Source organism: Salmo salar, chromosome ssa12 (assembly GCF_905237065.1).
Source record: "Salmo salar chromosome ssa12, Ssal_v3.1, whole genome shotgun sequence".
Classification (NCBI taxonomy): Eukaryota; Metazoa; Chordata; class Actinopteri; order Salmoniformes; family Salmonidae; genus Salmo; species Salmo salar.
Window position 1 is genome coordinate 52,861,954 of NC_059453.1, and position 121,896 is coordinate 52,983,849.

Consider the following 121,896-nt stretch of genomic DNA (forward strand, 5'->3'; position numbering starts at 1 on the left):
TCTCCTAGGGGTAGTGGGCACAGACATTCCTCTTCAGGAACTCATGAAGATCATCCCTAAACACCTGGTACTGGGTTTACTAACCCATGTTTATGACCCATTTGACGCCTTGTCATTTACTGTTGTACTGTACTCTACTTTATGTAATCAAGTGTCTCTATATTGGAGGTCGACCGATTATGATTTTTCAACTCCGATACCGATTATTGGAGGACCAAAAAAGCCGATACCGATTAATCAGCCGATTTTATATATATACTGTATATATTTGTAATAATGACAATTACAACAATACTGAATGAACACTTTTATTTTAACTTAATATAATACATAAATAAAAATACATTTAGTATCAAATAAATAATGAAACATGTTTAATTTGGTTTAAATAATGCAAAAACACAGTGTAGGAGAAGAAAGTGCAACATGTGCCATGTAAAAAAGCTAACGTTTAAGTTCCTTGCTCAGAACATGAGAACATATGAAAGCTGGTGGTTCCTTTTAACATGAGTCTTCGATATTCCCAGTTAAGAAGTTTTAGGTTGTAGTTATTATAGGAATTATAGGACAGTTTCGCTCAATACCATTTGTATTTCATATACCTTTGACTATTGGATGTTCTTATAAGCACTTTAGTATTGCCCGCCTAATCTCTGGAGTTGATAGGCTTCAAGTCATAAACAGCGCTGTGAAGCAAGGATTGCTAAGAGCTGCTGACAAACGCAGTAAAGTTTGAATGAATGCTTACGAGCCTGCTGCTGCCTACCACCGCTCAGTCAGACTGCTCTATCAAATATCAAATCATATACTTAATTATAATATAATAAACACACAGAAATATGAGCCTTAGGTCATTAATATGGTCAAATCCAGAAACTATTATTTCAAAAACAAAACGTTTATTCTTTCAGTGAAATACGGAACCGTTCCGTATTTTACCTAACGGGTGGCATCCATAAGTTTAAATATTTCTGTTACATTGCACAACCTTCAATGTAATGTCATAATTATGTAAAATTCTGGCAAATGAATTACGGTCTTAGGCAGAAATGGTCTTCACACAGTTCACAACGAGCCAGGCGGCCCAAACTGTTGCATATACCCTGACTCTGCTTGCACAGAACGCAAGAGAAGTGACACAATTTACATAGTTAATATTGCCTGCAAACATTAATTTATTTTAACAAAATATGCAGGTTGAAAAAAATATACTTGTGTATTGATTTTAAGAAAGGCATTGATGTTTATGGTTAGGTACATTGGTGCAACGACAGCGCTTTTTCGCGAACGCGCTTGTTAAATCATCACCCGTTTGGCGAAGTAGGCTGTGATTCGATGATAAATGAACAGGCATTATTTGCAAACAGGACAAGCTAGTTAAACTAGTAATATCATAAACCATGTGTAGTTAACTAGTGATTATGTTAAGATTGATTGTTTTTTTTAAAGATACGTTTAATGCTAGCTAGCAACTTACTTCGGCTCCTTGCTGCACTCGCGTAACAAGTGGTCAGCCTGCCACGCAGTCACCTCGCGGAGTGCAATGTAATCGGCCATAATCGGCTTCCAAAAATGACGATCTCCGATCATAAAATCTTGAAATCGGCCCTAATTAATCGGCCATGCCGATTAATCGGTCCACCTCTACTATATATATTGTTTTTATGCCTTCAGCTGGGTATCCACGGTTACGCCTTTGCCATCACAAACAACGGCTACATCCTGACCCATCCGGACCTGAGGCCACTGGTAACACACTGTCTTTTAAATCCACTCATACACTTTGTCCCCTGCCTAGGGTTGTAAAATCAAAGGTTTCCTCAGAAATAATGGTTAGAAGATTCAGGATTTCCTGCTTATTCCCTCCTTATACCGGGAATCGTCGAAGCAGGATTTCTGGAAAACCTGGGAATTCTGGGAAAGTTGCCTGAATTTTGCGACCCTACCCCTACCCCTGTCCCTAACCCCTGTCCCTAACCCAAGCCTTGCCACAATGCACTAACCCTAACCCGCACAGCCTTTACACATACCAACCTCTGGAGTGGTTAAACAGCTACAGTACATTGCAGTTTTCCCCTCCCCACTCAAACTCCTCCCAGAGAGTCCTAGCAAAATATTTTTTAACATTTTTTAAAAACATTTTAATTGAAAACAATCACAGTAAGGTGCTTAATTGTTACCCAGAAATAATTTGATATTGAGATACAAATGGCTGCATTGGACCTTTAAAGACATGCTCCGGAACTTTGGCGACAGCTAAACGACTACTTCCCACTTTGGGCCAGATGTGTCAGTGTGTAGTTCATACATGCATAGTCTATGAGCAGAATTACTGTCTTACCTCAATTAACCACGAAATCCCTAGTTTGTTTTTCTGGAAGCTGTGCTGCACTATTTTCCCTACATTTTCCCCCACGTGGGTCAGCCTCCTAACAATTCGAGTTCTAGCCAATGAGCTTCTGCCCCTCACCATTTGAGGGAACACTAGCAAGATGCACACACAGCAGAGCAAGAGAGAGAGAGAGAGAGCGCAGTGACATGTTGCATGTACAGTATGTGTACATACGGTGTATTAGGAAAGTATTCAGACCCCTTGACTTTTTCCACATTTTGTTACGTTAGACTTATTCTAAAATCGATAAAACAACGTTTTCTCATCAATCTATCCACAATAGCCCATAACGACAAAGCAAAAAACATGTTTGTAGAAATTTTTGCACATTTAAAAAAAAACTAAACAGAAATATTACATTTACATAAGTATTCAAACTCTTTTCTCAATACTTTGTTGAAGCACCTTTGGCAGCGATTACAGCCTTTAGTCTTCTTGGGTATGACGCTACAAGCTTGGCACACCTGTATTTGTGGAGTTTCTACCATTCTTCTCTGCAGATCCTCCCAAGCTCTGTCAGCTTGGATGGGGAGCGTCACTGCACAGCTATTTTTCAGGTCTCTCCAGAGATGAGGTTCAAGTCCGGGATCTGGCTGAGCCACTCAAGGACATTCAGAGACTTGTCCCGAATCCACTCCTGCGTTGTCTTGGCTGTGTGCTTAGGGTCGTTGTCCTGTTGGAAGGTGGACCTTCGCCCCAGTCGGTGGTCCTGAGTCGGAGGTCTCTCTGTACTTTGCTCCATTCATCTTTCCCTCGATCCTGGCAAGTCTCCCAGTCCCTGCTGCTGAAAGACATCCCCACTGCATGATGCTGCCACCACCATGCTTCACCATAAGGATGGTGCCAGGTTTCCTCCAGACGTAATACTTGGCATTCAGGCCAAAGAGTTCAATCTTGTTTTCATCCGACCAGAGAATCTTGTTTCTCATGGTCTGAGAGTCCTTTAGGGGCCTTTTTGGCAAACTCCAAGCAGATTGTCGTGCCTTTTACTGAGGTGTGGCTTCCGTCTGGCCACTCTACCATAAAAGCATGATTGGTGGAGTGCTGCAGAGATGGTTGTCCTTCTGGAAGGTTCTCCCATCTTCACAGAGGAACTCTTGAGCTCTGTGACCATCGGGTTCTTGGTCACCTCCCTGACCAAGGTCCTTCTCCCCTGATTGCTCAGTTTGTCCGGCGGCCAGATCTAGCAAGAGTCTTGGTGGTTCCAAACTTCTTCCATTTAAGAACGATGGAGGCCGCTGTGTTCTTGGGGACCTTCAATGCTGCAGACATTTTTTGGTACTCTTCCCCAGATCTGTGCCTCGACACAATCCTGTCTCGTAGCTCTATGGACAATTCTTTCGACCTCATGGCTTGATTTTTGCTCTGTCATGCACTGTCAACTGTGGGACCTTATATAGACAGGTGTGTGCCTTTCCAAATCATGTCCAATTAACTGAGTTTACCACAGGTGGACTCCAATCAAGTTGTAGAAACATCTCAAGGATGATCAATGGAAACGGGATGCACCTGAGCTCAATTTCAAGTCTCATGGCAAAGGGTCTGAATACTTATGCAAATAAGATATTTTTGTTTATTACATTTTTATAAATTAGCAAAGAATTACACCAAAACTGTTTTCATTTTGTCATTATGGGGTATTGTGTGTAAATTGATGAGAATTTGTATTTATTTATTTTAGAATAAGGCTGTAACTGTAAATTTGGAAAAAGTCAAAGACTCTGAATACTTTCCAAATGCACTGTATATGACGTAGTACACCATTTTCGCAGACAACGTTTTTTCTTTCAGAACTACTGGATAAAAAGTAAAGTATAGAAAAAGTACCGGAGAATCTCTTTAAATAAATAGTTTAAATACAGACACTGAATGCCTGTGTTTTGAAAAACAGAATGTGTCCTTTTCTGTTACATGACAGACTATGTTGACCACATACACATAAACAGTGTGAGTGTGTATTACCGAGGAAGTTTGGGAGGCTCAATCTGTAATGCCCACCTTTTCCTTTGATGTATGCATGCAGGGAGGGATACAGGCCATTGCTACTACTGTAGGGCTGGCTGGCCCTGGCTAACTGAGCTAACACTAACCCAGAGGTAACCCTCCTGTCCTGTAACTGTACCATACAGAGACTAGACCACAGACACTCACTCTCTCTCTGGGACCCTGCATGGGTTCCACTGGAAACTGGTGCTAGTGGATCTGTGTGTAACAGTGTCTATGTGATGTTAGTACCTCTCTGTGACACTGTGTGTGTTTGTGTGTGTATATGTGTTTTACAATGTGTTGGTTTTCTATGTACTGTAAGTGTGTGTTTCTCTGTGCTGTGACTGTGGTTGTCTATTTTGAGGTTGTACTAGACCCTACTGGACTTTGTGTGTGGGACTGGACATGTTTATGTTATTGGTTGTTGATTGAACTGATCAATTTGGGATTGAATTTGGGGAGTTCTAGCCTGGTGGAACCAGCCTGATCTCACGATAGCTCACATTCCGTTTGAGCACAGCGGTCAGTCTGCTTAACCTGGCTAGGATTGTTCTGGTTTTGAGCAAGACCGTGTGAACGAAGCCTTGTATAGGTTCACTCTTAACTTAGCTGTGCACCCAAACCATCCACACCGAAATCTAGACTTCCTCAACTGTTCCCATCAAATGTGTGTTCCTCTGTGCCTCAGTACCAGGAGGGCCAGAAGAGGAGGAAACCCAACTACAGCAGTGTGGACCTGTCAGAAGTGGAGTGGGAGGACAAGGATGACTTTGTACGTCTAAATCATGACGTAACAAAACATTTGACACACACTCCTGATAAACTACTACTGCCTTTACTATACTTAAAGGGATACTTCGGGGATTACTTTCCAAGAGTCAGATGAGCTCATGGATACCATTTTTATGTTTCTGCATCCAGTATGAAGGAAGTTAGAGGTAGTTTCGTGAGCCAATGCTAACTACTGTAGCGTTAGTGCAAGGACTGGAGGTCTATCATATCTACTAGCATGCTAGCAGTCACCTTAGACTTCCAGTCATTGTGCTAACACTAGTTATCAATTGTGCTAATGCTAGTTAGCAACTTCCTTCAAACTGCACGCAGAGACATAAAAATGGTATCCACGAGTTCATCTGACTCTTAGGAAAGTAGATAAAGGGCTTCATTGACAAAATCCTGAAGCATCCCTATTAACTTAACCTGGAACGTCCACTCAGTAAGAATTGCCACTGCTTTCCAGGGAGCTCTGGGAAGCTGTATACTCTAAGACAGCATGGACTCTTTTCATCTTGATAAATATCCTGTTCTTATGTTTCAGCTGCGTAATGCCATGGTCAACAGGAAGACTGGGACATTCTCCATGGAGGTGAAGAAGACAGTGGACAAAGGGGTGAGACTGAAAATTTAATTATGACTCTGACAATTAAAGAAAAGATGACACTCTCCTTTTTGAACCCTTAAGGTCTAAGGGCCCGGGGAATGGGTTAACATATAGAATTGTTTTAAATCAAATCAAATCAAATGTATTTATATAGCCCTTCTTACATCAGCTGATATATCAAAGTGCTGTACAGAAACCCAGCCTAAAACCCCAAACAGCAAGCAATGCAGGTGTAGAAGCACGGTGGCTAGGAAAAACTCCCTAGAAAGGCCAAAACCTAGGAAGAAACCTAGAGAGGAATCAGGCTATGAGGGGTGGCCAGTCCTCTTCTGGCTGTGCCGGGTGGAGATTATAACAGAACATGGCCAAGATGTTCAAATATTTATAGATGACCAGCATGGTCAAATAATAGTAATCACAGTGAACAGGTCAGGGTTCCATAGCCGCAGGCAGAACAGTTGAAACTGGAGCAGCAGCACGGCCAGGTGGATTGGGGACAACAAGGAGTCATCATGCCAGGTAGTCCTGAGGCATGGTCCTAGGGCTCAGGTCCTCCGAGAGAGAGAAAGAAAGAAAGAGAGAAAGAGAGAATTAGAGAGAGCATACTTACATTCACACAGGACACTGGATAAGACAGGAGAAATACTCCAGATATAACAGACTGACCCTAGCCCCCTGACACATAAACTACTGCAGCATAAATACTGGAGGCTGAGACGACTGTACAACCATCAAGCTTAATTGTCAGATTCAACAGAAGATCTCTTTGTTTCTTGGGACCTAGAACAAGCATCTCTGTTTTTCCGAGTTTAAAAGTAGAACATTTGCAGCCATCCACTTCCTTATGTCTGAAACACAGGCTTCCAGCAAGGGCAATTTTGGGGCTTCACCATGTTTCATTGAAATGTACAGCTGTGTGTCATCCGCATAGCAGTGAAAGTTAACATTATGTTTTTGAATGACATCCCCAAGAGGTAAAATATATAGTGAAAACAATAGTGGTCCTAAAACGGAACCTTGAGGAACCCCGAAATTTACAGTTGATTTGTCAGATGTAAGTTCATTTACCACCTTCACAAGTTCAGTTTCAGTGCTATGATGGGGTCTAAAACCAGACTGAAGCATTTTGTATACATTGTTTGTCCTCAGGGAGGCAGTGAGCTGCTGTGCAACAGCTTTTTCTAAAATGTTTGAGAGAAATGGGAGATTCGATATAGGCCGATAGTTTTTTATATTTTCTGGGTCAAGGTTTGGCTTTTACAAGAGAGGCTTTATTACTGCCACTTTTAGTGAGTTTGGTACACATCTGGTGGATAGAGAGCCGTTTATTATGTTCAACATAGGAGGGCCAAGCTCCTCTTTCAGTAGTTTAGTGGGAATAGGGTCCAGTATGCAGCTTGAAGGTTTAGAGGCCATGATTATTTTCATCTTTGTGTCAAGAGATATAGTACTAAAACACTTGAGTGTTTCCCTTGATCCTAGGTCCTGGCAGAGTTGTGCAGACTCAGGACAACTGAGCTTTAGAGGATTACGCAGATATAAAGAGGAGTCCGTAATTTGCTTTCTAATGATCATGATCTTTTCCTCAAAGAAGTTCATAAATGTATTGCTGCTGAAGTGAAAGCCATCCTCTCTTGGGGAATGCTGCTTTTTAGTTAGCTTTTCAACAGTATCAAAAAGAAATTCCGGGTTGTTCTTATTTTCCTCAATTAAGTTGGAAAAATAGGATGATCGAGCAGCAGTGAGGGCTCTTTGATACTGCACGGTACTGTCTTTCCAAGCTAGTCGGAAGACTTCCAGTTTGGTGTAACGCCATTTCCGTTCCAATTTTCTGGAAGCTTGCTTCAGAGCTCGGGTATTTTCTGTATACCAGGAAGCTAGTTTCTTATGACAAATGTTTTTAGTTTTTAGGGGTGCAACTGCATCTAGGGTATTTCGCAAGGTTAAATTGAGTTCCTCAGTTAGGTGGTTAACTGATTTTTCTTCTCTGACGTCCTTGGGTAGGCAGAGGGAGTCTCGAAGGGCATCAAGGAATCTTTGGGTTGTCTGAGAATTTAAAGCACGACTTTTGATGATCCTTGTTTGGGGTCTGAGCAGATTATTTTTGCGATTGCAAACATAATAAAATGATGGTCCGATAGTCCAGGATTATGAGGAAAAACATTAAGATCCACAACATTTATTCCATGGGACAAAACTAGGTCCAGAGTATGACTGTGGCAGTGAGTAGGTCCGGAGACATGTTGGACAAAAACCACTGAGTCAATGATGGCTCCGAAAGCCTTTTGGAGTGGGTCTGTGGACTTTCCTACACTGAAATTACCCTTGCCTAACGATTGCGTCTGAAGCTGGGCTTGCAGCACAGCTATCCTCGCCGTAAGGCGATCGTTCTCCTGTATATTATGAGTACAGCGAATGCAATTAGAAGGCATCGTGTTAATGTTACTACTTAGCCTCAGCTGTTGGACGTCCTGACGAACCATGTCCAGATAAAGCGTCGGGAGTGAAAAAGTTGAATGAAAAAAAGTTGAGTGAGGGAAAAACAAAACAATATAAACGGGAATTAAAAAGTAAAAACCGTAAAGTTGTCAGGTAGCAAAGTAAGGTTAGCAACAAAACACACAGCAGCACGTAAACAAGTCTACAAGTTGTGACCGGAAATGACACGTCACTCATTTTTGGGTGGTATGAGTTTTTAAGAAAGTCATACCAAGGATCATTTAGCTATTTGATTTAGAAATTTAGGACCCCTAAAAAAATGTTGCAAAAAAAGTTATTTCATAAAATGTGGCCTTACTGCTATCAGCCCATAGGAACACATTGAATACATGGCAAAACAGATAGTCCAAAAAATAAATCAAAAGGAACTACATTTTGTAGTGTCTGTCCTATATCTGAGAGATCTAAGAAAGATCAGGATATCTTTAAAAAAAGAATGTTTTAACCAAATTTAACCACTTTTTGTTCTAAACTACTTCCATATATACTTCCATTTATTTTTTAAACTGGTACCGGGCTACCTTCAGACGAGGCTTATGGGGTGGGCTTCCTAGAGCAAAACATCCAGCATGAATGTGTTCGTGACAGTCTCACCTGTTAATGGTGGGGTCATATTAGTGAAAAGTTTCCCAAACTTTGTCCTCATTTTTCCCCCCTAACACTACACAGCTGATTCAAATTATGATGATTAGATAATTATTTGAATCAGCTATGTAGTTCTAGGCAAAAAGACTAAAAGTGCACCCCTTGGGGTCCTGAGGACCGAGTTTGGAAAACCCTGTATTAGTGTGTAGGCTAAACTTTTCGGATGCTACAGACAAGAAGTTGGCAGATCAGTGGTGCCGACTGACGCTTGTGGGGGTCGTAGAGCAAAACGGAGAACGCCATCATGTTTGTGAGAATCTCATCTTCGGACGCTACAGACGTTTTCGTGAGAAGACCGATTTGCGTGATGTTTCCTGGTCTGACAAACAGTGCAGATTCGGAAAGGCCGACATCGGCGGATGCAGTGGATTGAGATGCAGCCCATTCAAAACAGAAGTCTCTAGCGTAAACAGACATATTTTTTATGGGGATTCTTTGATTATGCGAATTCGATTTCCGCAGGGGCACGGACATCGACATTTAATGAGATCCACTGGACGAGTCCTCATTCTCCATGATTTCTATGTGTTTTCAGAAAAGACTCCTGAAGATGCACAATGACTATTTCTACACTGAAGTCAAGGGAACTCCCTTCAGGTGAGGCGAGATGCTTTGAAAGTAGGGTACAGACACTTCTTCAGTTTTTCAGCACATCCATTTATCTTGATCAATTCTCTGATGTCCTTCTGAGAGTTGACACGATGGCTGGTTCAGTGAGTGTGTAAGTGCCATGTGTCTCTGTGGGCCCATTTCCCAGACAACACCTAGTCCAGTGGAGGCTGCTGAGGGGAGGAAGGCTCATAATAACGCCTGGAACGGCGTTAATGGAATGGCATCAAACACATGGAAACCTTGTGTTTGATGTATTTGATACCATTCCACCTATTCTGCTCTAGCCATTACCACAACCTCCTGTGGCCTAGTCCTAGACTGAAAAGCAGTTTAACTTTTATTTAACTAGGAAAGTCAGTTAAGAACGAATTCTTATTTCCAATGACAGCCTACCCCGGCCAAACCCTAACCCGGACGACGCTGGGCCAATTGTGCGCCACCCTATGGGACTCCCAATCACGGCCGGTTGTTATACAGCCTGGAATCAAACCAGGGTCTGTAGTGACGCCTCTAGCACAGAGATGCAGTGCCTTAGATCGCTGCGCCACAGTGGGGAATCCCCACTGAACATTATTTTTAGTCCAGGACTAGGCTTTATTCTGTGTTTGGGAAACCAGCCCTAAGAGTGTAACTGTTGACTTCTCTCGGCTGCTCACCCTGCCGTGTGTTTCTGTGTTCAGCGTCGGAGTGGCTTTGTCTAGAGGCCATGGCAAATTCTTCTTCAGAGGAAACGTCTCAGTGGAAGCAGGTAAGACTCACTCACTCACCCAACGAACTATGAGAGCTTCATCAGTTTCATAGACGTTTACGGATATTCTGTACCTGTGGTCTGCCTGTTCTTAAGGCCATATATCAGTGCACTCAGCCTGGCCCTGTTGAAGCGTCACTTATCTGACGTTCATGTGTTTTGCAGGGCTCCTTGACCTGGAACAGCCAGATGTTGCGCTGGCAGATGAATGGTAATACAGGGGGTTATGGGTAATGTAGGGGGTTATGAGCTTGGGATTGGTCAGTCAAGCATTATATAGGTTATTGCTTTCTGTGGGTGTGTTTGTAAATTCACTCTGGAATGCCAGAGTGCGCTCAGAGTGCAGACACAAACGAGAGTACACTGAGACCTGTCATATTCAACGAGTGTTTGCGTGTTCGTAAATTTATCAGTTATTCTGCGCTCTGGCTCACTCAGTCAAGAGTGCTCTGAAATCTGAGTAGATAGAGGGAATTTATATGAACGCACCCTGTATGTCTTAGTAGGTATGTTATGTTGAGCCGTGTGATATAACAGCATGTCTGTCTGTTATGTTCTGTTCTGTTCAGCTGAAACGCAGCAACATGGGTTATTTGCCTGAAATAGTGTGCCACTTTCTATATTTGTCTTTCTGTAATTTAGTTTAGTTTCTGTTGGTCAGCTCCTCATCAAGTGTTTTGGGTGTGTGTCTACCTATTCATTTGACAGGACATATTGCAACACTGATGAGCACCATGAGCACCGCTCCCTCTCCCAGATCCAGGCCATTAAACTCTACCTGACCGGACGCAAGCCACACATCAAATGTAAGTTACACCATACTGGGATCTATAGGCTACTGGGGTTTCATTATATATCCTGGGAAATCATATAACCTAGCCATAACCGTAACCCTCACTTCAACCCCAAACCTTAACCCTAACCCTATATCCTGTTTGTAGAGGACGTGGTAGTGTGTTTCCAGGACTGAACCACTCCCTCTCTGCCGTAGGTGACAGAGAGCTGATCCAGGAGGTGTTGTTTGATGCTGTGGTCACAGCCCCACTGGAGGCCTACTGGACCGGCCTGGCCCTCAACAAGTCCGAGTGAGTCTAGCCTACTAACTCCTGAACATGAACTAACTCCTCAACTCCTTTATGCAACACGCCTCCCTCTGTTGCTCTCTCACAGCTCTTACTTTGCGGGGTTGATCGTCGTTACAAACAGTACTAAACATCAACGGCATCAGCATGTCACTAGGTCTCTCTGCTTTGATCACCTGTGTGGTCCCCGCTGTAATGCTCGTCATTGAAGGGGGGCCAAAACGCAGCGGGTAAAGTGCTCATCCTCTTATTTATTAAAGAAAATACTTAATCAATACAAAACAAACGACGAAAACAGTCCAGTAAGGTGCATAGACTATACTAGAAACAACCACCCACAAAACCCAGTGAAAACAAACAACTAAATATGGCCTCCAATTAGAGACAACAACAACCAGCTGCCTCTAATTGGAGGTCATTGACAAAACTCACATAGAACTAGAAAAGCTAGATAAACATAGAAATAAGAAAACTAGAACCTAAACCCACAATACCCGACCACACAAAACAAACACCCCCTGCCACGCCCTGACCAACTACAATGACAAATAACCCCTTTTACTGGCCAGGACGTGACAGTACCCCCCCCTCCCCCCCCTGCACCTCAAAACAAAACCCACAAAAACAACCCCAAACCTAAAGGGAGGGAAGGGAGGGTGGCCACCATCAACAACGGTTCCTGTGCTTCACCCCGCCCCTTCGCAATCCTCCCACCACGGAGGTGGCTCTGGCTCTGGCCGTAGCTCCCGTTCAGCAGACTCTGGGCTGCACGGCATCGCTGGAGGCCCCGGGCTGAGAGGCGTTGCTGGAAACCCCGGCTGAGAGGCGTCGCTGGAGGCCCCGGGCTGAGAGGCGTCGCTGGAGACCCCTGGCTGAGGAGCGTCGCTGGAGGCTCCGGGCTGGGGATCGTCTCTGGAGGCTCCTGACTGGGGAGCGTCGCTGGAGGCCCCGGGCTGAGAGGCGTCGCTGAAGGCCCCGGGCTGAGGAGCGTTGCTGAAGGCCCCGGGCTGAGGAGCGTCGCTGGAGGCTCCTGGCTGAGGAGGGTCGCTGGAGGCTCCTGACTGGGGAGCATCGCTGGAGGCCCCTGGCTGAGGGAAGTCGCTGGAGGCCCCTGGCTGAGGAGTGTCGCTGGAGGCTCAGGGCTGAGGAGCATCTCTGCAGGCTCCGGACTCTAGGCAGTCTCTGCAGGTTCCAGACTGTAGGCCGTCTCTGCAGGTTCCGGACTGTAGGCCGTCTCTGCAGGTTCCGGACTCTAGGCCGTCTCTGTCGGTTCCGGACTGTAGGCCGTCTCTGTCGGTTCCGGACTGTAGGCCGTCTCTGTCGGTTCCGGACTGTAGGCCGTCTCTGTCGATTCCGGACTGTAGGCCGTCTCTGTCGGTTCCGGACTGTAGGACGTCGCCGGAAGCAGTGGACGGGGAACTGTCGCCGGAAGCTCTGGACGGGGAACTGTCGCCGGAAGCTCTGGACGGGGAACTGTCGCCGGAAGCTCTGGACGGGGGACTGTCGCCGGAAGCTCTGGATGCGTGGGGCTGGCTTAGGAGGCGCCAGACTAGTAACACGCACCCCAGGGCTAGTGCGAGGAGCAGGAACAGGACGTACTCGACTGGGCAGGCGCACTGGAGACCTGATCCGTGGGACTGGCTTTGGAGGCGCCAGACTAGTAACACGCACCTCAAGGCTAGTGCGGAGAGCAGGAACAGGATGCACTGGACTGGGCTGACGCACTGGAGGAAGAGTACGAGGAGCAGGAACAGGATACACTGGGCCATGAACCCTCACAGGCGGTCTGATGCTTGCAACTTGCATCACCGGTCCTGGCTCAATGCTGGCTCTAGCATGACACCTATGAGGAGCTTTCACCAAGCGCACCGGGCTGTAGCTGCGCACTGGCGATACCGTGCGTATCTCCGCATAACACGGTGCTTGCTTGCTCCGTCGCTCCCCATAGTAAGCACAGGTGCTCCTTCGTGCCCTTTCCGCCAGTACCTCTCTCCGGAATCTCGCGTCAAGCTCCTCGCTTGATTCCTTGACTGGCTCCTCTTTGCTCCACGGCTCTGTCCTGTACGCCAGGGAAGTTAGGTCAGGGCTCCCCACTGACTCAGCCCAACTCCCCGGCTGCCTCCTCACCTCCTGAAATGGAGGATATAATGCCTCATACCTCCGTCGTTCCCTCTTAGCTTCCTCCATCTCCTCCTTCGGGCACTGGTACTCCCCAGCCTGGTGCCATGGTCCTTTACCGTCCAGGATCTCCTCCCATGTTCAGGACTCCAAATAGCTCTCTTGCTGCTCCTTCCTCCGCTGCTTGGTCCTTCTTTGGTGGGTGGTTCTGTAACGCTCGTCGTTGAAGGGGACCAAAACGCAGCGGGTAAAGTGCTCATCCTCTTATTTATTAAAGAAAACACTTAATCAATACAAAACAAATGACAAAAACAGTCCAGTAAGGTGCATAGACTATACTAGAAACAACCACCCACAAAACCCAGTGAAAAGAAACAGAACTAAATATGGCCTCCAATTAGAGACAACAACAACCAGCTGCCTCTAATTGGAGGTCATTGACAAAACTCAATAGAACTAGAAAAGCTAGATAAACATAGAAATAAGAAAACTAGAACCTAAACCCACAATACCCAACCACACAAAACAAACACCGCCTGCCACGCCCTGACCAACTACAATGACAAATAACCCCTTTTACTGGCCAGGACGTGACACCCGCCTCTTCCCACAATCCTCTCTACTCTGTGGTCTCGTGACTAATGTGATGAACGTTTTACTTTTTATTTTCATTGTTTGTTTGTTTCCATCACCCCAACAGGAACTCAGACAAAGGAGTGGAGATTGCTTACCTAGCCACACGCACTGGCCTCTCTAGAACCAGCCTGTTTGTTGTCCCAGAGCACCTATCCAATCAGTGAGTACGATACTGAGCATCTGGCCAATCAGTGCAACAACTGAGACAAAGCAATGTACAAGTGACTTGTACTTTCACCAGTGACTTGTGGTTTCTCCTCTGACTCCTTCATGTCTTCCTGTGTCTCATCAGAGACTTCCTGACGGCGGAGGATAAGGAGGGGGTGTTCAATGCTGACCACTTCCCTCTGTGGTACAAGAGAGCAGCAGAGCAGGTTCCCGGCACCTTCGTCTACTCGATCCCCTTTGGAGGTATGGAGATACTTACACAAAATGTACCTTTACTCTATGTCCAGAATCCCCTCACCCGAAACACACCCGCTCATAACACAAGGTGTTACACCATTTACTTGCACTGTATTTTAATTATGTTGTCTTTGAAATACAACTTCATTTTACTTTAATCAATATACAGTTTCTCTAATATGCAGTAGCTCACTCTCCCTTATTTGTAATTGAGTGTCATCTGTAGCATATTTTCCCCACATCCCTCTCAATAGAACTCTTTGGTTAACCCTGTGTAATGTATCTCTGTGGGTTACCATGGAGATTCAGTGTATCTGTGTCTCTGATATAGGGTGTAGTTAGCCTCTTCGCTCTGGGAGACCTGCACACATTAATCTGGTCTCCTGTCGCTGAAGGCAACATCGTGAACCCCGAAAACATATTTACCAGCCTTCTGGTTTATCTATTTCTGATCAACTTTTCCTGTCACCGAAGGCAAATCTATAATCCAGAATGCCTTACCAGTTTTTACAGACTATACACTCTGTGAAAAAAAACATTTAAATCCAACTTTTCCAGAGTTTACCAAATTCACACCAAATCGCCTGTGAAAAGGCCGTACCTATTCACTGACAAAATCATAGACGGGACAGCACGAAATGAGACACAGAGACGTGACTTCAACAAAAAGAAGGACACTGTAATCGGTGTTCTTCTTTCAACTCTCCCCGGGACCGTACAAACAAAGGCCAGGGTAATGGCTCTCAAAAAAATAATATAAATAATAAAATAACAGTTGGTGCTAAACCTATAACAGGGAATCCTACTGTCCTGGAATTCATCATAGTCTCTGGCTCATAATCACTCCCCCCCCTCTGCCCCTTCAGGGAGCACAAACAATAACCAGTCAATTGGCCTCAGGTGAGCTCATCAGTAGTGGCTGTACTGCGGCCCACCTCCAGCAGAGGGAGCAGTCGGACCACTTGACCCGGCTGATCCCTCACACACCCTAAAGCCAAAGATTTGTTGCCAGCTGAGATCACGCGGTAATCTTGCATGGCGACTACTACGGAGTATGGGGACAAGGGAGTGACTTCTGGAAAATGTGGATTTAAACGTTTATTTTTACCATAGTTCACATATTTTATAGCCCGTACCGATCGGTAAGGCATTCCGTATTATAGATTTGCCTTGTGACGGGAAAAGTTTCACGGAAATAGGTAAATCAGAGGGGCTGATAAATATGTTTTCGGGGTACGGGATGTCGGCTGCACTGACAGGAGACTAGATTAATGTGTACAAGTCTCACTGAGCAAAGAGGCTAACTACACACTATATCAGAGACACAGATACACCGAATCGTCATGGTAAAACCTATCAGAGACACACTGAATCGCCATGGTAACCCACAGAGATACAGTACACAGCGTTAACTAAAGAGTTCTATTGAGTGGGGTGTGGGGGTGGAAAATAGGCTACAGATGAAATTCAACCACAAGTTAGGGAGAGTGAGCTACTGTATATTAGAGAAGCTGGGTTGTTGTACAGCTCATCTCTCTCACTGCTGTCTGTAATTAATGTGCCCCACTTTCTTCCCACTGAGGGAAAGAGAGGATCAGGATCTCACTGTTGTTCCCTGTTGTCTACCAGCCTCTACCTTCCTCTAACTGCTCTCATCCCTTAGTCTGTTGTAAAATATCCCTCCTTTACTGTCACCTCCCCTGTTTAATACTATAACCTCCTCCAACAATCCCTGTCCCCAGAGGTTCTGTAGTGCTAGTACCAGAACAGGTTTTTATTTCATAAGAACACATCCCTCCCTCTGTGTCAGAATCACTTCTAACATCCTGGTTGTAGACTACTGATGGGATTCCATCACTGAGTGTAGTGCTGTGGGTTGCTATTGCCTGCTGAAGGCTGTGGGTATGGCGCCATCTTTTGGCTAGAAAATGATTATTCCCTTTTGTTTCTGTGACTTGGTTTTCCAGCTGTGATTATGCTGAGGTGCTGAGGGTGGAATGGAATATATAGTGTATTTTATAAGATCTATTGAAATAGTAGGAATTGTTATTTTCCATTTACAAAACATTTGTTGATTGAGGCTAATATCTATGCTTCTCTGTGTTATTGTTTTACTCCAGGAAATGAGAATAAGAGTGTGGTTTTGGCCAGCACTGCCATACAACTGCTGGATGACAGGAAGTCGCCTATTGTTGCTTGTAAGCTCCCTGAAAAGCCCCTAACTTCTCCCTTAACTTCTCCCTAACATAGAGAGCTACTGTACCTGTTATAGGCTTGTAACTATAAATCCCCCTTTGAATACAAGTGAAGAAACTCTTTAATACATTTTTAATTCCTCTTCTAGATGTACAGTGTGCTGACTGTGTTCTGTTTGTGTTTTTGTTAAAACCCACTATAGCCGTTGGGATTCAGATGAAGCTGGATTTCTTTCAGAGGAAGTTCTGGACCGCTAGTAGACAGGTAGACACACACACACACACACACACACACACACACACACACACACACACACACACACACACACACACACACACACACACACACACACACACACACACACACACACACACACACACACACACACACACACACACACACACACACACACACACACACACACACTATCCAGTGCTGTGAGACATGCTTTATGGATTATTCTAATCATTTATTAATCTTATTGATTCGATCCAGTGTGCTGCTTTGGATGGGAAGTGCACCATTAGCTGTGATAATGAGGTAAGACCAGACAGTAGGTGTCTGTCACTGACTCATGCTACTTCCTGTTTCTTAGCCTGTTGTCCGTGTCTCAGCTTTTCTACTTCCTGTCTGTACTGTCTGTGACCTTTCTCTGTTTCCTCTCAGTATTGAATTATTAAATGATGTCATGCTTTGAAGATCTGAATTAATGTTCCTTTCTTTATATCTAACAGGACATTAAGTGTTACCTTATAGACAACAACGGATTTATTCTGGTCACAGAGGACTACTCTCAGGTACCATTAATAATATACTAAATATGTGTGCGTATTGTCCTGTAGCTCCCCTGGTTCTTAGTATTTGCCTTTAAATAAACATCTTCTTCCTCAGACGGGGCTGTTTTTTGGAGAGGTGGAGAGTGCTGTTATGAACAAGCTGCTTCTTATGGGCTCCTTCAAAAGGTTAGAGGAGAAATCATGTTACAGTCATTACCCTGAACACACACACACACACACACACACACACACACACACACACACACACACACACACACACACACACACACACACACACACACACACACACACACACACACACACACACACAAAATGAATGGTCTATTTTCTCTCCTCTCTCTAGGATCACTCTGTATGACTACCAGGCTCTCTGTAGAGAGTATGCTGGCAGCAGTGACAGCGCACGCTCTTTATCACATGTAAGTACTTCCCCTAAATATTATCACATGTAAGTACTGTCCCTAAATATTATCACATGTAAGTACTGCCGCTAAATATTGTCACATGTAAGTACTCCCCCTAAATATTGTCAAATGTAAGTACTGTCCCTAAATATTGTCACATGTAAGTACTGTCCCTAAATATTATCACATGTAAGTACTGTCCCTAAATATTATAACATGTAAGTACTGTCCCTAAATATTTTCACATGTAAGTACTGTCCCTAAATATTGTCACATGTAAGTACTGTCCCTAAATATTTTCACATGTAAGTACTGTCCCTAAATATTTTCACATGTAAGTACTGTCCCTAAATATTATCACGTGTACGTACTGTCCCGAAACTACTCATCAGACTTACATACATCCAGTCAATGCTAATTATTTAATGTCTTCTCTCCCAGCCCTTCTCCATGGTGAAATGGCTCCTGACCAAACTTGTCATGTGAGAATAATAAAATAATCACCTTGATACGATAAAATGAGATGCACTGATTATCAACCACAGTACATATTATTGTATTATTATATCAATGTATGTTTGTGTTTTCCTCATCAGTTTCCTGCTGGAGTTCAACCTTTACAGCTGGTGGCATGTTGATCTCTCAGTCAAAGGTCAGTGTGTGCAAGAATATAACTTGAGGTGTGTGTGTGTGTGTGAGTGCTTGCACACATGCATGTGTGTGTGTGTGAGTCTTTCGTGTCTTTATTATGTTAAGATTTACATGTCCCATTTCCAGCCCAAAAGTCGAGGGGTAAGACCATGATGGTGCCATGTGACACGGAGTACCCTGCCTTCGTCTCTGAGCGTACCATCAAAGAGACCACGGGAAACATCGACTGTGAGGGCTGTGCCAGGTACTTGTAACACAGTTCCCTTACCTGTGTATTAGGCACCGATAAACTCACTTAACTTGTGTGTTGATGGTGTATACACAATACAGGGTAATTTCATGCGTTAGTTCTGGGATAGACGCCCCGCTAGCGGGACAACTTACGGTGAAACTGGAGGACGCGCAATTCAAATAAATAATCATAAACATTATGGATATTAAACATTTAGGTACATACAAGCGTCTTATATCAGTTGAAAGCTTAACTTCTTGTTAATCTAACTGCACTGTCCGATTTACAGTAGGCTTTACAGCGAAAGCATGCCATGTGATTGTTTGAGGACGACGTCCCACATCAAAATATTTTGCCACCGGCACAGGTTTCATAAATTCACAAATAGCGATTAAATATTCACGTACTTTTTGAAAATCTTCCTCTGATTTGTCATCCAAAAGGTCCCAGCTATAACATGTAGTGTCGTCTTGTTAGATAAAATCCTTCTTTATATCCCAAAAAGTATTTTTAGTTGGCGCCATCGATTTGAGTAATCCACTCGTTCAACATGCCAAGATAGGAATCCAAAAATCTACCCCTAAACTTTGTTTCAACAAGTCAAAATAAGTTTCTATTTAATCCTCAGATACCCTAAAATCGAATTAAATTATAAAATAATTTCCAAGTCTGTGTCCCTGTAGTAAAACTCATTATTCTTACTCGTTTTGGAAGAAACAAGCCTGAAACCTTGAACAAAGACTACTGACACCCAGTAGAAGCCATAGGAATTGCATACTGGGAGCTAGATTTCATTATTTCCCTATACGTTCCATTTTAATAGCATGGGCTCTCTCAAAAAAAAACATTGTTTTTTCTATGGATTTTCTCCTACCATATCTATTGTGTTAGTCTCCTACATTATTTAATCATTTCTACAAACTTCAAAGTGTCTTCTTTCCAATGGTACCAATTATATGCATATCCTGGCTTCAGGGCCTGAACAAAAGGCAGTTTACTTTGGGCACGTCAGTCAGATAGGAAGTGGAGAAAATAGGGGCCTAGCCTTATGTTAAAAGCATCAACTGAATCAACTCAACTCTCTCTCTCTCTTTCTTTCTCCTTCAACTCAACTCTCCCTCAGATCTTTTGTAATTCAGCAGATTCCCAGCAGTAATCTCTTCATGGTTGTCGTGGACAACAAGTGTGACTGCAGCTCTGCCCCCCTGGTTTCCATGGATCCCATCGAGATTATGTATATCCTTTACTAACCCTCAATAAGTTTGAGTGTATTTTTAGTACAAAGCTTTTGTGAGTGTTTTTTAGTATAAATGTTTTGTAAGTAGATGGGTTTTGTAAGTTAACTGTAAGTGAACTCTGAACTTAGACTTTAGTGTTCTGAGCGCGTGAATAGCTTCTTCATTGTCAGAGGTATTAATACATTTCTCATACATGTAGGTATTTAGGAAGCGTGCATTACTGTTTGGTTGTCTCATCATGCTAGAATGATGTTGCAGAAACGGTCACCACAGTATCAGTTAAATGTATCTGAGGTGTCTGAGGTGTGGTTCATCATCAGTATTTCTATCCTTAACCCCTCTGCACACAATGAGTCTCTGAAATGTGATAGGTTGAAATTTCAGAAAGACAGAAAGCGGCCAGAATCGTGTCATCCTTTTCACCCCGAGGTACGCAGTGTGTAGATATGTGTGCGTCTGCGTCACAATTCTGTGATTACACGGAAAGTACATGAACGCCTGTTTATGAGTGTTTAATAACATGATATTAAGCATATATGTGACCATCTGTATATTGTCTGAAGCATATAGATATATAGTGTATGTATTAATTCATTTCTATGGTCTGAAACTCCTGTGATACCCCATGTGTCTGATGCAGGAGAATGCCATGGAGTGTGGAGGAGCAGCAGGCCTCTCTGCCCCCCTTACAGCAGCACTGCTCCCCCTACTGGCCACTCTCATTAGCAGGTGACCACACCGCCCTTGAGGCCCACCGTCCTGGACCCAACAATGGACCTAACACTGGAGAGATTGATAGACAGGCGCACCATCAAATGCTGACAACGCACAGGGAGCCTCGCCAACAAGAAGAACTTGCTCACAACTAACTGAGTTGCTTATTACCAACAGAGTGACATACCAATTGTAAAGCATCTCCCTGACCAGCAGAGAAATAAGAAATTAGACATTGTTCAAGAGAAACAGAACAATATTCCAAGGGGAAAACAATATGGACATTAGACCGAACAAATATACCTGCGAGCAGCAATGAACGGGTTTCACAGGATGACAGAAAGGACACAAGATCAGTTGGATAACAAAGCCAGCCCTCTGTGATGTAGGAACTATCTTCCTTTATGTGCAGTCAATGAAAGCATTACCATGTTGATTTAAATTTCAGTTGGTTCACTCCACATTAGCGTTCCTAAATACTTCAATACACTCTCACAGCTGTAGTACGCTGACTGCAAGCGGCAGGACAGGATTTTACAGAATAAAATATCCACTTTTCCCTAACATGGGCAACAATATGTGATTATACAGATATACTAATCACAATATTTGACATAATTTATTTGCATGAGACAAAGTCCACTTGATCAATAGTTATTGCTCTAGTATCATATGGTGGCACTGGTGACGATGAGATCTATAGTGCCACCATTTGGTCTGGTGCAGCCATCTAAGGTTGCAGTGAATTCATATTCACATAGCTTCTATGGCCATACATAAGGTTTACATACCACATTTCATTGCCCCTTGTCCATCGGCTCAGTTCTTGTAGCCAGTTGCCCATGGTGGAATTATCTGCAGGGCTTGACATTAACTCTTTCTGCCACTTGTCCTTCATACAAGTAAGACAGATTTTTTACTTGTCCGAACGGTTAAGGAGAACTGGCCAAAACCTCCCTCTGTTAAGGTGAGAGCAATGCAGATAATTGCAAAGCCTACAAGTCCAGCGTTCATCAAAGCACAGCTTCCCTGCCACGACCTGCCTACACTCTCGGCTCTGTCTTATATCAGTTTCTCAGAGTTTTGGTCAGAGTCTTGTAAGCAGGCACAGGTGTGAGCAATTAGTTAATGATTTTGTGATATCTTCCCTTACAAGCTGTCCTACAGCTTCACCACACTATCCCCATCCTGGGTGGAAAAGACCATCCCTGAGTTTTTCCAAAGCCATGTGGTACCTTTGGACTACGCTGGTGGCTGCCAGTCTTGCACTGGTCATGCTCCCCGAGACAGTTGGGCTCCCGTTGACCTTCCTCCCACTGAAAGAGATGCTGCTGGTGCTTCCCGTTGCTGAAGAATGCCGGAAGTACTGTCTCATAGATGCTGGAGGTCAGATGACGCCTATCGTGTGCTAGATGCAGCTGGCAACAGCAGCCCTGGATGCAGAACAGCGTCTCTCCGGGATAATCCACAGCCGACTGGAACCCCGGCCTGTGATAACCCAACTGGGTCATGGGTTGACCTCCAGTTGGTGTGAAGGCCTGCGAGGTTGGGCAGGAAATCTCTCTCTCTCCCACCTAGCTGGGTTGTACCGGAGTCTCTGCAAATTATCAAGGAACAAAGGGTTTGAGTTGTTTGAAATGCACCACAGTTTAACGACCTCTCTCCATCCAGTTCTATACGGCAGAGGACATCTAAAACCTGCTCTATCACTTGGAAAGGGTGTTTGTAGCACCTCTGTTACTTAGGACATACCCCTCGCTTCTTAGCCTTATTTCGAACCCAAACCAATTCAACCACAGATTAATATAGATAATTGGCACGAAAATCAAAGTTAACTTTCTGCTGACCGGAGGCATTAGCTTGGTGTCTTTTCACTGACCGCACTAATGTAGACAAAGTGTCATCCAGCCACAATACATATTCACTGACAGATGTACAATTTTTCCTGTGATCTATGTCAAGCATCACATCGACTAGAAGAACAATTTCTTAACCAAACAGCACTTTGAATGGGTTGAACCCGGTACTTGCATGAAAACTACTATGATAGACCATCATGACATACGGTAGAAGAACATCCCAGTTCAACACACTATCCCCCATCCTGGATGGAAAAGACCGTCCATGAGTCACTCCGAAGCCATGTGGTAACTTTGGACCACGCGAGTGGCTTCCGGCGTCGCACTGCTCGTGCTCCCTGAGAAAGTTGGGCTCCCATTGACCTCCCTCCCATTGAAGGAGACGCTGTTGGCGCCTCCCATTGCTGAAGAAGACCGGAAGACCCCTCTCGTGGATGCTGGAGGCCAGATGACCTCTCTCGTGTGCTAGATGCGAGCGAGCAACCCATCTGACTGGCGATGATAAGCAGAGGTTTAAGATTTATGGATGTTCTACACATCCACAAACTCCTCTGTCCATTTTGAGATATAATCTCAGTCTACCAGGATGTACTTTTCCCGTTGGCGGTGTTAGTGAGGGGACCCAAGATATCCACTGCTATACGTTCACACGGCCAAGAGGTGACAGACAGGTTTAGGGGTGCACAGAACGGCCGCCCTTGGGGTTTACGGGACGTGCAGTCCACACACTCCTTACACCATTTTTCTACATTGTCAAACCACCCCGTCCAGTCGAAACGATCTTTGGCTTTCCCCTATAGCTTTTGCACTCCTAAATGACCCCCTGTTGTTGTGCTATGTACCATGTCCAAAACTGTAGGCGCCACAGCTTTGCGGAGGACCACTTGTATCTTACAAATGGCATCAGAATTAGGCAAGGGGACACGCACTAAACTCAGCCCTTGCACCTGAAGCTGATCCCATACTGGCGCATATTAAGGCTTGATTACTCTACCTCCCTGCGCTTGTCCCCTATACTGTACTTCTTGTAAGCTAGAGGAGAAGGCGTATTTCCGCGTCTTCTTGTTGGGCTTCTGCCAAGTCATCCCCCACCCCTGCTTCCTGTTCTAGCCATGCCAGCTGGTTGACATGCATCAATGCGCAAACCACAGGGCACTGATCAGAGGGAGGGCTTGACGCAACACAGGGTACGACAGAGAATGCTGGTAGCCTCGACAGAGTGTCTGCACTCGCATGCTGCTTTCCGGGACGGTGCACAATCTTATACTGAAAATTGGCCAACTGTTCCACCCACCGAGCTAGCTGCCCTTCTAAACCTTGAAAGTTGTGCAACCATCGTAGGGAGATGTGGTCTGTACGCAGAATGAACTCTTTGCCTAAGAGGTAATGTTTTAAGTATCTTCTTGAAAGTAACCATGCCCAACAGCTCCTTCTTCGTTGTAGCATACTTGCATTCTTGCTTTGTCAGAGCTCGACTAGCATATGCTACCACACACTCCAATCCTTTCTTCTTTGATATGGTACAGCTCCTATTCCTTCATTGTTATCATCGGTATCTAGGCTAAAGGTCTTGTTAGGATCTGGGTAGGACACGACTGATGCAGTAGTGAGGCTAGCTTTCAACTGCGTGAATGCCCGCTGGCAGTTTTCCCGCCATCTTCCTTTCTCAGTAAGCTGATGCAGAGAGGGGCAAGATTTGGAGGAGATGTTCTTGAACGGTACGACCGGACACAATAATTTCATCCAAATCAACTAAACGGGTGGTCTACTGTGAATCTGCTAGGACTACATCCATCAACCTCTGGAAGGTACTAGGTGCATTGCATAAACCAAAACATCACAATGGTTGAGCAAAGAGGAAGAGGGTTCCAGCATACCTTTGGTGTACTTCTTGGGAAGACCTTCAACTGCCCACGGGATAATTACTTCGCAGTGGGGTGAGATTACTGTATCATAGTGAACAGTAACATGTTTGGGTTGGTTAGCATCATACAACAACAAGAGAGGTAGCTTCTTTCCCATTAGTCGGTATCATCTTCCTCCATATCAATCACATCACCAAATTTATCTAGAAAGTCAGTGCCAAGCAAAATGTCTTAGGGCAAGATATCCACCATAAGAATTCAGTAACTACAGCTAAAGACTCAAATTGACAAATGGTCTGCCAACGGCTCAGGATCTCAATTTCCCGCCCATTAGCTACAGCAACTTAGCCCTGGTAACCCATCAACTCAGTGTCTCCATTAGTTATTTTTAGCTATGGAAACAATTGAAGCTTGAGCCCCGGTATCAATTGGTAGACGATAGTCCCACCCACTTAGTTTAGCATTGAGGTACACTCTGGAAGTGTTCTTGTCACATGGAGAGGCCAGTCTAGAAGAAGGAGGAAGGGGGGCGAGCATTTTGCCTGCCGTGCACACCCGCACTAGTTTCCCGGCAGGTAGGGGGAGTTTCTTCTCATATGACGGTTACATCCACATTCCTAGCAGAATTTGCTTCGGCCTCTGTTCACTCGGTCATAAGCAAACCCGCTTTGTTCCCTAGTAGCGGGCCTAGCAGACCAAAGACTGACACGCCAGTCCCCACTACATACATAATCAATAACATGATCACGTGTAAACATGTTGTTTCGTTATGCAGGCTGTTTCGTTATGCAGCCTCCTCCTAGCCAGGAAGTTAGCACAGTTCCCATTGTGACTGTCACAAGGGTCTAAACATTTCCCAATAGCATTTTTCAACTGTGTGTAGTCACTTCTATCCTCAACGGAGAGACCGCTATAAATGTCTCCAGCCCGCCCCGGTAGTAACAAAGACATATATTTTAACTTGAGCCCATAATTCCAATTGTTTACCTTGGCAGCCATTTCCAACTGTCCAGCCCAAACAGACCATTCCAGCCCCAGACCGGTAAATGTTTCTGGCATAAAGACAGGGTGCACCGACTGCATGTTGGGGGGAAGGGGCTGACCATTATATGGGACGGGGGCTGCGACCTGTGCCTAAGTTTGTGTCCTCATGGTCTGACATACTGTATATCCCACCACTGTAATGAAGCTCGCTAGACCACCTGATAGGTGGGGCAAGTACTGGATTGAGCAGAGTACTGTGAGCCACCATCTTTGTTTGACCGGTATGGTATGGTCCAGCGAGGTTAGGACACCAACACTCAACACAGATATAGAAAACAATGATCTTTATTAACGACACCATTTCATAAGACATGGTGCGTAAAATGCTAGGTGACCTACTAAATTCATAGAACCCCTTACTTTGAGCTATGCAGTCTGGAATCCCCTTTCTGTTCCTCCTACATACCCAACGTTATATTTTAAAAACATTTAACAAGACTAGGCCAATGAAAGAGGACATCTGTCATGAAACTGAACGTTTAAATGTAATATTTATACTCACCAAAAGCTTAGACTCCCCTCTCTTTAAAAATAGTAACAGCAGTTGTTTTAAAAAGTGTTTTAGCTGCAATTACATTTTCAAATCTTGCTCAACTGTCATGTGCTTTCACATTCAAAATGAGTCTCTCCCTTCACTCCGTGCACAAAGTAGGGAGAGTGAGTGAGAGCACACAGGAAAATAGGGACAGAACATAGGACATGACAATAATACATGCTGCTAATGGCTAAATATACTGAACAAAAATATAAACGCAACATGCAACAATTTCAAATATTTTACTGAGTTAAAGTTCATATAAGGAAATCAGTCAACTGAAATAAATTCATTAAGCCATAATCTATGGATTTCACATGGCTGGGAATACAGCTATGCATATGTTGGTCACAGATACCTTAAAAAATGTAGGGGTATGGATCAGAAAACCAGTCACTATCTGGTGCAACCCACCTTTTCCCTCATGCAGCGCAACACATCTCCTTCGCATAGAGTTGATCAGGCTGTTGATTGTGGCCTGTGGAATATTGTCCCCCTCCTCTTCAATGGCTGTGTGAAGTTTCTGGATATTGGCCGGAACTGGAACATGCTGTCGTACAAGTTGATCCAGAGCATCCCAAACGTTCTCAGTCGGTGACATGTCTGGTGAGCATGCAGGCCATGGAACAATTGGGACATTTTCAGCTTCCAGGAATTGTGTAGAGATCCTTGCAACAAGGGGCCGTGCATTATGATGCTGAAACATGAAGGCGGTGGATGAATGGCACGACAATGGGCCTCAGGATCTCGTCATGGCATCTCTGTGCATTCAAATTGCCATCGATAAAAATGCAATTGTGTTCATTGTCCGTAGCTTATGCCTACCCATACCATAACCCCAGCGCCACCATGGGGCACTCTTTTCACAATGCTGACATTAGCAGACTGCACACCCACACAATGCAATACATGTGGTCTGCGTTGTTAAAGGTCGGTTGGACGTACCGCTAAATTCTCTAAAACAGAGATATTAATGTTAAATTCTCTGTAAACAGCTTGTGTGGAAAGACCATCTTGCAGTGCATGACGATGGCACACTCCCTCAAAACTTTAGACATCTGTGGCATTGTGTTGTGTGACAAAACTGCACATTTTAGAGTGGACTTTTATTGTCCCAGCACAAGGTGCAGCTGTGTAATGATCATGCTGTTTAATCAACTTCTTGATACGCCACACCTGTCAGGTGGATGGATTATATTGGCAAATGACAAATAGTCATTAACAGAGATGTAAACTAATTTGTGCACAAAATTTGAGAGAAATAAGCTTTTTGTGTGTATGGAAAGTTTCTGGGATTTGTTTTATTTCAGCTCATGAAACATGGGACCAACACTTTACATGTTGCCTTTATGTTTTTGTTCAGTGTAGTTAAACACTGACGTAAGTAGCCAGACTAGGCTACATTATATGGTTTGAATTGGCTATCTACTTATTATTATTTCTTCTATAGGCTAGCCTACCTGATGCTGCAATGCCTCTCTCTCCTTGAGCAACAGCCCCCTCGACTTTCAAGACCAAACAAACCCTGTTTGCTGACCAACAATCTGCTATAACTGTGCAAATAACTCACTAACTAGCAAGGAATATCAGCGAATGTGCACAGGTGTCTAAACACGGATCTAGTTTTAAATTCAAACCCGCTGGCACCTGAAGCCCCCATGAGATCCCAAATCTAGAAGCAGTTTAGCTAACGCATTAGCTAGCTAGCGAAATGCTAATTCTGTTTAACAAGAAAACAGCTGAGATTCCACAAACACTGTAGCTAGCTAGCTAGGCCTCCTCAGCAGCAATGTTATTAACCGTCATTGAAGTTGGTGGTCACTACTGGTTTCAGATGACGAATAAAACTCTCCGCCATGTTTGGTGTTTTGGTAAGGGCTCAGAGTGACGTCACGCACCAAATAATCCACAAAACCAATCACGACAGATAAGGAACAGGGAATTGTTAATTGTTTCTTTGTTTTTTTTAATCAAATGAATACATATTTTGATGCTCCTGGACACATAATCAGTGATGTAACCTGGAGTCATAGGGTGTTTTGGGTCAACATCACACACCCTCGCGCAGGCGACCCAACCAAGGTTGATCAGATCCTGACTTGTCTCCAGGTAGCATTACGCTGCTCCCAATGGATCTCCTCTCTTGATCCAGGGACATTGTGCTGCTGATGGCTTTTCTCCTCTTCACTCCCTTGATGCCAAGTGTGCTGCAGGCTCTGTAGAGGGATTGCCCAGCAAAACCCTTGGAGCCTACCTCGATAGGCATGCACCTAGCCTTCCAACCCTGCTTCTGAAAGTCGATGACCAGTCCCTCATACTTTGCCCTCTTCCTCTCGTATGCCTCCTGAAGACGATCTTCCCAAGGGACTGACAGCTCAAAAATAATGATGGTCTTTGTGGACTCTGAGACCAGGGTTATGTCTGATCTCATGGTTATCTTGACAATGTGCTACAGGAACTTAACATGGATCATCACAATAATGTCTTTGATGACCCGACAACGTTTGACGTTGATAGGCCATTGTGAAGTGGATTTACAAAGGATTTAAATGGACATGTCACGTCTGATTTCAAGATTTATCAATAACCCTAAATTTAACAATGTTCCATGGGCCTACACACTGAATTTGGTTTTATTTGGACCTATGGTTCATGAGAATACCTTTTTCAAAGATTTTCCTAAATGTCCAAGATGGAGGAAAATCTATCCAAACAGACCTTATGAGATCTTGAGGAAAATGTGTGCAGCATGAGGAAATACACCTACATACAAAGTTTCCTGTCTCTAGGTGAAACGGGGCAGCAGATATGAAGGTTTAAGTTAGACTGCTTATAACAGCGCCTCCTATAGGCCAATCAGTGCCATTCTTTTTTACCAAGTTACTCTAGTTTCTGTGTGCAAAATTAGAAAACAGTTATCAATCTATGCTTGAGTTATTTGACCATGTCAAGGGGTAAAAAATTGAAGAATAACAAAATGTTTCACTGCTTGGCTCTGGATCACTAATAAAGGATGAGAAAGCACTGTGACAGCAATGATGAGATCCTGAGCACATTACAGACCCCTCTGTGGATGCCAGAGCAAAGAAACCAATATCCCTGTGTACTGTACATGCAGTGTAGAAAATAACAAGAGTTAGGTCAAGGTAGTTATATGAATTAAAATAACAAAAAAATTCCACCTTTAAAAAAAAGAGTACTATACAATTGAAAAGAAACTGTAAAAAAGATGGTATAGAGACGCGATTGTACGATTTTAGAGGTAAATATTTGTAGCTTTATTTTGACAAATATAATTCTGTCTTTTGGGATATGGAAGGGATCATGTAAAATAACAGAGATGAGAGGATGGTTGAAGTCAATTTATTCTGCCTGCTTTAAATTTTACAGCAGAGAACATCTTAAACAGATTAAAAAGATGCATGTTAAGGATAAAAAAAAATACATTTAAGTTACGGGAAAGGAATAAAGTTCAGAGCTCTGGCTGTAAACTGAAAATATGAACATTTGCATGTTTTACATTTTTATTGTAACCTATAACCCTTAATGTTTACCTCGAACCCAAACCCCTACGTTTGAGGACGCTGCTACTATCTAAATAAACACAAATACCTATTTTCTATCATCTGTCTTTCAGCTCTAATTCTTTACTTAACTTCAACAGTTGCATTGATGTGGGTGTTGATTTACAGTTACCCTAATGGAATTAGCTAAACAAATGAATAAAAAAGCTACTGTATTTAACCCTTATGGTTTATCATAATGATCGTACACAAAAACATGAGAACGAGTAAAACATGAAATAAGTATAAATACAATCTTGGAGCCAGGTGATAATAGAGAGCAGTGATAATACTGTAGCCATTCTCTACATACAACATCCTGTAAGAGGCTCAAAGGGTGTGGTGCAGACAAAGGACATTTTACGATCAGTAGCTACAGTGCCGTGCAAAAGTATTTTCCCCTTTCAAATTTTCTCTACTTTTGCATATTTTTGATACTGAATGTTATCAGATCTTCAACAAAAACCTCATAGTAGATAAAGGAAACCTGAGTGAACAAATAGCACAACAATTATATATTTATTTAATTTATTTCAGAAACATAGTTATGTAGCACCCAATACCCCTGTGGGAAAAAATAATTGCCCCCTTTCACTCAATAACTGGTTGTGCCACCTTAAGCTGCAATGACTCCAACCAAACACTTCCTGTAATTGTTGATCAGTCTCTCACGTTGCTGTGGAGGATTGTTGTCCCACTCTTCCATGCTGAACTGCTTTAACACAGTGACATTTGTGGGTTTTCAAGCATGAACTGCTCGTTTCAAGTCCTGCCACAACATCTCAATTGGAATTAGGTCTGGACTTTGACTAGGCCATTCCAAAACTTCACATTTGTTGCTTTTTAGCCATTTTCACTTGATTGTGTGTTTTGGATCATTGTCTTGCTGCATGACCCAGCTGTGCTTTAGCTTCAGCTTACAGACAGATGGCCTGACATTTTCCTGTAGAGTTCTTTGATACAGAGCAGAATTCATGGTTCCTTCTATTAAGGCAAGTCGTCCAGGTACTGAGGCAGAATAGCATTCCAAAGCCATCACACTACCACCACCATGCTTGACCGTTGTTATAAGGTCCAAACACTGTGGAATGCAGTGTTTGGTTTTCGCCAGGCATAATGGGACCCATGTCGTCCAAAAAGTTATACTTAAACTCATCTGTCCATAGAACATTCTTCCAAGAGTCTTGATGATCATCCAGGTACTTCCAGGTGCTATTTGGCAAACTTGAGTCAACATTTTGGACGATATGGGTCCCATTATGTCTGATGAAAACCAAGGAAGCGTTTGGTTGCAGGCATTGCAGTTTAAGGTGGTACAACCAGTTATTGAGTGTAACGGGGCAATTTTTTTTCACACAGGGAATTGGGTGTTGCATACCTTTGTTCATTAAATATTTTTTTTTTTGTAAACTCAGGTTTCCTTTATCTAATATTAGGTTTTGGTTGAAGATCTGATAACATTCAGAATCAACAATATGCAAAAATAGAGAAAATCAGAAGGGGGAAAATACTTTTTCACGGCACTGTAGAGAAAGTCATAGTTGTGGTTTCAAAACTACATCAGTAGGCTGTCCTGCTGGGCTGAGGTTGCTGGTGTGTCGGGGATTGAGCTGTATACGTGGTACATATCAGACTAGATAAAAGAAACAGGCAGTTTCACTTTAGACCTTTGAAAATACACATTGTACATACTGTATTATTGATTTAAGATGATTTAGACATGAAGCGCGAAAAATGCTAAAGTTTGTATCATTTATTTGCATTGGATTTGTACTACAAATTGTAAAAAGTTAGCATTTGGAAACAGTAGCCAGGTAAATAAAGCAAAGCATGGATTGTTGTCATACCTTGTCAAAAGGATGCTTACAGGGTAAGGAAACCAATGTGTAAATGTGTAATTATGATGAACTATCCCTCTAACTGAAGTTCCTACAATGCATTTGATGTGATATAAATACACTTTTTATTTTAAAGAAAACTATGATTTTGTCATCTCTTAAGAAAGCAGCTTGGGCAGCAACATCTGGGGCCTGCTTGGAGACTGAGAATAAAACCAGTTTGGTCCCAGGTGGACAGCCATTTGAAATCAACATTTACAGCCTACTTATTGCCCTAGCGGGAAAATTGGGGACTTGGGTCCCAGGTGTTTACCATAATGGGTTACATCTGGGTAACCCATTTGGGTAAACACCTGGGACCCATGCAAGTAAATCCTCAATTCACCCGCTAGGACAACTTATGAAGCCCAACATGGCAACCACATGTGGGGCCAACGTGGATACTGAGGACAAAACTTAGTGGGCCCACTGTTGGGTTTCTCTAATGGGGCCCGTGGAACAGCCCTTCATTAACCGATATGGGTCCCACATGGAAATGTTGACTGAGAAGGTGGAGTGAAATGGATTTTTGTCCGTTATTCTGCTAATTTTTATCACCGATAAAACATTTGATCTCAAACAGTTTTCTGTTCCCAAAACGAAAATCTGTTACGAACAGAGTGGACTAAGTTTTGCAGACTATCCTTTGGCAAAGGCGTTGTTTAGAAGGAGTGCAAGGGCAAATTGAGTTATTGCACACGTGCACTTTACAGAGTAGGTGTTCCCTAACAGAAATATGCAAATACATGCAAAAACGCACCAATAAAACGCGCCGATCTCGCTAGTTCATGCTTGTCTCTGCCCACCTCATTGCTTGTTCTGCCCAACTATGATCCACTTGGATGATTTTGCTCCCATTGGAAATGACAGGCTGTGGTCTATCTTGGTTTTGTATACAAATCTTGGCCTACATCTCCCAGAAAAGGATGTCAAGGGGACATTTTAGATCTAAGAAATATAAAATAAATAGTTAACTTAAAAAATAAGGAAAATATTATCTTGGTAATGTCTTTGATTACCCTAAACATTGTCAAGTTGATAGGTCATTGTGGAGTGAATTTGCAAAGTATTTAAAAGGAAAAATTGGATTCCCTGATTTATCAATAACTCAGCCATCTCTGAACCAATCACTTAGCTTAGCTAAATTAAGAGATGTACCATGGGCCTACATACCGAATTAGGTGTTATTTAGACCCTTCCTGAGAATACGTTTTTCAAAGGTTTGAAAAGATTTCCAAGATGGAGGAAAATCTACCCTGTCCTTGAGGCGAATATGTTCGGCACGCGGACAGACACCTACATACAAAGTTTCAAGTATCTAGGTCAGGGGCATTAAACAAATGTTTCCCCGGGGGCTGCATTCGGTCATAAACGAGGTCCGGAGGACAGCGATGACAATTATTTATATTTCCTCGCCATGAAAAATGTCCCTAAATAGTCCTCTATCCATCGTTTAAAAAAATGTTTAAGCTCCCTGACTGTCTAGCTTTCATTTCGGTGATTATAAGCAATCTAGACAGTCAAGGAACTGTATGAATGTAGGTCTATTACTGTTTCTAAAGTTTAGATTTGATTTTAGTCATTTTAAAGTACAATGAAATCAAAAAGTATTCAGACCCCTTTACTTTTTCCATTTTTTTTTTACGTTACAGCCTTATTCTAAAATTGAATTTAAAAAAAATTCCCTCACCAATCTACACACAATACCCCATAATGACAAAGGGAAAACAGGTTTTTAGAATACTTTCCGAATGCACTGTATATTGAGTTTGTTTTTCCCCACTCAAACCAGCCGTATGTTTGACACTCCTGCTCTAGGTCAAATGAGGCGGTGGAAATGAGGGTTTAAGTGAGTGTTCTTATAACAGCTCCACCTATAGACCAATCGGTGCCATTCTTTTTAACCAATTACTCATGGCCTCTCGTTTCTGTGTGACAAATTAGAAAAAGAGTTACCAATCTGTGTCACGTCCTGACCCTAGTAGGATGTCATTTTCTATAGTAGAGTAGGGCAGGGCGTGACAGGGGGTGTTTTGGGTTGTTCTATGTTTTCTATTTCTATATTTAAGTTCTAGTTTGTCTATTTCTATGTTGGGATTGTTTGGGGTTGATCTCTAATTGGAGGCAGCTGATCCTCATTGCCTCTGATTAGAGATCGTATTTAAGTAGGGGTTTTTCCTCTTCCTGTTTGTGGGTGATTATATTTTGTGAGTGTGTTTGTTCATCCTGTGTCACGGTTTGTTGAGTTGGCATTAAGTTTACTTTGTTACTTGCATTTAGTTTCACGATCAAATAAATATGTGGAACGAAACAGACGCTGCATTTTGGTCCGCTTCTTATAACAGCCGTGACACTATGCTTGAGTTATTTGACCACGATGATACTGACCTTGCGCTTTGATTTGGAAGGTATCTAGAAATAAAAAAGGGTCACTATGCAAATGAGCCATTCTAAGAAAATCTTGAGACACATTTTTTCAAAACCAGTATCGATTAGCATGAGTCACAGTTCTATAGTAACATAATGTTAGTAACTATTTACACACGTTCATGACATTATTACTTCAGATCAGACATCTTATTGAGCTCACGTTATTTAGTAGCAATGGCAATAACCCTCTGGGCAAAAAATTACATATTCATATCAAATTAGAATGGACTGATAAAATGAGACATCAACTTACCACAGCTATAGCTGTAGACTATTACAAGAACTTGGAATGGAGGAATAACTCTCAGACAAGGAGGATGACCAAAAACAGATGACCAGCCATATCAGGGGTGAACAACACCATTTTCACAGATCCTCCGACTCTCACAAACTACTAGGAGTATGGTGTCTGTGACTGAGAGAACGGTTTGAATAGAGAGGTAGATGAGACACTTCCTCGCAGGAAAACCACAAACAAAGTCCATTAACTATCAAGTAGTGTCTCACATCATGAGGTTGGGGGAAGGTCAATCAGTCAATGTTCTGTAGTTATATTTTGCTCCTAAAATATAAAATGAACCCAAAAGCATTAGCTTCACTGTCAAAGTAAATTCATATGTTTTATTTGAGGCCTTTTTGACTGTGACAACTCTGATAAAAAGAAGGTTCATGTACAGCATTGGCAACACCCAAAAGTTAATATTCTGGCTGTGACTCCATGTCTGGCTCTGAAACTCAACAACACTACATTTCTGTTGACATCTTGAGGTGCTTACAGTAATTGTCAGAAGCATTCATATGTTTCTCATGTTGGTATTTTTAGAGGGTGTATTTAGTTTGGGTTTTCATATCTGAAATAGTCTGGTAAAGATGTTAAATGTTAATTAAATGTAACCATAGCGTCAGTTGAAGGTATCTGAGGTTTCTGAGGTTTGGTTCAACTTCAACAGTTGGTTTTATGTGTAAGGTGGATGTTGGTGTTGTTTTACAGTTTGTTTAACTGACACCTAATGGAATTAGCTAAACAGATGAATAAAAAGCCAATATACTTATTAAGCCACCTCAGTTTATCAGAATAAAAACATGAGAAATAGAAAAACCAAAAATACAATCACAGAGACTGACGTAAGAGATAGGTAGGTGTTTAACAGAAAGTCTTATTGTCTGACCATTAAACTCAAGACATGCTCTATATACAGCATCCTGTGAGAGACGAGCATTTAACTTGTTGAGCGGAACAGACATATAACATTATATGAGAGGGGTATTCTGGGATCTGTAGCTAGAGAAAGTGACAGTTGTGGTTTCACTATGAGTTTGCTGGTCTGTCGGGGATTGAGCTGTAAATGTGGTGCATATCAGACTACAAGACAGAAACAGACAGTTTGACAGTTTGGCATATAAATGATATGGTAAGAATCATTTAAAGAAGTGCAGAACACAATCACATGGGTGATGGTGAATAAGACAAACTATGGCTATCATTTTTATTTGTGCTGTACTTTTTGAGATGCCTGCGTATCCACTCCAACAGTGGGCATTAATGTGGATGGTACAGAAATGATCAGACTGTAGCTTCCTGTTTCCCCTGAATCCACCTGGAAGAGAGAGAGAAAAATAGATCTTAGTTATCCTGTCTGTCTGTCTAGAACAGCAGTCAACCAACTGTTGGTTTGACACTTTGAATGTTCAAGGGTCGTTCTTGAATTGTGGTGGCATTTGGGCATTAATACATTTTTGTAGATTTTTTATTAATTTAAATGTATTTAGGTACATCTTCCCATTATAAATCAACTGATATGGCAGATTAATGACTTTAAATCATGGTAACATTGTGCCACCAGTAGAGTAACACAAATGACAATGTTTTGGTCGTTTTAGGTAATTACCCTTTCAAAATAATTGACTAAATCTTTATGATTAATCGTTTTGCTCACAATTAAATTGAGTTACACCAATGGCACTTCGTATTTAGACACACCAAATGATCAATGGAATCCTCAAGTGTACGGCATACTAAAACGGATGGATTCTTTTAGAATGTTCTTTAATGGCCTCCTGAGTGGAGCAGCGGTCTAAGGCACCACATCACTGTGTTGCGGCGTCACTACAGCCTGGGGTTCGACCAGCTGTGACCGGGCAGTCCCATAGGGCGGCGCACAATTGGCTCAGCGTTGTCCGGGATTGGCTGGGGGAGTTTGGCTGGGGGGGCTTTACTTGGCTCATCACTCTCTAGCGACTCCTTGTGGTGGGCCGGGCACCTGCAGGCTGACCCTGTTCGTCAGTTGAGTGGTGTTTCCTCTGACACATTGGTGCAACTGGATTCCAGTTTAAGCAAGCGGGTGTTAAGAATAAAGAAAATCAATTATGGGTCAACATCTATATATATTGCTCCCAGCAGTGATCAAAGCTCAGAACGCTTATATTTTTGTGAAAATCTTTTTTACTTAAAGTATTTGTGTGTTTACAATATTTTTTACTTGAGTCTGATAAATATCTGAAGAAAAAGATAATCTGATAATACCTGTGGAATATAAAAATACTTGCTTAATTTACACTACCTTTTAAAAGTTTGTGGTCAAGTAGAAATGTCCTTGTTTTTGAAAGAAATGCACATTTTTAATCTATTAAAGTAACATGAAATTGATCAGAAATACTGTGTTGACGTTGTTAATGTTGTAAATGATATTTGTAGCTGGAAACGGCTGATTCTTTATGGAATATCTACTGAGGCCATTATCAGCAACCATCACTCCTTTGTTCCAGTAGCACATTGTGTTAGCTAATCCAAGATAATCATTTAAAAGGGTAATTGAACATTAGATAAACCTTTTGCAATTATGTTACCACAGCTAAAAACTGTGGAGCTGATTAAAGAAGCAATAAAACTGTCCTTCTTTAGACTAGTTGAGAATCTGGAGTATCAGTATTTGTGGGTTCGATTACAGGCTCATAATGGTCAGTCCACTCTTGTTCTGAGAAATGAAGGCTATTCCATGCGAGAAATTGCCAAGAAACTGAAGATCTCATACAACGCTGTGTTCAACTCCCTTCACAGAACAGCGCAAACTGGCTCTAATCAGAACAGAAAGAGGAGTGGGAGGCCCCGGGGCACAACTGAGCAGGAGGACAAGTACATTAGAGTGTTTAGTTTGAGAAACAGACACCTCACAAGTCCTCAACTCGCAGCTTCATTAAATAGTACCCGCAAATCACCAGTCTCAACGTCAACAGTGAAGAGGCAACTCTGGGATGCTGACCTTCTAGGCAGAGTTCCTCTGTCCAGTGTCTGTGTTCTTTTGCCCATCTTAATCTTTTCTTTTTATTGGCCAGTCTGAGATATGGCTTTTTCTTTGCAACTCTGCCTAGAAGGCCAGCATCCCAGAGTTGCCTCTTCACTGTTGACGTTGAGACTGGTGATTTGCTGGTACTATTTAATGAAGCTGACAGTTGAGGAATTGCTGCCAGAGAGACTAGGCGATCACAAAATGTTTCCCCAACTCCCAGTGACCTCTGCTACCAGGCCACCAATTGGTTGCTAGGGAGCAGGACACCTGACAGTCCTTCTGCCTGCTCAGGTCAGAGCCTCCTCAGTCTCTCTCCAAGTAGACAAGAGTGATGGAGTGCGTGGACAGAAGTGAGTGATGTTGTTATTGAACGTTGTGCATTTACTGTTGGTTGTTACTATTGCTAGTGGTTAATAGTAGTTGATGCTGTGTATTATACAGTCCTTTGCTTTTGTCACTATCTCCTTATACAGTTAATATTATTATTGCTCATGTGCTGTTTCTCATTTATTCTCAAACTATGTTTATTAGTATATTTATTCATATTATTCTCTGTCCAGAACCACATCCATCTCATATGTCCTCTGGAAATAAAGTTATTTAGTGTGAGTAACGCTGTGCGGTTGCCGTAATCCTCTGACTGGGAAAGGTGGGTTTTTCATGCTCAGTAGTTTACCACGTGTATCAAGAATGATCCACCACCCAAAGGACATCCAGCCTAGGCATTAAATAGTACCCGCAAATCACCAGTCTCAACGTCAACAGTAAAGAGGCGACTCTGGGATGACACTACTGTGGGAAGCATTGGAGTCAACATGGGCCAGCATCCCTGTGGAAAGCTTTCGACACCTTGTGGAGTCCATGCCCCAACGAATTGAGGCTGCTCTGAGGGAAAAAGGGGATGCAACTCAATATTAGGAATGTTTTGTACACTGTGTGATGATACTCTTATTCATAACAAAAAAAAACAGGTAGCTAAATATAATGTGCCTTTAATGAGAAGAGTTCAAATCTAGGCCTATTTATTTCATCTTTGGATTCTAAAATAGTTTGAAATCGGCATCTATTTCCTATTGTTAATTTCATTTCCATGATCATTGCAGAATAAATTCCTCACATTTACTGACTGTGATGGTTTCATACTTGCGAAATAGCTTATAGGCCCTCTAGAGCAGGGCTGCTCAACCCTCTTCCTGGAGATCTACCATCCTGTGGGTTTTCAGTCCAACCCTAATTTAACACACCTGATTCTACTTATTATCTGCTCAACAAGACCTTAACTAGCTGAATCAGATACGTTAAATTAGGGTTGGACTGAAAACCTACAGGACAGTAGATCTCCAGGAAGAGGGTTGGGCAGCCCTGCTCTACAGGATCAATGTTTACAGGTCCAAAACAGCAAATGTCACTACAAAAGAAAACATTTTGCCACCTCCAAAGACTCAGCTGGTTTAAGAAAGAAATTCACTCATCATTGTCCAAGACCAAGTCAAGACTGAGTGAAAATAGATCCCAGACCGAGACACTCAACATGGGGTATCGAGACCGAACTTGAGACTAAGAAAAGGAAACTAAAAACATGGTGGGGTATTATTCATGAGAACAAACGTTCAAACATTTTTATCGATTGGCATCAGTCAAAGTGCACAAGTAACATCATGTTAGTAACTACCCACTGGGCAAAAACTGGTTGAATCAACTTTGTTTCCACATCATTTCAACCAAAAAAATGCAATGTGATTACGTTGAATCAATTATAGAAAACCTAAATCCAATACAATTGGTGAAAGACCATGTGTTCTTAATGTTTTGTATACTGAGTGTACAATATTCACATGAAATATGATCAAATTGATCAAATTAGACCCTCAATACCAACGATATAGCTGTATACAGTGTATATATTGTAGTGCAAGAGTTGGATCAGAGGAATATCTCACAGCAAAGGAGGATGATCAAAAACAGATGACGAGCCAGATCAGGGGTGAATAACGCAATGTTTCAGAGAAACAGACGATCACAAACTACATAATAAGTACCGTGTCTGTGACTGAGAGAATGCTTTTAATAGAGAGGAAGACGAGGAGCCTGCTCACAGGAAAACCACAAAGAAAGTCCATCAACTGGTGTGATTAGAGGTAAATGTCTCCTGCTCCTAACATGAGCCCAAACCATTTGCTTATCTGTCAGAGGAAATAACAATATTTTATTCAGGCTTTATTTTTAACTATACTGCACAATAAAAAGCAGGTTTCATGTACAACTGCAGTATATATTGCCAACATCCAAAAGCAAGAAATAAGAAACAGTCTTGCTGTGGCTCCATATGACTCTCCACATTGTGCATTAGAGGCAATATTTTTCCTATCTACTGTAGTTATTAGCTTAATAAGATAATAGAGGTGCAGATACATAAGCAGTAAACAACGACACTGAACATTTCCATGGAAATATAGCATGACAAGTGGGGTTTCATTACTCGTGAGATGCTTGTTGTAATGGTCAGAAGCATGAATACATTTCTCATATTGGTGTTTTTGGAGGGTGAATTTAGTTGAGTTTTTTTATATCTTGCTAAAAATATCTGGTAAAGTAGATTAATAGTTTCAGTTAAATGTATCTGAGGTTTGGTTCAACAGTACTTCCGTCAATCTACTCAGCACAACTAGTCTCTGAAATATGATACGTTGAAGTTTCAGAAGGACAGGATGCGGCAAGAGTCTCGTCTAACTTTCCACCCTACTGTGGTGTGTGTCTGTGTGTGTGTGCATGTGTGCACTCGTGTACCTGTTTGCAGGTGTGGATACGTGACAGCATACATGTACTGGTTGGTATGTGATCTGTAGACTGTCTGTGACTGTTGCAGGAGAATGTAGGCATCTTTGCCTCCCTCACGGTAGAACTAACCACAATACAGATCATCTGTAAATTGTCCTTTGAATAATATTTTTAGTCCAGGACTAAGCATTTTCTGTCTCTGGGAAAATCAGGGGAGGAGGGCCTTTGTCCGGGAGGTGACCATGAATCCGATGGTCACTCTGAAAGAGCACCAGTGTTCCTCTGTGGAGATGGGAGAACCATCCAGAAGGACAACCATCTCTGCAGCACTCCACCAATCAGGCTTTTACGGTAGATTGGCCAGACGGAAGCCACTGCTCAGTAAAAGGCACATGACAGCCCACTTAGAGTTTGCCAAAAGGCACCTTAAGGACTCTGAGACCATGAGAAACAAGATTCTCTGGTCTGTTGAAACCAAGATTGAAGTCTTTGGCCTGAATGCCAAGCAACAAGTCTGGAGGAAACCTTGCACAATCCCTATGGTGAAGTATGGTGGTGGCAACATTATGCTGTGGGGATGTTTTTCAGTGGCAGGGACAGTGAGACTACTCAGGATCGAGTGAAAGATGAACGGAGCAAAGTACAGCGAGATCCTTGACGAAAACCTGCTCAGGAGCACTCAGGACCTCAGACTGGGGCGAAGATTCACCTTCCAATAGGATAACGACCCTAAGCACACAGCCAAGACAATGCAGGAGTGACTTTGGGACAAGTCTCTGAGTGTCTTTGAGTGGCCCAGCCAGAACCCGGATTTGAACCCAATCAAACATCTCTGGAGAGATCTGAAAATAGCTGTGTAGCGACGCTCCCCATCCAGCCTAACAGAACTTGAGAGGGTCTGCAGAGAAGAATGGGAGACACTCCCCAAATACAGTTGTGCCAAGCTTGTAGCATCATACCCAAGAAGACTTGAGACTGTAATCGCTGCCAAAGGTGCTTCAGCGAAGTACTGAGTAATGGGTCTGAATACTTATTTAAATGTAAATTTTCAGGTTTTATTTCTAAAAACCTATGCCTAAAAATCTGTTTTTGCTTTGCCATTATGGGGCATTGTGTGTAGATTAATGGGGGGGACTGTTTAATCCATTTTAGAATAAGGCTGTAACGTAACAAAATGTGGAAAAAGTCAAGGGTTCTGAATACTTTCCAAATTCACTGTATATGGACTGAAAGAAACATTTCAGGAAAATAGCATCTTGATTTTCCCCAATGGCCAGAAAAAGGTGACAAAGACAACAGTACATATTTTTTTTGCATTATCTAGAATAATCAAGATCAATATCAAATCATGTAAAATACTAACAAAGACGAGAGAATGGTTGAAGTCAATTTATTCTGCGTACTTTTTTGTTTTACAGAAGAGAGCGTTTCAAATGGAGCAAAACTTTGGATTTGTATTTACTGTACCTTAACGGTCTTATACAAGAGGGATACATTATTTTATTTTATTTCACCTTTATTTAACCAGTTAGGCCAGTTGAGAATAAGTTCTCATTTAAAACAACGACCTGGCCAAGATAAAGATAAGCAGTGCGACAAAACAACAACACAGAGTTACACATGAACAAACGTACAGTCAGAAAACACAATAGAAAGATCTATGTACAGTGTTTACAGTGTATATGGAAGGTGAGGGGGAGCCACCCCTTTTTCAACAAACAAAGCCATCCCCCATAGAATAATCGACCATCCTGACCACTCAACTGCGCATCGAAACAGAATGTAAGCTCATGTTAACTGGAAAAAAATGTAATGAAGTTGTGTTCTCACACCATTTACATCATAACCACTCCGCATTCACTGGTCTAAAAGGCTAGAATGTGTCTACAACACTGCACATTGAAGGAGCGACTGAGGTGCTGAGTAAGTTGAAATTAAACTGGGAACCTGGAAAATAACAAGTAAACATGGAGAAATTGGGAGATTTGAATAGCATTTAGGAAATCTACATTTTTCAGTTTTGATGATCTGATGTTGCCAACAATGTAAACATTTTTAAAACCAAATGTTATATTTTGCAGCTTGTAGCAAAGTATGTGGGCAATATCAATATCAATACTTTTGTTATAAGATCGGGCTTTTGGGGTTTGCCAACTTTTGCCGCAAAAATTGTTAAATTAACATTAGTCTTTTCCCCCATTTCTTTGTGGTGCATCTGGCTTAGATTATAAGCATTTTCAACGCAAGATGAATTTCACCCAGAAAAATGACATTCCACTCTGGATCTTAATGACTTAATTTCAATAATTTAACTTTATTTCCTATTTACCTGTTTTTTGCATTATGTGTGAATATGTTATCTATTTATTGATTTAAAATTGTCTGAATCTATCGATTTTGATCAAATATATTTTATTTAGTAAATTGTATCAAACCATAATGGAAGGAATTATCACACAGATGACAGAATAGATATAAATACAGAATATATACACTTAAGAATGTTAAGGGGAGTATGCCCCGGACCACTCCAAAATCCCCAAATTAAAATACCAACACATTAACAGATATTATGGATAGGCATGCAACACAAGCCAGGTGTCCGTGTGTGAAACAGTAAATTACGGCAGTTCCAAGCATTTTGGGGGCCCTAAGCGAGATTTGCCCACCTCGCAGACAAAACATTTTAGTGGCCACGCTCATGGTGGCGGAGAGAAACATTTGGAGCTTTAAAGTTAATGTCCTGCAATTCTACGCATTTTGCCATTGGGCGGAGAGAACTTTGCAGTTTTAAAGCTAATTTCCTGCAGTTCTACACATTTTTCCAAGGGATTGAGAGACATTTTATAAATGATTTCCTGCAATTCTACACATTTGGCCATGACTTAAGCCATGTTCATTTGATATCTGAGTGAGAGTGACTAACAAAATCAATGGGTGCCCCCTGGAGGTCAGGGCCCCTGGGCAGTAATTTGGACATTACTACATGGCTTAGATAGCTGGCGAGACTTACTTCCCAAGCAATCTATAAAATCTTAGCTGACATGGGATAATTGAGTGACTGTCAGTGACTGACATAACAAGAGAAAACTGCTGATGCAGAACCACATTTCTAAACTGCACATGTGTATTCTACTATCCTACGTTTTTCTCTGGAGGGGCCTCTAGCGGCTGCTTACTGGATGTCGCTTACAGATAGAAACGGCACTGCAGTAGATGTATTAGATACTTATTTACAGTAACACAATGTGTGATAAATAAAGGACATCCTTTATTTAAAAAAGAAAGAAACAGTATTTCTGTGAGACATACAGAGAGCCAGTGGTGTAGTTTCAGTGTGTCTGCAGAAGACTGTACAACCCATCTGGCTGGGCTGAGGTTGCTGGTCTGTCGGGGATTGAGCTGTATACGTGGTACGTATCAGACTAGAGAAAAGAAACAGACAGTTTAACTTCAGTCCTTTAATTCTACAGTACTGTAAATGTAATGTCATTTAAAAGGATGTAACATCAATCTGAAACTGAGAGTCGTTAACAATCACCAAACACAGTGGGTGATTCTAACTTACATTGTCGTTTTCAGATGACAGATTTTCATTTTCTTTTAAAGGACCTGTACAACACAGAGGGAGCCTGTGTGTGTGTGTGTGTGTGTGTGTGTGTGTGTGTGTGTGTGTGTGTGTGTGTGTGTGTGTGTGTGTGTGTGTGTGTGTGTGTGTGTGTGTGTGTGTGTGCGCGTCACTGTGGGTGTGGTTCTGCGTGTCACTTTACACTTCTACTCCTGACTCAAACCATCCTGTAGACGTACAGCTCTATTCTCATGCTCTAACACATTATCTTATGTATAACTTATATACATACATGGTTACTGATATGACTACCTCAGACCAAAATCCAAGCCTAAACAACTTTGAGTCCTATAAAAAGCTCTACATGATATGAATCTATGGGATAGAGTTAAATAGACAAACCTGGTGGTACAGATGTGAATGGTACAGAAGTGATCAGGCTGTAGACCCCTGCATTCTCTGAATCAGCCTGGAGGAAAGAGAGAGAGAAAGGTCCTTATTATCCCTCAGACTGTCTGTCTGTAAAAAAACAAGTATGTAAGTATATCCAGGGTTATTATTTTTGCTGTACTTACATCATTTGCATATTGCTGCACAGGACCTGCAACTCACAGAGAGAGACAAAGCCACAAGTGAGAGGTTTGGTGTCTGTGTGTGTTTGTGTGTGTGTGTGTGTGGGGGGGGGGGGTTCAAGAAGCTCTCACTAGTACATTTTAAGTTAGTATGGCTGGCATTGAGTGACCAAGTGTTATTGTGCTGAGGGTCACAAATGCATGTCTCAGGTCAGGAAGACGGGGACAGAAGACATTCTGTTACAAACTCACCTGAGGGCAAAAACGTGGACGGTACATAAGTGATGAGAGAATAGATCCCAGCATCCCTTGAATCCAACATGCCTGCACTGCTCATAGCTCCCATCACCAAATCACCTACAACAGAAAATAAATAAAATTAAATTAGATATGTGTTTGTACGTGTGTGTCTAGTTGTGTTAGTAGTGTGTGCAGTGTTGGATGTATTTTGTTTTGGAACATACATTGGCTGTGATCATGCTATCTGGATGTAGGTCTGTACAACATAAAAGTATAAGAAGGTGGTGGTAAGAACATCTCATCATGGACAATACAGAACTAAAGGTTGATCCAATCTGCATCATATTCACAAGGGAATTCTTACCTCTGAGAATTGGTTTTCTCTGAAAAACAAATTAGACTAAATGAATGATGTTGAATATCTACACTACACAATATCACCAAAAGGAGTTGAAAGATTAACCCATGTCAAAGGCACTTACATTAATATGAGAAGGAAAATGTTTGCAAATTATCTGTTATGCAGAATCAGAAGTACTCACTGTTAATCCCATCAGGAACACGCCCACTCCAGAAGCCATACCCACTGCTGTCTGCCATAATTGCACCGCTGTTTGGTGACATGATGTCATCAGGAGAGGTCATTAGCTCTTAATCCAAATGTAAATACTTCAATGGTAGACAGGTGTTAGAATACCCCTTTATTGTATATATGTGAGAAAAGACAGGTAGTCAGCTAAACATTTTACATTTGAGTCTGTGGAGGAAAATGTTATGTTTGTGCTTTTCTAATAACCAATTGGACTGGGTTCAGGCAAGTGACTGATGGATAGTGAGGATTCCTCCCAGTAATGATCAGTAGAAGCAATTTGGTAGTACGCCAAGAACATTGTTTTGAAAACCGAAAAGGGTGTCTCAGTTTAAAGGTCTCAGCTTGAAGAGAAGAAGCCTCGTGAGGTATTGGTTGGTCACATGCATGAACCAAACGTTAATGATGAATGAATTATGAATAATGAATTAACTAAATCTTGCAAATATAACATGTCTGTTTAAGCAGTATATAAGACAACTAATGGGACTTCTCCGGCGGAGCTCCCGACCGATGTTTACTATGGTACATTAAGTTTGTTGGAACCTCTCCAGCTTGTTGATAATAAAGAATGATTCATTTAATATTCACTTCAGGTGTCCCTGATGGTAATTTCGACAACAAGTCATTTAGCAGAGGTTCTTATCCAGAGTGACTTACATTAGTGCATTCATCTTAAGATAGCTAGGTGAGGCAACAACATATCACAATCGTAGCAAGTACATTTTCCCTCAACAAAGTAGTTATCAGTAAAGTCAGAGCTAGCAGGAAAAGACAAGTGTATTTTTGTTGTGGGATTACTAAATAAGGACACTTACCCAAAACTATTTTTTGACTGTTTGAATTCACAACACTGTCTGTGGAGCTTTGACCTCCTGTTCACATACAAGATAGAGATGGTTTGTTAACAGTTAATACACATCACAACTTAGTCAACACCAATAAACAAAAGTTGTGTGGCCATACTCACTCTCAGTTGGACTCTTTGGGGTGTCAGTTGTCAAGGTAGGACTAACAGTCAAATCTGGTGCAAAGCAAAGTCATTGGATCTGGTTATACAATAAGGGATCTAAATGGGATGATTTAATCAATCCAATATCAACCTCTTTTCTAGTAATTAGGCACATATGTGATTAAAAAAGAATACAAAGACCTGGGTAAGGAGTCTTTTAGACCTAGACTTGGCCCTCCGGTACCGCTTGCCATGCGGTAGCAGAGAGAACAATTTATAACTAGGTGGCTGGAGACTTTGACAATTTTTAGGCCCTTCCTCTGACCCCACCTGATATAGTTGTCCTGGATGGCAGGAAGCTTGTCTCCTGTGACGTACTGGGCCGTACACACTAACATCTGCGGTCGAATGCCGAGCAGTTGCCATACCAAGCGATGACGATATCAGTCAGGCTGTTCTCGATGGTGCAGCTGAAGAACTTTTTGAGGATCTGAGGACCCATATCAAAATCTTTTCAGTCTCCTGAGGGAGAATATGCTTTGTTGTGCTCTCTTCACGACTGTCTTGGTGTGTTTGGACGATGATAGTTTGTCAGTGATGTGGACACCAAGGAAGTTGAAGCTCTCGAACCCGCTCCACTACAGCCCCGTCGATGTGAATTGGGGCATGCTGAGGGAGCGCTTGTTGTCTTGGCATCACACTGCCAGGTCTCTGACCTCCTCCGTACAGGCTTTCTCATCATTGTCGGTGATCAGGTCCACCACCATAGTTTCGTCGGCAAACTTAATGATGGTGTTAGAGACATGCATGACCACGCAGTCGTGGGTGAAGAGGGAGTACATGTTGACTCATCACGCACCTCTGACGGGCCCCTGTGTTGAGGATCAGCGAGACAGATGTGTTGTTGTCAGGAAGTCCAGGATCCAGTTGCAGAGGGAGGATTTTAGGCCCTGGGTACTTAGCTTAGTGATGAGCTTTAAGGGGAACTATGGTGTTGAACGCTGAGCTTCAGTGAACAAACAGCATTCTCACATAGGTGTTCCTTTTGTCCAGGTGGGAAAAGGCAGTGTGGAGACCAATAGCGATTGCGTCATTTGTGGATATGTTGGGGCGGTATGTGAGTTATATTGGGTTCTAGGGTTTCTGGGATGATGGTGTTGATGTGAGCCATGACCAACCTTTGAAAGCACTTCATGGCTACCAATGTGAGTGCTACGGGCCAGTAGTCATTTAGGCAGGTTACCTTGGTGTTCTTGGGCACAGGGACTATGGTGTCAGTTTGAAACATGTCGGTATTACAGACTCATTCAGGGAGAGATTGAAAATGTCAGTGAAGACACTTGCCAGTTGGTCAGTGCATGCTCTCAGTATGTGTCCTGGTAATCCATCTGGCCCTGCAGCCCGTAATCTAAACCCTTGACTGTACAATTGGTATTTGCTGAGATGGTAATTTAGAGACATATTAATGAAATTAGCATTTTATTAATGATCATCATGGTGTTGTTGGCCTTTTGAAATACCTTCATGACTTGTCTATTCAAAGTGGGCAAAGTAGGACTATAAAATCTACTACGGACAGATTGCTTCTAGCCCTGGTAGATTATATTTCTCCTCATTATAGAGATGATAAAACCAATTCATAAGGTGATAAAGTCTTTCAGGACAGATAAGGTGTTGATTGTTGTTGACAGCTTCCTAGAATGAAGTCACCATGTTATCTAACAGCAGAAGCTTAACGGTGCACAGACATGATCTATACACTTAACCAGTTCAACAAAGAAATTGTAATACTTGTGGTAATGGTCCCAGGCGTTGGTGTTGATACTGGTTTCATATATATGAACAAAATTACTTAAGGTTTCTAATGTAAAGTGTTCTAAACAACATCCTCCATCATCAACACAATGAATTACAGAGTAAGCCACTCCAACAGTTATACTTACACATTACCAAAGCTAAACCCCTTTGTCTCCCTGCATTAGAGGGTGTCTGTATAGTTGTTGGATCACTGATGTGAACTCCCACTAGATTTACAACCATTTAGGATTGGAATGTGGTCTTTAGTTTGTGGGTCAGAATGTTATTTGCTGGCAGTAGCTCCCTGCCTGCCCTCATCCTCAAGGAGCCATCCCCCAACAGGCCACGCCCAAGAGGAAGACAGAGAGCCAGGTGGTCCGACCAGTTGGGGGACGACCTACACAACCTGGGACTCAACACCAGATCAGCCTGGGACCTGGCCCAGAAGAACACAGTGTGGAAAACCATATGTGGAGATGCTATGCTCAAAAGGAGCGAGTGAGTGAGTGAGTGAGTGAGTGAGTGAGTGAGTGAGTGAGTGAGTGAGTGAGTGAGTGAGTGAGTGAGGGTCAGAATGCTTATAGTCATACTCAATTTTTTTAAGGGAAGTCAGATCATGAAGACCTGCAGCACTGATAGATTCTTAATGATTAGATAATGACTCACCTGTAAAGTTGTACGCATCACTGCGTTGAGAGAGAGAGTTTGGTCCTGAGCTCACTCCGTAGTCACAGCTCACCTCCTTACTCCTCACTGACTGAAGACGTCTGATTAGATGACTCTCAGCCACAGCGAATTGACAGAACCAGCATTTGGAATCTGTGTGTTTCGTCTTCCTGATGTGTGCTTTTATAAGATGCTTACTCTGCTCTCCAACATACAGGTTACAGGTGTGTCAGACGGAGGAATTAACAGTTTAAATGATGTTGATGTGGGAGAGGACAACGATAATAACAAGGCACACTATTCAGCATATAAAAATATACTGTAGAGCCTACAGTCTTTCACAATGCAAGTTCAAATCATGATGGTCATTAACATAACATGGACTTGTGATTTGTTTAACTATTTTGAATGAACTTGGACTATGATTTAAAAACATTTGTTAAAGATAATGGATCTGTTCAAAACAAATTAACAATAAATTAAGCATTTGTCCAATGGGCACAGACGTCAGTTCCACACCTAGTGTTGATTTACATTTGATTGAGTTGTCAGCTAATGTGAATTCAAAGTGAAATCAACAACATTTCAGCCATGTCATTGGATTGAGGTTCAAGTAGGGTGAAAAAAAGACAAACATTCCCCAAATTATTTCAGCAAATCCAATACATTTTCCACATTGATTTAATGTCATCAGAAGGAAAACGTTGTAATTTTTTGTTGAAATGGCAAGAAAACAACATTGATTCAACCAGTTTTTGCCCGTACCATTCTACACTTAAAAAATGTACATATAATAAATATTTCTGTATTTTTTTTATGTAAGTATCTTACCTGTAATAATGTATTTATCACTGCGGGGAGAGAGAGAGTGTCACGTCCTGACCCTTGTAAAATGTCATTTTCTATAGTAGAGTAGGTCAGGGCGTGACAGGGGGTGTTTTTGGGTGGTTTTCTATGTTATCTATTTCTATGTGGTTATTCTAGGTTTCTATTTCTATGTTGTTGTTTTTGGGATGATCTCCAATTAGAGGCAGCCGGTCCTCGTTGTCTCTAATAGGAGATCATATTTAAGTAGGGTTTTTTTCCACTTGTGTTTGTGGGTTGTTATTTTTTGAGTAGTGTTTATTTCTCTCTGCGTCACGGTTTGTTGTTTTGTTTATTCAGTTATTTATGTATTGCAACGTTTCCGATCCTATAGACAACCGTGACAGAGAGTGTGATCCTGTGTTCACTCTTTAGTCACAGCTCACATCTCTCTCCAACTGCAGATGCCTGAACAGATCATTCTTAGTAACACTGAAGGTACAGAATAGTTTGGATAATGCTGTGTTAAATCTCCTGACCCAAGCCTCTTTGTAGGCCTGAGGCTGGTCTCCAGTATACAAGTTACAGCTACGACCATCACTGACAGAATCAGGAAGTACACAAATAATAGTGATGTCATGAGAAGATTCATCATTGACACTAATGTCTGGTTTCTGCAGTTCACCTGTGAGGAGAACACATCAATAACTGTCCATACTGTAGGTTAATGAGAATACACACCTCATTCTGTATTTGAAAACTCAAAGAGTAAGAAATAAATCGTTTGTATATGTTAGCATGACATTACATATTCCAATCTGATTACAGTTAGCCAATCAGATCAGTGTATTCATAATAATAATACTATTTTACCAAGAATAGTGATAGGCGCAGGGTGACTCTGCGTCGATGGATTTCTAAAAACATTTATCTTCATGTTTATTGAGACTAAAGGATTTTGATAATAAGGTCCATTCCTTCATATAATGATAGTATGTGTAATATATATTTTAAGTAATGGCTTATTACAACATAAATAAAAAATATTCCAGACTGGGCTGAGGAAGATCTGAGAGGACAGAGGAACTGAGTATTTTATTACTGGTTTGGGAAATGTACTGTCAGCCGTTAAACATAAAACAATCACACATTGTGTTTTCAGATCCAAGATCTTTGAGAATAATTCCCAGCGATAGTATGGGAAATAATGGAGATATAATATATTGCTTCATGCAACAGCTCTTTCCAAAAGACAATAATAACGTATTTCTAGAGGACCAACTGAGCAGTACGGTGTTTGCAGTGTTTACAGCTATAGACATTTGTTTAACCCTGAATTTGGACAGAAGATTTTTCACTGTATACGGATTTAAACTGCCAACCTTCGACACTGTATTGTATTAACCATTTATCCATAATTCCTTTTGAATTCATAGTGTCATATGGATTTGTTATCAGCTAATGTTATGTTTGAATGATAAGAATAAATTATATTATATTTTTCCAGGGTAACTAAAAACTCATAATTATGATACTGACCTTGTGTTGATGGATTCAAGCTATTAGAAATTATAAAATAGGTTATCGCCTGACATTCTAAAAAATAAATTCTACATGAGATACCTGAACACTTCACACAAGTTGGTAAAGTAGCATAACCTACTGTAATGTATTAATGGGGATCAAGCAATGGTCATTCTTATCTGAACAGAATGTAAAATAATGATAGAGAGAAATAAATAAGATGATTAAAGGAATAAGATACAAGACACTCATCATAGCCATGAGATTCAGATCTATCAAGAGTTCCTAAAGTAAAATAGTAAAAAGTAAAAGACTAAAAGAGGGGATAGAAGAAGAGGAATATCCTGTAGCACAAACAGATGATGAAACTGTAGAAATGTAGAAATAACTCACCAAAAAGGAGGACGACCAAGAACAGATGACCAGCCATATCAGGGATGAACAATGCCATTTGTCAGACAGCTACATACTGTTAGTCTGACTTCACAGTAAGGTGTGTGACTGAGTCAGAGGATTGTTTGAATAGAGACGTAGATGTGGAGCTTGTTCACAGCAAAACCACAGAGAGCAGAAACGTAAACAACAGTCTCATACAGCAAGTGTGAGCTAATGTTGCAGAAGTAAGGGTATCTGAATAACAGAGTAATTTATTGGTCATACTCTCTCCTTCATATGAATTTGGACAGTGAAGCCCAAAAAATATATTTGGCTGCATAAATCAGTATTTTAGATTTAATTCAGCCTGAATTCAAAATGTATTAAATAAATAAACAATCTCACCAATCTACACACAATATGCCATTATGACAAAGTGAAAACATGTTTTTTGTAATTTTTTGCTAATTTATAAAAAATGAAATACAGAAATATTTCATTTAGATAAGTATTTACACCACTGAGTCAATACTTTGTAGAAGGACCTTTGGCAGCGATTACAGCTGTGAGTCTTTCTGCGTCTCTACGTCTCTAAGAGCTTTCCACGCGTGGATTGTGCAACATTTGCCAATCATTCTTTTCAAATTTCTTCAAGCTCTGTCCAATTGGTTGTTGGTCATGGCTAGACAACCATTTTCAGGTCTTGCCATAGATTTTCAAGTAGATTCAAGTCAAAACTGTAACTCTGCCACTCAGGAACATTCACTGTCTTCTTGGTAAGCAACTCCAGTGTAGATTTGGCCTTGTGTTTTAGGTTATTATCCTGCTGAAAGGTGAATTCATTTCCCAGTGTCTGGTGGAAAGCAGACTCGACCAGGTTTTCCTCTAGGACTTTGCCTGTGTTTAGCTCCATTACATTTCTTTTCCATCCTGAAAAACTCCCCAGTCCCCTAATGATTTGGCCTCATGGTGAAATCTCTGAGTGGGTTTTTTTTCCTCTCCGGCAACTAATTTAGGGATGATGCCAGTGTCTTTGTTGTGACTGTGTATATTAATACACCATCCAATGTGTAATTAATAACTTCATCTTGCTCAAAGGGATATTCAATGTCTGCTTTCTTTTTACCAATAAGTTTCCTTCTTTGTGAGGCATTAGACAACCTCCGTTTTTTTGTTGTTGAATCTGTGTTTAAAATTCACTTCACGACTGACCGACTTTACAGATAATTGTATGTGTGGGGTACAGAGATGAGGTAGTCATTAAAAATCATGTTAAACACTATTATTGCAAACAGAGTGAGTCCATGCAACGTATTATTCGACTTATTTTGGATTTCCATAACAAAGGAATTGAATACTTATTGACACTTTTTTTTTTCTTTTTACATAATTCCACTTTGACGTTATGCGCTATTGTGTGTAGGCCAGTGACAAAAAAAATATCTAAATTTCATATATTTTAAATTCAGGCTCTAACATAACAAAAATTGGAAAAGGTCAAGGGGTGGGAATACTTTCTGAAGGTATTGTATGTTTTACCATTTAGATATAAAAGTACTTTATGTATATAGTCCCCCCAATTCAAGAAGTTATTTGGACAAATTCATTTATAGTGTATTAAAGTAGTCAAACATTATGTATTTTGGTCCTATATTCTTTGCACCCGATAAATGCATCAAGTTTGTGACTTAACAAAGTTGAGTTTGTATGCATTTGCAGTTTGTTTTGGTTGTGTTTTGGATTATGTTTTGCCCAATAGGAAATTAATTGTATCCAACAATTAATTTGAATATGGAAGGAGGTATCAAACAGTCAACATAAAATACATAAATACAGTAGATTCAGCATTTACTAGGGAAAAGAAATAAGAAAAATGCTCAAAGGAGAGTATGCCCCGGACCCCTCCAAAAACCCCAAAATAAAAATATGAACACAGTAACAGATATTATGGATAGACATGTAGCAGAAACCAGTTGTCTATGTGTAATACAGTAGATATATTACCTGTTAAGCAACTTATTTACAGTAACTGGATGTGTGATAAACAAAGGATATCATGTGAGAAAGAATGTATTTGTGTGAGACATAGCTACAGAGAGCCAGTGGTGTAGTTTCAGTGTGTCTACAGAAGACTGTACAACCCATCCGGCTGGGCTGAGGTTGCTGGTCTGTCGGGGATTGAGCTGTATACATGGTAAGTGTCAGACTAGAGGAAAGAAACAAATTCACTTTAGGGCTTTGAATCTACAGTACAGTTAATGTAATTCATAAGGGGTATTTTATGAGGATGTAAGACCAATCTTAAACTGAAAGTCATGAAACACAGTGAGAGAAAGAGAGATACTTTTATCCTCTAGTCAGTCTGACTGTGAAAACAATGCTATGTATAATAATAATAATATAACAATATAATATAATACAATGAATAGGACATTTGTGCATTACTTACATGTTCATTTGCAAATGCCTGTGTATCCACATCAACGTTACCTGCACATCACAGAGAGAGACAATTCCATGAGTAAGAGGTTGTGTATGTATGTATGTATGAGTGTGTGTGTGTTTGAGGGGGGATCATGTGTATTTTACATGTCTACATTGCATGTGTGTTACTTAGTTGAGTTTGCCCTATTGCGTTGGTAACATCCAAATAGAAAAAGTGCAAGTAACAGGGCTTGATGTCATTTCACACTTCTCCTCATGACTCAAACCACCCTGCAGATCTACAGCTCTATTCTCAAGCTCCACAGATGCTCTGACAAATTAATTTCTGTTTTAAGTGTCATATATGTGTTTTGATATGGTTGATAAGGTTAGGCCCAACGTTTAAGCATGTACAGTAGCTGTGCACTTCCAGATGGTCCCGAGATCTGAGGGACAAACCTGAGGGCATGAACGTGGACAGTACAGAAGTGACCTGAGAATCGATTCTGGCATCTCCTGAATCCACCTGTAGTAGAGAGTGAGGGAGAAGAAGAGAGAGAAGAGAGAGACTTTTTATCCTCCAGTCTAACAAACTGTCTGTCTATTCTAATCTCTAACTCGTGACATGAACTGCACCCTCCTTTGTATCACAGGAAGTGTTTGTGGGTTTTGTGTCATTCTGAGGTCTACACATATCCAATGCAAGATGTAGGTTATTTGATCAAAAATAGTCATACGACTAAACTCTGTACCTACTTAGGAACACATTTACAAGGTTTAACATGAATTCATGTATTAAGAAATCATTTATTATTTGGTAATAAATATAAATGACCATATAAATCTGTAAATAAATATAGCTGTTGGTTTGATACTTTGAACATTCGTATGTTGAAGCACTACTAATGAAACATTAAGGTCTTGATCCTCAGATCAGACAGTCAGAGGGCAGAGGATGCTGGTGAGAGGAGTTGTAGGAGGACAGGCTCATTGTAATCGTTGAAATGGAATGAATGGAATGGAGTCAAACACCTAGTTTTAATGTGTTTGATTTGTTTGCCTCCGTCCTATTAATTCCATTCCAATCATTACACTGAGCCCATCCTCCTATAACTCATCCCACCAGCCTCCTCTGTCAGAGGGGTATATGTGTACAGATACCACTGTAATGTAGAATACTCACCATGACTCCGCTGCTCACCGCTCCCATAGACACCAAATCATCTACAACAGAAACACAGTAAAAATTAGATTTACAGTGTTTGTACATGTCTGTATATAGTTCTGTAAGTCGTATCCCTGTGTATGTTTGATGTATTTTGTTTGGAACATACATTGTCTGTGATCATCCTGTCTGGATGTAGGTCTGTACAACATAAAAGTATAAGAAGGTTGTGGTAAGAACATCTCATCATGGACAATACAGAACTAAAGGTTGATACAATCTGCATCATATTCACAAGGGAATTCTTACCTCTGAGAATTGGTTTTCTCTGAAAAACAAATGAGGCTAAATGAATTATATTGAATATAGTCTAATCTATACAATATGATCAAAATGAGTTGATAAATTAACCCATGCCAAAGGAACTTACATTAATGTCAGCACGGTACATTTGCAAATGATTTGTTATGCAGAATCTAATGTACTCACTGGTCCTCCTGCAGAGACAGACAGCTGTCAATCCTACCAGGAACACGCCCACTCCAGAAGCCACTGCTGCCTGCCATAATTGCCCCACTATTTGGTGACATGATGACAACGGGAGAGGTCATTAGCTCTTGGACCACATTATTGTTCTTCTAAGAAAATGTGCACAGCTCTGTTTTCATATGTGTGATAAAAGACAGCTAGAAAAGGATACTTACACAGAATGCTTTCTTTACTGTTTGATTCCACATCACTTTCTGTTGAGCTTTGACCTCCTGGGCACATGCAAGAGAGAAGGACAGTTTAATTACAGAGTTATGCAAATATTTCTAAGAAGAGACCAATTGTTTGATTAATCCTAAAGCCTTGACTGAATTTACATTTGGCTATATTTGCAAAACTGGTTTATGCTTTAGTAGACACAAACATTAAGCAAGCTAAATTAAATCTATTGGCTATACTTACTTTCAGTTGGACTCGCTGGGGTGTCAGTGGTCAAAGTACAGCAAACAGTCGACCCTGATGCAAAGCAAATCATTGGATCTGATTATACAAAAATACATCTAAATGGGTTGATTTTAATCAATCAAATATCAACCTCTTTTTGTAATGAGGCAAATTTGTGATGGGAAAAAACTCAACATGGAGAAGATAAGCTACTCTATTTGTTTTATTCTATATGCTAACTAGATAAAGATGACTAAGAGACCTGATGAAGGATTCACTGTCGTGCTAGGGGTTTAAGGGGAGGTCAAACCTGGTGAGAAGAGATTACTCATATTACACAAGAACAAACGTAAATTAATGTAATATCTAAGGTCTTTCAATAAGCAGAAAGAGAGAAGTACTCTACACGTTACCTACAAATCAGATGGACTAAAAGTGGTTAAAAATCTGGACTGAAATTACAAGCAGCTATGAATACATCTTTTAGTTAACCGGTCAGAGCTTTAGTGAATGAATGTGAACAAAGATATTGTATTTTCAAAAAAGTTAAAATTGGTGGATCTACTTACTGGTAGTTGGTGTCACTGTGGTTTCTGGGGTAAAGGTAGAAGTAACAGTTGAAACTAGTGGGAAGCAATATGATTACACAAGAATAAGGTTTTACATTCACATTTGGGACACTTAATTTTACAGGCCCGTAATCTAAACTCTTGACTGTGTAATTACTATTTGCAGAGATGGTCATTTAGAGGCCCAACACACCTTCTGTAGGACTCACTGTCTTGCTGGGAGGCAAAGTAGATCTAGGACCTGGAGTCATACCCACTGAGAAAACACATATTAATGAAATTAGCATTTTATTCATGATCGTATTAATGATCATCATGGTGTTGTTGGCCTTTTGAAATACCTTCATAACTTGTCTATTCAAAGTGGGCAAAGTAGGACTATAAAAATCACTACGGACAGATTGCTTCTAGCCCTGGTAGATTATATTTCTCCTCATTATAGAGATGATAAGACCAATTCATAAGGTGATAAAGTCTTTCAGGACAGATAAGGTGCTGATTGTTGTTGACAGCTTCCTAGAATGAAGTCACCATGTTATCTAACAGCAGAAGTATAACAGCACATAGATACGATCTAAACACTCCACTAGATGAACACAGACATTCTATTACTTGTGCTGATGATCCCAGGCATTGGTGTTGAGGCTGGTGTCATATCTATAGAACAGCTTAATTATCTAACAGAACAGCTTCATTTACACATTAACACAACTATTCTTATTGCTGAAACTTGCTTTGCTTAAAAATAACAGCTGCGCCACTATAAAAGCACAAATGTGTAGCCAACCTGCTATAGAAGGTGTCTGTATAGTTGTTGGATCACAGACGTGAAATCTGAATTTCTGATTGAAATGTGGTATTTAGTTTGTTGGTCAGAATGAATATAGTCATACTAAGAAGATGCTAAAATCAAAGTGAGTCAGATCATGAAGACCTGCAGCCCTGATAGATTTGTTTAGATAATGACTCACCTGTAAAGCTGTACCCATCACTGCGTGGGAGAGAGAGTTTGGTCCTGAGCTCACTCTGTAGTCACAGCTCACCTCCATACGTCTCACATACTGTAGAGTTCTGATAACATCCCTCTCAGTTACAGTGAATCTACAGAACCACTGTTTGGAAGCTTTGCTTTTTTCTTTCCAGATCTTTTCTGTGAAGGATGGCTGACTCTCCTCTCCAACATACAGGTTACAGGTGGTGTCAGGACTGACGGATCCAGGAATCAAACAGATGATGGTGAAGTACCCATCAAAATGGACTGTAATGTCTGGTTTTGGATCTGTTAGGAAAGAACAGAGACTCCTTTTTACATCACTCTATTTGAATGTAATGTAAACTCAGCAAAAAAAGAAACGTCCTCTCACTGTCAACTGCATATATTTTCAGCAATGTGTAAATATTTGTATGAACATGACAAGATTCAACAACTGAGACATAAACTGAACAACTTCCATAGACATGTGACTAACAGAAATGGAATAATGTGTCCCTGAACAAAGGGGGGGGTCAAAATCAAAAGTAACAGTCAGTATCTGGTGTGGCCACCAGCTGCATTAAGTACTGCAGTGCATCTCCTACTCATTGAATGCACCAGATTTGCCAGTTCTTGCTGCGAGATGTCACCCCAGTCTTACACCAAGGCACCTGCAAGTTCCCGGACATTTCTGGGGGGAATGGCCCTAGCCCTCACCCTCCGATCCAACAGGTCCCAGACGTGCTCAATGGGATTGAGATCCTTGCTATTCGCTGGCCATGGCAGAACACTGACATTCCTGTCTTGCAGGAAATCATGCACAGAACCATCAGTATGGCTGGTGGCATTGTCATGCTGGAGGGTCATGTCAGGATGAGCCTGCAGGAAGGGTACCACATGAGGGAGGAGGATGTCTTCCCTGTAACGCACAGCATTGAGATTGCCTGAAATGACAACAAGCTCAGTCCGATGATGCTGTGACACACCGCCCCAGACCATGACGGACCCTCCACCTCCAAAGCGATCCCGCTCCAGAGTACAGGCCTCGGTGTAACGCTCGTCCCTTCACGATAAACGCGAATCTGACCATCACCCCAGGTAAGACCAAACCGCAACTCGTCAGTGAAGAGCACTTTTTGCCAGTCCTGTCTGGTCCAGCGACGGTGGGTTTGTGCCCATAGGCGACATTTTTGCCAGTGATGTCTGGTGAGGACCTGCCTTACAACAGGCCTACAAGCCCTCAGTCCAGCCTCTCTCAGCCTATTACGGACAGTTTGAGCACTGATGGAGGGATTGTGCGTTCCTGGTGTAACCCTGGCAGTTGTTGTTGCCATCCTGTACCTGTCCCGCAGGTGTGATGTTTGGATGTACCGATCCCGGATCAGCTGTCCGTCCTGTCTCTCTGTAGCGCTGGCTTAGGCGTCTCACAGTACGGACATTGCAATTTATTGCCCTGGCCACATCTGCAGTCCTCATGCCTCCTTGCTGCATGTTTAAGGCACGTTCACACAGATGAGCAGGCACCCTGGGCATGTTTCTTTTGCTGTTTTTCAGAGTGAGTAGAAAGACCTCTTTAGTGTCCTACGTTTTCATAACTGTGACCTTAATTGCCTAACTTGTGCCGGACAGGCGGGCAACTCTGGCTGCGCCGGACAGGCGGGCGGCTCTGGCGGCACAGGACAGGCGGACGGCTCTGGCAGCTCCGGTCAGGCAGACGGCTCTGGCGCAGGACGCACCAGGCTGGGGAGACATGCAGGAGGCCTGGCTCTGGGAGCAGGCACAGGACTCACCAGGCTGGGGAGACTTGCAGGAGGCCTGGCTCTAGGAGCAGGCACAGGACTCACCCGGCTGGAGAGACATGCAGGAGGCCTGGCTCTGGGAGCAGGCACAGGACTCACCCGGCTGGAGAGACATGCAGGAGGCCTGGCTCTGGGAGCAGGCACCGGATACACTGGGCCGTGGAGGCGCACTGGCGGTCACGAGTGCAGGACTGGCACCACCCCTACTGGCTGGGTGCCCGCTTCCCCCCGGCAAATGTGGGACGCTGGCACCGAGCACACTGGCCTGTGGATGCTCGGCCTCGACACCGTGCGCATCACCCCATAGCACGGTGCCTGACCAGTCAAATGCTCGCCACGGTAAGCACGGGGAGTTGGCTGAAGCCGCACTGGGTTCTCCAGGCGAACTGGGGAAACCGTGCGTGGAGAGGGCGCAGGACTCACCGGGTTGTGGAGGCGCACTGGAGGTCTGGAGCGCAAAGCTAACACAAGACGTGCAGGGCTGGGGAGGCACACAGGAGGCCTGGTGCGTGGGGCTGGCACAGTCTTCACCAGATGGCTAGCACGCACCTCAGGATGAGTATGGAGAGCTGACTCAGGTGACATCAATTCGAGGACATGCTCCGTAGGGCAAATGTCGTGCCTCATGCACCAACACAGCAGCTCTCTCATAGCTCTCTCCTCCAATCTCCCCATCAACTCCTTCACTGTCTCTGCTTCGCTCCCTTCGCTCACCTCCAACTTCACCCCGACTGGCTCTGGTTCCATCCTTGGCTCCGCCCGACCGTCCCGTGTGCCTCCCCCAAAACAATCTTGGGGCTGCCTCTCCTCCTCTTGCCGTGCCAGCCGATCCTCCCAGAAAAGCCGTTCTGCATTCGCTGCCTCTATCTCCTCTGGCGGGCGGCGGTATTCTCCAGCCTGTCTCCAGGGTCCCTTTCCGTCCAGTATCTCTTCCCAAGTCCAGGAGTCCTGAACCCTCTGCTCCTCCTTACCACGCTGCTTGGTCCGTTGAAGGTGGGTAGTTCTGTCACGACCGTCGGATGAAGTAGACCAAGGTGCAGCGTGGTGAGCCTACATTTTCCTCTTTATTGAAATAACGCCAGCAAAACCAATTAACATTACAAAACTACCGTGAAGCTTACAGGGCAAAGTGCCACAAACAAAGTTAACTACCCACAAGGACAGGTGGGAAAAAGGGCTACCTAAGTATGGCTCCCAATCAGCGACAACGATGTACAGCTGTCCCCGATTGAGAGCCATACCAGGCCAAAACAAAGAAATACAAAAACATTGAAAAAAGACATAGAATGCCCACCCTAGTCACACCGTGGCCTAACAAAAATAGAGAATAAAAACCCTCTCTATGGCCAGGGCGTGACACATAGTCAGTAGAAAGGTCTCTTTAGTGTCTTAAGTTTCTTTAGTGTCCTAACTGTGACCTTAATTGCTTCACTTGTGACATATAAACTCAGCAAAATATTGTTTTGCCCTTTTTCAGGACCCTGTTTTTCAAAGATAATACGTAAAAATCCAAATAACTTGCAGATCTTCATTGTAAAGGGTTTAAACACTGTTTCCCATGCTTGTTCAATGAACGAGCATTGTTCAATGAACCATAAGCTGTTAGTGTCTTAACGATCGTTTCACAGGTGCATGTTCATTAATTGTTTATGGTTCATTGAACAAGAATGGGAAACAGTGTTTAAACCCTTTACAATGAAGATCTGCAAGTTATTTGGATTTTTACGTATTATCTTTGAAAGACAGGGTCCTGAAAAAGGGACATTTCTTTTTTCTGAGTTTATATGTCACAAGTGACACTGACTTACTAAACTAGAGCCTGCCATTCTCTTTATATTACATATCAGCATGTCTTATTTGATATCATTTATATTTATGAGTGCCATTTAATCATGTGTGCTGTGTGTTTACAATGACTGCCTTTCACCTAATTCCTTACATTCTTACGTGTGAAATCAAATTGAATCGGTATGGACTATTTTTGTGTGGTGTGCTGTGATTCCACAGATTAGCATGGACTAAAGGGACATTGAGACAGCTGATGCCAATTCTCAATCACCTCCTCCCTCCTCAAACGAATTGCTAAGCACGCCCCAGAACTAGAGTTAAAAGGAGCTGAACCAGGGACCTTTCGACCGACTCCCTGCACCTCTCTTCTGGTCCCCTGCTGTAGGAAAGACACAAATCACAAAGCTCTACAGCACTACTAGGAAAGTGCTTGTTTCAAACGTGTGAGTGTGACAGTCAGTCCCCAATTGTTGGCCAGTACATCCTCTAATTGTATGTTTTCTGTCCCCCACGACTACAGACACGGGGGACACGCCTGACGCAGCTGAGTCGCTACACCCAACTTTACCACGCAGCCAGGCCGGTGAGGAGCGAGGACAGAAGGTGACCTGCCGTTGAACACCAAACCAGCAATCGACTACCAGACCAGCCATCGACTAACGATCCCTGCTCGGGTTGAGCCAATCTAATCCTGCTCGGGTAGAACCGAACGAACAAACCCTGCTCGGAAGGACTCAAATGAACATTGGCCACCGATCGCGAATCAACTTCTATGTTAGTTTGGCCCATTGCTTCTAGTTAGTCTACAGCCCTAAATCCCAGCCTATTTATACGTTTCTAATAGGGCCGTAGTGATACTGTGTATTACTGTGTAAAGATGAGTTTATAAAGAACCTTTGATTGTACTTTGGCCTGTCTCTGTGGTTGTTTCCTGAGGGATCTTAGAACTCTACTTTTGACATATACATTTCAAATATTATATGGATTTATTGTCTTCACAACAACTATTTTGAAATGACATTGGGTGAAATTGTGATTTTAACAGAATCATTCAAGACAATCTGAATATTAATTTCTTACCAAGAATAGATAGAGAGACAGAACCACTGTGCATCGATGGAAAGTGAGTTTCTACTGTGTAAAAACATCTCAGTTTGATCTCAGCAGATGAACTTTGACCTGCCGACGAGAGCAGCTCAGTCCCCGTGAGTGACTTCGTACAGGGTGAGGGTTTAGGATCTCTCCCCTCTGTGTAGAAGTAACACTGAGACACAGAGACAGATGGAGGAGAGTCACAGCTCAGCTGAACTGGAGTCTCTCTCACTGATGACTGTAGAACTGACTGTCAGCCTGGGAGGAGGTGGGTCTGTGAGATCAGGAGAATAGTGTCTCTTTGAAAGTTGCATTTAAAAAACATTACAGGTAATCCATACATACTAACAGTATGGAAAATCCTTTAATCAAATGTTCAACTATGTCAGCATTTATGTTTGTACAAAGTACAGTAAATCCTATCATTATGTCAAATGAAGACGTTTAGGAAATACATCTAATTTTCTATTTTTTTTCTTCTCATTTTCAGAACGAGCATAATTAATACAGTATAACAGTGAAGTGTATCATTGTTTAAACCACCTACTTACCCTGAACAGTGACTGAGACAGAGTTACTAAACGGAGATGTGTGAGACTTCCATACAGCATAGTAACACTTCACTTTGACCACAACTGGAAATGTTTGATCTGCCCTCTTCAGCAGCTGAGTTCCTGTTATTGTCTGCGTACACAATGAGTCTGGAAGATTCTTCCTCCCCTCTATGTAGAAGTAACAGTGAGACACAGGGAGAGATGGAGGAGTCTCACAACTCAGCTGAACTGATTCTGTCTCTCTGATGACTGTAGAACTCACTGTCAGCTGAGGAAGGTCTGTGAGAAAAGGGGAATTTAGCATTTAGTAGTTTTCAGAAATTTACTGATAGCCTAATCCCTCCTTGTTATTTCAGACTTAAGGATCTTGAGTCCATTACCTCATGCAGCGACAGTATGGGAAATTAAGGAGATATAATATATTGCTTGAATGCTTCATGTAATAGTTTATGACAACAAACAGTATGATAACATATCACAAGAGGAACATGGTAATGATGGCACAACAGTATATTGTTTACAACCATTCAAATAGTCTTCTTACCCTGAATTGTGACTGTTGAAGGCTCACTGAACATGGATCTAAACTGTGAACCTGTAGCACTGTACTGACATTGTATTTTGACCTCAGCTGGTGAACTCTGACCTGTCCACCTCACCAGTAGTGTTCCTGTGAGAGTCTGTTGACAGGGTGATGGTAGGGTGAATTCCACTTGCCCTTCCATTTTGAAGTAACACTCAGAGACAGATGAAGGAGTCTGACAGTTCAGCTGAACTGAGTCTCTCTCTTTGATGACTGCAGGAATCACTGTTAGACTGGGCCGAGGAAGATCTGTGACATTAGAGGGATGATGGAGTGTATTTTTAATTGAATTATAAATTCATTTTCAATGTTTAACTACTCATACAGATAATGTACCACTTAATATTATATGAGTTTGAAAGAGAAAACAATTAAGACACTGTTGTCTATTTAACAATAAACAATGAGAACCCATGGCAGGAACAGCCCTTAGGAGGGAGTTATCACACAATAATCCTCGGCTTCGATGGGCATTTTGCTTTTGTAAAACGGTTGCCAACATTTAAACAAAAGATGAAGGACATGTCTTTCATTAAAGACATATATATTATTGTTCTGAGTAAATGAGTTTTATTTTCATCCTTCCACCAGGACATATGCTCATTGTGGAACGTTGCTATATGGGCACAGCCAAACAACGGAAGTGATGGATTTTCTGACCAGAACTGTCCCAGAGTTTGGGGAGGTGTGTCTGCGCTTGTGCTGCAGCGGCAGGTGCGCAAGACCAAAGACTTTACTAGCATCATACATATCGGTGAATCGCTGTGACATATGAAACACAAGTGATAGTGTAATCAATCTGTAATAACTACGTAAAAGGTAACGAACGTGTTAAATGATTGTGACGTACAGTCATATCCAGGTCCTGATTGGTCAACAAGCTTATTTTACGCTTCAAATAGTGTTATTTGACACATCAAACAGTGTTATTTCACGTGTATCTTTTTTGAAATGAGAAGACCCAAATGGCGTTCCATACTTTCCAGTGCACGACACAATGACATCACGTACAGATGCGCGTGACTCTTGGCTGCAGTAAGAAAGCCATGCCATCTACTCCCCATTCAACATAGCCTACATTTATGTTTTTATTACTTCTAAACAAAATAACCTTTTGGGGGCTCACCTACGCTGACAATGATGTTTTGATTCTTGCTTGAATTGTCACTGAGATTATATTTGGTTGTGATCTTTGTAAAATAACTATTTTGGATACAGCAAGTTGTTAGCTAGAATGCTAAACACTCACTGACAAAGCCATAGCAAAAGAGACATTTTACTGGTTGAAGTTTAAGTTATTTTAAGTATAATGCAGTTGATTTGCAATGATGAAAGAAACATTATAATAAGCAGGACATTCATACGAGCCTTAAACTCCAATGATAATCCAAAGTAGCATGAAATGCACTCATATGCAACATGTAAATAGAGGCTTTTTTTGTTCTGTCATCACAGTGGATTGAGCAGTCAAATGGAATAGTGAGTAGACTATTTTTTGTGTTTGTAAACGTTGCCGCACGAGAGCGATGCGCACAACGTTTGCAAACACAAAAACAAGTCTATTCACTATTCCATTTGACTGCTCAATCCACTATCTCATCAGCCCAGCCAGGCAATTTATAAACTTGATCTCCACTGTAAAAAGAATTTAGATATTATATCCCATTTACTTTAGACTAGCATTTGGTTTTCAACAGCGGAGATTTGTATTAACCTTGCTGTCTGTCTCCGACATTTGCAACATTGTTTCAATATTGAAATCCGATCATCTCCAGCTGTCACAACGGAACATTTAGAATGATCCACCAGCTGGCTTGGGTACAAACCCTAGATTTGTGTCGGGACTACACGGAGTATACCAAACAGTCGGGGCATGGATTTTACAATGTATCGAAAGCATTCCATGGGGATGCTGACCCATGTTGACTCCGATGAATTCATCAAAATAACGTTTTTATTGAAAATATTTCAATCACTATTTCAATATTTTGGTAACCCGTTGTTTTGTCTGGTATCCTAAAATGTTCCATAATGCAGCTTTAAATTCATAATAATGATACTGACCTTTGGCTTTGATGTACTGGAAGGTATCTAGACATAACAAAATGGGTCATTATCATGCTCTTTTAGCCATTATGAAAAATAAGAAAACATGAGATGGGAACACTTTACACAAGCTGGCGAAGCAGAATAGCCTGGAATGCATTCACAGCCATGTTATCAAGCAGTGGTCATTCTTATCTGAACAAAATGTAAAATAATGACAGAGAAATATAAATTAATAGGATGATCAATGGAATAAGACAGACTTATTATAACCATAACATGTTGAAATATTAAGAGTTCCTAAAGTAAAAGACTAAAAGAGGGGAAAGAAGAATGGAATATCCTGTAGCACAAACAGATGATGGAACTTGGAACGGAAAAATAACTCACCGAAAAGGAGGATGAGCAAAAACAGATGACCAGCCATATCAGGGATGAACAAGGTCATTATTTAGACAGCTACATACATACTGTTAGTCTGACTTCACAGAAGATGGTGGCAGTGACTGGGACAAAGAATAAATGTTTCAATAGAAAAGCAGATGTGGAGCTTGTTCACAGGAAAACCACATGTCTATATGACAACTGTGGGCTAATGTCATGTTGCAGAGGACAAGGAGGCTGAACATTCAGAATCATTTATCGGTCATTATTTTTATGATCTAAAGCTAACTGTCTTTAACAGATTTTATTTTGTATCATTATTGCCGGCAATTCGATTTTTAAAACCAACAAACTAACTTGTCTGTCTGAGAAAAAGATTTATCTTCGACTTTTTGTTTTACCTTTTTTACAGCTGCACAAAGTTTAACTACAAAAACCCTGCATTTGTAGTTGAGAGTTTGATGATCTCTAAAATGTAGAAGGGTTTTCATATTTCATTTATGTTTGGTGAGTCATGTTTAATAATATGCCAGAGCAGTGAAGGCAAACTGATAAGCGCAGTAAAGGAAAGGAAAGGAAGGAAAGGAAGGAACGGAGGAGAGAAGAAGATGCGAGTTCACACTACTCGGACTGATCAGTTCACCTTGAATGCTCTGACTGGTACCTAAATGTCAGCGCCCGTTCAGATAAACCGCGTGCTTTGCTTGAAGTGCATAACATTGAACGTGTGTAGGCTGAGAATGCAGTTGCTGTTTTTAAACTAACGTTTTTATATAGCCTACCTTTGACATTAACCGTTTGATCATGCCTCCTAAAAAAAAGCAGCAGCCGCCGAAGAAGTAACGGCTATTTGGTTAGATTACGGTTGATACGTTTGTCTATTTCATTGTTAGAATCCAACAAAGCACCTGCTGTGGCACGGAAAACTCCTCTTCATCCACCTACGATGGTGATGGTTAAAGAAGCGCTGAAGGAGTTGGACTCTCGAATGGTCTCATCGCAGGCCATTAGCGGCTACTTAACAGAGAAATATCCATCTGTGGACCTGATGAGGTTGAAGTACATGACACGCAAGACCCTGAAAAAAGGAACCGAGGGCGGGGTATTGGTGAGGACACCAACTCGATAGCAAACGGCGCACAGGGGAGGTTTCGGTAGTAATAATAATATTTACGGATAGTACATGTTCCCCTTTTTCTTGTGTGTTGTCCCGTGTCAAAAGAATTCCAGTTGTGGGTCTAAAAATACAGACACATGCATGTCTAAATCTTCTTAAAGTAAATGCCCAGTGTTTCCAGATTTCTATGAAATATGACCTATAATTTACAACATGAGTGAAATGGTTTTCCTTCCCAACAATTCTAATTGAGTATGTTAAAGCAGCTTTCCTGTTTGAATTGTGTTTTTTATTTATATATTACTACATTGGGCAATTACATACAATTTCTAGCGGCACACTGACTCACGTAATGATGAAGCCATAGGCTACTACTCACGGTGAGGGCCAATGCGCTCCTCTTGGCAATAGCCTATCTCAAGATGAGCTACTTTGAAAAACAGTGCTGCTGGTCACTAAAAAATGGGCGTTGAGAATTATATTGGTTCTACAGACAGTCTTCTATTTTCAGCAGTAGGCATTTGCTTTACAAACTATGTTTTTTCCCGCGATTGTTATTTTGAAATGTGCAAACAGACAGCTGCAACCAACTATATACATATGGATGGCAGTTCCCATTCAAATCAGGACTGGCAGCCATTGCTAGTGTACCCATGAGTTACCACTCAAATTGCCAGGGTAAGAGGTTCCAAAAATCGATGTATTATGTCTATGGCCACAACACAACAAGCTGATCATGCTGCCCAAATTGCAGCCTTCCCGACAGTAGGCAACCAGAAACTGCCGAAATCAAGGAAAAAATTGAGTAAATGAGGGACAAAGTTTATAGTGTGTGTGTGGGGTGTGTTTTACTGCCACTGTTTAGGTCAATTTGTAGAATTTATGCCAAGGAGCATTGAAGCTGTTCTTGCAGCTGGTTAAGGCCAAACACCCTTTTTAAGACACTTTGTTGGCGTTTTCTTTATATTGGCAGTTACCTGCATGCGCTTGTGATAACATTTAATCCAGTTATTTTTGAGAAACTATTGATCCTCTATGGCTAAATATGTTCTCTGGTTTATTTTGAACATTTAGAACAGGTTCCCTTGGTTGGTTATAAAATAAGTTAAAAAAATGTTTTTGCCTCTTGGGCCCAGCCCCTGACTCACATAATTGACCAGTCACATTTAGTTATATTGCAATTCATTTTTTCAGTTACCCAATCAAGGCAGGGCCCCCCATTTACCCAAACCTCTCCTCCCCCCCATCTGATGATTAGCAGAGTGGCAGCAGGAAGCTGTCTACACTCATTGAGAGTGGAATCCTGAATCCTCCTGTGGTTTGCTGTTGCAGTGAAAATATATACTACATATCTAATATGTACTGTATAATGTATGTATATATTTGTGACTTTTTTTCAGCCTTCTGGGCCCAGGGGCTTCAGCCCGAGAAGCCCCTTTGTTATTCCGGCCCTGGGCGTACCCCAACAACAGAATGGTGTGGGCATATACCTGTTACAAAAAATATTAAATCAAGTATACTGCTGATTGGCCAGCTCAGCCAATGAGCCAACATGATATAATGTTGAATGAGGAAATGGCAAGCATTATCGAAACTGTCTGTTTTGTGTTACAAGTTTAAGTATTTTTTTGTTTTGTTTTTTCAAGTTATGCTTTGGCAACAAATACAAGTATAGGATTAGTGATGGGGAAACAAAGCTTCCTGGAGCGTTGAGATTTTCCAGCTAATTGTCTGAAATAGGTTAAATTCTCAAGGCTTTGATCAAGTGCACACTAGTGGCACCTGCTGGTCTAAATAATATAGAGCAGCCAAATTATTATAGATTATGTCCCAAACCCCATAGAGTGTGTGCAGTGTAGCCTTTTAGTCTTCTACAAATCAGGTGGTTGTTCGACGAAACAAAACTTTATGGTACCAGTTCTGAATATAACGTTTTGTGTTTATTATATAAGTCAACATTATATGACAAACATATTGAACATGGGTTTGCTGTTTAATATAATGTAGCTCAATGTGTGTTTACTCTCCCTTGACATCTTGCAGTCAGGGGTAGGGTGAAGGAGCCCAAGCCAAAGGCCACTGAGAACACTGATCCCAATGTGGAGAAGGCTGCCAAGGTTGGAGCCAAGAAGACTAAGGACAAGGAAGCCGGTAAACTGAATCCACTGAATTAATTGTGCTCATCACTCCTAGGATTAAGACGTCACCCTATAATCCGCCCAATTGTATGGGATCATTGTTATTGAGCTACACCCATTGCAATGGAGGACATTTAACATTGCTCATTCAATGACTTGTATGGGTATCTCACTTCTCATGGTGTCCATGATTGCATGCATACACACACATCACTAACTCTTGTCTCTAGAAGCTGAGAAAAAAAAGCTACAGCCAAAAAGCAGAAGGAGAAACCTTCAGAGGCAAGTGTGGTTTCAGTAATGTTCTGACTATTGGCATTGTTCAAGTGGTTTTGGTGTATAGGGACTTTTTTATATATATACTTTTGTCATGGGTACTGTTCCCTATTTGGGCTTTATCATGGTTAAATGGAATATTTAAATGGGTTATTGTATTGCAAACCTGTCATTTTCATCTTTCAGGATGCAAAACTCAGGAAGGCCGCAAAAGCATCCTCTTCCAAGGTGCCCCCTGCTAAGAAGCCCAAGTCGAACAGGACAATGGGGAAGAGGGGACAGCTGAGGATCAACCCAAAGCACAGAAGACTACCAAGGGTGAAGGGGCAGCCAAGAAGGGTGCAAAGGCCAAAGCTTTCCAGAAGCCTGCAGAGGGTGATGAAGGGGACACTGCTGCTCCTGAAGCTAAAAATCACAGTGAAACGAGGCAAGAGGGCAGCAGCAGAATGACTGCACTCCTTTTATCCACTTTGTATGTTTTTAAATAAAGCTGTTTTTTGTAGTTCTTCTTTGTGTCATTTAAGTGTAGACCTAGCTGCAGTAAAATGTCCACTTTTCCTGTAGATAAGTGTTGATGGTGGCTAGGGGTTTGTTAAGATGTTTAATGATTCACTGATGCAAGATATTTATATATATAAAAACCTGTTAAGTTATTATTTCTTACACCTGCTTAAATCAGTACCCTCTTCTGCCAGATTAATTGTATCAGTAGTACAGTGAAAAATATTGATGGCTAACGTCAGGGGTCTTCAGTTTAATATTCAAAGGTACCCAAACCAGAGTATTGCTATACAGTCAGGACTTTGTTGTTCATCCATCATAGGTTGATGACCATGGCACGATTCATTAGGATAATCTGGTACAGTGAGTGGGCAGATGGTTGAGACCAATCTGAGTCTGGAACAATTCGGCACACAGGACATGACATCTTGGTACGAGTCTCCTGAGGGACGGCCTTGATACTGGTTTTTCGCTGTTAATTATGAAGCTATGGGAAATTACTCAAAACTAGTCTGTTATGGGTCAGTGCCCACAATGGTGCAATAAAAAATGTTGTACCACTTGAGTTTGTCCACAAGGGAGAGGAAGAACTAATTGGGTCTTCAGTTTGATATTCAAAGGTACCCAAACCAGAGCATTGCTGTCCGCTGGTGCTCCTGGTTCTTTATTCCCTGCAATTCATATGGAGGTCAATGAGTTGTATTTGATCAACAAATATTTGCCAATTTGCTACATGGGGGTTATTTGATCGAATCCAAGTTTTGTAATTGTTAGGTTGTGGACTCGTGGCATTTCTGCAACTGAAAAAACTACTTCATATTGGAGTTATGCCTGTTGTGATACTTATGGATAACCCATTTTAGCATAGACATTGCAATGGAGGGCTTTCACTATTTTAACATAGTCAACTGGGTGGGAATTCCTACGAGTCAGGAGAAATCTGCCATTAAAGAAAATTGAATACTTTAAATTTGAGAGTATAGACAACGCCATTGAAGCTGTCACAGATGAGGCCTATCTATGACCCAGTCACACTTATCTGCCCTCATTGGCTGGAACGGTCTCGCCTGCTTTCCATCTTTTAGGACATTGTTAGAGCTCGACTAGCTTGTCAATATAGGCAACATTTGCAACACATCAAAAACACGAGGTTGAAATAGAAACTGGGTTTGTTGACTCAATCCTTCATTTTTAAAACCGCATGTTTATTTGTTTAAAAAAATAAAAAGTTTACATTTCATTTTCACTAATAGAAACAGTACGGAAGCACTGAAAGTCTGAGCAGTTTCACAGCTCTTCAAGTATGTTCATTCAGTTTATAGATTAGTTTATAGTCTCAGCAGGGGCAGATCCAACAGGCCAGGCCAAGAGTGCAAGGCGTCAAGCTGAGCATATTCCGACTCAGTCCTGATCCAATCAAGCCCAACGTCGCATTTAGCTCGTCCAATAGAAACAAGTCAAGAACCCATCACTTGCTTGATCCAGTGATGAATTAGATTTTGTCCACAACAGTGCACTGTAGCTAGTCACATCAATCCTCCCAGAAAGAAGAGCGATTTGGTGAAATGGGCAACGACTGGGGTGATTAAGAAGAGGGGCAGAGGAAGACAAACATGGAAGAGAACATATTGGGAGTAAGAAAAGGGAGAAAGGAGAGATTTTAGGGTTAAAGAGAGAAAAGGAAGAGAGATTTTGGACGTAGAGAAAAGGAGATCAAAAAAAGGGTGAAGTCACTAGCCATGTGGATCATCAACATGCCAGCTGTTTACCTTCCCAATCCTGCCACAAGAGAAAGCCCTCAAGCATTTGCATTAATGACTGCAATAATAAGAAGAAACAAATTCAATACCACTTGAATCAATTCTAAAGAAAGAAAACATCTTCCACGGGTAAACAATTTCACAGTTCTGAGAGAGAGATAAGTAAGTGTGCAGATCTCCTGGCACCTCATCATCCTCCTCCTTTCCGCTAAGCCCACCCTTTGTACTTGCCTGGCTCCACCACATGCATCAGAGGCAGTGTACGGGTTTGTTAGTTAGTCCCCCCCCCACACACCAGTCCCTGCCTCTGTCCCTCATTGTTCAGGGAGCCCCGCCCCACCATCACCTCCCTTCGTCACTCATTAAGAGAGCCCCACCCGTGTAGGTCGACTCGGGGACATCAGGAGGGGATCCAGGTACTGCGAGATGACCTCCCAGTTCCTCCACAGGAAGGCGAGAAGGACGACGAAGAGCAGCGTGGAGAAGGTGCTGCTGAGCGTCATTAAACTCTGTAACTGCTTTAAGGTCACCATTGGCCTCATGGTGAAAACTCTGAGCAGGTTTCTTCCTCTTCGGCAACTAAGTTAGGAATGATGCCGGTATCTTTGTTGTGACTGGGTATATTGATAAACCATCCATTAATAACTTCACCTTACTCAAAGGGATATTCAATGTCTGCTTTTTTTAAACAATAAGTGTCCTTCTTTGTGAGGCATTAGACAACCTCCCTGTTTTTTTGGTTGAATCTATGTTTGAAATTCACTACGTGACTGATGGACTTTACAGATAATTATAAGTGTGGGGTACAGAGATGAGGCCATTAAAAAATCATGTTAAACACTATTATTGCACACAGAGTGAGTCCATGCAACATATTATGCGACTTGTTAAGCAGAATTTTACTTCTGAACTTATTTTGGATTTCCAAAACAAAGGGGTTAAGGGGTTTATTTAACTAGGCAAGTCAGTTAAGAACAAATTCTTATTTTCAATGACGGCCTAGGAACAGTGGGTTAACTGCCTTGTTCAGAGACAGAACGGCAGATTTTTACCTTGTCAGCTCGGGAATTCGATCTTGCAACCTTTCGATTACTAGTCCAACGGTCTAACCACTGGATTACCTGCCACCCCGATATGGGGTATTGTGTGTAGGCCAGTTACAAAAAAAATCTCAATTTCATACATTTTAAATTCAGGCTGTAACACAACAAAATGTGGAAATCGTCAAGGGGTGTGAAGACTTTCTGAAGGCATTGTATGTTTTACCGTTTTGATATAAATGCACTTTATCTATATAGTCCCCACATTTGAAAAAGTCACAAGTATTTGGACAAACTCATTTATAGTGTATTAAGGTAGTCAAACATTTTGTATTTTGGTCCTTGATTCTTTGCACCCAATAAATACATCAAGCTTGTGACTCAACAAACTTGTTGGATGCATTTGCAGTTTGTTTTGGTTGTGTTTTGGATTATGTTTTGCCCAACAGGAAATTAATTGTATCCAACCGCTATGGAAGGAGGTATCACACAGTCAACGTAAAATACATAAATACAGTAGATTTAGCATTAACTAGGGGAAAGAAATAAGAAAAATGCTCAAAGGGGACTATGCCCCCTGGACCCCTAAAAAAAAAATATATATATATTAACACAGTAACAGATATTATGGATAGACATGTAACAGAAACCAGTTGTCCATGTGTAATACAGTAGATATATTACCTGTTAAGCAACTTATTTACAGTAACTGGATGTGTGATAAACAATGGATGTCGTGTGAGATAGAATGTATTTGTGTGAGACATAGCTACAGAAAGCCAGAGGTGTAGTGTCAGTGTGTCTGCAGAAGACTGTACAACCCATCCGGCTGGGCTGAGGTTGCTGGTCTGTCGGGGATTGAGCTGTATACATGGTAAGTGTCAGACTAGAGGAAAGAAACAGATTCACTTTAGGGCTTCGAATCTCCAGTACAGTTAATGTAATTCATAAGGGGTATTTTATGAGGATGTAAGACCAATCTTAAACTGAAAGTCAAATCACAGTGAGAGAAAGAGAGATACTTGTATCCTCGAGTCCGTCTGTCTGTGAAAACAATGCTATAAATAATAATAATAATATAACAATATAATACAATGAATAGTACAACCGATATAAGAATACTCCATGCAATTATTTGTGCTGTACTTACATGTTTATTTGCAAATGCCTGTGTATCCACATCAACGTTACCTGCACATCACAGAGAGAGACAATTCCATGATTAAGAGGTTGTGTATGTATGTATGAGTGTGTGTTTGAGGGTGGATCGTGTGTATATTACATGTCTACATTGCATGTGAGTTACTTAGTCGAGTTTGCTCTGTTGCGTTGGTAACATCCAAATAGAAGAAGTGCAAGTAACAAGGCTTGATGTCATTTCACACTTCTCCTCATGACTCAAACCACCCTGCAGATCTACAGCTCTATTCTCATGCTCCACAGATGCTCTGACACATTCATTTCTGTTTTAAGTGTCATATATGCGTTTTGATAAGGTTGATAAGGTTAGGCCCAAAGTTTAAGCATGTACAGTAGCTGTGCACTTGCAGATGGTCCCGAGATCTGAGGGACAAACCTGAGGGCGTGAACGTGAACAGTACAGAAGTGATCTGAGAATCGATTCCAGCATCTCCTGAATCCACCTGTAGTAGAGAGAGAGGGAGAGAAGAGAGAGACTTTTTATCCTCCAGTCTATCAAACTGTCTGTCTATTCTAATCTAACTCGTGACATGAACTGCACCCTCCTTTGTATCACAGGAAGTGTTTGTCGGTTTTGTGTCATTCTGAGGTCTACACATGTCCAATGCAAGATGTAGGTTATTTGATTTAAAAATTTTATTTGTACGACTAAACTCTGTACCTACTTAGGAACACATTTACAGGGTTTAACAATAATGAATGTATTAAGAAACTGTTTTGGGTAAAAACATCTTATTTGGTAATAAATACAAATTACCATATTAATCTGTAAATAAATATAGCTGTTGGTTTGATACATTGAACATTCATATGTTGAAGCACTACTAATGAAACATTAAGGTCTTGATCCTCAGATCAGACAGTCAGAGGGCAGAGGATGCTGGTGAGAGGAGTTATAGGAGGACAGGCTCATTGTAATCGTTGAAATGAATGAATGGAACGGAGTCAAACACGTAGTTTCAATGTGTTTGATTTGTTTGACTCCGTCCCATTAATTCCATTCCAGTCATTACAATGATTCCGTCCTCCTATAACTCATCCCACCAGCCTCCTCTGTCAGGTGGTATATGTGTACAGATACCACTGTAAATGTAGAATACTCACCATGATTCCTCTGCTCACCGCTCCCATAGACACCAATTCATCTAGAACAGAAACACAATAAAAATGGAATTACAGTGTTTGTACATGCATGTATATAGTTCTGTAAGTCGTGTGTGTGTATGTTTGATGTATTTAGTTTTGGAACATACATTGTCTGTGATCATCCTGTCTGGCTGTAGGTCTGTACAACATAAAAGTATAAGAAGGTTGTGGTAAGAACATCTCATCATGGACAAAACAGAACTAAAGGTTGATACAATCTGCATCATATTCACAAGGGAATTCTTACCTCTGAGAATTGGTTTTCTCTGAAAAACAAATGAGGCTAAATGAATTATATTGAATATAGTCTAACCTATCCTGTTGAGGACAGACGCCTCGCCAACGCCTCGCCAATATCCAATGGTAGTGCGTTGCGCAAAATACAAAAACCTCAAAAATGTTATAATTTCAATTTTTCAAACATACGACTATTTTACACCATTTTAAAGACAAGACTCTCGTTAATCTAACCACATCATCCGATTTCAAAAAGGCTTTACAGTGAAAGCAAAACATTAGATTATGTTAGGAGAGTACACAGCCAAAAATAATCACACAGCCATTTTCAAAGCAAGCATATATGTCACATAAACCCAAAACACAGCTAAATGAAGCACTAACCTTTGATGATCTTCATCAGATGACACTCCTAGGACATTATGTTATACAATACATGCATGTTTTGTTCAATCAAGTTCATATTTATATCCAAAAACAGCTTTTTACATTAGCATGTGATGTTCAGAACATGCATTCCCACCCAAAACTTCCGGTGAATTTACTAAATTACTCATCATAAACGTTGACAAAATACATAACAATTATTTTAAGAATTATAGATACAGAACTCCTTTATGCAATCGCTATGTCAGATTTTAAAATAGCTTTTCAGCGAAAGCACATTTTGCAATATTCTGAGTACATAGCTCAGCCATCACGGCTAGCTACTTTGACACCCGCCAAGTTCGGGGCTCACTAAACTCAGAATTACTATTAGAAAAATTGTATTACCTTTGCTGATCTTCGTCAGAATGCACTCCCAGGACTGCTACTTCCACAACAAATTTTGTTTTTGTTCCAAATAATCCATAGTTATGTCCAAATACCTCCGTTTTGTTCGTGCGTTCAGGTCACTATCCAAAGTGCTCCTTTTCCGTAATTAGAAGCATGTCAAACGCTGTTTAAAATACATTTTATGGTATTTTTCTCATAAAATAGCGATAATATTCCAACCGGACAATAGTGTATTCATTCAAAGAGGAAAAGAAAAAACAGCATGATCTCTTTGTCACCAGGCAGACCACTGACAAACTGTGCTACCATACTCTGCCCAGTGACAGGAGACACCTCAATCCGCTTTCTGAAGGCTTTAGAAAGCCAATGGAAGCCTTAGAAAGTGCTTCGTAACAGCTCAGATACTGTAGTTTCGATAGAGAACCAAAAGAAGAACTACAATTTCACAGACAGGCCACTTCCTGCTTGGAATCTTCTCAGGTTTTTGCCTGCCATATGAGTTCTGTTATACTCACAGACACCATTTAAACAGTTTTAGAAACTTCAGAGGGTTTTCTATCCAAATCTACTAATAATATGCATATTCTCGTTTCTGGGCAAGAGTAGTAACCAGTTTAAATCGGGTACTTTTTTTTCATCCGGCCGTGAAAATACTGCCCCCTATCCCAAACAGGCTATACAATTTGATCAAAATGAGTTGACAAATTAACCCATGCCAAAGGCACTTACATTAATGTCAGCACGGTAAATTTGCAAATGATTTGTTAGGCAGAATCAAATGTACTCACTGGTCCTCCTGCAGAGACTGACAGCTGTCAATCCTACCAGGAGCACGCCCACTCCAGAAGCCACTGCTGCCTGCCATAATTGCCCCACTATTTGGTGACATGATGACAACGGGAGAGGTCATTAGCTCTTGGACCACATTATTGTTCTTCTGAAAAAATGTGAACAGCTCTGTTTTCATATGTGTGATAAAAGACAGCTAGAAAACCCAGAATGCTTTCTTGACTGTTTGATTCCACATCACTTTCTGTGGAGCTTTGACCTCCTGGGCACATGCAAGACAGAAGGACAGTTTAATAACAGATTTATGCAAATATTTCTATAAAGAGACAAATTAATTGTTTGATTCATCCTTAACCTTTGACTGAATTTACATTTGACTATATTTGCAAAACTGGTTTATGCTTTAATAGACAAAAATACTTAGCAAACTAAATTAAATCTATTGGCTATACTTACTTTCAGTTGGACTCGCTGGGGTGTCAGTGGTAAAAGTACAGCAAACAGTCGACCCTGATGCAAAGCAAATCATTGGATCTGATTATACAAAAATACATCTAAATGGGTTGATTTTAATCAATCAAATATCAACCTCTTTTTGTAATGAGGCAAATTTGTGATGGGAAAAAACTCAACATGGAGAAGATAAGCTACTCTATTTATTTTACTTCTATTTGCTAACTAGATAAAGATGACTAAGAGAACTGATAAAGGATTCACTGCCGTGCTGGGGGTCAAAGGGGAGGTCAAACATGGTGAGAAGAGATTACTCATATTACACAAGAACAAACGTAAATTAATGTAATATCTAAGGTCTTTCAATAAGCAGAAAGAGAGAAGTACACTACACGTTACCTACAAATCAGATGGATTAAAAGTGGTTAAAAATCTGGACTGAAATTACAAGCAGCTATGAATACATCTATTAGTTAACCGGTCAGAGCTTTAGTGAATGAATGTGAACAAAGATATTGTATTTGAAACTAAGTTAAAATTGGTGGATCTACTTACTGGTAGTTTGTGTCACTGTGGTGTCTGGGGTAAAGGTAGAAGTAACAGTTGAAACTAGTGGGAAGCAATATGATTACACAAGAATAAGGTATTACATTCACATTTGGGTCACTTAATTTTACAGCCCCGTAATCTAAACTCTTGACTGTGTAATTACTATTTGCAGAGATGGTCATTTAGAGGCCCAACACACCTTCTGTAGGACTCACTGTCTTGCTGGGAGGCAAAGTAGATCTAGGACCTGGAGTCAAACCCACTGAGAAAACACATATTAATGAAATTAGCATTTTATTCATGATCGTATTAATGATCATCATGGTGTTGTTGGCCTTTTGAAATACCTTCATAACTTGTCTATTCAAAGTGGGCAAAGTAGGACTATAAAAATCACTACGGACAGTTTGCTTCTAGCCCTGGTAGATTATATTTCTACTCATTATAGAGATGATAAGACCAATTCATAAGGTGATAAAGTCTTTCAGGACAGATAAGGTGTTGATTGTTGTTGACAGCTTCCTAGAATGAAGTCACCATGTTATCTAACAGCAGAAGTATAACAGCGCATAGATACGATCTAAACACTCCACTAGATGAACACAGACATTCTATTACTTGTGCTGAAGATCCCAGACATTGGTATTCAGGCTGGTGTCATATCTATAGAACAGCTTAATTTACACATGAACACAACTATTCTTATTGCGGAAACATGCTTTTCTTTAAAATAACAGCAGCCCCACTATAAAAGCACAGATGTGTGGCCTACCTGCTATAGAAGGTGTCTGTACAGTTGTTGGATCACTGATGTGAACTCCCACCAGATCTGAAATCATTTGGGATTGAAATGTGATATTTAGTTTGTTGGTCAGAATGAATATAGTCATACCAAGAAGATGCTAAAATCAAAGTGAGTCAGATCATGAAGACCTGCAGCCCTGATAGATTTGTTTAGATAATGACTCACCTGTAAAGCTGTACCCATCACTGCGTGGAGAGAGAGAGTTTGGTCCAGAGCTCACTCTGTAGTCACAGCTCACCTCCTTACTCCTCACTGACTGTAGACCACTGATCAGATCACTATGATTTGGAGTGAATTGACAGAACTCCTGTCTGGGTGCTGAGGTGGATTGTCTCTTCTTGGTCTTTGCTGTGAAGGATGGCTGACTCTCCTCTCCAACATACAGGTTACAGGTGGTGTCAGGACTGACGGATCCAGGAATCAAACAGATGATGGTGAAGTACCCATCAAAATGGACTGTAATGTCTGGTTTTGTATCTGTTAGGAAAGGACAGAGACTCCTTTTTACATCACTCTATTTGAATGTAATGTATATGTCACAAGTGACACTGACTCTTACTAAACTAGAGCCTGCAATTCTTTTTATATTACATATCAGAATGTCTTATTTGATATCATTTATATTTATGAGTGCCATTTAATCATGTGTGCTGTGTGTTTACAACGATTTCCTTTCACTTAATTCCTTACATGCTCACGTGTGAAATCAAATTGAATCGCATGGACTATTTTGCTTGCTTGTATGGTGTGCTGTGATTCCACAGATTAACATGGACTAAAGTGACATTGAGATGATTCTCTATCACCTCCTGCCTCCCCAAACCAATCGCTAAACACGCCTCAGAACTAGAGTTAAAAGGAACTGAACCAGGGACCTCTCAACCGACAAGCTTCTCGTCTCCGCTGGTCGCTTGCTGTTGGAAAGACACAAATCACAATGCTCTCTATTGCACTACTAAAGGAAAGTGCTTGTTGCGAACGTGTGAGTGTGACACCAATTGTTGGCCAGTACATCCTCTAATTGTATATTTTCTGTCCCCCACGACTACAGACACGGGGGACACGCCTGACGCAGCTGAGAGGCTACACCCAACTCTACCACACAGCCAGGCCGGTGCAGAGCGAGGGACAGAAGGTGACCTGCCATTGAACACCAAACCAGCAATCGACTACCAGACCAGCCATCAACTAATGATCCCTGCTCGGGAGGAAGAGCCGAACCCTGTTTGGGTAGAGCCGAACTAATCCTGCTCGGGTAGAACCGAACGAAAAAACCCTGCTCGGAAGGTTTAGTTTGGCCCGTTGCTTCTAGTTAGCCTACAGCCCTAAATCCCAGCCTATTTATACGTTTCTTATAGGACCGTAGTGATACTGTGTATTACTGTGTAAAGATGAGTTTATAAAGAACCTTTGATTGTACTTTGGCCTGTCTCTGTGGTTGTTTGCCGTGGGATCTTAGAACTCTACTTCTGACATATACATTTCAAATATTTGTCTTCACAACAACTATTTTGAAATGACATTGGATGAGATTGTGATTTAAACAGAATCATTCAAGAGAATCTGAATATAACATTTCTTACCAAGAATAGTAAGAGAGACAGAACCACTGTGCATCGATGGATAGTAAGTTTCTACTGTGTAAAGATATCTCAGTTTGATCTCAGCAGATGAACTTTGACCTGCCCACGAGAGCAGCTCAGTCCCCGTGAGTGAACGTGTACAGGGTGAGTGTTTAGGATCTCTCCCCTCTGTGTAGAAGTAACAGTGAGACACAGAGACAGATGGAGGAGTCTGACAGCTCAGCTGAACTGAGTCTCTCTCTCTGATGACTGTAGAACGGCCAGCCTGGGAGGAGGTGTGTCTCTTTGAAAGTTGCATTTAAAAACATTACAGCTAATCCATACATACTAACAGTATGGTAGATCCATTAATAAAATGTTCAACTATGTCAGCATTTATGTTTGTACAAAGTACAGTAAATCCTATCATTATGTGAAATGAAGACGTTTAAGAAATACAACAGAAGATCTCATTTTCAGAACGAGCATAATTAATACGGTATAACAGTGAAGTGTATCATTTTATAAACCACCTACTTACCCTGAACAGTGACTGAGACAGGGTTACTTAAAGGAGATGTGTGAGACCTCCCTACAGCATAGTAACATTTCACTTTGACCACAGCTGGAAATGTTGGACCTGCCCTCTTCAGCAGCTCAGTTCCTGTTATTGTCTGCGTACACAATGACCTTGGAAAAATCTTCCCCACCTCTATGTAGAAGTAACAGTTAGACACATGGCGAGATGGAGGAGTCTCACAACTCAGCTGAACTGATTCTGTCTCTCTGATGACTGTAGAACTCACTGTCAGCTGAGGAATGTCTGAGAATAGGGGAATATAGCATTTAGCATTTTGTGGTTTTGAGAAATGTACTGATAGCCTAGTCCCTCCTTGTTACTTCACACTTAAGGATCTTGAGTCCATTACCTCATGCAGCGACAGTATGGGAAGTTAAGGAGATATAATACATTCCTTGATTGCTTCATGTAATAGCTTATAACAACACACAGTATGATAACATATCACAAGAGGAACATGGTAATGATGGCACAACAGTACATTGTTTACAACCATTCAAATAGTCTTCTTACCCTGAATTGTGACTGTTGAAGGCTCACTGAACATGGATCTAAACTGTGAACCTGTAGCACTGTACTGACATTGTATTTTGACCTCAGCTGGTGAACTCTGACCTGTCCACCTCACCAGTAGTGTTCCTGTGAGTTCCTGTTGACAGGGTGATGGTAGGGTGAATTCCACTTGCCCTTCCATTTTGAAGTAACACTCAGAGACAGATGGAGGAGTCTGACAGTTCAGCTGAACTGAGTCTCTCTCTTTGATGACTGCAGGAATCACTGTCAGACTGGGCTGAGGAAGATCTGTGACAGAGGGATGATGGAGTGTATTTTTTAATTGAATTATAAATTCATTTTCAATGTTTAACTACTCATACATATAATGTACCACTTAATATTATATGAGTTTGAAAGAGAAAACAATTAAGACACTGTTGTCTATTTAACAATAAACAATGAGAACCCGTGGCAGGAACAGCCCTTAGGAGGGAGTTATCACACAATAATCCTCGGCTTCGATGGGCATTTTGCTTTTGTAAAACGGTTGCCAACATTTAAACAAAAGATTAAGAACATGTCTTTCATTAAAGACGTATTATTGTTCTGAGTAAATGTGTTTTATTTTCATCCTTCCACCAGGACATATGCTCATTGTGGAACGTTGCTATATGGGCACAGCCAAACAACGGAAGTGATGGATTTTGTTCTGACCAGAACTGTCCCAGAGCGTGGGGAGGTGTGTCTGCGCTTGTACTGAAGCGGCAGGTGCGCAAGACCAAAAACTTTACTAGCATCATACATATCGGTGAATCGCTGTGACATATGAAATACAAGTGATAGTGTAATCAATCTGTAATAACTACGTAAAAAGGTAACGAACGTGTTAAATGATTGTGACGTACAGTCATATCCAGGTCCTGATTGGTCAACAAGCTTATTTTACGCTTCAAATAGTGTTATTTGACACATCAAACAGTGTTATTTCTCGTGTATCTTTTTTGAAATGCGAAGACCCAAATGGCATTCCATACATTCCAGTGCACGACACACTGACATCACGTACAGATGCGCGTGACTCTTGGCTGCAGTAAGAAAGCCATCTGCTCCCATTCAACATAGCCTAGATTTACGTTTTTATTACTTCTAAACAAAATAACCTTTTGGGGGGCTCTCCTACGCTAACAATGATGTTTTGATTCTTGCTTGAACAGTCACTAAGATTATATTTGGTTGTGATCTTTGGATGCAGCAAGTTGTTAGCTAGAATGCTAAACACTCACTGACATAGCCATAGGCTGTAGCAAATGATAGCCAAAGAGCCATTTTACTGGTTGAAGTTGAAGTTATTTTTAAGTATAATGCAGTTGATTTGCAATGATGACAAACATTATATTAAGCAGGACATTCATACGAGCCTTAAACTCCAATTATAATCCAAAAGTAGTGTGAAATGGACTCATATGCAACATGTAAATAGAGGCTTTTTTTGTGCTGTCACCACAGTGGATTGAGCAGTCAAATGGAATAGTGAATAGACTATTTTTTGTGTTTGTAAACGTTGCCGCACGAGGGCGATGCGTGCAACGTTTGCAAACACAGAAAATGGTCTATTCACTATTCCATTTGACTGCTCAGTCCACTATCTCATCAGCACAGCCAGGCAATTTATAAACTTGATCTCCACTGTAAAAAGCATTTAGATATTATATCCCATTTATTGTAGACTAGCATTTGGTTTTCAACAGCGGAGATTTGCATTAACCTTGCTGTCTGTCTCTGATATTTGCAACATTGTTTCAATATTGAAATTCGATCATCTCCAGCTGTCACATAGTAATGAACGAATGTGTCGGGATGAGACAGTCTGGCAGGTTTTCTAAGCCAGTCAAAATCACGAATCAGTATCATTTTTATGGATATATTCAAAGAAATGCCAATAGAAAAACACAAAATGCAGCTAGTTTACTGTCATTCCAGCTTCAGTTTAAAGTGCTTATGTTAACTGTGTACTGTAGTTGGCTAGCTCCTCTGAATAGTGTCCTGGAGAGAGAGCACATTTTCTATGCCAGGCGAAATCTCGCATCGAGTCATTAGCTCATTGTTATGGATGTATCCCCCCCAAAAAATCTGTAGAAAACAGCTTAAACAAATGCAAATACAGCTTCTTTGCTGTTATTCTGGCTGCACTGTTTGACGTGACTGTGTTAGCCGAAGTTGCCTAGCTAGAAAGCAAGGGATAAGAACATTGACAGTCATCCTGGCAACGGAACATTTAGAATGATCCACCAGCTGGCTTGGGTACCAACCCTAGATTTGTGTCGGGACTACACGGAGTATACCAAACAGTCGGGGCATGGATTTTACAAAGTGTCGAAAGCATTCCATGGGGATGCTGACCAATGTTGACTCCGATGAATTCATCAAAATAACGTTTTTATTGAAAATATTTCAATCACTACTTGAATATTTTGGTAACCCGTTGTTTTGTCTGGTAGCCCAAAATGTTCCATAATGCAGCTTTAAATTCATAATAATGCTACTGACCTTTGGCTTTGAGGTACTGGAAGGTATCTAGACATAACAAAATGGGTCATTATCATGCTCTTTTAGCCATTATGAAAAATAAGAAAACATGAGATGGGAACACTTTACACAAGCTGGCGAAGCAGAATAGCCTGGAATGCATTCACAGCCATGTTATCAAGCAGTGGTCATTCTTATCTGAACAAAATGTACAATAATGACAGAGAAATATAAATTAATAGGATGATCAATGGAATAAGACACACTTATTATAACCATAACATGTTGAAATATTAAGAGTTTCTAAAGTAAAAGACTAAAAGAGGGGAAAGAAGAATGGAATATCCTGTAGCACAAACAGATGATGGAACTTGGAACGGAAAAATAACTCACCGAAAAGGAGGATGAGCAAAAACAGACGACCAGCCATATCAGGGATGAACAAGGTCATTATTTAGACAGCTACATACATACTGTTAGTCTGACTTCACAGAAGATGGTGGCTGTGACTGGGACAAAGAATAAATGTTTCAATAGAAAAGCAGATGTGGAGCTTGTTCACAGGAAAACCACATGTCTCATATGACAACTGTGGGCTAATGTCATGTTGCAGAGGACAAAGAGGCTGAACATTCAGAATCATTTATCGGTCATTATTTTTAAGTTCTCAAGCTATCTGTCTTTAACAGATGTTATTTTGTATCATTATTGCCGACAATTCGATTTTTAAAACCAAACTAACTTGTCTGTATGAGAAAAATATTTATCTTCTACTTCCATATTTAATTTATGTTTGGTGAGTCATGTTTAATAATATGCCAGAGCAGTGAAGCTAAACTGATAAACGCAGTAAAGGAAAGGATGGAAGGAAGGAAGGAACGGAGGAGAGAAGAAGAAGCGAGTTCACACTACTCGGACTGATCAGTTTACCTTGAATGCTCTAACTGGTACCTAAATGTCATGGTACCTAAATGTCAGTGTCTGTTCATGTAAACTTTGTGCGTTGCGGCGGTATTGCTTGAAGTGCATAACATTGAACGTGTGTAGGCTGAGAATGCAGTTGCTGTTTTTATACTAACATTTTTATATAGCCTAACTTTGAGATTAACCGTTTGATCATGCCTCCTAAAAAAAAGCAGCAGCCGCCGAAGAAGTAACTTCATCTTCTGACGTGCCCATAAATATGAAAAAGTGTCGGGAAAAGATAAATCAGGTTTGTAAAACCATGTGCGGTTTAAGCCAATTTGAGTAGCCTAATTTTATGGCTATTTGGTTAGATTACGGTTGATACATTTGTCAATTTCATTGTTAGAATCCAGCAAAGCACCTGCTGTGGCACGGAAACACCCTCTTCATCCACGTACGATGGTGATGGTTAATGAAGCGCTGAAGGATTTGGACTCTCGAAAGCGGGTCTAATCGCAGGCCATTCACGGCTACATAACAGAGAAATATCCATCTTTGGACCTGGTGAGATTGAAGTATTCCAAGAATCCAAGATGGCGTAGCAGTCGGACGTGTGTTTGTCTTTCCCATGTAAACAATTGGTCTCATCGTTTTTTGAATATATTTTAATCTCACTTTCCACCCACGATCTAAATATACTTTCCTGCAACCCGCCCCACCCAATGTGGTACGAATCTGCTATTTCTATACGTTATAACTGGAACCTTCATCAGAAGCTAACCAGCTAACTAGCTAGTAGTCACTGTTAGCCACGGCTAACCGTCTTCACCTTTAGCTCGGTCACCAGCCAGTTATAGCTCGGTCAATACCTGCCAGTCTGCACAGCGCAATATCGGACTGCTTTTCTCCACCACATCACCGGATTCCTGCCGCAAGCTCTGGGCCATTACACCGGATCATCGCAGCTAGCTTGCTGCAATCGTGTGGCTACCGCTGGCTAATGCACCAGTTAGCCTTGAGCTAGCCTCGAGCCAGGCCCATCTACCAGCTAGCCGAAGAGGTATACACACTAATTCGTGGGCTACAATACCTCTTTTGCCAATTTGCCTGGACCCTTTATTGCCGACAGGGAGCCCCGCCGATCCATCACGACTGGTCTGCCGACGTAATCGTCCGATGTGGTTTCAACAGGCTTTCCGTTGCGTTGTCACCGAAGACCCATCTGCTAGCCCCGGCACGCTAGCTTTCTGAATGCCATGCCTCCCACTTGCCTAGCATAGTAGCGACTACCGAACGGCTCCCGGACTCACATATTGCTGCTCCTTGGATCCTATGATCACTCGGCTACACATGCCTCTCTCTAATGTCAATATGCCTTGTCTTCTGCTGTGTCGGTTAGTTATTGTTTTATGTCACTGTAGAGCCCCTAGTCCAGCTCAACATGCCTTAGAAAGCTCTTTTGTCACACACCCCACACATAGGGTGACCTCATCTGACTTAGCTGGTGTCTCCAGAGATGCAAGCTCTCCCATCGTTACACATTCCTAGGTTTACCCCCACTGTCCCCACATCCTACAATACCCTTGTCTGTACATTATGCCCTGAATCTATTCTGAAGCCCGAGCCGTGTCTGAATTCTGGCTTAGGAAGGCCACCAAAAATTCTGAAATTTCCATCCCCAACTACAAGATTTTCCGTCGAGATTGAACTGCCAAAGGGGGCGGAGTTGCAATCTACTGCAGAGATCTGTCATACTATCCAGGTCTGCGCCCAAACAGTTCGAGCTTCTTCTTTTAAAAATCCACCTTTCCAAAAATAAGTATCTCACTGTTGCCTAACTATTGATCCTCAGTGGCTAAATATGTTCTCTGGTGTATTTTGAACATTGACAACAGGCTCCCTTGGTTGGATATAAAAAAAGTTATTTGTTTTTTGCCTCTTGGGCCCAGCCCCTGACTCACATAATTGACCAGTCACATTTAGTTATTATGCAGTTTATTATGCAGTTACCCAATCAAGGCAGGGCCCCCCATTTACCCACATGGGGACCATACCTCTCCTCCTTCTATCTGGTGATTAGCATAGTGGCAGCAGGAAGCTGTCTACACTCATTGATAGCGGGCTCCAGAATCCTCCTGTGGTTTGCGGTTGCAGTAAAAATATATACTACATATCTAATATGTACTGTTTAATGTATGTATATATTTGTGACTTTTTTCAGCCTTCTGGGCCCAGGGGCTTCAGCCCCGGGAAGCCCCTTTGTTAAGCCGGCCCTGGACGTACCCCAACAACAGAATGGTGTGGGCATATACCTGTTATAAAAAATATTAAATCAAGTATACTGCTGATTGGCCACCTCAGCCAATGACCCAACATGATATAATGTTTAATGAGGAAATGGCAAGCATTATCGAAACTGTCTGTTTTTGTTACAAGTTCAGATGTTTTTTTTGTGTTGTTTTATTTCAAATTATGCTTTGACTACAAATACTAGTATAGGATTAGTGATGGGGAAACAAAGCTTCCATGAGCGTTGAGATTTTCCAGCTAATTGTCTGAATTAGGTCAAATTCTCAAGGCTTTGATCAAGTGCACACTAGTGGCACCTGCTGGTCTAAAGAATATAGAGCAGCCAAATTATTATAGATTATGTCCCAAACCCCATAGTGTGTGCAGTGTAGCCTTTTTGTCTTCTACCAATCAGGTGGTTGTTCGACGATACGAAGCTTTGGACGTCAATGATCATGTGCTTCTGATAAAGTGATGCAAGCATCAGCACACTGCGATTTCAACGCATGCCTCAGAGCTCAGGCATCAAACGTAACATCACTATACAGGATGAATCCACAACATTATTTGGGTACGAATTAACACAATATAAACTTTTTTTTTAAGTGAGATCTCCACTGGATAGTTACTTCAATAGGCTACTTGTGGCAACTAGGCTTTGTTAACCCAAGTAATTAAATCTGAGCTACTCCCATTGCAATGGAGGACATTTAACATTGCTCATTCAATGACCTGTATGGGTATCTCACTTCTCCTCATGGTGTCCATGATTGCATACATACACACACATCACTAACTCTTGTCTCTAGAAGCTGAGAAAAAAAAGCTACAGCCAAAAAGCAGAAGGAGAAACCTTCAGAGGCAAGTGTGGTTTCAGTAATGTTCTGACTATTGGCATTGTTCAAGTGGTTTTGGTGTATAGGGACTCTTTTTACACTTTTGTCATGGGTACTGTTCCCTATTTGGGCTTTATCATGGTAAAATTGAATCTCAAATTTTAAATGGGGGATTGCATTGCAAACCTGTCATTTTCATCTTTCAGGATGCAAAACTCAGGAAATCCGCAAAAGCATCTGCTTCCAAGGTGCCCCCTGCTAAGAAGCCCAAGTCGAAGAGGACAGTGGGGAAGAGGGGACAGCTGAGGATCAACCCAAAGCACAGAAGACTACCAAGGGTGAAGGGGCAGCCAAGAAGGGTGTAAAGGCCAAAGCTTTCCAGAAGCCTGCAGAGGGTGATGAAGGGGACACTGCTGCTCCTGAAGCTAAAACCCCAGGGAAACGAGGCAATGGGGGCAGCAGCAGAATGACTGCACTCCTTTTATCCACTTTATATGTTTTTAAATAAAGCTGTTTTTGTACTACTTGTTTGTGGCATTTAAGTGTAGACCTAACTGCTGTAAAATGTAATCTCCACTTTTCCTGTAGATGTAGATAAGTGTTGATGGTGGCTAGGGGTTTGTAAAGATGTTTAATGATTCACTGATGCAAGATATATATATATATATAAATCTGTTAAGTTCTTATTTCTTGCACCTGCTTAATCAGTACCCTCTTCTGCCAGATTAATTACATCACCAGTACAGTGACTTCCCGGTTCCTGGAAAATGTTGATGGTTAAGTTGTTTTCTATACAGTCAGGACTTTGTTGTTCATCCACCATAGGTTGATGACCATGGCACGATTCATTGGGATAATCTGGTACAGTGAGTGTGCAGATGGTTGAGATCCATCTGAGCTTGGAACACACTGGACATGACATCTTGGTACCAGTCTCCTGAGGGACGGCCCTGATACTGGTTTTTCACTGTTCTCTCCACCATGGAATTTTTGATGCTGCTGGTTTGTGGTAGCATTCTTTCTTTGCAGTTATAACTAACCATCTCAAAACAAACATTTCCCATAACTATGAAGCTATGGGAAATTATTCAAAACTAGTCTGTTATGGGTCAGTGCCCACAATGGTGCAATGCAACATGTTGTACCACTTCAGTTTGTCCACATGGGGGTGCAAGAACTAATTGGGTCTTCAGTTTGATATTCAAAGGTACCCAAACCAGAGCATTGCTGTCCGCTGGTGCTCCTGGTTCTTTATTCCCTGGAAGTTTAACCTCTCTAGGGTAGGGGGCAGTATTTGCACGGCTGGATAAAAAACGTACCTGATTTAATCTGGTTATTACTACTGCCCAGAAACTAGAATATGCATATAGTTATTGGCTTTGGATAGAAAACACCGTAAAGTTTCGAAAACTGTTGGAATGGTGTCTGTGAGTATAACAGAACTCATATGGCAGGCAAAAACCTGAGAAGATTCTGACCAGGAAGTGCCCTCTCTGACAAGATCTTGTTCTTCTTGTCTCTGTTTATTGAAGACTGAGGATCTTTGCTGTAACGTGACACTTCCTACGGCTCCCATAGGCTCTCAGAGGCCGGGAAAAAGCTGAATGATGTCATTCCAGCCCCAGGCTGAAACACATTTGTGCTTTTGGCAAGTGGCCGATAAGAGGATAATGGGCTTAGGCGCGTGCACGAGTCGATCCCGTGCTTTATTTTCTTTCGTCTATTTACCTAAACGCAGATTCCCGGTCGGAATATTATCGCTTTTTTACAAGAAAAATGGCATAAAAATTGATTTTAAACAGTGGTTGACATGCTTCGGATTACGGTAATGGAATATTTAGATTTTTTTTGTCACGAAATGTGCCATGCTCGTAATCCTTATTTACCATTTGGATAGTGTCTTGAACGCACAAACAAAACGCCGCTGTTTGAACATAACTATGGATTATTTGGGACCAAACCAACATTTGTTATTGAAGTAGAAGTCCTGGGAGTGCATTCTGACGAAGAACACCAAAGGTAATCAAACTTTTCTAATAGTAAATCTGAGTTTGGTGAAGGCTAAACTTGCTGGGTGTCTAAATAGCTAGCCCTGTGATGCCGGGCTATCTACTTAGAATATTGCAAAATGTGCTTTCACCAAAAAGCTATTTTAAAATCGGACATATCGAGTGCATAGAGGAGTTCTGTATCTATAATTCTTAAAATAATTGTTATGTTTTTTGTGAACGTTTATCGTGAGTAATTTAGTAAATTCACCGGAAGTTTGCGGTGGGAATGCTAGTTCTGAACGTCACATGCTAATGTAAAAAGCTGTTTTTTGATATAAATATGAACTTGATTGAACACAACATGCATGTATTGTATAACATAATGTCCTAAGATTGTCATCTGATGAAGATCATCAAAGGTTAGTGCTGCATTTAGCTGTCTTCTGGGTTTTTGTGACATTATATGCTAGCTTGAAAAATGGGTGTCTGATTATTTCTGGCTGGGTACTCTGCTGACATAATCTAATGTTTTGCTTTCGTTGTAAAGCCTTTTTGATATCGGACAGTGTGGTTAGATTAACGAGAGTCTTGTCTTTAAAATGCTGTAAAATAGTCATATGTTTGAGAAATTGAAGTAATAGCATTTCTAAGGTATTTGAATAACGCGCCACAGGATTCCACTGGCTGTTACGTAGGTGGGACGATTTGGTGCCTAAAACAAATCATTAACTTTGCAATCTCATGGTCATTTTTTATAATTAGTATTACCCTATGTCATTCTTCTACCATGTTCCAATGCATCATTTATCATTTATTTAAGATAGGTAATCATTGAATATAATTCAAACAATTGCAGTGCTGCTGTTCACATGTATTCTTATAACAAGACATGGGCTAGTTGTAAAACACAGTATGTAATGTGACTGACGCAGAACCTACATCTCCATGTAAATGCAACTGGTATCTTAGTGGAAGACACACGAAGAATGCAGTTTGAACTCCGCTTCACTGTCAGTAATTACACTCCTCTTTTATTAATAACATACATGAGAAGAATAGTAAACTAACAAATGAAAATGGCAGACACTGCTCTTTGCTTTGGTATTACCCTGCCATTTGCAACATATCATACCAAGGAAGAAGGCAGTAACTGCTGTTTAAGGGTCAAAGGTCATGTCAGAGGTCAGGGTCAACGTGAATAAAATATTAACTAATAGTAAGGCAACAGATCACCACATCTCAAATGATCTCCTCAGAATTCATTTGGCTGGACAATTAAAAAACTTGGAAGCCATTTTTCTCAGTTCCACGCTGTGAGTAGTTACTGCCTTTTTGCTTGGTAGGGCAGAATATTAATTTCTAAACATAATATATACATATATCATAACCATTGCATAATCAATTCCTCACCTTTTCTGGCCATGAAGAGTTCACATTCACGAAGTAACCATACGACAAATTACCATGCACATCTCATTTCATTGGGCCTATTAGATCTATTACAGGATATTACATCATTTGTTTTTGCTCTATGCATCCGAAAGGGAGCATGGTTGATAACACAGGTCTACAGTAGAATTTGTCAATTGAACAGACAGTTGATCTTTTGCATTGAAGTGTGTAGACTGCCACTGCAAGTAGGCCTACTTTAGTTTTCATAATTTTTTAGAGTAGGCAATATTTCAGAATTCGAAGGCAGTCCAGCATATTCAGGCAAAAAGCAAACATTATTGAATGCAAACGATCTGTTTACATGTCCAAAACAGCAAAGGTCACTGCAAAAGAAAACATTTTGCCACCTCCAAAGACTCAGCTGGTTTAAGGAAGAAATTCACTATCATTGTCCAAGACCAAGTCAAGGCTAAGTGAAAATGGATCCCAGACCGAGACACTCAACATGGGGTATCGAGACCGAACTCGAGACTAAGAAAAGGAAACTAAAAACATGGTGGGGATATTATTCATGAGAACAAACGTTCAAACATTTATATCGATTGGCATCAGTCAAAGTGCACGAGTAACATCATGTTAGTAACTACCCACTGGGCAAAAACTGGTTAAATCAACTTTGTTTCACATCATTTCAACCAAAAAAATGCAATGTGATTATGTTGAATCAATGTTATAGAAAACACTAAATCCAATAAAATTGGTGAAAGACCATATGTTCTTAATGTTTTGTATACTCAGTGTACAATATCCACATGAAATATGATCAAATTGATCAAATTAGACCCTCAATACCAACGATATAGCTGTATACAGTGTATATATTGTAGTGCAAGAGTTGGATCAGAGGAATAACTCACAGCAAAGGAGGATGATCAAAAACAGATGACGAGCCAGATCAGGGGTGAATAACGCAATGTTTCAGAGAAACAGACGATCACAAACTACATAATAAGTACCGTGTCTGTGACTGAGAGAATGCTTTTAATAGAGAGGAAGACGAGGAGCCTGCTCACAGGAAAACCACAAAGATAGTCCATCAACTGGTGTGATTAGAGGTAAATGTCTCCTGCTCCTAACATGAGCCCAAACCATTTGCTTATCTGTCAGAGGAAATAACTATATTTTATTCAGGCTTTCTTTTTAACTATACTGCACAATATAAAGCCGGTTTCATGTACAGCTGCAGTATATATTGCCAACATCCAAAAGCAAGAAATAAGAAACAGTCTTGCTGTGGCTCCATATGACTCTCCACATTGTGCATTAGAGGCAATATCTTTCCTATCTACTGTAGTTATTAGCTTAATAAGATAATAGAGGTGCAGATACATAAGCAGTAAACAATGACACTGAACATTTCCATGGAAATATAGCATGACAAGTGGGGTTTCATCACTTGTGAGATGCTTGTTGTAATTGTCAGAAGCATGAATACATTTCTCATATTGGTGTTTTTGGAGGGTGAATTTAGTTGAGTTTTTTTATATCTTGCTAAAAATATCTGGTAAAGTAGATTAATAGTTTCAGTTAGATGTATCTGAGGTTTGGTTCAACGGTACTTCTGTCAATCTCCTCAACACAACTAGTCTCTGAAATATGATAGGCTGAAGTGTCAGAAGGACAGGATGCGGTAAGAGTCTCGTCTAACTTTACACCCTACTGTGGTGTGTGTGTGTGTGTGTGTGTGTGTGTGCATGTGTGCACTCGTGCACCTGTTTGAGGTGTGGATACGTGAGAGCATACATGTACTGGTTGGTATGTGATCTGTAGACTGTCTGTGACTGCTGCAGGAGAATGTAGGCATCTTTGCCTCCCTCACATTAGAACTAACCACAATACAGATCATCTGTAAATTGTCCTTTGAATAATATTTTTAGTCCAGGACTAAGCATTTTCTGTCTCTGGGAAAATCAGGGGAGAAGGGCCTTGGTCCGGGAGGTGACCAAGAACCCGATGGTCACTCTGACAGAGCACCAGAGTTCCTCTGTGGAGATGGGAGAATCATCCAGAAGGACAATCATCTCTGCACCACTCCACCAATCAGGCTTTTACGGTAGAGTTGCCAGACGGAAGCCACTGCTCAGTAAAAGGCACATGACAGCCCGCTTAGAGTTTGCCAAACGGCACCTTAAGGACTCTCAGGCCATGAGAAACAAGATTCTCTGGTCTGATGAAACCAAGATTGAAGTCTTTGGCCTGAATGCCAAGCATCACGTCTGGAGGAAACCTTGCACAAAACCTATGGTGATGCATGGTGGTGGAAACATCATGCTGTGGGGATGTTTTTCAGCAGCAGGGACTGGGAGACTAGTCAGGATCGAGGGAAAGATGAACAGAGCAAAGAACAGAGAGATTCTTGATGAAAACCTGCTCCAGAGCACTCTGGACCTCAGACTGGGGCAAATGTTTATCTTCCAATAGGATAACGACCTTAAGCACACAGCCAAGACAACACAGGAGTGGCTTTGGGACAAGTCTCTGAATGTCCTTGAGTGGCCCAGACAGAATCCGGACTTGATCCCGGTCAAATATCTCTGGAGAGGTCTGAAAATAGCTGTGCAGCGACGCTCCACATCTAGCCTAACAGAACTTGAGAGGGTCAGAAAAGAATGGGAGAAACTCCCCAAATACAGGTGTGCCAAGCTTGTAGCATCATACCCAAGAGGATTTGAGGCTGTAATTTCTGCCAAAGGTGCTTCAGCAAAGTACTGAGTAATGGGTCTGAATACTTATTTAAATCTAATTTTCAGTTTTTATGTACAGAAATGGCCAGAAAAAGGTGACATAGACAACAGTACATATTTTCTGCATTTTCTTGAATAATCAAGATCAAAATCAAATCATGTAAAATACTAACAAAGACGAGGGAATGGTTGAAGTCTATTTATTCTGCTTACTTTATTGTTTTACAGAAGAGAGCATTTCAAACGGAGCAAAAAACATAGGATTTGTATTTACTGTACCTTAAATCTCTTATAGAATAGGGATTTATTTTTTATTTTATTTTATTTCACCTTTATTTAACAAGGTAGGCCAGTTGAGAACAAGTTCTCATTTACAACTGCGACCTGGCCAAGATAAAGCAAAGCAGTGCGACAAAATCAAAAACACAGAGTTACACATAAACAAACGTACAGTCAATAACACAATAATAAGATCTATGTACAGGTTGTACAGTGTATATGGGAGGTGAGGGGGGAGCCACCCCTTTTTCAACAAACAAAGCCATCCCCCATAGAATAATCGACTATCCTGACCGCTGGGCTCAAGTGTGCATCGAAACAGAATGTAAGCTCATGTTAACTGGAAAACAATGTAATGAAGTTGTGTTCTCACACCATTTACATCTTAACCACTCCGCAGTCACTGGACTAAAAGGCTAGAATGTGTCTACAACACTGTACATTGAAGGAGCGACTGAGGTGCTGAGTAAGTTGAAATTAAACTGGGAACCTGGAAAATAACAAGTAAACATGGAGGAATTGGGAGATTTGAAAAGCATTTAGGAAATCTATATTTTTCAGTTTTGATGATCTGATGTTGCCAACAATGTAAACATTTTTAAAACCAAATGTTATATTTTGTAGCTTATAAAAAAAGTATGTGGGCAATATCAATATCAATACTTTTGTTATAAGATCGGGCTTTTGGGGTTTGATAACTTTTGCCGCAAAAATTGTTAAATTAACATTAGACTTTTTCCCCAGTTTTTTGGGGTGCATCTGGCTTATATTATAAGCATATTTCAACGCAAGATGAATTTGACCCCAAAAAATGTCTTAGCAGTACCACTTCGGATCTTAATGACTTAATTTCAATTAATTTAACTTTATTTCCTAGTTACCTGTCTTTTTTAATTATGTGTGAATATGTTATATATTTATTGATTTTGAAATTGTCTGTATCTATCGATTTTGATCACCAATATATTTTATTTTGTAAATTGTATCAAACCGTTATGGAAGGAGGTATCACACAGATGACAGAATATATATAAATACAGTATATATTTACTTGGGCATTTACTTAAAATTTGTAGTATGCCCCGGACCCCTCCAAAATCCCCCCCAAAAAATACTAACACATGAACAGATATTATGGATAGGCATGTAACACATGCCATTTGTCAATGTGTATTACAGTAAATTAAGGCAGTTCCAAGCATTTTGGGGGCCCTAAGCGAGATTTGCCCACCTCGCGGACAAAATATTTTAGTGGCCCCGCTCATGGCGGCGGAGAGAAACATTTGGAGGTTTAAAGTTAATGTCCTGCAATTCTACACATTTCGCCATGGGGCGGAGAGAACTTTGCAGTTATGAAGCTAATTTCCTGCAATTCAACACATTATGTCATTGTCGTTGAAATAATACAATTTGGGTTTAAAGATAATTTACTGCAATTCTACACATTTGGCCATGACTTATGCCATGTTCATTTGATATCCGAGTGAGAGTGACTAACAAAATCATTGGGGGCCCCTAGGGGGCCCCTGGGTAGTAATTCGGACATTACTACAAGGCTTAGATAGCTGGCGAGACTAACTTGCCTAGCAATCTATAAAATCTTAGCTGACATGGGATAATTGAGTGACTGTCAGTGACTGACATAACAAGAGAAAAACTTCTGATGCAGAACCACATTTCTAAACTGCACGTTGTGTATTCTACTATCCTACGATTTCTTTGGAGGGGGGAGGGGCCTCTAGCGGCTGCTTACTGTATGTCGCTTATAGATAGAAACGGCACTGTGGTAGATGTATTAGATACTTATTTACAGTAACATGATGTGTGATAAATAAAGGACATCCTGAAAGAAAGAGTATTTCTGTGAGACATACAGAGAGCCAGTGGTGTAGTTTCAGTGTGTCTGCAGAAGACTGTACAACCCATCAGGCTGGGCTGAGGTTGCTGGTCTGTCGGGGATTGAGCTGTATACGTGGTACGTATCAGACTAGAGAAAAGAAACAGACAGTTTAACTTCAGTCCTTTAATTCTACAGTACTGTAAATGTAATGTCATTTAAAAGGATGTAACATCAATCTGAAACTGAGAGTCGATCACAATCACCAAACACAGTGGGTGATTCTAACTTACATTGTCGTTTTCAGATGACTTTCCATTTTCTTCAAAAGGACCTGTACAACACAGAAGGAGCCTGAGTGAGTGTTTGTGTGTGTGTGTGTGTGTGCGTGGGTGTACACGTGTCAGTGTGGGTGTGGTTCTGCGTGTCACTTTGCTGTGCTTAATGTCCCTTCACACTTCTCCTCCTGACTCAAACCATCCTGTAGACGTACAGCTCTATTCTCATGCTGTAACACATTATATATAACTTATATACATACATGCTTACTGATATGACTACCTCAGACCAAAATCCAAGCCTAAACAACTTTGAGTCCTATAGAAAGCCCTACCAATGTTATGAATCAGTGGGATAGAGTTAAATAGACAAACCTAATGGTATAGATGTGGATGGTACAGAAGTGATCAGGCTGTAGACCCCTGCATTCTCTGAATCAGCCTGGAGGAAAGAGAGAGAAAGGTCCTTATTGTCCCTCAGACTGTCTGCCTGTCCGTACGAAAACAAGTATGTATCTATATCCAAGGCTATTATTTTTGCTGTACTTACATCTTCATTTGCAGATACCTGCACAGGAACTGCATCTCACAGAGAGAGACAAAGTAAGAGGTTGTGTGTCTGTGTGTGTGTGTGTGGTGGGGGGTCAGAAGAAGTGAAAATAACAGGGCTTGATGTGACTTCACACTTCTCCTCCTAACTCAAACCACCCTGGAGACTTACAGCTCTGTTCTCACGCTTTCAAGATGCTCTGACTGAAAAATGTAAGTCAGTATGGTTGGCATTGAGTGATTAAGTGTTATTGTGCTGAGGGTCCCAAATTCACATCCAGGTCAGGAAGACGGGTATAGAAGACATTCTGTTACAAACTCACCTGAGGGCAAAAACGTGGACGGTACAGAGGTGATGAGAGAATAGATCCCAGCATCCCTTGAATCCAACATGTCTGCACTGCTCATAGCTCCCATCACCAAATCACCTACAACAGAAAATAAATAAAAATTAAATTAGAATTTGTGTTTGTACATGCATGTGTGTAGTTGTGTTAGTAGTGTGTGCAGTGTTTGATGTATTTAGTTTTGGAACATACATTGGCTGTGATCATCCTGTCTGGTTGTAGGTCTGTACAACATAAAAGTATAAGAAGGTTGTGGTAAGAACATCTCATCATGGACAATACAGAACTAAAGGTTGATACAATCTGCATCATATTCACAAGGGAATTCTTACCTCTGAGAATTGGTTTTCTCTGAAAAACAAATGAGGCTAAATGAATTATATTGAATATAGTCTAACCTATACAATATGATCAAAAGGAGTTGAAAGATTAACCCATGTCAAAGGCACTAACATTAATATGAGAAGGAAAATGTTTGCAAATTATTTGTTATACAAAATCAGAAGTACTCACTGGTCCTCCTGCAGAGATAGACAGCTGTCAATCCCATCAGGAACACGCCCACTCCAGAAGCCATACACACTGCTGTCTGCCATAATTGCACCGCTGTTTGGTGACATGATGTCATCAGAAGAGTTCATTAGCTCTTAATCTAAATGTAAATACTTCAATGGTAGACAGGTGTTAGAAAACCACATTATTATTAGTCTTGGTAAACGTTTCTGTTTTCATATATGTGAGAAAAGACAGCTAGTTAGCTAAACATTTTACATTTGAGTTTGTGAAGGAATATGTTATGTTTGTGCTTTTCTAATAACCAATTAGACTGGGTTCATGCAACTGACTAATTGATCGTGACTGGGAGGAAGCTTCACTATCAGTATAAGCAATTTGGCAGTGCGCCAAGAACATTGTTTGGAAAACCGGAAGGGGTGTCTTAGTTTCAAAGTCTCAGCTTGAAGAGAAGAAGCCTCGTGAGGTATTGGTTGGTCACATGCATGAACCAAACGTTAATGATGAATTAATTATGAATAATGAATAAGCTAAATCTTGCAAATATAACTTGTCTGTTTAAGCAGTATATAAGACAACTAATGGGACTTCTCCGGCGGAGCTCCCGACCGACGTTTACTATGGTACATTAAGTTTGTTGGAACCTCTCCAGCTTGTTGATAATAAAGAATGATTAATTTAATATTGACTTCAGGTGTCACTGATGGAAATTTCTACGACACGTTATTTAGCAGAGGTTCTTATCCAGAGTGACTTACATTAGTGCATTCCTCTTAAGATAGCTTGGTGAGGCAACAACATATCACAATCACAACAAGTACATTTTCCCTCAACAAAGTAGTTATCAGCAAAGTCAGTTCTAGCAGGAAAAGAAAAGTACATTTTTGCTGTGGGATTACTAAATAAGGATACTTACACAAAACTATTTTTGGACTGTTTGAATTCACAACGCTGTCTGTGGAGCTTTGACCTCCTGTGCACATACAAGATAGAGACAGTTTGTTAACACTTAACACACATCACAACTTAGTCAACACCAATAAACAGAAATCGTGTGGCCAGACTCACTTTCAGTTGGACTCTTTGGGGTGTCAGTTGTCAAAGTAGGACTAACAGTCAAATCTGGTGCAAAGCAAAGTCATTGGATCTGGTTATACAATAAGGTATCTTAATGGGAACGATTTTTTTGGGCTTAATGGGATGATTTAATCAATCCAATATCAACCTCTTTTCTAGTAATTAGGCACATTTGTGATGAAAAAATAATACAAAGACCTGGGTTAGAAGTCAATAAGTCAATCTTTTTCAGTTTTACTAACTAAAGATGACCAACACACCTGATGTAGGATTCACTGCTGTGCTGGGGGCCAAAGGAGAGGTCAAACCTGGTGAGAAGAGATGAGAAGAGAAGTGTAAATTTGTTTCAAATAAAATAAAATGTTTTTTGTCACATGCGCCGAATAAAACAGGTGTTACAATACAACCTTACCATGAAACACTGCAGTTACAATGCAGTTTTTTTTAAGAAGAAAATATTTGGTAAAAAAATTCTAAACAATTTTAAAAAGTAACACAATAAAATAACAATAACGAGGCTATATATAGGAGGTAATTCAGGTAATATGTATATATAGGAAGGTGTAAAGTGACTATACATAGGTAATAAACAGTGAGCAGCAGCAGCGTAAAAAAGGAGGTCAATGCAAATAGTCTGGTTAGCCATTTGATTAACTGTTTAGCAGTCTTATTGCTTGGGGAAGAAGCTGTTAAGGAGCCTTTTGGACCTAAACTTGGCAATCCGGTACCACTTGCCATGCGGTAGCAGAGAGAACAGTTTATGACATGGGTGGCTGGAGTCTTTGACAATATTTAGGGCCTTCCTCTGACCCCGCCTGGTATAGATGTTCTGGATGGCAGGAAGCTTGTCCCCAGTGATGTACTGGACCGTACGCACTAACCTCTGCGGTCGGATGCCGAGCAGTTGCCATACCATGCGGTGATGCAATCAGTCAGGATGCTCTCGATGGTGCAGCTGTATAACTTTTTGAGGATCTGAGGACCCATGCCAAATCTTTTCAGTCTCCTGAGAGGGCATAGGCATTGCCATGCCTTCTTCATGACTGTCTTGGTGTGTTTGGAGCATGATAGTTTCTTAGTGATGTGGACACCAAGGAAGTTGAAGCTCTCGAACTCGCTCAACTACAGCCCAGTCGATGTGAATGGGGGCGTGCTGAGGGAGTGCTTGTTGTCTTGGCATCACACTGCCAGGTCTCTGACCTCCTCCCTGTAGGCTGTCTCATCAATGTCAGGCCTACCACCATTGTGTTGTCAACAAACTTAATGATGGTGTTGGAGACGTGCATGACCACGCAATTGTGGGTGAACAGGGAGTACACAAGGGGACTCAACACACACCTTTGACTGGCCCCTGTGTTGAGGATCAGCGAGGCAGATGTGTTGTTACCTACTCTTACCACCTGGGGACAGTCTGTCAAGATGTCCAGGATCCAGTTGCAGAGGGAGGATTTTAGGCCCTGGGTCCTTAGCTTAGTGATAAGCTTTAAGGGGAACTATGGTGTTGAACGCTGAGCTTAAGTTAACAAACAGCATTCTCATGTAGGTGTTCCTTTTGTCCAGGTGGTATAAAAGGCAGTGTGGAGACCAATAGCGATTGCGTCATTTGTGGACATGTTGGGGTGGTATGTGAATTGTAGTGGGTTTAGGGTTTCTAGGATGATGGTATTGATGTGAGCCATGACCAGCCTTTGAGAGCACTTCATGGCTACAGATGTGAGTGCTACGGGCCAGTAGTCATTTAGGCAGGTTACCTTGGTGTTCTTGGACACAGGGACTATGGTGGTCTGCTTGTTGTTATTACAGACTCGGTCAGGGAGAGGTTGAAAATGTCAGTGAAGACACATGCCAGTTGGTCAGTGCATGCTCTCAGTACGTGTCCTGGTAATCCGTCTGGCCCTGCAGCCTTGTGAATGTTGACCTTTTTAAAGGTCTTACTCACATCGGCTACGAAGAGTGTGATCTCATAGTCGTCTGGAACAGCTGGTGCTCTCCTGCATGGTTCAGTGTTGCATGCCTCGAAGCAAGTATAGAAGGCATTTAGCTCGTCTGGTAGGCTTTCGTCACTGGGCAGCTGACGCCTGGGTTTCCCTTTGTAATCCGGAATCATTTGCAAGCAATGCCACATCCGATGAGCATCAGAGCCAGTGTAGTAGGATTCAATTTTAGCCCTGTATTGATGCTTTGCCTGTTTGATGGTTTGTCTGAGGGCATAGCGGGATTTCTTATAAGCATCCGGATTAGTGTCCCGCTCCTTGAAAGCGGCAGCTTTAGCTTTTTGCTCAGTGGGGATGTTGCCTGTATTCCATGGCTTCTGGTTGGCATATGTACGTACAGATGAAGTCGGTGACTGATGTGATTTACTCCTCAATGCCATTGAATGAATCCCAAAACATATTCCAATCTGTGCTAGCAAAACAGTCCTGTAGCTTAGCATGCGCGTTACCTGACCACTTCCGTAATGATCGAGTCATTGGTAAGTCTTGCTTGAATTTTTGCTTGTTAGCAGGAATCAGGAGGATAGAATTATGGTCAATTTAGCCAAATGGAGGGTGAAGGACAGATTTGTACGAGTCTCTGTGTGTGTGGAGTAAAGGTGGTCTAGAATTGTTTTTCCTCTGGTTGCACGTTTGACATGCTGGTAGAAATTAGGACAAATGGATTTTAGATTTCCTGCATTAAAGTCCCCAGCTCTAGGAGCGCCGCTTCTGGATGAGCATTCTCTTGTTTGCTTATGGTCTCTCTTGGTAAATAATGTGGTCTGCAGCTTATCATGAGATACTCTACCTCAGGCAAGCAAAACCTCTAGACTTCCTTATTAATATTAGAGATCGCGCACCACCTGTTATTGACAAACAGACACAGACCACCACCCCTCGTCTTACCGGAGGGTTATTGTTCTGTCTTGCCGATGCACGGAAAACACAGCCAACTGTTTATTTTCCATGTCCTCATTCAGCCATGACTCAGTGAAACATAAGACACTGATGGTAAAGCGGGATTATCCACTTGCAGACAAATTCTCACCAAGCATTATGATCTGCGGCCCCTGTATTGGCGTCTCATAATCATGCGAATGACGGGGCTTTGGGCCTGGTCCGGGAAGAGACGTAAATCTTTCTCCTCCAATTCATTGAGTAATCGCTGTTCTGATGTCCAGAAGCTCTTTTCGGTCATAAGAGACGGTGGCAGAAACATTATGTACCAAACAAGTTACAAACAACGCAATAAAAAGACCAAGAATGGCAGAATTGGTTAGGAACCCGTATAACGGCAGCCATCCCCTCCAGGGGCCATTCATATCTAAGAAAAGCACAACAAAATAAAGTGAACGTACAAGCAGCTATGAATAAATCTATGAGTAAACCTGTTGGAGCTTTAGTGAATTAGAGTGAACTAAAAATGTAATTGCAAAGTAAGGGATACTTACTAGTTGGTCTCACTGTGACGTCAGTGGTCAAAGTAGAAGTAACAGTCGAAACTACTGGAAAGTTATACAAGTCAATTCTCTATCTGACTACACAAGAAGAAAGGTATTCATTATTTCTGATAGAGAACAACACAACTCAGTCAGTAGAAAGATGAAATGTTCACAATTTCATAATTTGGCATAGTATTATTAAAACCCAGACCCTTAAAAGCTTATGGTGTACCATGGGATGCCCCGTTAACATCCCACATAATGCTTACATGGATATTCCCTTCATTAATTTGTAGAATGGTCTCTGCCACTTATGATTGCCTGCTGTCTGTTAAATGCTCTACATTGGGTGTCACTCTAGTATGGAACCGTGAAATGCAGGGATTGGGGCACGACCTGAACTGGGATACCATTTGGGAAAATGTATTTGTTACCTCTAAAAACCCAGCACACCAGACTATACATTATAAGCTTAGACATAGAAGTTATGCAACCCCATTTAAAAGTTTTAAGATGAAGCTGACTCCTACTACAATATGTGATAGATGTCATATGAATGCTGTTGTAACACTAATGTTTTTGGAATGTCCTGTGTGTCCCAGTTCTGGTCACATATCTCAGATTTCCTTGCAAAAATGTGTTTCCCTGTGATGATCCACCTTTATTTTTGTTGAACTCTCAAACTCTTCATATGTACTACAACTGGTTCAGAAAATAATCATTTATGCGGCGTTAACAGCAGTAAAAAAGTTTATCCTTAGTGGATTACCCCTACAATCCTCTTGCCTCAAAAATAGTTAGCACATTTTCAAGATATTGTTCGTATAGCGCGATCAGTGGCCATGATAAACAAAGCTCTGGCAAATACTATTGAGGCATGGGATGTATTAACCAAAACTCTATCAGATATCAACACCTCTTGAACAAGCAATGGACCTACATGGTAAGGGAGTTGGGGGACGACGTTTTATCTTCTGAGAATAATATAGAATCTTTTTTATTGGAAACTCCACTTCCTTCCTGGAAATGTCTCATTTGTCTGAGAAAAGACAGTCAGCTAGAGATGGATGCTTAACCAGAACGCTTTCTGTGGAGCTTTGACCTCCTGGGCACACGCAAGAGAGAGACTGTTTAATAACAGTTAACACACAACACAACTTATTACGCCACTAAACTAAAATCATGTGGCCACTTTGGGGTGTCAGTTGTCAAAGTAGAACTAGTAGTTGAACCTGGTGCAAAGCAAAGTCATTGGATCTGATTATACAAAAATGAAGGTATTTAAATGGGTTGATTTAATTAACGAGATATAAACCTATTTTTTTAATAAGGGGAAATTGAGAGTAAAAACCTGGGTAAAATAAATCTAGTCTATTTGTTTAGGTCCTATCTGCTAACTAGAGAAAGATGACTAACACACCTGATGTAGGGTTCACTGCTGTACTGGAGGTCAAAGGAGAGGTCAAACCTGGTGAGAAGAGATTACACAAGAACACACGTAAATTAATTTAAGATCTAAGGTCATTCAAATAGCAGAAAGAGAGAAGTACACGACACATTACCTACATATCAGATGGACTGAAAGTACACAAATCTGGACTGAAATTACAAGCAGCAATGAATGGGTCAATTCATAAGTTGGATGGAGCTTTAGTGAATTAATGTGAACAAAAATATACATGTAGGTTAAAATTAGTGGATCTACTTACTGGAAGTTGCTGTCACTGTGGTGTCTGGGGTCAAAGTAGAAGTAACAGTTGAAACCAGTGGGAAGCAATATGATTACACAAGAATAAGGTATTACATAATGTTGGTCTCTTAATTTTACAGGCCCATATTCTAAACCATTGACTGTACAATTTGTATTTGCAGAGATGGAAATTTAGAGGCCCAACACACCTTCTGTAGGACTCACTGTTGTGCTGGGAGGCAAAGTAGATCTAGGACCTGGAGTCATACCCACTGAGAAAACACATATTAATGAAATTAGCATTTTATTAAAGATCGTATTAATGATTATCATGTTGTTGTTGGCCTTTTTAAATTCCTTTATGACTTGTCTTTTCAAAGTGGGCAAAGTAAGACTATAAAAATCACTACGGACAGATTGCTTCTAGTCCTGGTAGATTATATTTCTCCTCATTATAGAGATGATAAGACCAATTCATAATGTGATAAAGTCTTTCAGGACAGATAAGGTGTTGATTGTTGTTGACAGTTTCCTAGAATGAAGTCACCATGTTATCTAACAGCAGAAGTATAACAGCGCATAGATATGATCTAAACACTGAACCAGTTCAACAAAGAATTTAAACTACACAACCTGGGACTCAACACCAGATCAGCCTGGGATCTGGCCCAGAATAAGGCTGTGTGGAGATCCATAAGTCAAAGTGCTATGCTCCAAGGAGCGAGCGAAAGTGAGTGAGTGATTGAGTTAGTTAGTGGTGGAGGGAGGGTCAGAATTAATATAGTCATATTAAACAAATCAAAGGGTAGTCAGATCATGAAGACCTGCAGCACTGATAGATTCTTAATGTATAGATAATGACTCACCTGTAAAGTTGTACCCATCACTGCGTGGAGAGAGAGAGTTTGGTCCTGAGCTCACTCTGTAATCACAGCTCACCTCCCTACTCCTCACTGACTGTAGACTTCTAAAAAGATCATTCTCCTCCACAGAGAATTGACAGAACCAGCATTTGGAATCTGTGTGTTTCGTCTTCCAGATGTGTGCTTTTATAAGATGCTTACTCTGCTCTCCAACATACAGGTTACAGGTGGTGTCATAACTGACAGAGCCAGGAATTAAACAGGTGATGATGAAGTTCTCTTTCAGACTGACTGTAATATTTGGTTTCTGACCTGTTGGGAGAGGACAACGACTTAATGAAGGACAAGGCACACTATTCTGCATATAAAAATATACTGTAGAGCCTACAGTCTTTCACAATGCAAGTTCAAATCATGATGGTCATAAACATGACATGGACTTGTGATTTGTTTAACTATTTTGAATTAACTTGGACTGTGATTTAAAAACATTAATTAAAATTAATTGATTTGTTCAAAATAAGTTAGCTATAAATTAAGTATTTGTCCAATGGGCACAGACGTCAGTTCCACACCTAGTGTTGATTTACATTTGATTGAGTTGTCAGATAATGTGAATTCAAAGTGAAATCAACAACATTTCAGCCATGTCATTAGATTTAGGTTCAAGTTGGGTGAAAAAAGACCAACATTCCCAAAATTATTTTGGCAAATCCAATACATTTTCCACATTGATTTAATGTCATCAGAAGAAAAACTATTTTTTGTTGAAAAGACAGTTTTTGCCCATACTAACAAGTCTGCACTTAAAAAATGTACATATAATACATATTTCTGTATTTTTATGGAAGTATCTTACCTATAATAATGTATTTATCACTGCGGGGAGACAGAGAGTGTGATCCTGTGTTCACTCTATAGTCACAGCTCACATCTCTCTCCAACTGCAGATGCCTGAACAGATCATTCTTGGTAACATTGAAGGTACAGAATAGTTTGGATAATGCTGTGTTAAATGTCCTGACCCAAGCCTCTTTGTAGGCCTGAGTCTGGTCTCCAGCGTACAGGTTACAGCTATGACCATCACTGACAGACTCAGGAAGTACACAAATAATGGTGATGTCATGAGAAGATTCGTCATTGACACTAATGTCTGGTTTCTGCAGTTCCCCTGTGAGGAGAACACATCAATAACTGTCCATACTGTAGGTTCATGAGAAAACAAACCTCTTTCTGTACTAGATAAATAAAAGAGTAAGAAACAAATCGTTTGTATATGTTAACATGACATTACATATTCCAATCTGATTCCAGTGAGCCAATCAGATCAGTGTATTCATAAAAATAATACTATTTTACCAAGAATAGTGATAGGCGCAGGATGACTGTGCGTCGATGGATAGTGAGTCTCTACTGTGTAATGACATCTCAGTTTGATCTCAGCAGATAAACGTTCACCTGCCCACGAGAGCAGCTCAGCCCCTGTGAGTGACCTCGTACAGGGTGAGGGTTTAGGATCTCTCCCCTCTGTGTAGAAGTAACACCGAGACACAGAGACAGATGGAGGAGTCTGACAGCTCAGCTGAACTGAGTCTCTCTCTCTGATGACTGTAGAACTCACTGTCAGCCTGGGCTGAGGGAGGTCTGTAATATCAGAATCAGAAAGTAAACCACTTTCAACAGTTTGCTAAAATACATTGCATGAAATAAACCCTAAAATCTAAAAGTGCATAACTTCATCTCTTATTGCTTCAGTCAGTATTTAAAATGTATATTATATAAATAATATACAATAATCCGGTGTGTTAATCTTGGACCAGAATAGAAAAACACTGGGGTATAATAATACATAAACTACCCCGCTTACCCAGGAGAGTGACTGAGACAGGGTCACTGTAAGGAGAGTAGATAGACATCTCTACAGCATTGTAGATACATCTCATGTTGACCTTGGTGGTTGGACCTTGACCTGCCCATTCAAGCAGCTTGGTCCCTGTGAGTGACTGTTGACAGGATGTGTTTTGTTGGAGATGTTGTCTTTCCTCTATGTAGAAGTAACACTGAGACACAGAGGTAGATTGAGAAGTGTGACATCTCAGCTGAACTGTGTCTGTATCCCTGATGACTTCAGGACTCACTGTCAGCTGAGGAGGGACTGTGAGTTCAGAGGGAAATAGTATGTCAATCTAATATTCAACGGATTACTATGTTCATAAAATCCTCATGTGTAACAGACCTGAGCATTTCAAGAACATGACTCATCACTTCAAATTAATTCTAGATTTTAAAAAGACAGTAAATCCTTTTGTGAAACAGTAAGTCGTTGAAATCAGAATAATATTGTTGCAGGTTAGTGCATTGTTGCCGAATGTATCTCAGAACATGTTAAGATTCAAAAGGAGGGTCATGTTTACAATTATGTAAATAACCTGCTTACCTTGGACAGTGACTGAGCCAGGGTCGCTGTCAGAGGATGGGGAAAAACTACCAATAGCATAGTAGAAACATCTCACATTGACCACAGCAGGTGAACGTTGATCTGACCACGAGAGGAGCTCAGTCCCTGTGAGTGTCTGCCGACAGGATGGTTTAAAGTCTCTTTTCTCAGTGAAGAGATAACACTGAGACACGGAGACGGATGGAGAAGTCTCACAGCTCAGCTGAACTGAGTCGCTCTCTCTGATGAAAGCAGGACTCACTGTCAACCTGGGAAGAGGAGGGCCTGTAAGATCAGAAGAGAGGAGTATTTAAAATGTTTGACTTGTTTTGAGAAATTTACTGACAACCATTCAATTGGATTTAAATATGCATGTCTATTATAAAATCAAGTAAATCTATCAACATTTAATGTTTAAAAACAATTATCTTCATGCTTATTGAGACTAAAGGATTTTGATAATAAGGCCCATTCCTTCATATAATGATAATATGTGAAATATATATTGTTTTAAGTAATAGCTTATTACAACATACATAAAAATATTCCAGACTGGGCTGAGGAAGATCTGAGAGGACAGAGGAACTGAGTATTTTGTTACTGGTTTGGGAAATGTACTGTCAGCCGTTGAACATAAAACAATCACACTTTGTTTTTTCAAACCCTAGATCTTTGAGAATAATTCCCAGCGATAGTATGAGAAATAAAGGTGATATAATATATTGCTTCATGCAACGGCTCTTTCCAAAAGACAATAATAACGTATTTCTAGAGGACCAACTGAGCAGTAGAGTGTTTGCAGTGTTTACAGCTATAGACATTTGTTTTACCCTGAATTTGGACATATACAGTGAACTTACTTCTGTAGGTTCACTGTATATGGATTTAAACTGCCAACCTTCAGCACTGTATTTTATTAACCATTTATCCGTAATTCCTTTTGAATTCATAGTGTCAGATGGATACGTTATCAGCTAATGTTATGTTTGAATGATAAGAATAAATACCATGATTATTATTATATTTTTACTGGGTAACTAAAAACTCATAATAATGATACTGACCTTGGGCTTTGATGGATTGGAAGGTGTCTAGCAATTATAAAATAGGTTATCGTCTGACATTCAAAAATAAAAATTATACATGAGATGCCTGAACACTTCACACAAGTTGTTAAAGTAGCATAACCTACTGTAATGCATTAATGGGGATCAATCAGTGGTCATTCATTTCTGAACAAAATGTAAAATAATGATAGAGAGAAATAAATAAGATGATGAAAGGAAGATTCAAGACACTAATCATAGCCATGAGATTCAGATCTATCAAGAGTTCCTAAAGTAAAATAGTAAAAAGTAAAAGACTAAAAGAGGGGATAGAAGAAGAGGAATATCCTGTAGCACAAACAGATGATGAAACTGTAGAAATGTAGAAATAACTCACCAAAAAGGAGGACGACCAAGAACAGATGACCAGCCATATCATGGATGAACAATGCCATTTGTTAGACAGCTACATACTGTTAGTCTGACTTCACAGTAAGGTGTGTCTGAGTCAGAGGATTGTTTGAATAGAGACGTAGATGTGGAGCTTGTTCACAGCAAAACCACAGAGAGCAGAAACCTAAACACCAGACTCATACAGCAAGTGTGAGCTAATGTTGCAGAAGTAAGGGTATCTGAATAACAGAGTAATTTATCGGTCATACACTCTCCTCCATATGCATTTGGACAGCGAAGCCAAAAATATATATTTGTCTCTATACTCCAGTATTATAGATTTGAGATAGAATGTTTGTGACAGTACAGAATGTGACAGTACAAAATGTCCCCTTTATCTTAGGATATTTTCATAAAGTTTTCATTCACCTTGACTTATTATTATAATTATTATTATTATTGTGTTACAGCCTGAATTCAAAATGTATTTAAAAAAAACATTTCTCACCCATCTTCACACAATACCCCATTATGACAAACTGAAAACATGTTTTTGTAATTTTTGCTAATTTATTGAAAATGAAATACAGATATATCTCATTTAGATAAGTACTTAAACCCCTTAGTCAATACTTTGTAGAAGCACCTTAGGCAGCGATTACCGCTGTGAGTCTTTCTGGGTCTCTAAGTATCTCAGAGCTTTCCACACCTGGATTGTGTAAAATTTTCCCATTATTCTTTTCAAATTTCTTCTTGATCTATCCTCAGTTTTCTCCTATCACAGCCATTAAACTCTGTAACTGTTTTAAAGTCATGATTGGGCTCATGGTGAAATCTTTGAGCGGGTTTCTTCCTCTCCGGCAACTAAGTTAGGAATGATGCCAGTATCCAAAGTGTAATTAATAACTTCTCCATGCTCAAAGGGATATTCAATGTCTGTTTCTTCTTTTTTTACCCATCTACCAAAAAGTGTCCTTCTTTATGAGGCATTAGACAACCTCCCTGGTCTTTGTGGTTGAATCTGTGTTTGAAATTCACTGCTCGACGGACCGACCTTACAAATAATTAAAGAGATGAGGTAGTCATTAAAAATCATGTTAAACACTATTATTTCACACAGAGTGAGTCCATGCAACTTATTACGTGACTTGTTAAGCACATTTTTACTACTGAACATATTTCGGCTTTCCATAACAAAGGGGTTCAATACTTATTGACTATTTTCTTTTAATTTTTTTACATAATTCCAATTTGACATTATGGGGTATTGCGTGGAGGCCAGTGACAAAACATCTCAATTTAACCTATTTTAAATTCAGGCGGAAACACAACAAAATGCGGAAAAAGTCAAGGACTGTGAATACTTTCTGAAGGCAGTGTATGTTTTACCGTTTAGAAATAAAATCATTTTATGTATATAGTCCCCCCTTTTGAAGAAGTCACAAGTATTTGGACAAATTCATGTATAGTGTATTAAAGTAGTCAAACATTTAGTGTTTTGGTACCATATTCCTTGCACGTCATAAATACATCAAGGTTGTAACTCAACAAACCCGTTGGATGTATTTGCAGATTGTTTTGGTTGTGTTTAGGATTATGTTTTTCTCAATAGGAAATGAATTGTATCCAACCGTTATGGAAGGAGGTATCCCACAGGTGACATAATAGTAAATGTAATTGATAAGGTTTTTTTTATGAGGATATAACACCAATCTTAAACTGAAAGTCATAAAACACATTGAGAGAGATTTTTTTTTTAACCTTTTTTTAACAAGGCAAGTCAGTTAAGAACAAATTCTTACAATGACGGCCTACACCGGCCAAACCCGGATGACGCTGGGACAATTGTTCCCCGCCCTAAGGGACTCTCAATCACAGCCGGGTGTGAAACAGCCGATGCAGTGCCTTAGACTGCTGCGCCACTCGGGAGACCCAGAAGTGAGAGAGAGAGAGAGAGAGAGAGAGAGAGAGAGAGAGAGAGAGAGAGAGAGAGAGAGAGAGAGAGAGAGAGACTTTAATCCTCTAGTCAGTCTCTGTGAAAACAATACTATATATAATAATATAACAACATAATGTGTACTGTACTTACATGTTCATTTGCAAATGCCTGTGTATCCACATCAACGTTACCTGCACATCACAGACAGAGACAATTCCATGAGTAAGAGGTTGTGTATGAGTGTGTGTTTGAGGGGGGATCATGTGTATATTACATGTCTACATTGCATGTGTGTTACTTAGTCGAGTTTGCCCTATTGCGTTGGTAACATCCAAATAGAAAAAGTGCAAGTAACCACCCTGCAGATCTACAGCTCTATTCTCACGCTCCACAGATGCTCTGACACATTCATTACTGTTTTAAGTGTCATATATGTGTTTTGATATGGTTGATAAGGTTAGGCCCAAAGTTTAAGCATGTACAGTAGCTGTGCACTTGCAGATGGTCCCGAGATCTGAGGGACAATCCTGAGGGCGTGAACGTGGACAGTACAGATGGGATCTGAGAATCGATTCCAGCATTACCTGAATCCACCTGTAGTAGAGAGAGAGGGAGAAGAAGAGAGAGAAGAGAGAGACTTTTTATCCTCCAGTCTAACAAACTGTCTGTCTATTCTAATCTCTAACTCGTGACATGGACTGCACCCTCCTTTGTATCACAGGAAGTGATTGTGGGTTTTGTGTCATTCTGAGGTCTACACATGTCCAATGCAAGATGTAGGTTATTTGATTCAAAATAGTTTATTCGACTAAACGCTGTACCTACTTAAGAACATGTTTACAAGGTTAAACACTAATTAATGTATTGGGAAATGATTTCAGGTGAAAAACATCTGATTTGGTAATAAACATAAATTACGATATAAATTACCATGGCTTTCTTATCCAATGGGTTTTGAGAAGGAGACAAGGAAAGAGGACGCAAGGAGTATGCAGTCGAGATCGGTCTTTGCCACTGTCTGTCACTGTCACTGTGTTCCATCTCAGTAAAGAAACAAGAAGGGCCCTAGCCTGATGACCACTGTGGCCATGCCTGTGTTCAGCACCAAGAACGAGACCGTAAGTGTGTGTGTCTGTCTGTCTGTCTGTCTGTCTGTCTGTCTGTCTGTCTGTCTGTCTGTCTGTCTGTCTGTCTGTCTGTCTGTCTGTCTGTCTGTCTGTCTGTCTGTCTGTCTGTCTGTCTTTCTGTGTTATACTCACTCATTCTCTCTTCTCTCCTCTACAGAAGAACCAGGGTATTCTCCTAGGGGTAGTGGGCACAGACATTCCTCTTCAGGAACTCATGAAGATCATCCCTAAACACCTGGTACTGGGTTTTCTAACCCATGTTTATGACCCATTAGATGCCTTGTCATTTCCTGTTGTACTGTACTCTATTTCATGTAATGTAAGTATCTCTATATATTGTTTTTGTGCCTTCAGCTGGGTATCCACGGTTACGCCTCTGCCATCACAAACAACGGCTACATCCTGACCCATCCGGACCTGAAGCCACTGATAACACACTGTCTTTTAAAACCCACTCATACACTATGTCCCCTGCCTAGGGTTGTAAAATCAAAGGTTTCCTCAGAAATAATGGTTAGAGGATTCAGGATTTCCTGCTTATTCCCTCCTTTATACCAGGAATCGTCGAAGCAGGATTTCTGGAAAACCTGGGAATTCTGGGAAAGTTGCCTGAATTTTGCGACACTACCCCTGACCCTAACCCTGTCCCTAACCCGAGCCTTGCCACAATGCACTAACCCTAACCCGCACAGCCTTTACACATACCAACCTCTGGAGTGGTTAAACAGCTACAGTACATTGCAGTTTTCCCCTCCCCAATCAAACTCCTCCCAGAGAGTCCTAGCAAAATTATTTTGTATAATTTTTTTGAACATTTTAATTGAAAACAATCACAGTAAGGTACTTAATTGTTACCCAGAAATGATTTGATATTAAGATACAAATGGCTGCCTTTAAAGACATGTTCCGGAACTTTTGCGACTACTAAGCGACTACTTCCCCGCTTTGGGACGGATGTGTCAGTGTGTAGTTCATACATGCATAATCTATGAGCAGAATTACTGTCTTACCTCAATTAACCACAAAACCCCTAGTTTGTTTTTCTGGAAGCTGTGCTGCACTATTTTCCCTACATTTTCCCCCACGTGGGTCAGCCTCCTAGCAATTGGTGTTCTAGCCAATGAGCTTCAGCCCCTCACCATTTGAGGGAACACTAGCAAGATGCACACACAGCAGAGCAAGAGAGAGAGAGAGAGAGTGCAGTGACATGTTGCATGTACAGTATGTGTACATACGGTGCATTAGTAAAGTATTCAGACCCCTTGACTTTTTCCACATTTTCTTACTTTACAGACTTATTCTTAAATGGATTTAAAAAAAGTTTTCTCATCAATCTATCCACAATAGCCCATAACGACAAAGTAGCTCACTCTCCCTTATTTGTGATTGAGTGTCATCTGTAGCTTATTTTCCCCACACCCCTCTCAATAGATCTCTTTGGTTAACCCTGTGTACTATATCTCTGTGGGTTACCATGGAGATTCAGTGTATCTGTGTCTCTGATATAGGGTGTAGTTGGCCTCTTCGCTCTGGGAGACCTGCACACATTAATCTGGTCTCCTGTCGCTGAAGGCGACATCCTGAACCCCGAAAACATATTTACCAGCCTTCTGGTTTATCTATTTCTGAATAACTTTTCCTGTCACCGAAGGCAAATCTATAATCCAGAATGCCTTACCAGTTTTTACAGACTATACACTCTGTGAAAAAAAAACCATTTAAATCCAACTTTTCCAGAGTTTACCAAATTCACACCATAATGCCTGTGGAAGGCCGTACCTATTCACTGACAAACTCATAGGAGGGACAGCACGAAATGAGATGCAGAGACGTGACTTCAACAAAAAGAAGGACACTGTAATCGGTGTTCTTCTTTCAACTCTCCCCGGGACCGTCCAAACAAAGGCCAGGGTAATGGCTCTCAAAAAAATAATATAAATAATAAAATAACAGTTGGTGCTAAACCTATAACAGGGAATCCTACTGTCCTGGAATTCATCATAGTCTCTGGCTCATAACCACTCTCCCCCCTCTGCCCCTTCAGGGAGCACAAACAATAACCAGTCAATTGGCCTCAGGTGAGCTCATCAGTAGTGGCTGTACTGTGGCCCACCTCCAGCAGAGGGCGCAGTCGGACCACTTGACCCAGCTGATCCCTCACACACCCTAAAGCCAAAGGTTTGTTGCCAGCTGAGATCACATGGTAATCTTGCATGGCGACTACTACGGAGTATGGGGACAAGGGAGTGACTTTTGGAAAATGTGGATTTAAACGTTTATTTTTACCATAGTTCACATATTTTATAGCCCGTACCGATCGTTAAGGCATTCCGTATTATAGATTTGCCTTGTGACGGGAAAAGTTTAACGGAAATAGGTAAATCAGAGGGGCTGATAAATATGTTTTCGGGGTACGGGATGTCGGCTGCACTGACAGGAGACTAGATTAATGTGTACAAGTCTCACTGAGCAAAGAGGCTAACTACACCCTATATCAGAGACACAGATACACCGGATCGTCATGGTAAAACCTATCAGAGACACACTGAATCGCCATGACAACCCACAGAGATACAGTACACAGGGTTAACTAAAGATATCTATTGAGTGGGGTGTGGGGGTGGAAAATAGGCTACAGATGACACTCAACCACAAGTTAGGGAGAGTGAGCTACTGTCTATTAGAGAAGCTGGGTTGTTGTACAGCTCATCTCTCTCACTGCTGTCTGTAATTAATGTGCCCCACTTTCTTCCCACTGAGGGAAAGAGAGGATCAGGATCTCACTGTTGTTCCCTGTTGTCTACCAGCCTCTACCTTCCTCTAACTGCTCTCATCCCTTAGTCTGTTGTAAAATATCCCTCCTTTACTGTCACCTCCCCTGTTTAATACTATATCCTCCTCCAACAATCCCTGTCCCCAGAGGTTCTGTAGTGCTAGTACCAGAACAGGTTTTTATTTCATAAGAACACATCCCTCTCTCTGTGTCAGAATCACTTCTAACATCCTGGTTGTAGACTACTGATGGGATTCCATCACTGAGTGTAGTGCTGTGGGTTGCTATTTCCTGCTGAAGGCTGTGGGTATGGCGCCATCTTTTGGCTAGAAAATGATTATTCCCTTTTGTTTCTGTGACTTGGTTTTCCAGCTGTGATTATGCTGAGGTGCTGAGGGTGGAATGGAATATATAGTGTATTTTATAAGATCTATTGAAATAGTAGGAATTGTTATTTTCCATTTACACAGCATTTGTTGATTGAGGCTAATGTCTGTTGATTGAGGCTAATGGTCAGGAAATGAGAATAAGAGCGTGGTTTTGGCCAGCACTGCCATACAACTGCTGGATGACAGGAAGTCACCTATTGTTGCTTGTAAGCTCCCTGAAAAGCCCCTAACTTCTCCTAACTTCTCCCTAACATAGAGAGCTACTGTACCTGTTATAGGCTTGTAACTATAAATCCCCCTCTGAAGACATGTGAAGAAACTCTTTAATACATGTTTAAATCCTCTTCTAGATGAACAGTGTGCTGACTGTGTTCTGTTTGTGTTTTTGTTAAAACCCACTATAGCCGTTGGGATTCAGATGAAGCTGGATTTCTTTCAGAGGAAGTTCTGGACCGCTAGTAGACAGGTAGACACACACACACACACACACACACACACACACACACACACACACACACACACACACACAATATCCAGTGTTGTGAGACATGCTTTATGGATTATTCTAATAATTTATTCATCTTATTGATTCGATCCAGTGTGCTGCTCTGGATGGGAAGTGCACCATTAGCTGTGATAATGAGGTAAGACCAGACAGTAGCTATCTGTCACTGACTCATGCTACTTCCTGTTTCTTAGCCCGTTGTCCGTGTCTCAGCTTTTCTACTTCCTGTCTGTACTGTCTGTGACCTTTCTCTGTTTCCTCTCAGTATTGAATTATTAAATGACGTCATGCTTTGAAGATCTGAATTAATATTCCTTTCTTTCTATCTAACAGGACATCAAGTGTTACCTTATAGACAACAACGGATTTATTCTGGTCACAGAGGACTACTCTCAGGTACCATTAATAATATACTAAATATGTGTGCGTGTGTGTCCTGTAGCTCCCCTGGTTCTTAGTATTTGCCTTTAAATAAACATCTTCTTCCTCAGACGGGGCTGTTCTTTGGAGAGGTGGAGAGTGCTGTTATGAACAAGCTGCTTCTCATGGGCTCCTTCAAAAGGTTAGAGGAGAAATCATGTTACAGTCATTACCCTGAAACACACACACACACACACACACACACACACACACACACACACACACACACACACACACACACACACACACACACAATGAATGGTCTATTTTCTCCTCTCTCTAGGATCACTCTGTATGACTACCAGGCTCTCTGTAGAGAGTATGCTGGCAACAGTGACAGCGCACGCTCTTTATCACATGTAAGTACTGCCCCTAAATATTGTCACATGTAAGTACTGCCCCTAAATATTTTCACATGTAAGTACTATCCCTACATATAACATGTAAGTAGTGTCCCTAAATATTTTCACATGTAAGTACTGTCCCTAAATATTGTCACATGTAAGTACTGCCCCTAAATATTGTCACCTGTAAGTACTGCCCATTTTCACATGTAAGTACTATCCCTCCATATTATAACATGTAAGTACTGTCCCTAAATATTATCACGTCTGTACTGTCCCTAAATATTTTCACATGTAAGTACTATCCCTACATATTATAACATGTAAGTACTGTCCCTAAATATTTTCACATGTAAGTACTGTCCCTAAATATTGTCACATGTAAGTACTGTCCCTAAATATTTTCACATGTAAGTACTGTCCCTAAATATTGTCACATGTAAGTACTGTCCCTAAATATTTTCACATGTAAGTACTGTCCCTAAATATTTTCACATGTAAGTACTGACCCTAAATATTATCACGTGTACGTAGTGTCCCGAAACTACTCATCAGACTTACATACATCCAGTCAATGCTAATTATTTAATGTCTTCTCTCCCAGCCCTTCTCCATGGTGAAATGGCTCCTGACCAAACTTGTCATGTGAGAATAATAAAATAATCACCTTGATACGATAAAATGAGATGCACTGATTATCAACCACAGTACATATTATTGTATTATTATATCAATGTATGTTTGTGTTTTCCTCATCAGTTTCCTGCTGGAGTTCAACCTTTACAGCTGGTGGCATGTTGATCTCTCAGTCAAAGGTCAGTGTGTGCAAGAATATAACTTGAGGTGTGTGTGTGTGTGTGTGAGTGCTTGCACACATGCATGTGTGTGTGTGAGTCTTTCGTGTCTTTATTATGTTAAGATTTACATGTCCCATTTCCAGCCCAAAGGTCGAGGGGAAAGACCATGATGGTGCCATGTGACACGGAGTACCCTGCCTTCGTCTCTGAGCGTACCATCAAAGAGACCACGGGAAACATCGACTGTGAGGGCTGTGCCAGGTACTTGTAACAGAGTTCCCTTACCTGTGTATTAGGCACCAAGAAACTCACTTAACCTGTGTGTTGATGGTGTATACACAATACAGGGTAATTCCATGCGTTAGTTCTGGGATAGGCGCCCCGCTAGCGGGACAACTTACTGTGAAACTGGAGGACGCGCAATTCAAATAAATAATCATAAACATTATGGATATTAAACATCTAGGTACATACAAGCGTCTTATATCAGTTGAAAGCTTAAATTCTTGTTAATCTAACTGCACTGTCCGATTTACAGTAGGCTTTACAGCGAAAGCATGCCATGTGATTGTTTGAGGACGGCGTCCCACATCAAAATATTTTGCCATCCGGCACAGGTTTCATAAATTCACAAATAGCGATTAAATATTCACGTACTTTTTGAAAATCTTCCTCTGATTTGTCATCCAAAAGGTCCCAGCTATAACATGTAGTGTCGTTTTGTTAGATAAAATCCTTCTTAATATCCCAAAAAGTATTTTTAGTTGGCGCCATCGATTTGAGTAATCCACTCGTTCAACATGCCAAGATAGGAATCCAAAAATCTACCCCTAAACCCCTTTGTTTCAACAAGTCAAAATACGTTTCTATTTAATCCTCAGATACCCTAAAATGTAATTAAACTATAAACAAATTTCCAAGTCTGTGTCCCTGTAGTAAAACTCATTATTCTTACTCGTTTTGGAAGAAACAAGCCTGAAACCTTGAACAAAGACTGACACCCAGTGGAAGCCATAGGAATTGCATACTTGGAGCTAGATTTCATTATTTCTCTATTACGTTCCATTGTAATAGCATGGGCTCTCTCAAAAAAAACACATTTCCGGTTGGTTTTTCTATGGATTTTCTCTTACCATATCTATTGTGTTAGTCTCCTACATTGTTTTAACATTTATACAAACTTCAAAGTGTCTTCTTTCCAATGGTACCAATTATATGCATATCCTGGCTTCAGGGCCTGAACAACAGGCAGTTTACTTTGGGCACGTCAGTCAGATAGGAAGTGGAGAAAATAGGGCCCTAGCCTTATGTTAAAAGCATCAACTGAATCAACTCAACTCTCTCTCCCTCCCCCTCTCCCTCTCTCCCTCCCTCAGATCTTTTGTAATTCAGCAGATTCCCAGCAGTAATCTCTTCATGGTTGTCGTGGACAACAAGTGTGACTGCAGCTCTGCCCCCCTGGTTTCCATGGATCCCATCGAGATTATGTATATCCTTTACTAACCCTCAATAAGTTTGAGTGTATTTTTAGTACAAAGCTTTTGTGAGTGTTTTTTAGTATAAATGTTTTGTAAGTAGATGGGTTTTGTAAGTTAACTGTAAGTGAACTCTGACAATGAAGAAGCTATTCACGCTCTCAGAAAACAAAAGTCTAAGTTCAGAGGTATTAATAGATTTCTCATACATGTAGGTATTTATGAAGCGTGCATTACGGTTTGGTTTTCTCATCATGCTGGAATGATGTTGCAGAAACGGTCACCACAGTATCAGTTAAATGTATCTGAGGTGTCTGAGGTGTGGTTCATCATCAGTATTTCTATCCTTAACCCCTCTGCACACAATGAGTCTCTGAAATGTGATAGGCTGAAGTTTCAGAAAGACAGAAAGCGGCCAGAATCGTGTCATCCTTTTCACCCCGAGGTACGCAGTGTGTAGATATGTGTGCGTCTGCATCACAATTCTGTGATTACACGGAAAGTACAAGAACGCCTGTTTATGAGTGTATATTAACATGACATTAAGCATATATGTGACCATCTGTATATTGTCTGAAGCATATAGATATATAGTGTATGTATTAATTCATTTCTATGGTCTGAAACTCCTGTGATGCCCCATGTGTCTGATGCAGGAGAATGCCATGGAGTGTGGAGGAGCAGCAGGCCTCTCTGCCCCCCTTACAGCAGCACTGCTCCCCCTACTGGCCACTCTCATTAGCAGGTGACCACACCACCCTTGAGGCCCACCGTCCTGGACCCAACACTGGACCTAACACTGGAGAGATTGATAGACAGGCGCACCATCAAATGCTGACAACGCACAGGGAGCCTCGCCAACAAGAAGAACTTGCTCACAACTAACTGAGTTGCTTATTACCAACAGAGAGACAGACCAATTGTAAAGCATCTCCCTGACCAGCAGAGAAATAAAAAATTTGACATTGTTCAAGAGAAACAGAACAATATTCCAAGGGGAAAACAATATGGACATTAGACAGAAAAAAAGATACCTGCGAGCAGCAATGAACGGGTTTCACAGGATGACAGAAAGGACACAAGATCAGTTAGATAACAAAGCCAGCCCTCTATGATGTAGGATCTATCTTCCTTTATGTGCAGTCAGTAAAAGCATTACCATGTTGATTGAAATTTCAGTTGGTTCACTCCACATTAGCGTTCCTAAATACTTCAATACACTCTCACAGCTGTAGTACGCTGACTGCAAGCGGCAGGACAGGATTTTACAGAATAAAAGATCCACTTTTCCCTAACATGGGCAACGATATGTGATTATACAGATATACTAATCACAATATTTGACATAATTTATTTGCATGAGACAAAGTCCACTTGATCAAGAGTTATTGCTCTAGTATCATATGGTGGCACTGGTGACGATGATATCTATAGTGCCACCATTTGGTCTGGTGCAGCCATCTAAGGTTGCAGTGACTTTATATTCACATAGCTTCTAAGGACATACATAAGGTTTACATACCACATTTCATTGCCCCTTGTCCATCGGCTCAGTTCTTGTAGCCAGTTGCCCATGGTGGAATTATCTGCAGGGCTTGACATTAACTTTTTCTGCCACTTGTCCTTCAGACAAGTAAGACAGATTTTTTTTACTTGTCCGAACGGTTAAGGAGAACTGGCCAAAACCTCCCTCTGTTAAGGTGAGTGCAATGCAGATAATTGCAAAGGCTACAAGTCCAGCGTTCATCAAAGCACAGCTCCCCTGCCACGACCTGCCTGCACTCTCGGCTCTGTCTTATATCAGTTTCTCAGAGTTTTGGTCAGAGTCTTGTAAGCAGGCACAGGTGTGAGCAATTAGTTAATGATTTAGTGATATCTTCCCTTACAAGCTGTCCTACAGCTTCACCACACTATCCCCATCCTGGGTGGAAAAGACAATCCCTGAGTTGTTCCAAAGCCATGTGGTACCTTTGGACTACGCTGGTGGCTGCCAGTCTTGCACTGGTCATGCTCCCCGAGACAGTTGGGCTCCCGTTGACCTTCCTCCCACTGAAAGAGATGCTGCTGGTGCTTCCCATTGCTGAAGAATTCCGGAAGTACCGTCTCATAGATGCTGGAGGTCGGATGACGCCTATCGTGTGCTAGATGCAGCTGGCAACAGCAGCCCTGGATGCAGAACATCCTCTCTCCGGGACAATCCACAGCAGACTTGAACCTCGGCCTGTGATAACCCAACTGGGTCATGGGTTGACCTCCAGTCGGCGGGAAGGCCTGCGAGGTTGGGCAGGAAATCTCTCTCTCTCTCCCACCCAGCCGGGTCGTACTGGAGTCTCTGCAAATGATCAAGGAACAAAGGGTTTGAGTTGTTTGAAATGCACCACAGTTTCAGGACCTCTCTCCATCCAGTTCTATACGGCAGAGGACATCTAAAACCTGCTCTATCACTTGGAAAGGTTGTTTGTAGCACCTCTGTAACTTAGGACATACCCCACGCTTCTTAGCCTTATTTCGAACCCAAACCAATTCAACCACTGATTAATATAGATAATTGGCACGAAAATCAAAGTTAGCTTGTTGTCTTTTCACTGACCGCACTAATGTAGACAAAGTGTCATCCAGCCACAATACATATCCACTGACAGATGTTCAATTTTTCCTGTGGTCTATGTCAAGCATCACATCGACTAGAAGAACAATTTCTTTACCAAACAGCACTTTGAATGGGTTGAACCCGGTACTTGCATGAACACTACTATGATAGACCATCATGACATACGGTAGAAGAACATCCCAGTTCAATACACTGTCCCCCATCCTGGATGGAAAAGACCGTCCATGAGTCACTCCGAAGCCATGTGGTAACTTTGGACCACGCTAGTGGCTTCCGGTCTCGCACTGCTCATGCTCCCCGAGAAAGTTGGGCTACCGTTGACCTCCCTCCCATTGAAGGAGACGCTGCTGGCGCCTCCCATTGCTGAAGAAGACCGGAAGACCCCTCTCGTGGATGCTGGAGGCCAGATGACCTCTCTCGTGTGCTAGATGCGCGCGAGCAACCCATCTGACTGGGGATGATAAGCAGAGGTTCGAGATTTATGGATGTTCAACACATCCACAAACTCCTCTGTCCATTTTGAGATATAATCTCAGTCTACCAGGATGCACTTTTCCCGTTGGCGGTGTTAGTGAGGGGACTCAAGATATCCACTGCTATACGTTCACACGGCCAAGAGGTGACAGACAGGTTTAGGGGTGCACAGGACGGCCGCCCTTGGGGTTTACGGGACGTGCAGTCCACACACTCCTTACACCATTTTTCTACATTGTCAAACCACCCCGGCCAGTCGAAACGGTCTTTGGCTTTCCCCTATAGCTTTTGCACTCCTAAATGACCCCCTATTGTTGTGCTATGTAGCATGTCCAAAACTGTAGGCGCCACAGGTTTGCGGAGGACAACTTGTATCTTACAAATGGCATCAGAATTAGGCAAGGGGACACGCACTAAACTCAGCCCTTGCACCTGAAGCTGATCCCATACTGGCGCATATTAAGGCTTGATTACTCTACCTCACTGCGCTTGTCCCCTATACTGTACTTCTTGTAAGCTAGAGGAGAAGGCGTATTTCCGCGTCTTCTTGTTGGGCTTCTGCCAAGTGATCCCCCACCCCTGCTTCCTGTTCTAGCCATGCCAGCTGGTTGACATGCATCAATGCGCAAACCACATGAAATGCTAGGTGACCTACTAAATTCATTGAACCCCCTACTTTGAGCTACGCACTCTGGAATCCCCTTTCTGTTCGCCCCACATACCCTACGTTATATTTTAAAAACATTTAACAAGACTAGGCCAACAAAAGAGGACATCTGACAAGACATTGAACGTTTAAATGTAATATTTCTACTCACCGAAAGCTAAGACTCTC

At 41.2% G+C, this 121,896-nt stretch overlaps 6 protein-coding genes and 2 long non-coding RNA genes across 9 annotated transcripts in view; 3 read left to right on the top strand and 5 right to left on the bottom strand.

Moving 5' to 3' along the window:
* Positions 1-21,300, top strand: part of LOC106565153 (voltage-dependent calcium channel subunit alpha-2/delta-3) — a 61,765-nt gene extending 40,465 nt beyond the window's left edge. Inside the window, exons 16-38 of one of the 2 annotated variants that reach the window (XM_045692012.1) lie at positions 1-67; positions 1,675-1,749; positions 5,067-5,150; positions 5,697-5,768; positions 9,439-9,500; positions 10,196-10,263; positions 10,429-10,474; positions 10,972-11,069; positions 11,255-11,348; positions 14,164-14,259; positions 14,392-14,510; positions 16,625-16,702; positions 16,903-16,964; positions 17,196-17,240; positions 17,435-17,497; positions 17,592-17,662; positions 17,841-17,916; positions 18,343-18,383; positions 18,498-18,553; positions 18,679-18,796; positions 19,908-20,020; positions 20,369-20,451; positions 20,663-21,300. The exon at positions 1-67 is cut by the window's left edge and continues 14 nt beyond it. In XM_045692012.1, the coding sequence (XP_045547968.1) occupies positions 1-67; positions 1,675-1,749; positions 5,067-5,150; positions 5,697-5,768; positions 9,439-9,500; positions 10,196-10,263; positions 10,429-10,474; positions 10,972-11,069; positions 11,255-11,348; positions 14,164-14,259; positions 14,392-14,510; positions 16,625-16,702; positions 16,903-16,964; positions 17,196-17,240; positions 17,435-17,497; positions 17,592-17,662; positions 17,841-17,916; positions 18,343-18,383; positions 18,498-18,553; positions 18,679-18,796; positions 19,908-20,020; positions 20,369-20,451; positions 20,663-20,755 (1,780 nt within the window). In that variant the 3' untranslated portion in view covers positions 20,756-21,300. The remainder of the gene's footprint in view (positions 68-1,674; positions 1,750-5,066; positions 5,151-5,696; positions 5,769-9,438; positions 9,501-10,195; positions 10,264-10,428; positions 10,475-10,971; positions 11,070-11,254; positions 11,349-14,163; positions 14,260-14,391; positions 14,511-16,624; positions 16,703-16,902; positions 16,965-17,195; positions 17,241-17,434; positions 17,498-17,591; positions 17,663-17,840; positions 17,917-18,342; positions 18,384-18,497; positions 18,554-18,678; positions 18,797-19,907; positions 20,021-20,368; positions 20,452-20,662) is intronic. The other variant, XM_014131951.2, reaches the window with a different exon arrangement.
* A 31,592-nt stretch (positions 21,301-52,892) lies between these two features.
* Positions 52,893-78,881, bottom strand: LOC123725649 (uncharacterized). Its single transcript, XM_045692122.1, has 14 exons — positions 78,858-78,881; positions 78,325-78,673; positions 78,127-78,183; positions 77,554-77,616; positions 56,153-56,206; positions 55,602-55,655; positions 55,355-55,411; positions 55,140-55,226; positions 54,960-54,978; positions 54,820-54,851; positions 54,669-54,709; positions 53,945-54,011; positions 53,511-53,551; positions 52,893-53,267 (listed from the first exon to the last, which is right to left on the bottom strand). Exons 1-14 carry the CDS (start codon positions 78,879-78,881, stop codon positions 53,184-53,186), a joined length of 1,029 nt encoding a protein of 342 aa, XP_045548078.1. The 3' UTR covers positions 52,893-53,183.
* On the bottom strand, positions 57,159-65,550 carry LOC123725594 (uncharacterized). Its single transcript, XM_045692032.1, has 6 exons — positions 65,378-65,550; positions 65,006-65,032; positions 62,903-63,190; positions 62,356-62,637; positions 61,793-62,078; positions 57,159-57,431 (listed from the first exon to the last, which is right to left on the bottom strand). The coding sequence occupies exons 1-5, from the start codon at positions 65,433-65,435 to the stop codon at positions 62,005-62,007; spliced, it is 729 nt and encodes a 242-aa protein (XP_045547988.1). The 5' UTR covers positions 65,436-65,550; the 3' UTR covers positions 57,159-57,431; positions 61,793-62,004.
* LOC123725600 (uncharacterized) lies at positions 73,356-75,044 on the bottom strand. The gene is made up of 5 exons (XR_006758142.1): positions 74,797-75,044; positions 74,657-74,688; positions 74,508-74,548; positions 73,780-73,846; positions 73,356-73,394 (listed from the first exon to the last, which is right to left on the bottom strand). It is a non-coding gene; the product is annotated as an uncharacterized lncRNA (long non-coding RNA).
* On the bottom strand, positions 78,799-84,243 carry LOC123725595 (uncharacterized). The gene is made up of 4 exons (XM_045692033.1): positions 83,716-84,243; positions 83,344-83,370; positions 80,815-81,102; positions 78,799-80,544 (listed from the first exon to the last, which is right to left on the bottom strand). The coding sequence occupies exons 1-4, from the start codon at positions 83,771-83,773 to the stop codon at positions 80,255-80,257; spliced, it is 663 nt and encodes a 220-aa protein (XP_045547989.1). The 5' UTR covers positions 83,774-84,243; the 3' UTR covers positions 78,799-80,254.
* Positions 84,244-93,664: 9,421 nt separating this feature from the next.
* LOC106565145 (putative GPI-anchored protein pfl2) lies at positions 93,665-105,390 on the bottom strand. The gene is made up of 16 exons (XM_045692028.1): positions 105,191-105,390; positions 104,335-104,643; positions 103,678-103,740; positions 103,488-103,511; positions 103,199-103,246; positions 101,788-101,841; positions 98,621-98,668; positions 98,352-98,405; positions 98,200-98,256; positions 97,284-97,376; positions 97,103-97,121; positions 96,963-96,994; positions 96,747-96,851; positions 96,250-96,453; positions 95,890-95,930; positions 93,665-95,746 (listed from the first exon to the last, which is right to left on the bottom strand). Exons 3-16 carry the CDS (start codon positions 103,733-103,735, stop codon positions 95,654-95,656), a joined length of 930 nt encoding a protein of 309 aa, XP_045547984.1. The 5' UTR covers positions 103,736-103,740; positions 104,335-104,643; positions 105,191-105,390; the 3' UTR covers positions 93,665-95,653.
* Positions 105,391-111,062: 5,672 nt separating this feature from the next.
* LOC123725602 (uncharacterized) lies at positions 111,063-111,649 on the top strand. Its single transcript, XR_006758144.1, has 3 exons — positions 111,063-111,264; positions 111,431-111,511; positions 111,628-111,649. It is a non-coding gene; the product is annotated as an uncharacterized lncRNA (long non-coding RNA).
* Positions 111,650-114,567: 2,918 nt separating this feature from the next.
* Positions 114,568-119,143, top strand: LOC123725593 (voltage-dependent calcium channel subunit alpha-2/delta-3-like). The gene is made up of 12 exons (XM_045692029.1): positions 114,568-114,641; positions 114,840-114,901; positions 115,035-115,079; positions 115,274-115,336; positions 115,432-115,502; positions 115,644-115,719; positions 116,309-116,349; positions 116,464-116,519; positions 116,645-116,762; positions 117,878-117,990; positions 118,339-118,421; positions 118,633-119,143. The coding sequence occupies exons 2-12, from the start codon at positions 114,854-114,856 to the stop codon at positions 118,723-118,725; spliced, it is 807 nt and encodes a 268-aa protein (XP_045547985.1). The 5' UTR covers positions 114,568-114,641; positions 114,840-114,853; the 3' UTR covers positions 118,726-119,143.
* Positions 119,144-121,896: the final 2,753 nt, after the last annotated feature.

What these genes read in the sequence shown, in the direction of transcription:
- LOC106565145 (XM_045692028.1), bottom strand. Translation starts at nt 103,735, where the DNA reads ATGACTCCAGGTCCTAGATCTACTTTGCCTCCCAGCACAACAGTGAGT. An exon ending in CGTCACAGTGAGACCAACTA is followed by an intron (nt 98,669 to 101,787) that starts GTAAGTATCCCT and finishes TCTTCTCACCAG; the next exon opens with GTTTGACCTCTCCTTTGGCC. An exon ending in AGTCATCTGAAAACGACAAT is followed by an intron (nt 95,747 to 95,889) that starts GTAAGTTAGAAT and finishes TCTTTTCTCTAG; the next exon opens with TCTGATACGTACCACGTATA.
- LOC123725649 (XM_045692122.1), bottom strand. Translation starts at nt 78,881, where the DNA reads ATGCGATTCAATTTGATTTCACAC. An exon ending in TGATGGGTACAGCTTTACAG is followed by an intron (nt 78,184 to 78,324) that starts GTGAGTCATTAT and finishes AAATGATTTCAG; the next exon opens with ATCTGGTGGGAGTTCACATC. An exon ending in CACAGTGACACCAACTACCA is followed by an intron (nt 55,656 to 56,152) that starts GTAAGTAGATCC and finishes GCTTTGCATCAG; the next exon opens with GGTCGACTGTTTGCTGTACT.
- LOC123725595 (XM_045692033.1), bottom strand. Translation starts at nt 83,773, where the DNA reads ATGACCTTGTTCATCCCTGATATGGCTGGTCGTCTGTTTTTGCTCATC. An exon ending in TTTGCTCATCCTCCTTTTCG is followed by an intron (nt 83,371 to 83,715) that starts GTGAGTTATTTT and finishes TGTTATGTCTAG; the next exon opens with ATACCTTCCAGTACCTCAAA. An exon ending in CCAGTACCTCAAAGCCAAAG is followed by an intron (nt 81,103 to 83,343) that starts GTCAGTAGCATT and finishes CCTCTGTCACAG; the next exon opens with ATCTTCCTCAGCCCAGTCTG.
- LOC123725593 (XM_045692029.1), top strand. Translation starts at nt 114,854, where the DNA reads ATGAAGCTGGATTTCTTTCAGAGGAAGTTCTGGACCGCTAGTAGACAG. An exon ending in CCATTAGCTGTGATAATGAG is followed by an intron (nt 115,080 to 115,273) that starts GTAAGACCAGAC and finishes TCTATCTAACAG; the next exon opens with GACATCAAGTGTTACCTTAT. An exon ending in GACTGTGAGGGCTGTGCCAG is followed by an intron (nt 116,763 to 117,877) that starts GTACTTGTAACA and finishes TCCCTCCCTCAG; the next exon opens with ATCTTTTGTAATTCAGCAGA.
- LOC123725594 (XM_045692032.1), bottom strand. Translation starts at nt 65,435, where the DNA reads ATGACCTTGTTCATCCCTGATATGGCTGGTCATCTGTTTTTGCTCATC. An exon ending in TTTGCTCATCCTCCTTTTCG is followed by an intron (nt 65,033 to 65,377) that starts GTGAGTTATTTT and finishes TGTTATGTCTAG; the next exon opens with ATACCTTCCAGTACATCAAA. An exon ending in CCAGTACATCAAAGCCAAAG is followed by an intron (nt 63,191 to 65,005) that starts GTCAGTATCATT and finishes CTAATGTCACAG; the next exon opens with ATCTTCCTCGGCCCAGTCTA.